At 44.3% G+C, this 140123-nt stretch overlaps 2 protein-coding genes and 1 pseudogene across 6 annotated transcripts; 2 read left to right on the top strand and 1 right to left on the bottom strand.

Annotated features, from left to right (window-relative positions):
• Window positions 1-9646: 9646 nt before the first annotated feature.
• LOC101135048 (phosphoglycerate kinase 1-like) lies at window positions 9647-11411 on the bottom strand (annotated as a pseudogene).
• An 8025-nt stretch (window positions 11412-19436) lies between these two features.
• ZNF564 (zinc finger protein 564) lies at window positions 19437-44119 on the top strand. The gene is made up of 4 exons (XM_004060078.5): window positions 19437-19664; window positions 41148-41274; window positions 41480-41540; window positions 41928-44119. The coding sequence occupies exons 1-4, from the start codon at window positions 19662-19664 to the stop codon at window positions 43396-43398; spliced, it is 1662 nt and encodes a 553-aa protein (XP_004060126.1). The 5' UTR covers window positions 19437-19661; the 3' UTR covers window positions 43399-44119.
• Window positions 44120-52249: 8130 nt separating this feature from the next.
• LOC115931641 (zinc finger protein 443) lies at window positions 52250-138552 on the top strand. Of its 5 annotated transcripts, none has more exons than XM_063701040.1 (8): window positions 52250-55968; window positions 101599-101725; window positions 101930-101987; window positions 102708-102745; window positions 110881-111026; window positions 135062-135188; window positions 135821-135881; window positions 136278-138552. In XM_063701040.1, exons 2-8 carry the CDS (start codon window positions 101692-101694, stop codon window positions 138100-138102), a joined length of 2289 nt encoding a protein of 762 aa, XP_063557110.1. In that variant the 5' UTR covers window positions 52250-55968; window positions 101599-101691; the 3' UTR covers window positions 138103-138552. The 5 variants fall into 5 exon arrangements, with proteins under 5 accessions (XP_063557110.1, XP_063557109.1, XP_055227590.1 ...); XM_063701039.1 differs by lacking the exon at window positions 52250-55968 and adding an exon at window positions 55971-56096; XM_055371615.2 differs by lacking the exon at window positions 52250-55968 and adding an exon at window positions 83114-83832.
• The last annotated feature ends 1571 nt before the right edge of the window (window positions 138553-140123 follow it).

Below are 140123 nucleotides of genomic sequence, written 5' to 3'. Positions count from 1 at the left end.
CTTGGGCCTGCTGGATAGCCTCAGGATGGGAGCAGGTAGCAAAGGAACTAACCATGTGATTATAGGATTGGAACTTTCAGCTCCATTCCTTTGGACCTCCAGGGTGGGGAGATGGACTGAAGGTTAAGTTGATAATCAATGGGCAATAATGTAATCAGTCATGACTACATAATGATGACTCCATTCAACTTGAAAGGCCTGGGTTCGGGAGCTTCTGGGGAGCTGAACATGTGGAGGTTCCTGAAAGGTGTCACACCTAGAGTCATACGTCTCCTCCATCTGGCTGTTCACCTGGTATCTTTTGTAATATTCTTTGTAATAAGTGGGTAAACAAAATTGGGCACAGTGGCATGAGCCTGTAGTCCCAGCTACTTGAGAGGCTGAGGTGGGAGGATCGCTTGAGCCCAGGAGTTCAAGACCAGTCTGGGCAACAAGGCAAGACCCCGTCTCAGAAAAAAAAAAAAGGGGGTAAATTAAACTAATATGTTTCTCTGAGTTTTCTGAGCTGTTCTAGAAAATCGTACTAGTCAGGGTTCTCTAGAGGGAAAGACTAGTAGGATATCTGTATATATGAAAGGGAGTTTATTAGAATTGACTCACAGAATCACAAGGTAAAGTCCCACGATAGTCTATAAGTTGAGGAGCAAGGAAGGCAGTGGTGGATCAGTCTAAATCCCAAAACCTCAAAAGTTAGGGAAGCCGACAGTGTAGCCTTCGGTCTGTGGCCAAAGGCCCGAGAGACCCTGGCAAATCACTGGTGTACGTCTAAGAATCCCAAAGCTGAAGAATTTGAAGTCTGATGTTTGAGGGCAGGAAGCATCCAGCACAGGAGAAAGATGAAGACGAGAAGACTCAACAAGTCAGCTCCTTGCATTTTCTTCTGCCTGCTTTATTCTAGCCACGCTGGTAGCTGATTAGATGGTGCCCACCCAAACTGAGGGTGGGTCTGCCTCTCCCAGTCCACTGACTTAAATGTTAATCTCCTTTGGCAACACCCTCACAGACACACGCAGGGACAGTATTTTGCATCCTTCAATCACGTTGACACTCAATATTAAATATCACACTAATTAAACTCAAGGAAGGGGTTTTCGGAACCCCAGTGTTTAAGTTGGTCAGTCAGAAGTTCTAGAGGCCCTGGCTTGTGACTGGCATCTAAGATGAGGGACAGTCTTGTGGAACATTGTCCTTAATCTTTGGGATGTGATGCTATCTCCAGATACACAGTATTGGAATTGAATAGAATTTGAGGATATCTAGCTGGTGAATCCTCTGCAGAATTGCTTGCTGGGTGTGTATGGAAAAGCCTAACACTCAGAGAAATTGTGTTGATTTGTTTTTCTCTATATTCTCACAACATCCCAAGTTCATAGATTAGACTACTTAATATTGTGAAATTATCCAATTGTAAATCACTACTCAAAGTGATGCACAGATTCAATGCAATTCATAACAAATTCAATGGCATTTTTTTTGCAAAAATAGAAAAAAGAATCTGAAAATGTATATGAAACTTCCAAGAATCTCAAATCTCCAAAACAATCTTGAAAAACAAGAACAAAGCTAGAAGCCTCACAATTCCTATGTTCAAAACATAGTACCAGCCGGTCACAGTGTCTCACGCCTGTAATCCTAGCCCCTCGGGAGGCCATGGTGGGTGGATCACTTGAAGCCAGGATTTCGAGACCAGCCTGGCCAAGATAGAGAACCCCCGTCTCTACCAAAAATACAAAAATTAGCCGGGCGTGGTACTGCACGCCTGTAATCCCAGGTACTTGGGAAGCTGAGGCAGTACAATCGCTTGAACCTGGGAGGCAGAGGTTGCAGTGAGCCAAGATCGGGCCACTGCAGTCCAGCCTGGGTGACAGAGTGAGACTGTCTCAAAAAAACCAAACCAAAACAAAAAACATAGTACTAAGTGTGACCTTCTGGAAGGTCAAAGAATAAAAACCTCTGCTTATTATGAGTGTTTTGAGAAAGTCAGCCAAAGCTTTGGCAGAAAAATATCCAGGAAAGCTCCACCAGAGGGTCCTTCACCACCATGACAGTGCTCCTGCACATTCCTTTTGTTGAACAAGAACAATTTTGTGAGAGTTTTATTGTAAAATCATTAGGCACCCACTGTACCATCCTGATGTGGCTCCTCCTCCCCGCTCCAATTTTTTTTTTTTTTTTTGAGACGGAGTCTTGCTTGGTCGCCCAGGCTGGAGTGCAGTGGCGCGATCTCGGCTCACTGCAAGCTCCGCCTCCCGGGTTCACGCCATTCTCCTGCCTCAGCCTCCTGAGTAGCTGGGACTACAGGAGCCCGCCACCACCCCCGGCTAATTTTTTTTGTATTTTTAGTAGAGATGTGGTTTCACCATGTTAGCCAGGATGGTCTCGATCTCCTGACCTCATGATCCACCCGCCTCGGCCTCCCAAAGTGCTGGGATTACAGGCGTTAGCCACCGCGCCCAGCCTCCCAGCTCCAACTTTTTTTGGGAAGCAGGATCTCACTTTGTTGCCCAGGCTGGAGTGCAGTGGTAGGATCAGGGCTCACTGCAGCCTCAACCTCCCCAGGCTCAGGTGATCCTCCCACCTCAGCCTCCCCAGTAGCTGAGATTACAGGTATGTGCCACCTCACCTCGATAATTTTTTGTATTTTTTTGTGAAGACAGGATTTCAGCATGTTGGCTGGGCTAGTTTCAAATTCCTGGATTTAAGCAATCAGCCTCCCAAAGTGCTGGGATTACATGCTTGAGCCACCAAGCCCAGCTATTTCCTAATCTTAAAAAAAAATCTTTAAAAGGAACTCATTTTTGTTTGGTTAATAATGTAAAAAAGACTATTGACATGATTAAATTTCCATGACTCAGTTCTTTAAGGATAGACTAAATGGCTGGTCTTATCACTTGGAAAAGTGTCTTGATATTGGCCGGCACAGTAGCTCATGCCTATAATCCCAGCATTTTGGGATTGAGGCAGGAGGGTCTCTTGAGTCCAGGAGTTCGAGGCTGCAGTCAGCTATGATTGCACTACTGCACTCCAGGGTGAGAGAGTGAGACCCTGTCTCTAAAAAATGCAAAAAAAAAAAAAAAAAGCCTCCATAGGAATAGATGTTCAGCATCACAAGTCATAAGAGAAATGAAGATCAAAAGCACAAAGAGATAATTCTTCACGTTCGTCAAAATCACAGAAAATAACAAGTGCTGGTGAGGATCCATAGAATTTGGAATGCTTTTCATTGTTAGTGGGAATGTAAAATGGTGTAGCTATTATGGATAACAGGATTTAGGTTCTCTTAAACACCCACATACCCCTAGATAACGCAATTAATATTTGAATATATTTGTGTGTGTGTTTTTTTTCTTTTTTTGAGATGGAGTTTCACTCTTGTTGCCCAGGCTGGAGTGCAATGGCATGATCTCGGTTCACCACAACCTCTGCCTCCCAGGTTCAAGGGATTCTCCTGCTTCAGCCTCCTGAGTAGCTGGGATTATGGGCATGCGCCACTACACCCAGCTAATTTTATATTTTTAGTAGAGAGAAGTTTTCTCCATGGTGGTCAGGCTGGTCTCGAACTCCCGATCTCAGGTGATCCGCCCTCCTCGGCCTCCCAAAGTACTGGGATTACAGGCGTGAGCCACCATGCCCAGCTTATTTTAATCTCTTTGTAGGTATCGCTTCATCCATCTCGATTTTTATGCATGTTAATATAAATTACACAAGGCTGTACACTTCCCTCCTAATTCTTCATTGCTAACACCATCAACAACAGTTCAATACTTTTTTTTTTTTTTTTGAGACGGAGTCTCACTCTGTCGCCCAGGCTGGAGTGCAGTGGTGCAATCTCGGCTCACTGCCAGCTCTGCCTCCCGGGTTCACACCATTCTCCTGCCTCAGCCTCCCGAGTAGCTGGGACTTTAGGCGCCCGCCACCACGCCCAGCTAATTTTTTGTATTTTTTTTTTTAATGGTACATAGTTCTTTTCTATTTTTATTTATTTATTTATTTATTTTATTATTATTATGCTTTAAGTTTTAGGGTACATATGCACAATGTGCAGGGTAGTTACATATGTATACATGTGCCATGTTGGTGTGCTGCACCCATTAACTCGTCATTTAGCATTAAGTATATCTCCTAATGCTATCCCTCCCCCCTCCCCCTACTCCACAACAGTCCCCAGAGTGTGATGTTCCCCTTCCTGTGTCCATGTGTTCTCATTATTCAATTCCCACCTATGAGTGAGAATATGTGGTGTTTGGTTTTTTGTTCTTGCGATAGTTTACTGAGAATGATGATTTCCAATTTCATCCATGTCCCTACAAAGGACATGAACTCATCATTTTTTATGGCTGCATAGTATTCCATGGTGTATATGTGCCACATTTTCTTAATCCAGTCTATCATTGTTGGACATTTGGGTTGGTTCCAAGTCTTTGCTATTGTGAATAGTGCCGCAATAAACATACATGTGCATGTGTCTTTATAGCAGCATGATTTATAGTCAATTTTTTGTATTTTTAGTAGAGACGGGGTTTCACTGTGTTAGCCAGGATGGTCTCGATCTCCTGACCTTGTGATCCGCCCGCCTCTGCCTCCCAAAGTGCTGGGATTACAGGCGTGAGCCAGCGTGCCCGGCTTTTTTTTTTTTTTTTTTTTGAGACAGAATCTCACTCTGTTGCCTAGGCTGGAGTGCAGTGGCACAATCTCAGCTCACTGCAACCTCCACCTCCCAAGTTCAGGTGATTCTCCTGCCCCAGCCTCCTGGGCAGCCATGATTACAGGCGCCTGCCACCACGCCTGGTTAATTTTTGTATTTTTAATAGAGACAGGGTTTCACCATGTTGCCCAAGCTGCTCTTGAACTCCTGAGCTCAGGCAATCTGCCTACCTCAGCCTCCCAAAGTGCCAGGATTACAGGCATGTGCCACCGCGCCCGGCCTTTTTTTTTTTTTTTTTTGAGAGGGAGTCTTGCTCTATTGCCCAGGCTGGAGTGCATTGACATGATCTCGGCTCACTGCAACCTCCACCTTCTGGGTTCAAGTGACTCTCCTGCCTCAGCCTCCCAAATAGTTGTGATTACAGGCATGCACCACAATGCCCGGCTAATTTTCGTGTTTTTAGTAGAGATGGGGTTTCACCACATTGGCCAGGCTGGTCTCGAACTCCTGACCTCAAGTGATCCACAAGCTTCGGCCTCCCAGAGTGCTGGGATTATAGGCGGGAGACACCGCGCCTCACCAGGACTGGTATTTTTTTTTTTTTTAAAGACAGAGTTTCGCTGGGCGCGGTGGCTCACGCCTGTAATCCTAGCACTTTGGGAGTCTGAGGCAGGTGGATCACAAGGTCAAGAGATCGAGACCATCCTGGCCAACATGGTGAAACCCCATCTCTACTAAGAATACAAAAAAGTAGCTAGGCGTGGTGGCACACACTTGTAATCCCAGCTACTCAGGAGGCTGAGGCAGGAGAATCGCTTGAACCCAGGAGGCGGAGGTTGCAGAGAGCTGAGATCACGCCATTGCACTCCAGCCTGGCAACAGAGCGAGGTTCCTTTAAAAAAAAAAAAAAAAAAAAAAAAAAAAAGACGGAGTTTTGCTTTTGTTGCCCAGGCTGGAGTGCAATGGCTTGATCTCGGCTCACCGCAACCTCTGCCTCCCAGGCTCAAGCGATTCTCCTGCCTCAGCCTCCCAAGTAACTGAGATTACAGGCACGGGCCACCACACCCGGCTAACTTTTTTGTATTTTTAGTAGAGACGGGGTTTCATCATGTTGGCCAGGCTGGTCTTGAACTCCTGACCTCAGTTGATCCACCTGCCTTGGCCTCCCAGAGTACTGGGATTACAGGCGTGAGCCACCACATCCGGCCAAGACTGGTAATTTTAAATGGAAAAGTATATCACAATTTGGTTGAGTGTAGAAGTAGTGTCAGAATGTTTGAGAGAACATACATTACCACTTATTTGTATATTTATATTTTAGATTTGTAACAACTGGTAAGGACTTCTGAAGAGTTTTATTGATGGAGAGATTTTAAAGGATTAAAGAATAAAATACCGCATTTGTAAATGCCATGTAAAATGTTTAAGTTATTTCAGCACTCCCACCGGGTTAAGTGGGAACCACAAATGGTTCTGAGCAGGCTGGGCGTGGTGGCTCATGCCTGTAATCCCAGCACTTTGGGAGGCCGAGGCGGGTGGATCACTTGAGGTCAGGAGTTCGAGACCAGCCCGATCAACATGGTGAAACCCCGTCTCTATTAAAAATACAAAAACTAGCTGGGCATGGTGGCGCACATCGTAATCCCAGCTATTCGGGAGGCTGAGGCAGGAGAGTTACATGAACCTGGGAGGTGGAGGTTGCAGTAAGCCGAGATTGCACCATTGCACTCCAGTCTGGGCGACAGAGCAAGACTCCGTCCCTCAAAAAAAAAAAAATGTTCTGAGCAGAGGAAAGACTGATCTGATTTAGGTTTTGCGTAAATATCCTCTAGCTATGGGCTGCGGGGCGTGTGTCGCTGGGTGGGTGGGTTAGGTGGACAAAACTGGATCCTAGTGCCTATGCGCCCCTTTAAAACGAATAAAAAGACGTAGTTCTCAACCAGGGACGTCCTTGGTGATGCTCTGCTGGTCCTGCAGCCTGAGGGCTTTTTCCAGACGCTTTGACCTGTGCGCTTCTGCCCCCACGCGGCCAACGCCTGAACTGCAGCAACGTCCTGCAGACCCAGTTTCCTTTTTTGGTACCAGGCATATGCAGGGCGTGGACAGATCCTACAATGGAACCAGCCAGAGACTGCCCTAGAGAAACTCATATGCCGGGATTTGGATGTTTGTAGGATAACATGAGCAGCAGCTTTGCAGGACCACACATGTTCCAGGGAGATTCTCAGAGGAGGGATCTTTGGGCAGTGTCTCCAAGGACCAGTAAGAATATTTCAGGAAGACACAACAAGAAAAAACATTCTAGGCAAAGTGAAAACTGACATTGATACCCCGACCCCAACCCCTCTTAACTGCTACTTCCGACCTGGGTCGTGGAGCTACCATTCAAGCCCTATACCCAATACTCATCTTGAACTACTTAACTACTTATTTATGTATTTATTTATTATTATTATTTTGAGACGGAGCCTCACTCTGTCACCCAGGCTGGAGTGCAGTAGCGCGATCTCGGCTCACTGCAACCTTCACCTCCCGGGTTCATGTGATTCTCCTGCCTCAGCCTCCCGGGCAGCTGTGATTACAGGTACCTGCCACCATGCCTGGATAATTTTTTTTTCTTTTTCTGAGACAGAGTTTCACTCTTGTTGCCCAGGCTGGAGTGCAGTAGCATGATCTCGGCTCACTGCAACCTCCACTTCCCGGGTTGAAACAATTCTGCCTCAGCCTCCCGAGTAGCTGGGATTACAGACATGCACCACCACGCCTGGCTAATTTTTGTATTTTCAGTAGAGACAAGAGTTTCACCATGTTGGTCAGCCCGGTCTTGAACTCCTGACCTCGTGATCTGCCCGCCTCAGCCTCCCAAAGTGCTGGGATTACAGGCGTGAGCCACTGCGCCTGGCCCCACCTGGGTAATTTTTGTATTTTTAGTAGAGACAGGGTTTCACCATGTTGGCCAGGCTGGTCTTGAATTCCTGACCGCAGGTTATCCACCCACCTTGGCCTCCCAAAGTGCTGGGATTACAGGCATGAGCCACCAAGCCTGACCTACTTATTTCTTCTCACTCCCATCATCCCGATTTGCCACCACCCAGGTCTAGACACTCACCTGGGTACCTGTCAAAGTGTCCTCCTTGGTCTCCCAAACTTCAATTCCTAGTCATTCACCCCAGCACCAAAAGGACATTTTTCTCTCTCTTCCCTGCTCACACACCTCCCATGGCTCCCTAGTGCTCTCAAGTGCAAGTCCAAGCTCCTCAGCCTGGCACCTGAAGTCTTGAAGACCCAGTTCTGCCTGTCCCACTATATCATTAGCATGACCAACTAGAAAGACATTAATAAAAAGAATAGCACTACCTCTATTTATTGAGTGCCTACCTGGTGCTAAGACATGTGTCTTGCAGTTTCAAGGTGCATTCACAACAGCTTTATTATCTTCGTTTTACAGAAGGGGCTATTGAGGTTTAGAGAACTCAAGGGACTTGTTCAAGGTCCCCAGCCTAGGTATGAACTCAGTTCTTTCCAACTCCAAAGCTCAGGCCTAAACCCAACGCTCTGTCCCCTCCATGACAAACCTCTAGTGGGATGGGTTTAACTTTCTTGCCATTTCTGTCTTTTACTCTACTTGAGCCACTATAACAAAATACAATACGATTACAAGATAACAAAATACGATTCTTGACACCATGAAGTCCAAGGTCAAAATGACAGTAGATTCTGTTCTTGGTGAGGGCTTTCTTCCTGGCTCAAAGATGGCTACTTTCTGGTTGTGTCCTCAAGTTGGGAAGAGGGCATGGGGGTGACAGAGAGAAAGACAGAGAGAAAGAGAGGTCTCTGGTGTCTTTTCATTATTATTATTATTTATTAGTAGTAGTAGTATTTGAGACGGAGTCTCACCCTGTCGTCCAGGATGAAGTGCAGTGGTGCGATCTTGGCTCACTGCAACCTCTGCCTCCTGAGGTCAAGTGATTCTCCTGTCTCAGCCTCCGAAGTAGCTGGGATTACAGGTGCCCACCACCATGCCCGGCTAATTTTTGTATCTTTAGTAGAGATGGGGTTTCACCATTTTGGCCAGACTGGTCTCGAACTCCTGTTCTCAGGTGATCCGCCCACCTAGGCCTCCCAAAGTGCTGGGATTACAGGTGTGAACCACCACACTCAGCCTATTATTATTATTATTGAGACAGGGTCTTGCTTTGTCACGCAGGCTGGAGTGCTGTGGCACAATCATAGCTCACTGCAACCTCAAACTCTTGGGCTCAAAGGATCCTCCTGCCTCAGCTTCCCAAAGTGCTGGGATTACAGGTGTGAGCCACCACGCCCAGCCTGGTGTCTCTTCTTTTTTTTTTTTTTTGAGACAGAGTCTTACTCTGTGGCCCAGGCTGGAGTGCAGTGGCGCGATCTCGGCTTACTGCAAGCTCTGCCTCCTGGGTTCACGCCATTCTGCTGCCTCAGCCTCCCAAGTAGCTGGGACCACAGGTGCCCGCCACCATGCCCAGCTAATTTTTTGTAGTTTTAGTAGAGATGGGGTTTCACAGTGTTAGCCACAATGGTCTCTATCTCCTGACCTCATGATCCGCCCACCTCGGCCTCCCAAAGTGCTGGGATTACAGGCGTGAGCCACCTCGCCCGGCCCTGGTGTCTCTTCTTATAAAGGTAACTCATTCCATCATGCATGCCCCACCCTCATGACCTCACCAATTATCTCCCAGAGGCCCCATCTGCAAATACCAGCACACTGGAGAGTAGGGATTTATTATATTATTGGAGGTGGGAGACAGAAACATTTAGTCCCTTTAAACAGTGGAGTTTAATTCTCTTCCCTTTGAATGTGGAGTGGCAGTTTGTTGTTGTTGTTGTTTGTTTGTTTTTTTCAAGACAGGGTGTCACTCCCAGATAGTGCAGTGGCAAGATTATGGCTCACTGCAGCCTCAACCTCCCAGGCTCAAGTGATCCTCTCACCTCACTTTTTGAATTTTTGCAGTAGAGATGAGCTGAGATTCTGTGTAACCATTTAAGGGTTCCTGGCACTGCATCTCTTGTCCACTAGCTGAATCTTGACATGGAAAGTTTTAGCTAATGCCAAGTGGAGATGCAGAAAATGCTAAGTTGACTTAGGGGCTGTGCACAGGAACTAAAAGGCAGGAAAGTACTAAATATTGCCGAGAGTATCAACCCCAGGATGGACTTTACCTTCTAGGAGCTCTAAACCGGCACCACCCCCAGTGCTCACCTGGCTGACTCTATCCTCCATGTTCCATTTTGCACAGCAAGTGGCAGTGTCTCCACCACCTACGATGGTGATGCAGCCCCTAGAAGTGGCTTTTACCACCTCATCCATGAGGGCTTTGGTTCCCCGGGCAAAAGCTTCCCATTCAAAAACCCCTACAGAAGGCCGGGCGCGGTGGCTCACGCCTGTAATCCCAGCACTTTGGGAGGCCGAGGTGGGCAGATCATGAGGTCAGTAGTTCGAGACCAGCCTGGTCAACATGGTGAAACCCCAGTCTCTACTAAAAATACAAAAATTAGCCGGGCGTGGTGGCACGCACCAGTAGTCCCAGCTACTGGGGAGGCTGAGGCAGGAGAATCACTTGAATCAGGGAGGCGGAGGTTGCAGTGAGCCAAGACCGCGCCATTGCACTCCAGCCTGGGTGACAGAGTGAGACTCCATCTCAAAAAACAAACAAACAAAAAACCCCAAAAAACCCCACAGCACTATTCCACACAATCTGCTTAGCCTGAGTGACAGCCTCACCATACTTCTTGCTGCTTTCAGGGCCACAGTCCAAGCCCAGCCAGCCAGCAGGTATGCCAGAAGCCACAGTGGCTTGGCCAGTCTTGGTATTCTCATCAAACTTGCCAGCAGTGACAAAGTCAACAGGCCAGATAATCTTCACACCATTCTTCTCAGCTTTGGACATTAGGTCTTTGACAATCTTGGCTCCCTCTTCATCAAACAGAGAAGTGCCAATCTCCATGTTGCTGAGCACCTTAAGGAAGGTACAAGCCATTCCACTACCAATAATCATCTCATTGACTTTGCCCAGCATATTCTTGATCAGCTAGATCTTGTCTGCAACTTTAGTTCTGCCCAGGATGGCCAGGAAGGGTCGCTCTGGGCTCTCCAAGGCCTCGGCAAAGTAGTTCAGCTCTTTCTTCATCAAAAAACCACCAGCCTTCTGTGGCAGATTGACTTCTGCCATGGAGCTGTGGGCTCTGTGAGCAGTGCCAAAAGCATCATTGACGTAGACATCCCCTAGCTTGGGAAGTGAAGCTTGGAAAGCTTCTAATTTGGCTGGATCAGCGTTAGCCTTGTTCCCAGAAGCATCTTTTCCCTTCCCTCTTCCTCCACATGAAAGCGGAGGTTCTCCCGCAGGATGACAGACCCAGCAGCTGGGTTGGTACAGGCTTTCTCCACTTCTGGGCCTACACAGTCCTTCAAGAACAGAACATCCTTGCCCAGCAGAGATTTGAGTTCTACAGCAACTGGCTCTGAGGAGTACTTGTCAGGCATAGGGACACCATCAGGCCAGCCTAGGTGGCTTATAAGGACTACTGACTTGGATCCATTGTCCAAGCAGAATTTGATGCTTGGGACAGCAGCCTTAATCCTCCAGTTGTTTGTTATCTGGTTGTTCTTCATAGGAAAATTGAAGTTGACTCTCATAACGACCGGCTTCCCTTTCACGTCCAGCTTGTCCAGCATCAGCTTGTTAGAAAGCGACATTTTGGAAATACAGCTGGGGAGACAGCTTGGTAATTCAGACAGCGAGGGAGCCGGCTACCGACGTGTGCTCGGGAGGTTTGCAGAATCCAGTGGTGTACTTTTTTTTTTTTGGAGATGGATTCTCGCTCTCTTGCCCAGGCTGGAGTGCAAGGGTGCGATCTCCGCTCACTGCAAGCTCTGCCTCCTGGGTTCACGCCAGTCTCCTGCCTCAGCCTCCCGAGTAGCTGGGACTACAGGCTCCCGCCACCACACCCGGCAAATTTTTTGTATTTTTAGTAGAGACGGGGTTTCACCATGTTAGCCAGGATGGTCTCCATCTCCTGACCTCCTGATCCACCCACCTTGGCCTCCCAAAGTGCTGGGATTACAGGCGTGAGCCACCGCACCTGGCCAGTGGTGTACTTTTTAACAAAAATTTATTTTGAGGTCATTGCATATTCACATGTAGGAAATTATACAGCCATTTTCTCTCAATGGTAACATGTTGCATAGCTGTAGTACAATGTCCTAATCAGGAAATTTCATCTCACCCACCTCCGTCAACCCAATGAACAAGTACAGAGAGTACACTGTTCACAGAGGTGGTTCAACAATTCTACTTCCAAAGAGTATTTCCCACCAGTTTTTTTTCTTTTTTCTTTTCTTTTTTATTTTTTGAGACAGAATCTCACTCTGTCACCCAGGTTGGAGTGCAGTGGCACGATCTCAGCTCACTGCAGTCTCTGCCTCCTGGGTTCAAGCAGTTCTCGTGCCTTAGCCTCCTGAGTAGCTGAGGGATTACAGGCACTCACCACCAAGCCTAGCTACTTTTTGTGTTTTTAGTAGAGACAGGGTTTCGCCATGTTGGCCAGGCTGTTCTGGAACTCCTGACCTCAAATGATTCACCAGCCTCAGCCACCCAAAGTGTTGGGATTACAGGCGTGAGCCACTGTGTCCCATCCGTTGTTTTGTTTTTTTTTTTTTTTTTGAGACACAGTCTCGCTCTGTCACCCAGGCTGGAGTGCAGTGGCGCAGTCTCAGCTCACTGCAAGCTCCGTCTCCCGGGTTCACGCCATTCTCCTGCCTCAGCCTCCCAAGTAGCTGGAACTACAGGCACCCACCACCACGCCTGGCTAATTTTTTGTATTTTTAGTAGAGACAGGGTTTCACCATGTTAGCCAGGATGGTCTCGATCTCCTGACCTCGTGATCCACCTGCCTTGGACTCCCAAAGTGCTGGGATTACAGGCGTGAGCCACCGTGCGTGGCCCCAGACCCATCAGTTTTTAAAAGTTATTTACAAAAAGTATTATTTGCCAGGCGCAGTGGCTCATGCCTGTAATCCAAGCACTTTGGGAGGCCTAGGTGGGTGGATCATCTGAGGTCAGGAGTTCAAGACCAGCCTAGCCAACATGGTGAAACCCTGTCTCTACTAAAAACACAAAAGGTAGCTCGGCATGGTGGTGCACCCCTGTAATCCCAGCTACTCAGGAGGCTGAGGCAGGAGAATTGCTTGAACCCAGGAGGCGGAGGTTGCAATGAGCCGATATCGTGCCACTGCACTCCAGCCTGGGTGACAGAGTGAGACTCCGTCTCAAACAAAAACAAAAACAAAAAACAGTGTTATGTGACTACTACTTTTAAATATATGAAGCACTTCCAAATATCTAGAAATACTAGATATTTCATCTAACTTGTCCACCATGTACATGCACTGTTAAATAAAATTCCACACATGTAACCGTGGTTATAATCTGAGGTCTCTCCTAAATATGACCATTTTGGCCTTGAACCATTCCCTCCTCACTTCCTTCTCTCTGCTTTCAATCCAGTGGACAAGTACACGCATGTGTAATGCTTAGAGATGGTTGAACAAACTCCTATCCAAAAGTCATTCACAGAAGACAAGTTTCCTGTGAATTTCAACACAAAGTATACAAAATATGCTAAATGTACTAAGTACTTTATCACACACTGGCAACCTCTTTAACATCCAGCAATTAGATGTTGCAAAATTAGGATGCATTTGCCCATTATATATGCTATATACAGAGCAAAACAAAATGCACAAAACATACAGAAAAATAGTGTCTGAAAATGTCCAATTATGAACACACTGGCCTATTACCTTTTGCAATTTCTTCCCTCCCACCTCCCCTAAACTATCGAACAACTATACACAGTACTACACTGCTCACAAAGGTGGTTAAACAATTCAATTTCCAAAAGGCAGTGTTTTCTATAAATTTTAACAAAAAGATATTTACAGTGATATTTCACTACCTCTACATTTAATATACATGGGACACTTCCAAACATCTAGGTAGACTAGACATTTGAAGTAAGGAGTTAATTTTTCCACTATGTAACAGCAGTCTTGAATAAACTGCAAACATGTGACAACAGTTATAATTTGAAAGTCTTCCAAATATGAACATTCTGGCCTAGAACCCTTTCTGTCTCCATCAACCCAGTGGGCAAAAATGCTCAAATTTTCAGAAGACAATATTTCATAGGAATTTTATTTTTTATTTTTATTTATTTATTTATTTATTTATTTATTTTTGAGACGGAGTTTCGTTCTTGTTGCCCAGGCTGGAGTGCAATGACAAATGTAGAGTTAGTAAATGAATATATTTTGCACATTTTGTTTTAAAATTCCTAGGAAAGGCCAGGCGCCTTGGCTTGCGCCTGTAATCCCAGCAGTTTGGGAGGCTGAGGCCAGCAGATCACCTGAGGTCAGGAGTTTGAGACCAGCCTGGCAAACGTGGTGAAACCCCATTTCTACATAAATACAAAAAAATTAGTGGGGCGTGGTGGCGGGCGCCTGTAATCCCAGCTGCCTGGGAGGCTGAGGCAGGAGAATCGCTTGAACCCACAACGTGGAGCTTGCAGTGAGCTGACATCCTGCCATTGCACTCCAGCCTGAGCGACAGAGTGAGACTCTGTCTCAAAACAAACAAACAAACAAAACAAACAAACAAACAAAACAAACAAACCCGGGAGCGGTTGCTTACGCCTGTAATCCCAGCACTTTGGGAGGCTGAGGCGGGCGGATCACGAGGTCAGGGGGTCGACAGTAGCCTGACCAACATAGTGAAACCCCGTCTACTAAAAATATAAAAATTAGCCGGGCGTGGTGGTGTGGCCTGTAGTACCAGCTACTTGGGAGGCTGAGGCAGGAGAATCACTTGAACCCGGGAGGCGGAGGTTGCAGTGAGCTAAGATTGCGCTACTGCACTCCAGCCTGGGCAACAGAGAAAGACTCTGTCTCAAAAAAATAAAATTAAATAAATAAAAAAAATTTTAGGTTGAGGGGGAAGTTGAGCAGCTTTTTCCTATTATAGACACAGGCCTTCTTTTTTTTTTTTTTTTGAGCTGGAGTTTCACTCTTCTTGCCCAGGCTAGAGTGCAATGGTGCGAGCTCGGCTCACTGCAAGCGATTCTCCTGCCTCAGCCTCCCGAGAAGCTGGGATTACAGGCGCCCGCCACCATGCCTGACTAATTTTTGTATTTTTAGTAGAGACCGGGTTTCACCATGTTGGTCAGGCTGGTCTTGAACTCCTCACCTCAGGTGATCCACCCGCCTTGGCCTCCCAAAGTGCTGTGATTTCAGGCGTGAGCCACCACCGTGCCTGGCCTACACAGGCCTTCTATAGACGGCCAGTAAATCTTCCCAAAGGGTGTTGGGGATTTCCCAGGACCACATGTGCCAGGCCATTTTACCATTTCTCTCTTCCACATGAAGGTCTGGTAGAACGAAGGCGAACCGCCGCCTGGCCGCTAATCGTTCCACTCGTAGTCAGGGGACTCGTTCACCTTCCAGGCCGGTTAAGGCTATTCTCCGCTATCGTCAGGGCTAGGTAGGTCTCGCCCCACTGGGACAGAGAGGTCCCCCAGGTCCCGGATCTGCGCGGCTTCCTGGTCTAAAGCAAGGCGGCCGAGCCTGTGTCCCTAGACCGCCTCCAGGGCCCTCTGCACCCTGACGCCCCATCGCGACCGCCCCGCTTCCCGCCCGCCGCTCCCGCAGCCACCTGGAGGCGCTGCGTCTCGGCTGGGGCTTCGTCTGTGCCCGGCACAGCGAGGGCCCCGGTGTCTGCGGGGCAGGGGCCGCGGCCTGTCCCGGGACATCCCCGCCCTCCAGCTCACCTGCCTGCTTGGGACTCGGCAAGCCGGCCGCACTTTGCGTCTCACCGCGCTCTCTGTACCATTTTACATTTCCACCACCAAAGTAGGAGTAGGAGTAGGATCCAGTTTCTCTTATGTCCTGCCCAGCACTGGTATAATCAATCCTTCCTTCCTTCCTTCCTTCCTTCCTTCCTTCCTTCCTTCCTTTTTCTTTCTCTCTCTCTCTCTTTCCTTCCCTCCCTTCTTTCTTTCTTTCCTTTCTTTCTCTCTCTCTCTCTTTTTTTTTTTTTGAGATGGAGTCTCACTCTGTCACCCAGGCTGGAGTGCAGTGGCACGATCTTGACTCACTGCAACCTCCACCTCCCAGGTTCAAGTGATTGTCGTGCCTCAGCCTCCCGAGTAGCTGGGACTACAGGTGCCCGCCACCACGCTCAGCTAATTTTTTGTATTTTTAGTAGAGATGGGATTTCACCATGTTGGCCAGGCTGGTCTCGAACTCCCGGGCTCAGGCAATCCACCCGCCCCGGTCTCCCAAAGTGCTGGGATTACAGGCGTGAGCCACCACACTGCACCCGGCCCTCCCTCTCTCTTTCTCTCTTTCTTTTCTCTCTTCTCCTCTCTTTCTTTCTTTCTTTTTCTTTCTCTCTCTCTCCCCCTCCCTCCCTCCCTCTCTTTCTTTCTTTCTTTCGACAGGGTCTTGCTCTGTCACCCAGGCTGGAGTGCAGTGGCAAGATCTTGGCTCACTGCAACCTCTGCCTGGCGGGTTCAAGCGATTCTCCTGCCTCAGCCTCCTGAGTAGCTGGGATTACAGGCATGTGCCACCACGCCATGTGCTGCCACGCCATGTGACGCCACACCTAAAACAGTTTTAAAGAAAGGAAACAAAAAATTATTAGGCTGGGCACAGTGACTCTCGCCTGTAATCCCATCACTTTGGGAGGCGGAGGCGGGTGGATCTCTTGATGTCAGGAGCTCAGGACCAGTCTGGCCAATATGGTGAAACCCCGTCTCTACTAAAAATACAAAAATTAGCCAGGCGTAGTGGCACACACTTGTAATCCTAGCTACTCAGGAGGCTGAGGCAGGAGAATCACTTGAACCCTAGGAGTCGGAAGTTGCAGTGAGCAACTTGAGATCTCGCCACTGCACTCCAGCCTGGCGACAGAGCAAGACTCCGTCTCAAAATAATAATAATAATAAATAAAAAGAAAAATATTTTTTTCTGAGATGGAGTCTCGCTCTGTTGGCCAGGCTGCAGTGCAGTAGTGATCTCGGCTCACTGCAACCTCCGCCTCCTGGGTTCAAGTGATTCTCCTGGCTCAGCCTCCCAAGTAGCTGGGACTACAAGTAGCTGGGACTACAGGCACGCGCCACCACGCCCAGCTAATTTTTGTATTTTTAGTAGAGACGGGGGTTTCACTATGTTGGCCAGGAGGGTCTCGATCTCTTGACCTCATGATCCGCCCACCTCAGCCTCCTGAAGTGCTGGGATTATAGGCATGAGCCACCGCGTCCGGCCTTTTTATTTATTTTTCATAGAGATGGGGTCTTGACATCTTTCCCAGGCTGGTCTTGAATTCCTGGGCTTGAGCGATCCTCCCTCCGCAGCCTCCCAAAGTGCTGGGATTACAGGCGTGAACCACTGCATCCAACCCCTGTCCAGATAATTTTTGGTTTCTGTGTAGCATTCCTTTCCCCCAGCGTACAGGACAGGACGCTCTTTGGAGTGAGAGTCTTATGACCCACGATCACATTAGAGTTCTGCAGTGGACAGGTGAATGGGGGGCAGGAGAAGGTCAGAGAGAGAGAGTTTCTGTTTACTGTAACAAGGACTATGGGAGTTATGAGTCAGGAACCATGGATGGAAACCAATGTATAAATCATAATAGCATAGCTGATATCTTTGTTTTCTCAAAGGAATCATTACTTGCCAGTTTTAAAATCCTATAAAGTATTTTAGAATTTTTTGTCTTCCAGCTTATACATAATCACAGAAGGAAAGCAGGAACTCTGCTAGTTTCTTAAAAACAAACAAACAAACAGCAAAGGGGATTGAAGGTCTTTTTTCTTACCTAAGTGGATCAGTGTTGGTGAGAAGCAAGTGAATAAACTGCAGTGGGCAGGAGAGCCTGAAACCAGTCTAGAGCCTGCAAAGAGAGGGAAAAGGTGCTTCTTGGGCAGCCTGCCCTCCCTTGCAGGTGGCCTCCAGCTGCTCAGGAGTGCAGATTCTTTTTTAAATTTTAATTTTATTTTTTACTTTTATTATTTTTTTGAGACAGAGTCTCACTGTTTTGGCACCCAGGCTGGAGTGCAGTGGCGCAGTCTGGGCTTACTGCAACCTCTGCCTCCCGGGTTCAAGCGGTTCTCCTGCCTCAGCCTCCTGAGTGGCTGGGATTACAGGCACGCGCCACCACGCCCGGCTAATTTTTGTATTTTCACTATAGACGCGGTTTCACCATTTGGCCAGGCTGGTCTCGAACTCCTGACCTCAGGTGATCTGCCCGCCTGGGCCTCTCAAAGTGCTGGCGTGAGCCACCGCGCCTGGCCAGGAATGTGGATTCTGAGAAGCTGCAGAGCTGTGAAAAGCAGGAGACCCATGTGCAGATGTGGTTGGGTTGGGGGTGGAGGGTTCTGTCTTTTCTGAGGTTGTACCTTTGGCGCCTGGGGCCATTTCCTGGACAGTGTTTTGGTTTTAGCATTCATGGGGTCTCTGAGGTCAGGCTGTAATTTGTATACATGAAGAAAATCTGTGAAGGTCAGGCTCAGTGAAAAACTTGTTTGCGTTGTCCCCTGGAGAAAAGGTTTGGGAACATGACAGTTTATTTAGGTCACGTCTTTACATTGACTCCGGGTGAGAGTTTCCTGCTGGTACAAATGAAGGTTTTGAAGGAAAGGGTGTTTCCACACTGTGAGGAGAGGACTGGAGGGCACCTTGAGCTCCCAAAGTTGAATTCTTAAGTGTCCCTGTCTCATCACCAGGTTCTGATCCACACTGGGGTTCCATTTCAGCAGTTAGAGTCTGGGTCCCAAGCTTGGGATTATTTTATTTTATATTTCATTTCTTCATTTCATTATTTCATTTCATTTCATATTTCATTTTTTAGTCTTGCTCTGTCGCCCAGGCTGGAGTGCAATGGCGCTATCTCGGCTCACTGCAACCTCCCCCTCCCGGGTTCAAGCGATTCTCGTACCTCAGCTTCCCGAGTTGCTGGGATTACAGGCACCTGCCACCACGCCTAGCTAATTTTTGTATTTTTAGTAGAGATGGGGTTTCACCATATTGGTTAGGCTGGTCTTGAACTCCTGACCTTAAGCAATTTTCTCACCTTGGCCTTCCAAAGTGCTGGGATTACAGGCGTGAGCCACCGCGCCTGGCCCTTGGGAATATTTTTAACGTTATGATTGTGGGTTTTCCTTGTGAACTGCGGGTGATGCAGGCTGCTTGTCTGAGCTAGCTCAAATGTTTGCTTACTTCTCTTGGTTTCTTTATAGATGATCGCTGTCATAAAAACTCCAGTTTTTCCTATACATTTAATACTTTTATTTCTTTGTCCGTTTTAATTTTCTTGCCTGAAAGAAGCAAGCCCTCCTCCCTCCTGTTACACTGTGGTCTGGCCTGGCCTGGGCGCGCCTCCTACTCCGAGGCCAGGGGATGGCTCCACTGGACGCCGAGTCTGTCATTCCCAGTGCACACTTGTGACTCTGTGTCCGGGAAGAAAAGGCAGGAAGGGCACCCTGAGTGCAGAAACACGCCCTCTGCAGAGCCTGAAACACTTTCTGCTTAAATGCAAATATCCTCCCAGGCACAGAAGGTTACAGAGGGAGGAAGCCCGGCCCGCGAAGGGCAGTGGCGAAGACCCTGTCAATCTGTCTTTACTCAGCCACATACCGCATTGCTTCTCCTGTCACTCAGTACCAAGGGGGCAGGACTTGAATCATCACCCAATCAGGGGCACTGGGGCGGGGACCTGCAAACCATCCAATCAGGAACTCTGCAAGGGGGACGGGGGGCAACGTTCAACAACTCCGCGGGGTCTTCCTGTTTCGTGTCCGCTGCGTTTGGGTTCCGGTCTCCGCTTCTCCAGTGGCCCCGGTGGCTCCACCGCAGCGTCTGGCGCGCTGGGACCTGCACAGGCCGGGGAGAGCCGTAGGCAGGACCCCGGGACACCCTGGAAGCCAGGAAATGGTGCGTGTGCGGGGCCGGGCGCCTGGAGACTGGGGGAGGGGCTTGTGGGAACCGGCCGGAACCGGCTGTGGAAGCACCCTGGCCTCCCTGCAGCGACTCCAGGGTCTGGGACCCGAGTTCCCTGGCGCAGCTAGGCCCTCTGTCCCCTCGGCCGCAGGGTGGGTTGGGCCGTAGCCAGTACCCCGGGCGTCCTGTCCCGTCCCTGCGCGGCGACTGCGGCCCCGGCCTCGGAGCCCTCTCTGGGCAGCTCCGCGCCCGCAGCCCCGCCTCTCTCCAGATTGTTTGTGCTGGGACACGGGAGGGTCATAAGGCGGAATCCCGTCTCGGGTGTGCGGTTCGTGCATGGGAAGAGCTGTGGGCTGTGGCCTTCCCAGTACATCCTCTTTTTTCCGGGGGACTGGTCTTCCTCCGAGTCTTCCAAACGTACTGGAAAAAGAATCTCAAATCTACGACTCCCGTTTTTTTTAGCCTAGCTTTTTCTGGGGCTGGGAATAAATGCCTAAATTTCCGGTTCCTTCCCCGCATTCCCAAAGGTGACCTCCCCTCGCCAAATCAACATTATCAGCTGTTTTTTGTTTGACATTTAAGACACAGTATTTTAGTTGTTTATAGTTTCTTTCACCATACTCTTTTGAAAGGATTTGTTTTCTGTTTGTTGTTTTTTTTTTCTTTTCAGACAGAGTTTCGCTCTGTCGCCCAGGCTGGAGTGCAGTGGGAAGATCTCAGCTCACTGCAACCTTCGCCTTCCAGGTTCAAGCAATTCTCCTGCCTCAGCCTCCCGAGTAACTGGGATTACAGGCATGCGCCACCACGACCGGCTACTTTTTGTATTTTTGGTAGAGACTGGGTTTCTCCATGTTGGCCAGGTTGGTCTCAAACTCCAGACCTCAGGTGATCCGCTCACCTCCGCCTCCCAAAATGCTGGGATTACAGACGTGAGCCACCGCGCCTTGGCCTCTTGTTTGTGTACTTGTAACCTGAGAGGGAAACAGAATAAGAACCTGACACTCTACGGTAAATTTTTTTTTTTTTTTTTTTTGAGACAGAGTTTCGCTCTTATTGCCCAGGCTGGAGTGCAATGGCGCGATCTCAGCTCACTGCAACCTCCACCTCCTGGGTTCAAGCGATTCTCCTGCCTCAGCCTGCCGGGTAACTGGGATTACAGGCATGCGCCACCATGCCCGGCTAATTTTGTATTTTTAGTAGATACAGGGTTTCTCCATGTTGGCCAGGCTGGTCTCGAACTCACGACCTCAGGTGATCCGCCTGCCTCGGCCTCCCAAAGTGCTGGGATTACAGGCGTGAGCCACCGCGCCCGGCCGTGGTAAAAAAATTTTTGTGCTTCCCCTCCTTTTATCTTTCCTAAGCCCCGAAGCCTAATCAGAATGTCTTTGGGTGGAGTTTCCCCTTTGGAAACTTTACAAGGTGATGTGGCCCTCTATCTTTTCCTGGTCCTCTATCTTTTCCTGGTCCTGATTTTCAGAACTGCCTGGGCCTGACCCAGGATACCCACAGCTGCCACTTCTCTTGGAGGATCTAGTGATTATCAACCCCTGGGTCACTCCTCCCAGAGGACAGCTTAAGGTGTAGGGGTGGGGCCTCTCACGGGAGCAGCTGCATGCCCTGAGGTGGGAGGAGTCTCCTGGTATCCCCTTCCTCTGAAAAGTTTACCCTTTGGGACGCTCAGCTTTTCTTCCTCAACCCCAGTTTCCGTTCCTTAGGGACACATTGATGGTTACCCAATCTTAGGCTGTTACTGAGAGGAAAAGACACAAATGATTCCTGACCTCTGGATTGTTTTTAGTCTAGTGAAGGGAGGAAGACTATCTCAAAGGAGAAGGAAAACCTACTCCATTGAAATGGTGCGAGAACCTGAAAGTTAAAATGCGCTTGGGGCAGACTGAGCAGGGCACAATTCACTGTCTTCAGGGAGGTTGGTCGCTGAGCACTCAGTGAGCCAGGGTGGGGCTGGGAGATGTCCTAGGGGATAGGGTGACCTCACCTGACATTGGAATCAGATAAATGTCTGTATTCCAGGTCAGCATTGCCTCTCCCTGGGTTTGTAAACCCTTGAAAAGGTTCATTTGCTTATTTGATCCTGTTTTTCATTAAATGTAAAATGTATTTTATCAGTAGTGCTTGAAAGACAAGATAAAGTGTTTACAAAGGGAGGGTCACAAGGGGGAGAAAGAGGCAGAAAGTAGATTTGAGGGAAAACAATTATCTAGTCTTACATTCAATTTGTTAAAAAATCTTATTTGTGTAATTTCTTCTCCACAACATGTATGGTAGGTTTCTCAGGTCTGTTTTCTTCTTTTGGGTGATTTCAGATCAATCCCAGAACTTAGCCTTGAGAATGCTACTGGGGATAAGAATCTCAGATAAGTAGGGAAATTCAGTCTTCCATTATGGCTACAGAGAAACGAATACATTTCCACATTAATTGGTGAAATACAGAGATTCTCTAAAATATCCTCTCCTTTGCAGGGTAGAGATTTTGTCGTAATGGGTAACTGTTCTGTATGCTTTCATCTGGACTTTGGTGATTAATGCTAAATCCTATCAGATGGGACTTTGAAATATTAAATATTAGTGAATTAAATATTAGTAAAGAAGTTGTCATGGAAGTAATAATAATGTGAGGTCTCTATTGTCTGAAAGGGATAGATAAATGTGCTTTTCATGTTTAAGCTATAGAATACAAATGTCTTGCCAGCCGCGATGGCACACGCCTGTAATCCCAGCACCAAGGCAGGTGGATCACGAGGTCAGGAGATCGCGACCATCCTGGCTAACACGGTGAAACCCCGTCTCTACTAAAAAATACAAAAAATTGGCTGGGCGCGGTGGCTCATGCCTTTAATCCCAGCACTTTGGGAGGCCGAGGTGGGTGGATCACAAGGTCAGGAGATCGAAACCATCCTGGCTAACACGGTGAAACCCGGTCTCTACTAAAAATACAAAAATTAGCCAGGTGTGGCGGTGTGTGCCTGTAGTCCCAGCTGCTGGGTGGCTGAGGCAGGAGAATGGCGTGAACCCGGGAGGCGGAGGTTGCAGTGAGCCGAGGTCGTACCACTGGACTCCAGCCTGGGCGACAGAGCTAGACTCAGTCTCAAAAAAAAAAAAAAAGAATACAAATATCTTACAGTTTCCTTTCCTCCTATATACATAAATGGTAAGTTTGAGTGATTTTGCTGGATTCTTCAAACACAGGATATTTTCTTACTTAAAAGTAAGGGAAACTGGGTGCGGTGGCTCATGCCTGTAATCCCAGCCCTTTGGGAGGCTGAGGTGGGTAGATCACCTGAGGTGAGTTTGAGACCAGCCTGACCAACATGGAGAAACCCTGTCTCTACTAAAAATACAAAATTAGCCGGGCATGGTGGCGCATGCCTGTAATCCCAGCTACTCGGGAGGCTGAGGCAGGAGAATTGCTTGAACCCAGCAGGCGGAAGTTGCGGTGAGCCGAGATCGTGCCACTGCACTCCAGCCTGAGCAACAAGAGTGAAACTCAGTCTCAAAAAAAAAAAAAAAGTAAGTGAATAGTCTTGTCTAAGGAAGCAGAGGTCTGAGGCCAAGTGTGCCTCAGAGTGACTCCAAACTAAGAGCCTGCAAAGGGAGGTCATTGAAGTCCCAGTTGGTTCTTCCTGGGTAGAACTTGGCAGGCATCCCAGCCTTATCACTCCAACCAGGGGAGGGGTCCTTTATACTGAGAGAAGCTACAGACCACTGGAAAGCTGGGGATGCACACATAGGTGTAGTTGGGAGGGTGATACCCTGTCTGAGGTTGTAATTGTTAATTGTTCAGATAATAACAGTAAACCATGGGCTCCCATGATTTGAGAGAGTTGTTTCTAGACATCCTCAAATACAAGAAATCTGGAGTTAGGTAAGAAGTGACTTTATGTGAAAGGAGTATAACGAAAAGGTGAAAGCAGTAGATACAAGATCTGCAATCATCCCAGAGGTTAGGCAGAAAAAGGCTTTTCTGGTGGAAATGGCGGCTTACATCTATAATCCCAGCACTTTGGGAGGCCGAAACAGGAGGATTGCTTGAGGTCAGGAGTTTGAGACTAACCTGTACACATAGTAAGACCATCTCTCTACAAAATTAAAAAAAATTGTGATGGTGCACACCTGTAGTCCCAGCCGAGGCTGAGGTGGGAGGATCCCTTGAGCCCAGAAGATCGAGGATCCCTTGAGCCCAGAAGATCAAGGCTCCAGTGAGCAATGATTCTGGCATTGTACTCTAGCCTGGACAACAGAGCAAGACCCTGTCTCCCCTCCTCCTCTTCCCCTAAAAAAAGTTTTTCATTCATGGGGAGGAACAAATAAGATTAGGAATAGGTGGGAGGAGAGGGCAGAGTGGAAAGTGCAAAATCGGATCCTAGATCAGAGAATATTTTTCCTGAGGTTAGTCTGTTTTTAGGATGGTTTATAAAGGAGGGATTGGGTGGGTGCTTCCTTAGGCTGTGGAGGATGGGTCAAAGTTCAGGGCCTGAAAGGAGGAGAGAAACTTAACCATTAAGGTTGGATTTACAGATATTTTGTTTTGACCGATCAGTGAAGACAAAACTGTCCAGCCAGTTGTTTATGAAGTAAACAATGGGAATTTGGAGAGTCTGTGTTTTTTTTTTTTTTTTTTTGAGACAGAGTCTTGCTTTGTCGCCCAGGCTGGAGTGCAGTGGCGCGATCTCGGCTCACTGCAAGCTCCACCTCCTGGGTTCACGCCATTCTCCTGCCTCAGCCTCCCGAGTAGCCTGGACTACAGGTGCCCGCCACCATGCCTGGCTAATTTTTTTTTTGTATTTTTAGTAGAGACGGGGTTTCACCGTGTTAGCCAGGATGGTCTTGATCTCCTGACCTCGTGATCTGTCCACCTCGGCCTCCCAGAGTGCTGGGATTACAGGCGTGAGCCACTGCACCCAGCCGCCTGTCTGGCTTTCTTATAGGTAAAATAAAGGACGTCTAAATTAGTAATAGAGTTTTTTTTCCCCCCCAGTATGCTGCTTCTCCGGAACACCAAGGGTGGTGGTGGTGGTGGAGAGTGTTTTAATCATAGCTATTCTGTAGGATTATAGAGCTTGGGTAAAATTCAGGATTGTCAGCAATTTGGTTGTGTATCCACAGAGTTGGTTTAGTCAGAGTGTAATTTCTGCAAATGTCTGTGAGGGTCAGACTTAGAGAAAGACACCTTTGGCTTCTTTCTGCTGGAGAAAAGGTTTATGAATTTACGAGTGTATTTGCTTCTGTGGTGTAATAAATATATTTGGTGTTTGTCTGCAGTTCCTGGGACAGGGATCCTAAAACCCTTGGAATTCCCTAAGTGATAGGTGGAGTGTGTTTTGTTACTCACAACAATCCCCTTTCAGACCATACTTGAGTTTTAAGCTAATGAGGTGATTCTGTGGAACCCCTGGATACTTTCAGAGTGGAGACTGGTGACCAGAAAGACCAAACCCATGACTAGAGGGTTGTTGCTTTAAGCTCCATTCCCTACCTCAGGAAAGAGTGGAGGCTGGAGATTGAGTTGTGTAAAAATTTTTGAGCAAAGACATTCAGAGAGTACTTCCAGGTTGATGAGGACATTGATGTGCTGGGAGGGTGGTGCACCCCAAGATGAGGAGCGTTGCCTATATCCACCCCCCTTTCCCTGCCATTTTTCAGCTCTTATTTGCCTGTTCCTGAGTTATACTTAAGTAACACGTTTTGCTAAGTTTTTTGAGTAGTTTTAGCAAATTATTGAACCCGAGGAGGAGATTATGTATGGGAGCTCACGATTTGTACACAGTTGTTCAGAAGTGTGGGTGGCCCTGCGGCTTGTGACTGGCATGTGAACTGGCATGTTGTGAGACTGAGCCCTGAACTTGTAGGTCTGTCCTAATTCTGAGTGGTGTCAGAACTGAACTGTTAGACACCTGCTGTTAGAACTGGTCGGTGTTTACACTTTGGGTGTCACAGAAAAGACACCAGAGGTCAGAACCTTAAACTGACTCCAGGTAAACATCTGGTCACTGGTGAGAATCGAGACCATGAATCACGTCATGAGGAGAGGAGAGTAGGGTGCGTGGAGCTCCCAGGATGTTTCCCTCACTCATTTCTTTTTTTTTTTTTTTTTTTTTGAGATGGAATTTTGCTCTTGTTGCCCAGGCTGGAGTGCAACCGTGCGATCTCGGCTCACCACAACATCCGCCTCCCGGGTTCAAGTGATTCTCCTACCTCAGCCTCCTGAGTAGCTGGGATTATAGGCATGCGCCACCACGCCCAGCTAATTTTTTGTATTTTTAGTAAAGACGGGGGGTTTCTCCGTGTTGGCCAGGCTGGTCTCAAACTCCTGACCTCAGGTGATCCACCCGCCTTGGCCTCCCAAAGTGCTGGGATTACAAGCGTGAGCCACCGCACCCGGCTCCCTCACTCATCTCTTAGGAGTGGGCCACATCTTCACATGAATGGTCCTCGGGCTTGTTTAACCTTCTGAATGTGGGTTTCCTTGTGAACTGTGGGTGAAACAGGCTGCTAGGTAATAGATCCCAGAGAGAAAGGATAGTTCTCCTTGTAGGCCAACAGGAAGAGGGTGGCTGTTTCGGACCTGACATACACACCTAACCAGGGAGCAAGACAGAGGAATCTGGACAGACGCCTTTATTGGAGACTCTGTGGGAGTTCTAGTTGGTGAGTTTAGAGCAACCAGATGGGAATTTCGTGGAGTCACATGGTGACTGAGAGGTGGTCCCTGCAGCCTCTTTGTGCATTCCTTGTGTAGGGTCAGTTGGATGATTTCCAGCAGTTTGTATCTAGCCGTCTCATGCGGAGGTGGTCACAGGGAGGCGGCTGTGTAAGGCAGATAACTGGATTGACCACATGGAGGAAATGGGAGGAGGCGTAGAACTGGAAACTGTATTAAGGGTGACTAAGCCCTGCTTCTGGTATGAGAAAGTTAAAGCCATATTCAAAGTGGCTTCTGAGGTAACATACAATTTTAAGAATTCACTGCAATAGACAGCTCTACACTGAATTCACAACATTATGTGGAGATGATGGCAGAAGATGGGTTATCACTGCCGCTGGGGTTTAACTGTCCGTCGTTTCTGTCCCTGACTGACCATACCTGCTCTGTCATAGGTTCACATACCCTACATAGATGCCCTGGTTTCAGAATTTCCCATATTTCTTTGGTTTATCTTTCTGCTACTGCCATAGTGTCCTAATTATTTCATAACCCTGATGTATGGTTGAGAAAGTGCTGTACTGTCTTAGTCACCTGGGGATGCTGTAATACATTGCCATAGGCTGGGTGGCTTGAACAGCACACATGTAGTTTTCACAGTTCTGGAGGCTGGGAAGTCCAAGTTCAAGTGCTGGCAGATGTAGTATCTGGTAAGGGCCTGCTTTGTGGTTTTCAGATCATCATCTCTCATTGTATCCTCACAAGGCAGAGGAGAGAGGAAGCAAGCTGTCTCCTGTCATTTCTTCTAAAGGTGCTAATCCCATTTATGAGGGCACCACCCTCATGGTCTCTAACCCCGATTACCTCCCAAAGATGCCACCTCCTAATGCAACGACATTAGGAGTTAGAATTTCAGTATATGAATTTTGGGAGAGACACACAGATTCAGGCTGTAACATTTTCTAACAGTGTACTGTACGAAGTCTTTGCTGTTTTTAGATATTTGAGTCCTATTTCAGTTTTTTTTTTTTTTTTTTTTGAGACGAAGCCTCGCTTTGTTGCCCAGTCTGGAGTGCAGTGACGTGATCTTGGCTCACCACAACCTCCACCTCCCGGGTTCAAGTGATTCTCCTGCCTCAGCCTCCCGAGTAGCTGGGACTACAGGTGTGCCACCATGCCTGGCTAATTTTTTGTATTTTTAGTAGAGACAGGGTTTCACTATGTTGACCAGGCTGGTCTCGAGCTCCTGACCTCAGGATCCACCCACCTTGGCCTCCCAAAGTGCTGGGATTACAGGCATGAGCCACCACACCTGGCTATTTCAGTTTTTAGAAGTGGTCCCTTCCCCTTCCCCTTCCCCTTCCCTTCCCTTCCCTTCCCCTTCTCTCTTTTTTTTTTTTTTTTCTGAGACGAAGTTTCACTCAGTCACCTAGGCTGGAGTGCAGTGGTGTGATCTCAGGTCACTGCAACCTCCACCTCCTGGGTTCAAGCCATTCTCCTGCCTCAGCCTCCCGAGTAGCTGGAATTACAGGTGCACCCCACCATGCCTGACTAATTTTTTTGTATTTTTAGTAGAGACAAGGTTTCACTGTTTTGGCCAGGCTGGTCTTGAACTCCTGACCTTGGGTGATCTGCCCGCTTTGGCTTCCCAAAATGCTGGGATTACAGGCGTGAGCCACCGCGCCCGGCCCCTTCTTTTCTTTTTCGTGGTGGAGTTTCTCTCTTATTGCCCAGGCCAGAGTGCAACGGCATGATCTTGGCTCACTGCAACCTCTGCCTCCGGGATTCAAGTGATCGTCCTGCCTCAGCCTCCCAAGTAGCTGGGATTGCAGGATGTGCCACCATGCCCTGCTAATTTTGTATTTTTAGTAGTGACAGGGTTTCACTATGTTGGTCAGGCTGGTGTAGAACTCCTGACCTCAGGTGATCCACCCACCTCGGCCTCCCAAAGTGCTGGGATTACAGGCGTGAGCTATGGTGCCCGGCCCTTTTTTCTTTTCCTTCCTTTCTTTCCTTTTTTTCCTTTCCTTTCTTCCTTTCCTTTCTTTCTTCCTTTCCCTTTCTTTCCTTCCTTTCTTCCTTGAGATGGTCCCGCTATGTCACCAGGCATGATCTGCACTGGCGTGATCATAGCTCACTGCAGCCTACAACTCTTGGGTTCAAGCGATCCTCCTGCCTCAACCTCCTGAGTAGCTGGGACTACAGACACGTGCTATCATGCCCAGCTAATTTTTAATTATGGTTGAGGTTTCATTATGTTGCCTAGGCTGATCTTGAGCTCCTGGCTTCAAGTGATCCTCCTACCTTGGCCTCCCGGAATGCTGGGATTCCATGTGTGTGCCTGGCCTAGAAGTAGTGTTTCTTAAACCTTTTTTTTTTTTTTTTTGAGACAGAGTCTCACTCCGTTACCCAGGCTGGAGTGTAGTGCCCTGATCTTTACTCACTGCAACCTCTGCCTACCCGGTTCAAGCAATTCTTGTGCCTCAGACTCCCGAGTAGCTTGGACTACAGGCGCCCACCACCATGCCCGGCTAATTTTTGTATTTTTAGTAGAGTCGGGGTTTCACTGTGTTGGCCAGGCTGGTCTTGAACACCTTGGCCTCCCAAAGTGCTGGGATTACAGGCGTGAGCCACCATGCCCCGCCAAGAAATAGCATTTCTTTTTTTTTTTTTTTGGACAGAGTCTCGCTCTGTCACCCAGGCTGGAGTGCAGTGGCACAATCTTGGCTCACTGCAACCTCCTCTCTCCCGGGTTCAAGCGATTCCTTGGCCTCAGCCTCCTGAGTATCTGGGATTACAGGTGCCTGCCACCACGCCTGGCTAATTTTTTGTATTTTTAGTAGAGACGGGGTTTCACCGTATTAGCCAGGACGGTCTTGATCTCCTGACCATGTGATCCGCCTGCCTCGGCCTCCCAAAGTGCTGGGATTACAGGCATGAGCCACCATGCCTGGCAGAAATAGCATTTCTTAAGTTTAATAACATACCAAGCAAATCTGGTTGTGAATTTTATGGAATTAAATAAAGCACTGTATTTGGGACAGCTTAAGCATAAATCATGGTAATATTCAGCCTCTTTTCTAAGGATCTATGCCATTTCTCCATGTAGTGCTTCCTAATTTGATTTTTTTTTTTCTTTTTTTTTGAGACAGAGTCTCCATCCCCAGGCTGGAGTCTAGTGGCGCGATTTTGGCTCACTGTAACTTCCGCCTCCTGGGTTCAAGCAATTCTCCTGCCTCAGCCTCCCGAGTAGCTGGGATTACAGGTGCGTTCTACCACGCCAAGCTAATTTTTTTGTATTTTTAGTGGAGATGGGCATTTGCCATGTTGGCCAGGCTGGTCTCGAACTCCTGACCTCAGGTGATCTGCCCATCTCAACCTCCCAAAGTGCTGGGATTACAGGCGTGAGCCACCCTGCCTAGCTATTTTTGTTTTTTGAGGCAGGGTCTTAACCCCATCACCCAGGGTGGAGTGCAGTGGTGCAGTCATGGCTCACTGCAGCCTAGACTTCCTGGGCTCAGGTGATCCTCCTCCCTCGAGCCTCTTGAGTAGCTGGAACTGCAGGTGCGTGCCACCACACCCAGCTAATTTTTGTGTTTCTTTTTTTTTTTTTTGTAGAGACAGGGTTTTGCCACATTCCCGAGGCTAGGGCTATGCTGTCTTTTTTTTTTTTTTTTTGAGACAGAGTCTCTGTTGCCCAGGCTGGAGTGCAGTGGTATGATCTCAGCTCACTGCAACCTCCACTCTTGGGTTCAAGCAATTCTTCTACCTCAGCCTCTCGAGTAGCTGGGACTACAGGTGCCTGCCACCAGACCTGGCTGATTTTTTTTTGAGACGGAGTCTTGCTGTGTCACCCAGGCTGGAGTGCAGTGGTGCCATCTCGGCTCACTGCAAGCTCCGCCTCCCGAGTTCACACCATTCTTCTGCCTCAGCCTCCCGAGTAGCTGGGACTACAGGCACCCGCCACCACACCTGGCTAATTTTTCTTTTTTGTAGTTTTAGTAGAGATGGGGTTTCACCGTGTTAGCCAGGATGGTCTTTATCTCCTGACCTTGTGATCCGCCCACCTCGGCCTCCCAAAGTGCTGGGATTACAGGCGTGAGCCACTGCGCCTGGCCTTTTTCTTTTTTTTTTGTCTTTTTGAGAGGAATTGTCGCTCTGTCGCCCAGGCTGGAGTGCAGTGGCACAATCTCGGCTCACTGCTACCTCCGCCTCCTGGGTTCAAGCGATTCTCCTGCCTCAGCCTCCCAAGTAACTGGGACTACAGGTACATGCCACCTTGCCCCACTCTTTTTTTTTTTTTGTATTTTTAGTAGAGATGGGGTTTCACCATGTTAGCCAGGATGGTCTCGAACTCCTGACCTTGTGATCCACCTGCCTCGGCCTCCCAAAGTGCTGGAATTACAGGCGTGAGCCACTGTGCCCAGCCAGCTTTTTTTACACTAGAATTTTCCATGAAAGGTTAGTTTATTTGCTTTTTTAATTCATAGTTTACAGAAAAATTTGGGAGCTATTACAGAGCCCCTTTTCCCTACCTCCTCTATTTTTTTTTTTTTGAGACGGAGTCTCGTTCTGTCACCGAGGCTGGAGTGCGGTGACAGGAGGCGCGATCTCAGCTTACTGCAACGTCTGCCTCCTAGATTCAAGCGATTCTTCTGCCTCAGCCTCCGGAGTAGCTGGGATTACAGGCGCCCACCACCATGTCCAGCTAATTTTTTTTTGAATTTTTTTAGTAGAGACTGGATTTCGCCACGTTAGCCAGGCTGGTCTTGAACTCCTGACCTCAGGTGATCCACCTGCCTCGACCTCCCAAAGTGCTAGGATTACAGGTGTGAGCCACCACGCCTGGCCTACCTCCCGTATTTTTTAACATACTGCCTTAGTGTAGTATATTAGTTATGATTATAAACCAACATATTACATCTGATAATGATGAAAATTGGCAAACCAATAACATTATTATTAACTAAAGTTGATACTTTTTTTTTTGAGACAGGGTCTTGCTCTGTCGCCCAGACTGGAGTGTAGTGGCACAATCATAGCTCACTGTAGCGTTGACCTCTTGTACTCAAGTATCCTTCTGTGTCAGCCTCCCAAGTAGCTGGGATTACAGGCTTGTGCCACCACACTCGACTAGTTAAAATTTTTTTATTTTTTATTTATTTTTTTTTTTAGACAGAGTCTTGCTCTGTTGCCCAGGCTGGAATGCAATGGCGCAATCTTGGCTCACTGCAACCTCTGCCTCCCGGGTTCAAGCAATTCTCTGCCTCAGCCTCCCAAGTAGCTGGGATTACAGGTGCCCACCACCATGACTGGCTAATTTTTTTGTATTTTTAGTAGAGACGGGGTTCCATCATCTTGTCCAGGCTAGTGTTTAACTCCTGACCTCGTGATCCACCCGCCTTGGCCTCCCAAAGTGCTGGGATTACAGGCGTGAGCCACTGCGCCTGGCCAAATTTTTTTTTTTTTTTAATAGAGACAGGATTTCACTATGTTGCCCAGGCTGGTCTTAAACTCCTTGGCATTAAGCAGTCCTCCTGTCTTTGCCTCCTAAAGTGTTAGGATTACAGGTGTGTGCCACTGCACCCAGCTAATATTATTTTATATTTTACTTTATTTTGTATTTATATATTAACAGTATAAATGTATATTTGTATGTTGAATGTGTGTTATACAATCATTTTATATTTTAACTTACTATTACTTTTTATTCTATTTAAAAAAATCTATTGAGACTTAGTTAACTTTTACCACTACTATTCAACATAGTACCGGATGTTCTAGTCAGAGTAATTAGACAAGAAAAAGAAAAGATATCAAAATTGGACAGGAAGAAGGAATTTTTTTCCTGTTCACAAATTATGTGATTTTACATGTAGAACTTCCAAGAGCTTCCCCCACCCCACACATGTACTTAGAAGTAATAAATGAATTAAGCAAATTGGTAGGATACAAATGGAACCTGCAAAAATCTGTTATTTCTATACATTGTCACTGAACAACCCAAAATGGAAATTAAGAAAACATTTTCTTTTCTTTTCTTTTTCTTTTTTTTTTTTTTTTTTTTTTGAGACGGAGTTTCACTCTTGTTGCCCAGGCGGGAGTGCAATGGCGAAATCTTGGCTCACCGCAACCTCCGCCTCCTGGGTTCAAGTGATTCTCCTGCCTCAGCCTCCCCAGTAACTGGGATTACAGGCATGCGCCACCACACCTGGCTAATTTTGTATTTTTAGTAGAGACAGGGTCTCTCCTTTTTGGTTAGGCTGGTCTCGAACTCCTGACCTCAGGTGATCCGCCCCCCTCGGCCTCCCAAAGTGCTGGAATTACAGGCGTGAGCCACCACGCCCGGCTTAGAAAACATTGTCTTCCATATACTTTAAATCATCTTTAGCTCACTTATAATACCTAATACAACATAAATTTTAGGTAAAATAGTTGTTATATTGTGTTGTTTAGGGAATAATAAAAAGAAGAAAAAGTCTGTACATGTTCAGTATGTACATAACCATCATAGACCTAACCACATAGTACATGATCAGAGGGTGGTTGAACCTGAGGATACAGAAACTCCAAGTATGGAGGGCTGACTGTAATACATCATTGGATGATAAAGAAAATGTGTAATATCCATCCAGTGGAATATAATTCTACCATAAATACAAAGTGGGGATGCATGCTACAACATGGATGTGACTTGAGAAACCTATAATGAAGCCAGTCACATACCACATGGCATGATTCTGATTATATGGAAGTCCATAATAGGAAAATCTATAGAGACCAAAAGATTGCTGCTTATCAAGGGCCGGGGATTGGCGGAAGAAGATGGGAGGATAGGAGATTGACAGGTAAAAAGTACATGGGCTTATTTTTGAGGTGATGAAAATTGTGATTATGATTGTACATATATACTAAAAACCATCTGTTAAAAGTATTAGGAGTTTTCAGGTTCATTCCAAGTCTATATAATCTGTTACTGTTTTTCTTGTATTTACCAATGAGAGTAAGACTTCAGGGCTGGATGTGATGGCTCATGCTATCGGCTTCCCAAAGTGTTGGGATTACAGACGTGAGCCACCTTGCCTGGCCAAAGAGACATATCTTATACGAAGTCCACAATACCATGGATACTCATCCATGTCCGAATTCTAGACAGTACTGATGGTAACCAAGGCCCTAATTTAACTTCTCAGAATATACAGTGCTGCGCTCCTAACTTCTCGGAATATACAGTGCAGGGCTCCTAAACAAGGCATTGGCTGAAGACCTCATTCATCACCATAATGGCTTACTAAAATAAGTTCAAATCAGTTGCATGAAATATGATATGGGCCAGGCGTGGTGGCTCACGCCTGCCATGTCAGCACTTTGGGAGGCCAAGGTAGGCAGATTGCTTGAGCCCAAGAGTTTGAGACCAGCATGGGCAACATGACAAAACCCCGTCTCTACAAAAAATACAAAAATTTCCTGAGCATGGTGGCATGTACCTGTAGTCCCAGATCCTTGGGAGGCTGAGGTGGAAGGATCACTTTAGCCTTGGAGGTTGAGGCTGCAGTGAGCTGTGATCATACCACTGCACTCCAATCTGGGTGACAAAATGAGACCCTGTCTCAAAAAAAAAAAAAAAAAAAAAAAAGAACACATGGTTCAGTGATTAGTTACTTCTCAGTCATGAGTCTCTTCATTTTAACTTTTTGTAACAGATTTTTTTCAGAACAGTTTTAAGTTTACAGAAAAATTGATCATTAAGTACAGAGTTATTTAATGATCACTCTTCTTTACAGTTTGCCCTATTTTTTTTTTTTTTTTTTTGAGACGGAGTCACGCTCTGTCGCCACGCTGGAATGCAGTGGCACAGTCTCAGCTCACTGCATCCTGCACCTCCCGGGTTCAAGCAATTCTCCTGCCTCAGCCTCCCAAATAGCTGGGACTACAGGCACGCGCCACTACGCCCAGCTAATTTTTGTATTTTTAGCAGAGATGGATTTCACCATGTTGGCCAGGATGGTCTCGATCTCTTGACCTCGTGATCTGCCTGTCTGAGCCTCCCAAAGTGCTGGGATTACAGGCATGAGCCACCGCACCTGGCCAGTTTGCCCTATTTTTTATATATTGTATTACTGTGGTACATTTACTACAGTTGAACCAATATGGATGCATTAATGTTCACCTTTTACATTAGAGTTGACTATTGTATATTCATTGGACTTTGACAATGTTCAATGACGTGTGTTATTTCTGTTAGGGTAGTTTCACTGCCCTAAAAATCACCTATAGTTCACACATTCATTCATCTGCCCTTTGCATCCTGAAATCCCTTACAACCAAAGACTTTTTCATGTCCCATAGTTTTGTCTTTTGCAGAATATCTTATAGTTGGTAATACATTGTATATGGCCTTTTTAGATTGGATTCTATCACTTAGTAACATACTTTTCTTTTTTTCTTTTTGAGACGGAGTCTCACTCTGTCGCCCAGGCTGGAGTGCAGTGATGTGATCTTGGCTCACTGCAACCTCCGCCCCCTTGGTTCAAGCGATTCTCCTGCCTCAGCCTCCTGAGTAGCTGGGATTACAGGTGTCCGCCACCATGCCCAGCTGATTTTTGTATTTTTAGTAGAGATGAGATTTCACCATTTGGTCAGTCTGGTCTCAAACTTCTGACCTCAGGTGATCCTCCTGCCTCTGCCTCCCAAAGTGCTGGGATTACAGGTGTGAGCCACCACACCTGGCCCAGTGACGTACTTTTAAATTTCCTCTATGTCTTATCATGGCTTGATATCTTCTTTTTATCCATATGATTATATTTAATCCTATGGATGTACTGCAGATTGTTCATTTGTTTATCAAGAATCTCTTGGATAACTCTAAATTCTAGAAATTATGAATAAATCTCCCATAAACATCCATGTACAGGTTTTTGTGTGAACATGTTTTCAGCTTATTTTGGTAAATACCAAGGAGCATGATTGTTAGGTTATATGTTGAGTATGTTTTGTTTTGTTTTGTTTTGAGACAGAGTTTTGCTCTGTCGTCCAGGCTGGAGTGCAATGGCAAGATCTTGGCTTACTGCAGCCTCCACCTCCTGGGCTCAGACAATTCTCCTGCTTCAGCCTCTCGAGTAGCTGGGATTACATGTATGTGCCACCAAGCCCTGCTAATTTTTGTATTTTTAGTAGAGACAGGGTTTCACCATGTTGGCCAGGTGGGTCTTGAACTCCTGACCTCAGGTGATCCACCCTCCTTGGCCTCCCAAAGTGCTGGGATTACAGGCATGAGCCACTGTGCCTGGCCGAGTATGTTTAGTTTTATAAGAAACTGACCATCTTCCAAAATAGGTGCACTGTTTTCCATTCCCACAAGTAACAAATGAGGGTTCCTATTGCTTCACATCTTTGCCATCATTTGGTGTTCTCAGTGTTTCAAATTTTAGCCATTCTAATAAAGGTTGTGTTAGTCTTTAATTTTTAAATTTGTAATTCCCCAGTGACAAAATATGCATGTTTTCATATGTTTATATGCCATCTATATATTTTATATAATCATGTCTTATGCAGCAAAGACAATTTTATTTCTTCCTTCTAAATCGATATACTTTTTATTTCCTCTGTCTTGTTGCTTATCTAGGACTTTAAGGATGTTGTTGAATAGCGGTGGTGAGAGAAGACATTCTTACCCTGTTTCTGGTCTTGTGTAGAAAGCATCTAGTTTCTCACTGTTAAGTATGATGTTAGCTGCAGGTTCCTCATTGATGTTCTTTCTGAGGAGGAAGTTCTCTATTCCCAGTTTGCCACCATGAGTGGATGGTAGATTTTGTCAAATATTCTTTAGTTTTTACTTTTGCCTCCTTTCATTTCTGATCTTAGTAATTTCTTTTTTCTTACCATGACTAGAGGTTTATCAGTTTTTTTGGTGTTCTCCAATAACCGACTTCTGTTTTTTTTTTTTTAATCTCTATTGATTTCCTGCCATTTCATTGACTTCTCCAATTATTCTGTCTGTCTGTCTGCTTACTTGGGTTTAATTTGCTCTCTTGTTTTTCTGTTTTCCTGAAGTAGACTCTTTTCTTTTTTCTTTCTTTTTTTTTTTGGAGACAGCAGCCTGCTGTGTCGCCCAGGCTGGAGTGCAGTGGCATGATCTTGGCTCACTGTAACCTCCATCTCCCAGGTTCAAGTGATTCTTGTATCTCAGCCTACTGAGTAGCTGGGATTACAGGCATGCGCCACCACGCCCAGCTAATTTTTGTATTTTTAGTAGAGACGAGGTTTTACCATGTTGTCCAGGCTGGTCTCCAATTCCTGGCCTCAAGTAATCTGCCCACCTTGGCCTCCCAAATTGCTGGGATTATAGGCGTGAGCCACTGCACCCAGCCCGAAGTAGACTCTTAGATGATTCATTATAAACCCTTGTTCTTTCCTGGTGTAGGTGTTCAATGCTGTAAATATTCCTCTATGCACTGCTTTTGCTGCATACCATAATTTTTGATAAATTTTGTTTTCATTTTCATTTTAGGTCAAAAATTATTTTTGATTTCTCAGACTTCTTTGATCCATGTGCTTATTTAGAATTGTGTTGTTTAATCTCTAAAGATTTGGGGGAGTTGGTAACTATCTCTGTTATTGATTTCTAGATGAATGACTTGTGGTCTAAGCATACTTTGTATGATTTTTTTTAATTTTTCATATTTATTAAGGTGTGTTTTATGCCCCAGCATTTGGTTTATTTTTGTGAATAGTCCTGTGAACTTGAGAAGAATTTGTGTTTTGCTATTGTTAGATGAAGTATTCCATGCATTTCAATTAAATCCAGTTGTTTGATGATGCTATTTACTTTACTATGTCCTTTCAGATTTTCTGCCTGTTGGATCTCTTAATTACTGCTGGAGGGGTGCTGCAGTCTCCAACTATACAAGTAGATTAGTGTATTTTTTTCTTTGCAGTTCTATCAGTTGTATTTTGCCACATGTATTTTGCCACATGTATTTTGCAACGCTTGTTATGCAAACACACACTAAGGGTTGTCAGGTTTTCTTGGCATGTTGAGTCCTTTATCATTATGTGATGCTCACTTATATCTCTTTTATTTATTTTAAAAATTTAATTTATTTTTTTTAGAGACAGAGTCTCACTATGTCTCCCAGGCAGGAATGCAGTGGTGTGATCATGTAGCTCTTTGCAGCCTTGAACTCCCAGGCTCCAGCAATCTACCTGCCTCAGCTTCTCAAGTAGCTGACTGCAAGTTTGTGATACCCCAACTGGTAAATTAAAAAAAATTTTTTTTTTAAATTTTTTTTATAGAGATGAAGGTCTCGCTGTTCCCCAGGCTGGAGTGCAGGGTCTATTCACAATAAATTATAGCGCATTATATCCTTGAACTCCTGGTCTCAGGCGATCCTCCATCTCAGCCTCCTAAGTAGCTGGGACCATAGGCATGTGCCACTGCACCTGGCTTATCTCTGTGTTTTCCTTTCTCTGAAGTGTACTTTGTGATATTAAGATAGCCATGCCATGTTTCTTTTAATTAATGTTAGCATTTTATATATTTCCCTATCCCTTTACTTTTAATATGTGTGTCTTTGTATTTAAAGTGGTTTCCTTTTAGCCAACATACTATGTTTTTTAAATCCACTATAACAGCATCTGTCTTCTAATTATATTTGGACTATTGACATTCAAAGTGATTATTGATACAGTTGTATTAATATCTACCATGTTTTTTACTTTTTTCTATTAGTTGCCCTTGCTTTTCTTTTTTTGTCTCTGACCTTCCTTCTTGGGCTTTAATTGAGCATTTTATCTGGAGGTGTGACATATTCTGTAATCATATGGTTTGTTAGTGAGCCTTTGTTCCTGGCCTGGGTTGTGGCCTTCTGTGGTATTGTAAGAAAGATATGTGGTCTTTTCTCCTCAGTGCCTACCATGGTTCTCCTATTTTTTTTTTTTTTTTTTTTTTTTTTTGAGACAGAGTCTTGCCACCCAGGCTGGAGTGCAGTGGCACAATCTCGGCTCACTGCACTTTCCACCTCCCGGGTTCAAGTGATTCTTCTGCCTCGGCCTCCCAGGTAGCTGGGGTAACAGGTGCGCGTCAACATGCTTGGCTAATTTTTGTATTTTTAGTAGAGACGAGGTTTCACCGTGTTTCCCAGGTCAGACTCAAACTCCTAACTCGAATGATCCTGACTCAAGTGAACTCAAGTGATCTGCCTGCCTCAGGCTCCCAAAGTGCTGGGATTACAGGCATGAGCCACCATACCTGGCCAGCATTCAGAATTCTTGTTAAAGGTTAGGGAAGCTATCATGTTGTTCTTCAGAAGACTTTGACCATTGTTAGATATTCATTATTCCTGCTACATTTGGAGAAGAACTTTTTGTTGACTCTTCAACAGTTTTTAGGGGATTTATAGAATTTAAAAAATATTTTGTAAGAGGCTATCTTGAGGACATTTCATTCTTTCTCAGAACCCATCTTTCCAGCCAGATGTGGTGGTTTACACCTGTAATCCCAGCACTTTGGGAGGCTGAGGCAGGAATTTGAGATCAGCTTGAGCAACAAAGTAAGACCCCATCTCTACAAAAAATTTTAAAATTAGCTAGGCATGGTGTCTTGCGACTATAGTTCTAGCTACTTGGGAGACTCGGGAGGGAGGATCACATGAGCCCAGGAGATCAAGGCTTCATTGAGCTGTGATCATGCCACTGCACTTCAGTGTGGATGATGGAGCAAGTTCCCATTTCTAAGAAAACCAAAAGAACCCATCTTTCCCCTTATTTTATTTTGCCTTGACATTACACAATGTAGTATCACATAGTGACTGGTCAGGAATCATTTCCTCTTGAAATCTGAGAAAGAGGATTTTATGTTCTTTTGGAGAAAAGCACTGCTGATCCCTTCATGTATTTTATAATCATGGTCAAATTCACCATCAAACCATCTGGACTTGAATGAAATCCCTCAGAAATTGCAACTCTTAACCTGTTCCTCAAGGTTAGCAAGTCATAGGGTACCTTGTTATGTATCTGCCAGAAAAAACTCTTCTGGCATTTTGTCTTCTTAGTATGTGTGTGTATGTAAGGTAAAAATAGGTGGGAAACTGCCCTTGACGTTCATGACTATGGGGATTTTGCTGGGTGAGGGGGCGCTGCCTAAGTTGCCATACCTTCTTCTTCATGCCTGAGTTCTGTCTTCCCAGTAGCTTCCTAGCCTAGTGAAATGGGACAGAGTCAAAGGAATCAGTGAGTCTATAACAAATGTTATACATGCAGGTTAAAATGACTACTTTTGCAGAGGAATATTTTCTTTCAGCCAACTTGATCTGTCTACGTCTGATGGCCTGGAATCCTTCAGGAAAGTGTGGTCAGCTGGATTTTGTCAGAACGTGGATTTCTACGGGCCTTCTGGCCTCTCATGTTTGATGAAGGGAACAGAAGAAAATGGTTTCACTTCTTCAGTGTATATTTATTTATTCATGGATACCTTTTTCAGTTTTTATCCTGTGTTTCTTTTTTTCTTTCTTTCTTTCTTTTTTTTTTTTTTGAGACAGAGTTTTGCTCTTGTCACCCAGGCTGGAGTGCAGTGGCACAATCTCTACTCACTGCAATGTCCGCCTCCTGGTCTCAAGCAATTCTCCTTCCTCAGCCTCCCAAGTAGCTGGTATTACAGGTGCCCACCACCACGCCCAGTGAATTTTTTGTATTTTTAGTAGAGACAGGGTTTTGCCATGTTGGGCTGGCTGGTCTCAAACTCCTGATCTCAGGTGATCTGCCTGCCTCTGCCTCCCAAAGTGTTGGGATTACAGGCATGAGCCAGTGCGCCTGGCCTACCGTGTGTTTCATGGAATGCTGATTGGTGTGAGATATGAAAGGAAATGGAAGTTTTTCCCGGTAGGAATGATGATCTTAAATTTTTTTTTTTTTGAGACTTAGTCTCTCTCTGTCCTCCAGGCTGGCGTGCAATGGCACGATCTCAGCTCACTGCAACCTCCGCTTCCTGGGTTCAAGCTATTCTCCTGCTTCAGTCCCCCAAGTAGCTGGGATTACAGGTGCATGCCACCATGCCTGGCTAATTTTTTTGTATTTTTGGTAGAGACGGGGTTTCACTGTGTTGGTCAGGATGGTCTCAAACTCCTGACCTTGTGATCCTCTTGCCTCAGCCTCCCAAAGTGCTGGGATTACAGGCGCGAGCCACCAGGCCTGGCCAAAATTTGTTTTCTTTGTATAGCATTTTATTTGTTTCTCCAAGGTGAACTGGATCCTGCCATTAGAAACCAATAAAACTTGTAGTGACTACAGTAAAAATGTAGAGATCAGTTGCATGTTTTCATGGGATAAATTTATGAGAAAGTGAATGTAGACGGAATTCTGACAACCATATTTATTTATCATAAAATAAATGTTTGGAGACTGCCACATCGTTTTGTGAACTTTTTTGTTTTGTTTTTTGTTTGTTTGTTTGAGATGGGGTCTCTCTCTGTCACCTAGGCTGAAGTGCAGTGGCGTGATCTCGGTTCACCGTAACCTCTGCCTCCCTCATTTAAGTGATTCCCCTGCCTCAGCCTCCTGAGTAGCCGGGATTAACAGGCATACACCACCACGCCCAGCTAATTCATATATTTGTAGTAGAGATGGGGTTTCACCATGTTGACCGGGCTGGCCTCAAGTTCCTGACCTCAGGTGATCTGTATGCCTTGGCCTCCCAAAGTGCTGGGATTACAGGCATGAGCCACCACACCTACCCGTTTGTGAACTTTTATGAATTGGGTTTACATCCCTGTACTGTCATCTCATTCTTCCTCCTGCATTGCATATTTGGGATATTTTAGGACTCAGTGGCCTCTGAGGATGTGGCTGTGAACTTCACACTTGAGGAGTGGGCTTTGCTGGATCCTTCCCAGAAGAAACTCTACAGAGATGTGATGCGGGAAACCTTTAGAAACCTGGCCTGTGTAGGTAAGGATGACATCATTCCTTCTTTTAGTCAGTTAGAGAAGAAGTATTTCTTACTTTTTAATGCTTTTTCATGATGTCTGATGTGGAAAAGGGAATACTTGGGTGAATGAATCAGGGTTATGTGCACCTTATCATGAACTTAGAATCTAGTCATTTTTCTGTAATGTCTATCAGTTCATAAGGATTTTTTCTGACTATATTTTAGGAAAAAAATGGGAAGACCAGAGCATTGAAGATTGGTACAAAAATCAGGGGAGAATTTTAAGGTAATTTGCACTGACAAGAGAAAGCAATGTCTCCTTCTTAGTATGTCATGAAATTTTAAAAATAAGGAAACAAACCAGTAAGCCCAGCTTCAGATTTATTTATTCCTACAACTTTTTCACCAGAAAAAGAAAAAGTGGCATAGATGTTCAATGTTGCAAAATCATTCACTTGGAAATAGTATTAAGAAACTGTATATATGGATATCACTTTTTTGGTGATAGCTATTGTCAAGCTCTCTTGCAGAGCATTCCATCCATTCACTTTCAAACAATTCATACAGGCCTGAAAACTTACCCTTTCCCCGATTATGGTAAAAATGTAAGTCGAATACCTATTAATAAATATAAAGTCACAAACCACTAAATCTTGCTTTCTATTTTTTCCAGAAATCATATGGAAGAGGGACTCAGTGAAAGTAAAGAATATGATCAATGTGGAGAAGCCTTCAGTCAGATTCTCAATCTTAATCTGAACAAGAAAATTCCTACTATAGTAAGACCATGTGAATGTAGTTTGTGTGGGAAAGTCTTCATGCATCATTCATCCCTTAGTAGGCACATCAGATCTCACCTTGGACACAAACCATATGACTATCAGGAATATGGAGAGAAACCATATAAATGTAAGCAGTGTGGGAAAGCCTTCAGTTCTTGTCAATCCTTTCGAAGACATGAAAGAACTCACACTGGTGAGAAACCCTATGCATGTCCGGAATGTGGGAAAGCCTTCATTTCTCTCCCAAGTGTTCGAAGACACATGATTAAGCACACTGGAGATGGACCATATAAATGTCAGGAATGTGGGAAAGCCTTTGATCGCCCAAGTTTATTTGAAATACATGAAAGAACTCACACTGGAGAGAAACCCTATGAATGTCAGGAATGTGCGAAAGCTTTCATTTCTCTTCCAAGTTTTCAAAGACACATGATTAGGCACACTGGAGATGGACCTTATAAATGTCAGGAATGTGGAAAAGCCTTTGACCGCCCCAGTTTATTTCGAATACATGAAAGAACTCATACTGGAGAGAAACCCCATGAATGTAAACAGTGTGGGAAGGCCTTCATTTCTTTCACAAATTTTCAAAGTCATATGATTAGGCACACTGGGGATGGACCTTATAAATGTAAAGTATGTGGGAGAGCCTTTATTTTTCCCAGTTATGTTCGAAAGCATGAAAGAACTCATACTGGGGAGAAACCCTATGAATGTAATAAATGTGGTAAAACCTTCAGTTCTTCCAGTAATGTTCGAACACATGAAAGGACTCACACTGGAGAGAAGCCCTATGAATGTAAGGAATGCGGGAAAGCCTTCATTTCTCTCCCAAGTGTCCGAAGACACATGATAAAGCACACTGGAGATGGACCTTATAAATGTCAGGTATGTGGTAGAGCCTTTGACTGTCCAAGTTCATTTCAAATACACGAAAGAACTCACACTGGAGAGAAACCCTATGAATGTCAGGTATGTGGGAAAGCCTTCATTTCTCTTAAAAGGATTAGAAAACATATGATACTGCACACTGGAGATGGACCTTATAAATGTCAGGTATGTGGTAAAGCCTTTGACTGTCCTAGTTCTGTCCGAACACATGAAAGAACTCATACTGGAGAAAAACCCTATGAATGTAAAGAATGTGGGAAAGCATTCAATTATGCCAGTTCCATTAGAATACATGAAAGAACTCATACTGGAGAAAAACCCTATGAATGTAAGCAATGTGGAAAAACGTTCAGTTATTCCAGTTCCTTTCAAAGACATGAAAGAGCTCATAATGGAGATAAACCTTACGTAAAGGATGTGGGAAAGCTTTCATTTATCACACAACCTTCGAATACCTGTGAAAATGAATAGTGGAGGACAGGTCTACAAGTATCTACATATCTAAAGAATATGGAAAGTCTTCAGTTTGCTTTCTGGGTTTCAGACTTGTTTGGGAGCTCACCCCTTTCTCCTGTTTCTCACTTTTGGAATAGGAGTCTCTATCCTGTGCCTGTCTCATATTTTGGAAATACACGACTAGTTTGGTTTTCACAGGTTCGGAGCTGAAGAAGAATTTTGCCTCAGCATGAATTGAGTCTCATCCGTATCTGAGTTATGTGATATTGAGATGACACTTTCGAGTTTGAATTTAAACATTAGGCTTCATGCTGGAATTAGCTGAGACTTTTGAGGCCTTTGGGATGAGATGAATATATTTTACATGTGATGACATGGATTTTGGGGGCCAGAGGTGTAATGTTTTGGCTGAGTGTATGCCACCTCAGATTCATATGTTGAAACCTTACCCCCGCGCCCCCCCCTCCCCCACAATGTGATGGTATTTGGAGGCCCTGTCTCTGGTGGTTTTTAGGATTGGAGGACATCATGAAGATGGAGGCCTTGTAATTGGGATTAGTTTCCTGATAGGAGTCCCTAGAGAGCTAGCTTTGCCCTTCACCATGAGAGGGTGCAGTGAGAAGAGAGCTATCTTTGAACCGGGAAGCAGGCCCTTACCAGACATGGACTATGCCAGTGCCTTGATATTGGACTTCCCAGCCTCCCAAACCATGAGAAATAAATGTTTGTTGATTAATTAAGCTTTCCAATTTATGGTATTTTAGCAACCCAAGCTAAGACACAATCCAATTTTAAAATGGAGGAAAGGACTTGAATAGACATTTCTCCAAAGAAGATACCCAGATGGCCAATAAGCACGTAACAATGCTTGACATCTTTAGTCATTAGGGAAATACAAATCAAACTCAAGACATACATAGCGTCTCATTAGGATTAGTAGTATCAAAGATGGAAAACAAGAAGTACTGTCAAGGATGTGGAATGTTGGAGAACATTGTGCACTCTCACTGGGAATGTACAGTGGTATAAGCCTGCTGAAAACAGTATGGCAGATCCCCAGATTAAAATATAGAAATAACATATGATCAGCATTTCCATTTCTGGGAAAATAAAAAGATTGAAAGCAGGGCCGGGTGTGGTGGATCACACTTGTAATCCCAGCACTTTGGGAGGCCGAGGCAGGCAGATCACAAGGTCAGGAGATTGAGACCATCCTGGCTAACATGATGAAACCCCGTCTCTACTAAAAAATACAAAAAATTAGCCGGGCTGGTGGCAGGCACCTGTAGTCCCAGCTGCTCGGGAGGCTGAGGCAGGAGAATGGCGTGAACCTGGGAGGTGGAGCTTGCAGTGAGCCGAGGTTGCGCCACTGCACTCCAGCCTGGGCGAGAGAGCAAGACTCAGTCTCAAAAAACAAAACAAAAAAGATTGAAAGCAAAGTCTCAAACAGGTTTTGTACACCTGTGTACATAGCATCATTCACAATAGGTAAACTCTGGAAACTACTCAGGTTTTCATCAACAGATGAATAAACAAAAGGAAGTTTATACATACAAGAGAATATTACTGAGCCTTACAAAGTAAGGAAATTTACAAATATGCTGCAAGATGAACCTTGACGTGCTAAGTGAAATGGGCCATTCATGTAAAGACAATACGGTATGATTCTACTTATATCAGGTATCTAGAGTAGTCATATTGATAGAAAAAGTACAATACCATTTGCCAAAGGTTAGGGAAATTGGGTAATGGATAGTTATTTCTGGGCATAGAGTTTCAATTTTGCAAGATAAAAAGGGTTCCAGAGGTGGATGGTGGTGATGGTTGCACACTAGTATGAATGTTCTTAATGGCACTGAACTGTACATTTAAAATTAATTATGATGGTGAATTTTATGTATGTTTTACACACAAAAGAGGGAGAAAAGACCACAGTACTGCATGGACCTTCAGGGACCTTCAGCATACCAAGACACTCTAGGTCTCTCTCTTTTTTTTTTTTTTTTTTGAGATAGGGTCTCACTGTGTCGCCCAAGCTGGAGTGCAGTGGTGAGATCTTGGCTCACTGCACCCTCCGCCTCCCAGATTCAAAGGATTCTCATGCTTCAGCCTCTTGAGTAGCTGGGATTACAGGTGCGCACCACTACACCCAGCTAATTTTTGTATTTTTAGTAGAAACGGGATTTTGCCATGTTGGCCAGGCTGGTCTTGAACTGCTGATCTCAAGTGATCTGCCCGCCTCGGCCTCCGATAGTGCTGGGGTTACAGGTGTGAGCCACTGCGCCTAGTCTCTAGGTCTCTTTCCTACTTGTTCTCAGCACTTTTTTTCATTTTTCTATCAATGAGGGACCTGTTCCTACACAGTCCGTTTGGATTTTAGTAGGCATTTAGATTTGATCCCCAGGATTGACTTCCCTGTCTCCTGCCCACTTCACTGTAGACCTGGACCTCACTCCCAGACCCAGGGCCTATGATAACTACTTCCGTTTATTCAAGAGGGATACTTTTAATTTCCTCTGCACACTATTCACAGACATGTATATCAAATATATATCTGATAATTTAAGGAAATAGAAATTTTTTGCTTGGAAATCTTTAAGAATATGAGAAGAAATTAGCAGCATATAGTGTCCAGAAAAGGTGGGAGAGAACTTCTTAGGTATGGAAAGTTTATGTAATAGGTAATGTGTAACTATTTACCACTGATTGTGTACCTGGGCTAAAGGTGGTGGTCAAGAAATGGAGAGCCAGGCCTGGTGTGGTGGCTTATGCCTGTAATCCCAGCACTTTGGGAGTTCAAGGCAGGCAGATCACTTAAGGCCAGGAGTTCGAGACCAGCCTCTCCAACATAGCGAAACCCCATTTCCACTAAAAACAGAAAAATTAGCTGGGTGTGGTGGTGCACACCTGTAATCCCAGCTACTTGGGAGGCTGAGGCAAGATAATTGCTTGAACCTGGGAGGCAGAGGTTACAGTGAGCTGAGATCATGCCACTGCACTCCAGCTTAGGTGACAGAGCCAGACTCCATCTCAAAAAAAAAAAAAAAAAAGTGGATAAATAAGTCACTGCTTGCACAATAAAGAAATAAATGGGCCAGGCACAGTGGCTCATGTCTGTAATCCCAGCACTTTGGGAGGGTAAGGCGGATGGATCACGAGGTCAGGAGTTTGAGACCAGCCTGGCCATCATGGTGAAACCCCAACTCTACTAAAAATACGAAAAATTAGCCACGCATGGTGGCTCACGCCTGTAATCCCAGCTACTCAGGAGGCTGAGGCAGGAGAATTGCTTGAACCCAGCAGGCGGAGGTTGCAGTGAGCCAAGATTGCACCACTGCACTCTAGCCTGGGCGACAGAGTGGGACCCCATCTCAAAAAAAAAAAAAAAAAAAAAAAAAACAACAACTCTGCAAGGAAATGAAGCAAGTGATCCCTCTTGGAGTGGATTTCATGAAGTACCTTTAAATGGCAGAACATCAGGTTTCCATTTCCAAAATTATTTTTCTTCATGCTCTGACTGACATAGTGACTGGTGTTGGAGAAACGGGTGGAAGATGGTGTAATAAACCAAATTGTTCTTTCTAGTGGGGAAGGCATGAATCACCCAAAACTAATAATCACGGAATTTACTTACATGGTATGGAAGAGTAAGCAACCATAGAAGAAATCAGTATAGTTGTCACAGAACTAATTTACAAGCATTAGTTCTGTTTCCCAGGCCAGGTTCTATCTTGTTCTCAAGGAATAGTTACATCTGCAGTATAAATTATGGGTACCATTGAGAGAAGTTTTACTTTCTACTTTATGAAAATGATGATGATGACAATAATACCGCAATATGAGTACTGCTAATGGAAACACTTTACGCGCAGGCACAGTGGCTCACTCCTGTAATCCCAGTACTTTGGGAGGCCGAGGTGTGCAGATAGCTTGAGGTCAGGAGTTCGAGACCAGCCTGGCCTACATGGTGAAACCCCGTCTCTACTAAAAATATAAAAATTAGCCGGGTGTGGTGGTACACGCCTGTAATTCCACCTACTCGGGAGGCTGAGACAGGAGAATCGCCTGAACCTGGGAAGCAGAGATTGCAGTGAGCTGAGATCATGCCACTGCACTTCAATCTGTGTGACAGAGTGAGACCCTGTCTCAAACAAAACAAAGCAAAACAAAACGCTTCAGACAGAATTACTGTCAAGCACGTCACGATGCACCTTCTGTGGGTTATCTTACTACATTTTACCTGTCTACTGATGCCCCAGCGTGGCCACAGCCTGAACTGCAGCACCTTCCTGCAGATACCCCTTTTTTAGTGAACAAGTAAATGCTGCTTCTAGTCCCCTTGGTACTAGGTCTGTGCAGAGCACAGAGAAAGATGAATCCAGCCAGAGACTGCCCCAGAGTAACTCCCAGAGGTGGAATGAGTGAGATAATGCTGGGATTGAGATGTTTGATGTAATCTCATGTCTGTTTTTGCTTTTGTTGCCCATGTGTTTGAGTTCTTATCCACAAAGTCCTTGCACAGACAGGGTCATGTAGAATTTTACTGTTTTCTTTTAGTAGTTTTACAGTTTCAAGTCTTACATGTAAGTCCGTAATCCATTTTGAGTGGATTTTTGTATATGGTGAAAGATAGGGGTCCAGTTTCAATGTTCTGCATGTTGATAATCCAGTTTTCCCATCACCATTCATTGAAGAGACTGTCCTTTCTCCAATCTGTGTTTTTGGCACCTTTGTCAAAAATCGTTGGTAAGTGTGTGGATTTATTTCTGGTTTCTCTATTCTGTTCCACTGGTCTGTCTATGTTTATGCCGGTACGGTGCTTTTTTGGTTACTTTAGATTTGTAGTCTATTGTGAAGTCATACTCAAGATTGCTTTGGCTATTTTTGTGGTTCCATATGAATTTTATGATAATTTTTTCAATTTCTGTGAAGTATGGCTCTCGTATTTTGATAGGGATCACACTTGAATCTGTAAATTGCTTTGGGTGGTATGGACATTTGAAGAATATTCTAAGCTGGGCATGGTGGCTCACATCTGTATTCCCAGCACTTTGGCAGGCAGAGGCAGAAGGATCACTTGAGCCCAGTAGTTTGAGACTAGCCCAGGAAACAGTGAGACCTCGTCTCTACAACAAATTTTTTAAAAATTAGCTGGGCGTGGTGGTGTGTGCCTATAGTCCCAGCTGAGGCAGGAAGGTTACTTGAGCCCGGAACATCAAGGCTGCAGTAAGCTGTGATCACAGCACTGCACTCCAACCTGGGGTGACAGAGTGAGACTCTGTCTCAAAACAAAAAAAAAAAAGAAAAGAAAAATATTAATTCTTTCAGTCCGTGAACACAGAATATCTTCCTATTTATTTGTATCCTCTTCAATTTATTTCACCGGCATTTTATAGTTTTTATTGTAGAGCTCTTTCACCTCTTTGGTTATATTTATTCCTAAATATTTTATTTTTGTAGCTATCATCTATGGAATTGGTTTCTTGATGCCTTTTTCTAATAGTTTGCTGTTGGCATATAGAAACACTACTGAATTTTTTTTTTTTTTTTTGAGACAGAGTCTCGCTCTCTTGCCCAGGCTAGAGTGCAGTGGCACGATCTCGGCTCACTGCAACCTCCGCCTCCCAAGTTCAAGCGATTCTCCTGCCTCAGCCTCCCGAATAGCTGGGACTACAGGCATCTGCCACCATGCCTGGCTAATTTTTTTTTTTTTTGTATTTTTAGTAGAGATGGGGTTTCACCATATTGGCCAGGCTGGGGCCACTACTGATTTTTATATGTTGATTTTCATATCCTGCAACTTCGCTGCATTTGTTTTAGTTCTAACAATTTTTTGGTGGTGTCTTTAGGGTTTTCTTTTTTTTTTTTTTTGAGACAGAGTCTCGCTCTGTTGCCCACACTGGGAGTGCAGTGGCACGATCTCGGCTCACTGCAGCCTCCGCCTGTCAGGTTCAAGCAATTCTCCCGCCTCAGCCTCCTGAGTAGCTGGGATTACAGGCGTCTGCCACCACGCCCAGCTAATTTTTGTATTTTTAGTAGAGACTGGGTTTCACCATGTTTGTCAGGCTGGTCTTGAATCCCTGACCTTGTGATTCACCCGCCTCGGCCTCCCAAAGTGCTGGGATTACAGGCGTGAGCCACCGTGCCCGGCACGGTTTTCTATATATACCATCTTGTCTGCAAAAATATAATTCTACTTCTTCTTTTCCAATTTGGATGGCTTTTCTCCTTCCTTTCCTCCCTTCCTTTGTTGTTCTTTTTTGTCTAATAATTCTGATGAGGGCTTCCAATACAACATTGAATAGAAGTGGTGGGAGTGCTTATCTTATTCCAGATCTTAGAGAAAAAGCATTCCATTTTTTTCCTGTTCAGTATGATGTTTGCCGTAGGTTTGTCATATAAAGCTTTCATTGTGTTGAGATATGTTCCTTCTATACCTAATTTGTTGTGAGTTTTTTTTTGTTTTGTTTTGCTTTGTTTTGTTTGAGACGGAGTCTCACTCTGTTGCCAGGCTGGAGTGCAATGGCACGATCTCAACTCACTGCATCCTCTGCTTCCTGGGTTCAAGTGATCCTCCTACCTCAGCCTCCCGAGTTGCTGGGACTACAGGCATGTGCCACCACACCCAGCTAATTTTTTGTATTTTTAGTAGAGATGGGGTTTCACCATACTGGCCAGGATGGTCTCGATCTCTTGACCTCATGATCCCGCCTCGGCTTCCCACAGTGCTGGGATTACAGGCATAAGCCACTGTGCCCGGCCCTGTCGTGAGTTTTTATCATGAATATATGGAATGTTATCAAGTCATTTTCTGCATATATTGAAATGATATTTTTTTCTTGTTGATTCTGTTACTGTGATGTATCACGTTTATTGGTTTCCATATGTTGAACTATCCCTACACCCATGGGATACATCCCACTTGGTCAGGGTGAATGGTCTGTTCAATGTGCTGTTGAATTCAGTTTGCATGTATTTTGTTGAGGATTTTTACATCTATATTAATCAGGGATGTTGGCCTGTACTTTTTAGTTGTGTTTGTTTGGTAGAATTCAGCAGTGAAGCCATCAGGTCCTGGGCTTTTCTTTGATGGGACACTTTTTATTACTGATTTAACCTCATTACTTCTTATTAGTCTGTTCAGATTTTCTATTTCTTCACGACTCAATTTTGACAGGTTGTACGTGCCCAGGAATTTATCTATTTCTTCTAGGTTTTCCAATTCATTGGCGTGTAGTTGTTCATAATAGTCTGTTTTATAATTCTTTGTATTTCTTTAGTATAAGTTGGAATGACCCTGTTTTTTGTTGTTGTTGTTGTTGTTTTGAGACAGTCTTGTTCTGTCGTCCAGGCTGGAGTGCAGTGGTGCGATCTCCGCTCACTGCAACCTCCCCATCCCGTGTTCAAGTGATTCTCCTGTCTCAGTTTCCTGAGTAGCTGGGATTACAGGCATGCGCCACCATGCCCAGCTAATTTTTTGTATTTTTAGTAGAGATGGGGTTTTACCATGTTGGCCAGGCTTGTCTCGAACTCCTGACCTCAAGTGATCCTCCCTCCTCAGCCTTCCAAAGTGCTGGGATTATAGGTGTGAGCCACCACACCCAGCCAACTCCTTTTTTTTCTTTTTCTTTTCTTTTCTTTTTTTTTTTTTTTTTTTTGAGAAGAAGTCTTGCTCTTGTCTCCCAGGCTGGAGTGCAATGGCACGATCTCAGCTCACTGTCACCTCTGCCTCCCCAGTTGAAGCGATTCTCCTGCCTCAGACTTCCGAGTAGCTGGGATTACAGGCGCCCGACACCAAGCCCGGCTAATTTTTGTATTTTTAGTAGAGACGGGGTTCACCATGTTGGCCAGGCTGGTCTCGAACTCCTGACCTCAGGTGATCCACGCGCCTGGCCTCCCAAAGTGCTGGGATTATAGGTGTGAGCCACCATGCCTGGCCAACTCCTTTTTTTCACCTCTGAATTTCTTTATTTGAATCTGCTATTTTTATCTAGTGAGTCAGGCTAGAGCTTTGTTGATTTTACCTTTTTAAAAAACTCTTCATTTTGTTGATCTTTCTTTTTTTTTTTTTTTTTTTTTTTGAGACAGAGTCTCACTCTGTCACCCAGGCGGGAGTGCAATGGCGCGATCTTGGCTCACTGTAACCTCTGCCTCCCAGGTTGAAGTGATTCTCCTGCCTCAGCCTCCGGAGTAGCTGGGACTACAGGCACGTGCCACTACGCCTGGCTAATTTTTTTTTCATGTATTTTTAGTACAGACGGGATTTCAATGTGTTAGTCAAGATGGTCTCGATCTCCTGACCTCGTGATCAGCCTGCCTTGGCCTCCCAAAGTGCTGGGCTTACAGGCGTGAGCCACCACGCCTGGCCTTGTGTTGTTTTTTAGTCTCTATTTCATTTATTACAGCAAATACTACTACCTCACCAGTGTGGTTGCCCAGATGATTTATGATGTTAATAAGCTATAGCAACTCAAAGATATCTTGTGCTAATCATGAGAATCACTCTGTATCCTGCCAACTATACCAATTGTAATAATTTAGGATCTTTAAAATGGAGAGCACCCTTTCAATGATTACGAGAGACATAAGATGGAAATAAGGATTTTATTACTTACAGGTCCTGGAGGATACACAGCATACACGGAGGCCACACACACAGAGGGACCACATGGAGAGAAAGGGAGAAATAGATGAACCCATGGGTCAGTACCTTTATTAGAGTCCAGGGTGTTACCGAAAGTTTCCCCTAGGGATATGGCCGGGCGAGGTGCCTCACGCATGTAATCCCAGCACTTTGGGAGGCCAAGGCCGGTGGATCACGAGGTCAGGAGATCAAGACCATCCTGGCTAACACGGTGAAACCCCGACTCTGTTAAAAATACAAAAAATTGGCCGGGCGTGGTGGCACACGCTTATAGTCCCAGTGACTTGGGAGGCTGAGGCAGGAGAATCACTTGAAGCCGGGAGGTGGAGGTTGCAGTGAGCCGAGAGCATGCCACTGCACTCCAGTCTGGGTGACAGAGCGAGACGCCGACTCAAAAACAAAAAAACAAACAAACAAAAAAAGACACAAAAGTTTCCCCTAGGGAATTTTAATTGATGGGTTTAAAGCAAGCAGGCACAAGTTCAAGGAGATCACAGTGTGACTGAGAGGTGGTTACTGTAGCACACCTACACAGTTCATATGAAGCGTGGGGGTCAGTGAGGCCAGTATGAACATTATATCTAGCTGTCCTATAACGAGGTGGTCACTGGGTATCAGTTGTCTAAGGCAGATATATGGATTCACTGCATTAAGGAACTGGGAGGAGGTGGAGAACTGGAAACAGTGTTAACAGTGAATAAACCCTGCTTCTGGTATGAGAAAGTTAAACTTGTATTTAAAATGGATGTCAAGGCAACATAAAATTATAAGAATTCACTACAAGTTTTGAGAATCAGTGAAATCCAACCATGGTTCACAGGTTTAGTCGCTTTCTTAACAACCTATGAAAGTTAAATCAGCCAGGCACAGTGGCTCACGCCTGTAATCCCAGCACTTAGGGAGGCTGAATCAGGAGAACTGCTTGAGTTCAGGAGTTTGAGACCAGCCTGGGCAATATAGTAGGACCTCATCTCTACCAAAAATTTAAATATTAGCCAAACATGTTGGTGCCCACATGTAGTCCCAGCTACTCAAGAGGCTGGGGTGGGAGGATTGCTTGAGCCCAGGCGGTGGAGGTTGCAGTGAGCCAAGATTAAGCCACTGTACCCCAGCATGGGTGACAGACTAAGACCCTGTCTCAAAAACAAACAGAAATGGTAAATCATGTAAATAAAAGCAAACAACATGTTATTTTTATATCTATTAATTGCATATAGTCCTCCAGAAAACCGGTTTGAGCCATTTTCCAGAAAGGGAGTCAGTGGAGCTCCTTGTAGTGAGGGCACGTTAATATCTGTATACTCTCCCTGGGGTGTGGATGTTTTAGGGTTGTGCTGAGATCTCCAATGTTTACAGCAGGTTGATGGTCAGCTTAAAATATTCTGTGTTGGCTGGGCACGGTGGTTCAAGCCTGTAATCCCAGCACACTGGGAGGCTGAGGCGGGTGGATCATTTGACGTCAGGAGTTCGAGACCAGCCTGGCCAACATGGTGAAACCCTGTCTTTACTAAAAATGCAAAAAAATTTAGCAAGGTTTGGTGAGGCATGCCTGTAATCTCAGCTACTCTGGAGGCTGACCAGGAGAATCGCTTGACGTGGGAGGTGGAGGTTGCAGTGAGCTGAGATCATGCCACTGCACTCCAGCCTGGGTGACTCCATCTCAAAAAAAAGTGAGACTCCATCTCAAAAAAATAAATAAAATAAATATTCTGTGTCCTCAATGATCAGGTGGTGACACAGGTTTGGGGGAACAGAAGCAAATACAATGAACGAGGTTCCTACTCAAGATAGCACAGTCTATCCTGGAAGACAAATGCAAATGATTATATCAGAGGATCTGAGAGAATCACAGGTGTATTCAACCTGAGTCCTCTTTGAAAGGGACAGTTATTTATACAATGCTTAATGTTTAGCTACAGAAATAATTGGGTGGGTCAATGGTGGTGGGGTGGGGTTGAGAGAGATTCAGATGGATAAACTGGACAGGTACATCCCCAGCCACAGAGCACCTGGTGACAACCATGTACTGTGAAGGTCAGGTGGCCACTGAAACAGAGAAAAAAGGGAAGAGCTCACATTTGATTAGTTCTTTTCATAAGTGTTAATGTGAAAATAATAGTTCGCTAGCATCTTTGTTTTCTAAAAGGAATACTTATTTGCCAATTTTAAAATATATTTATTTAAATCTTTTTAGAGACGGAGTCTTATTCTGCTGCCCAGGCTTGAGTGCAGTGGCACAATCTTGGCTCACTGCAGTGCTGACCTCTTAGGCTCAAGTGATCCTCCTGCCTCAGCCTCCTGAGTAGCTGGGACCATGGATGCACATCACCATGCACCGCTAAGTTTTTAAATTTTTTTCTAGAGATGAAAATCTATGCTGCCCAAGCTGGTCTTGAATTCCTGGGCTCAAGCGATCCTCCCACTGCAGCCTCCCAAAGTGCTGGGATTACAGGCACAAGCCATTACTTATGCCCACTCCAGTGTTTTAATCCATATAAAATATTTTAAGATTTTCTTCCTCTGCTTTGTATGTAAACACAGGAGGAAACCTAGGACTTTGCTGGTTTCTTTTTCAAACAGTACGATTGAGAGTCTTTGTCTCATGTAGCTGATCAGTGCTGGTGAGAAGCAGGTGAAGAACCTGCAGTGGGCAGCAGCGCCTTGCAGCCAGTGACTCCAACCTGAGGCCAGTCTGGAGCCTGCAAAGGGAGGGAAATGGAGCTCCTCATGGGGCTTTCTGGGCAGCCTGCTGTCTCCGTAGGTGGCCTCCGGTTGCTCAGAACAGCTACAGGAGTGCAGATTCTGAGAAGCAGAGCCCTGGGAAGCAAAAGATTCATGTGAAGATATGCTTGGGGTGTTCTGTCCTTTCTCAGGCTGTTAACTATTTTCTGGGCAATGTGTTTGTTTTGGCATACATAGGGTCATTGTGGTCCAACTGTAATTTGTATATATGAAGTAAATCTGGCATGGTCAGGCTCAGATAAAGACTCATTTTGGAGAAAGGATTTATGTACCTGATAGTTTACGTAGGTTAGAACGTTAAACTGACTTCAGGTAAGAGTCTCCTGCAGGTGTAAATGAAGGTCTTGAAGGAGGCAGCTTTTCCACACTGTGTGGAGGGTACATAAGGGCATGTTGAGCTCCCAGAGTTAAATCCTTAGGTCTCCCTACCTCATCAGGAGGGTCTGATCGACCTGGGCATCCATTTCAGTAGTCAGAGTCTGACTCCCAAGATTAAGAATATGTTAAACCTGAATGCAGGTGTTCCTTGTGAACTGTGGGTGAAGCCTGCTTGCCTGAGCTAGTTAAAATGTTTGCTTTCCTTTTGATTCCTTTATGGAATAATGCTGCCATATAACTATGCATTTAATAATTTTTCCATGCCTTTATTAATTTTATTCCCACGTTGGCATGGTTTTTGTTGTTGTTGTTGTTTTTTCTGGGCTGAAAATGAGTAGACTAAGAGATAAGGTGAGAAAATGGCTTGGCCATGGCACCAACTGCCCCATCCCAAATTCCTGATCTCTGGAGGACATCAGGCCCTCCCTGCTGTTCCAGTGTGGCCTGGTTTGGACTCGGCTTCCTTTTGCTTTGAGGGAAGGAGATGTCTCCATTGGACACTGAGTCTGGAATTCCTTCTGCTCATCTGTGACCTGGAAGAGGGAGAAAGGGCCCACCGAGTACAGGAAGAGGCCAGTAGTAGTAGCTCTGGAAAGCCTGTGGACAATTGTGTTGATGCCTCCAGCGGAGCCTGATTTGGTTGCCTGGAGGAAGCTGGGCCTGCTATTGGCTGCGGCTACAGCCTATCCTTGCAGCCACCTATTAGATGACTTCTATGACGCAGGGGGTGGAGCCCGAATCTACCCAATCAGGGGCGCTGGGGCGAGCTCTGAACAGTCCAATCGGGTGCGCCGCCAGGATGCCTGGGAAACGGTCAACAGGTCAGTGGGGCAGGTCTTTTCTGCAGAGGACGCCACAGGTGGCGCCGCTGCAGCCCCTGTCTGCTGTGACCAGCTCTGACCAAAGGAGGCGTAGTAAGGAAGCCAGGACACCTGGAAGCCGGGATGCGGTGCGTGTGCGGGGCCTGGAGTCCCTAGACATGGAGGAGGGGCTGGTTGGAATCCAGCCGGATCCAGCTGTGGAGGGACCCGGGCCTCCCCGCGGCGACTTGGGGATCTGGGACTTGAGTCCTCCTGGCGCAGCTCGTCCCTCGGTCCCCTCTGCCGCGGGGTGGGTCTGGGCCGGCAGCCGGGACCCCGGGCGTCCTATCCCATCCGCCCGTGGCGACCGCAGCCCCGCGTTTCTCCAGATTGTGCGGGGTCACGGGAGGGTCATGGGGGGAATCCCGCCTCAGTTGTGGGGTTAGTGTGGGAGGAGCTGTGGTCTGTGGGATCCTCAGTCCCTCATCTTTCCCGGGGATACTGGTTTCTCTACAGGTCTTCTAAATGTATGGGAAGCAGGGTCCCAAAGACACGACCCCGGCCCTCATACAGGGGCTGGGAATAAATTCCTCCCTGCATTTCCAAAGGCCAGCTTTCCTCCAGTTCACAACTTTATCAGGTTTTTGTCCGTCATTCTACGTTTCCAACAAACACAGTATTAGAATTGCTTGTTGGTTTTTCCCTACAAAGCCATGGATGTGGATGGCTTTTTTTTTTTTTTTTGAGACGGAGTCTCGCTCTGTCACCAGGCTGGAGTGCAGTGGTGCAATCTCAGCTCACTGCAACCTCCGCCTCCTGGGTTCAAGCGATTCTCCTGCCTCAGCTTCCCAAGTAGCTGGAATTACAGGCGCGCACCACCACGCCCAGCTAATTTTTTGTATTTTTAGTAGAGACGGGGTTTCATCATGTTGGCCGGGATGGTGTCCATCTCTTCACCTCGTGATCTGCCCGCCTCGGCCTCACAAAGTGCTGGGATTAGAGGCGTGAGCCACCACACCCAGCCAACTTTATCAGCTTTTTGTCCTTCATTCTACATTTCCAACAAACATAGTATTAGAATTGTTTATTCATTTTTCCCTACAAAGCAATGGATGGCTTTTTTTAAGAGATTTGTTTTCTCTTTGTGGACTTTTCCTCTGAGAGGAAAGCAGAGAGTAAGCACCTGGCACTCTACCGTGAAAATACTTTGTGCCTCTCCTTTCATCTTCCCTAGGCACAGACACCTTATCAGAATGTCTTTGGGTTGAGGTTCCTTTTTGGAAACTTTACGCGGTGATGTGTCCTTAGCCCACCCTCTATCCTTCCCTGGTCTTAGATTTCAGAACTGCCTGGGGCAGACCCAAGATGCCCTCAGCTGCCAAGTCTCTTGCAGGATCTAGTGAATTATGAGCTCCTCGGTTATCTTCTCAGAGATAGGTTTGGGGCCTCTCAGGGGAGCGGCTGGATACCCTCGGCTGGAAACAGTCTCCTGGGTATCCCCCTCAAATAAATAGCCAACCCCTGGGGCACTCAGCTTTTCTTCGCCAACCCCAGTTTCCATTCCTTTGGGGATACTGGGGGTCACCCAATCAGATGCTCGTATTGAGGGGTATTGATTCTTGCCTTCTGGATTCTCTCAGACTACAGAAGGGAGAAAAACTATACCGAAGGACAAGAAAAAACCCACTCAGGCATGGCAGTGCAAGAAAACTGAAAAGCGAAATGCCATTTTGGGTACACGGGGGTGTACAATGCATTGTCTTATCTTGGGATGGTGATCATTGAGCACTTCATTGAGGGTGAGGGGGTGTCCCATGTGACAGGATGACCTGACCTGACACTTGAGTCAGACATGTCTGTGTTCTAGGTCAGCACTACCTCTCCCTGGGTTCGTCACCTTGAAGAGGTTTGTTCAGCCAGCCACGGTGGCTCACGCCTGTAATCCCAGCACTTTGGGAGGCCGAGGCGGGAGGATCACCTGAAGTCGGGAGTTTGAGACCAGCCTGACCAACATGGAGAAACCCCGTCTCTACTAAAAATAAAAAATTAGCCGGGTGTCCGGTGGTGCATGCCTGTAATCCCAGCTACTCGGGAGGCTGAGGCAGGAGAATCGCTTGAACCCAGGCAGTGGAGGTTGCAGTGAGCCAAGAACATGCCATTGCACTCCAGCCTGGGCAACAAGAGTGAAACTCCATCTCAAAAAAAAAAAAAAAAAAAAAAAGAAAAGAAATAATTAATCATTAGCTCACAGTCCCAGAGCTAATAAGTGGCAAATCCAGGATTTGATAACATAGTTTTTTGACTCTGGTAGAGATGGAGTTTCCTTCATGTTGGTCAGACTGGTCTTGAACTCTCCATCCGCCTCGGCTTCTCAAAGTGCTGGGATTACAGGCGTGAGCCACTGCACCTGGCTGGGAGCTTATTAGTCTTTGTTCCCCAATACTTAGACTGGTACCTGGCACATAGTAGATACCCCAATAAAAGCTTGTCGAATAGAGAAAAAAAATGAGTACCCTTCAGTGGAGAGAGCAGAGGCCTTAGGCCAGTGACTCCAAGCTAAGGCCAATCTTGAGCCTGTAAAGGGAGGTCACTGAAGGCCCATTTAGTTCTTCCTGGCAAGACTATGCTGCAGGTTTCCTAGGGGATCCATAGGCAGATGCGGTTGGGGGTGGGATCTGTTGCCCTTTCTGTGGTTGTAGTTGTTATTGCCCTGGGGCTGTTTCTAGACACCCTCAAGTAAAATCCAGATTCAGGTAAGAAGTGACCTTATTTGAATGAAGTATTGTAGTGATAGGAGGAAAGCACCAAGTATAATATTTGAAAGCATCTCAAAGGTAAAGTTTTCTTTCTTAGGGAGGAGCAGGCTAGATTAGTAATAAAGTGAGAGAGAGAGAGAGGGCAGGATGGAGGGGAGCAAAATCAGATGCTAGATTAGAGAATATTTGATCCTGAGGTCAGCCTGTTCTTAGGAGGGGTCATAAAGGTGGGGTTGGGTGCTTGCTCAGGCTACTGAAGGTGGGTCGAAGTTCAGGGGCCTGGAAGAAGGAAAGAAACTTAACCAAAGTGTGGGTTCACTGGTATTTCGTTTCAACTGATCAGTGAAGATAAAACTGTTCAGCTAATTGTTCATGAGGCAAAGAATGGGAATTTGGAGAGTGTGTGTCTGGCCTTATACATAGGTAGACAGGGACATCATCTAAGTTGTAATGGGAAGGGTGTTATTTTGTAGTAGCCTGCTTCTCTAGATCACAGAAGATGGTGGTGGTGGGGTTTCCGTTACCTACAGAACTAAGGTAAAATTCAACATGGTCAGCAGTTTGGTTTTCCATCCGCAGAGTTGATTTAGTCAGAGTGTAATTTGTGCAAAATGAGAACATCTGTAAGAGTCAGACACCTTTGGGTTCTGTCTGCTAAAGAAAAGGTTTATGAATTTAAGAGTTTATTTGCGGCCGGGCGTGGTGGCTCATGCCTGTAATCCCAGCACTTTGGGAGGCCGAGGCAGGTGGATCACCTGAGGTCGCGAGTTTGAGACTAACCTGGCCAACATGATGAAACCCCATCTCTACTAAAAATACAAAAAATTAGCAGGGCATGGTGGCAGGCACCTGTAATCCCAGCTACTGGGGAGGCTGAGGCAGGAGAATCGCTTGAACCTGGGAGGCGGATGGAGGTTGCTGTGAGCCAAGATTGCACCATTGCAATCCAGCCGGGCAACAATAGCAAAACTCTGTCTAAAAAAAAAAAAAAGGCCGGGCGTGGTGGCTCACGCCTGTAATCCCAGCACTTTGGGAGGCTGAGGCGGGTGGATCATGAAGTCAGAGGTCAGGAGATCGAGACCATCCTGGCTAACACGGTGAAACCCCGTCTCTACTAAAAATACAAAAAATTAGCCAGGTGTGGTGGCGGGCGCCTGTGGTCGCAGCTACTAGGGAGGCTGAGGTAGGAGAATGGTGTGAACCTGGGAGGTGGAGCTTGCAGTGAGCCGAGATCGTGCCACTGCACTCCAGCCTGGGCAACAGAGCGAGACTCCGTCTCAAAAAAAAAAAGGTGGAAGCTGTAAGGAATGTGCACGCTCCTTGTAGGGAGTAAGCAAGAGATTGATCTTTGAGCTAAAGTCTTTTTGGGGGCCTTGCCCCATCAGGTATATCTCTTGGAGTTCTGAGCCACTCGGGCAGAGCAGCGTCACACTCATTTTCTTTACAGAATATTGCTGCCATATAATTATAGTTTGCTGAAGCATTCAAGAATTTTATTCCATGATTTGAGTGTAAGAGTTTTATTGTCTTGGTTGACAGTCTGGTTGGATTGAGTCATAAGGTCTGAAGAAGCAAAGAGAATTCTGGAAGTAAAATACTTATGCTTAGTTTAAATAATAATATAGGCCAGGTGCAGTGGCTCACGCCTGTAATCCCAGCACTTTGGGAGGCTGAGGCTGGTGGATCACGAGGTCAGGAGTTTGAGACCAGCCTGGCCAACATAGAGAAACCCCGTCTTTACTAAAAATACAGAAAATTAGCTGGGCGTGGTGGTGGGCGCCTGTAATCCCAGCTACTCGGGAGTCTGAGACATGAGAATTGCTTGAACCTGGGAGGCAGAGGTTGCAGTGAGCCGAGATCGCACCACTGCACTCCAGCCTGGGTGACAGAGCAAGACTCTGTCTCAAAAAAAAAAAAAAAAAAGAAATTATAATATAAACACCCACGGACTCACCACCCAGCTAAATAGGCTGTTGGCAGCACTGGTATGTCACCCTGATCTCACCTCCCTTCTGCACCCAGAGGTGACCATGATGGTGATTTGTTGTTGTTGTTATTCTTTATAGATTTACCATCTATTTACCATAAAGTAGAGTTTTGGCTATTTTGAGTTTTCAGCAAGTTAGTATTAGTATTACTATTACAATTAATGTTATGCTGAAAGTTTTTTTTTGTGGTTTTTTTGCCTCAGTCTGTTGCACATACATTACTGTCTGAGGCTTCATTCTATTGCTTGTGGACTAATGTTGTTTCAAGTTTACTTTTTGATCCTGGTGACAATGTCATTCTTATTTATGTCTCCAAGTGCTAAATTATAAATTTTTTACATATTGGGAAAAAATTACTGAGTTGTATATTATGGATAAATTCATATTTAGTAGGAAATACTGATGGAGTATATCAATTAACCATTTGACCACTCATGCATGTGTGTTTATTCCTTGCAATTTGCCAATGCTTGGAATTATCTAACTTATTTATTTGTGCTCCTTGAGTGTTAAACACAGTCTCTGTGTAATTATATATTGCTTTTTACTGGTTACCGTTGCTGTCGAACATTTTTCCTATGTGGTCTTTTATCTTCCATGAAATGGTTTTCAGGCATTTTTTATGTTTAATTCGTTTCCATGTTTATCGTATTCTTTCTTTACCTTTTTTTGTTATTTAGTTTTTATTTCATAATCATAAATTTAACTCTGCAATCCAGCTAGGCATGGAAGGGAATAAGGAAAACATGGAACCTAAAGGGAACTGTAGCAAGAGCACAAAGATTCTAGGATACTGCAAGCAAATGGAGTGGAGGGGTTCTTTCCTGAGCTACAGAAGGAATGGTCTGGTGGGTGGTTAAGATAAAACACAAGCCAAACTTATTAGAGTTGTCCACAGTGAGCAATGGTGATCTTTTTGCTGGTCTTGCCATTCTTGGACCCAAAACACTCCATGGCCTCCACAATATTCATGCCTTCTTTCACCTTGCCAAAGACCACATGCTTGCCATCCAACCACTAGGTCTGGGTAGTGGATGTTATTAGTGCTAAGAGAGCCCCTGTTAATGGCCAAGGGCTAGGATTTACTAGATGGTACGCATGGGTTTGCTGGGTCATTAAGTATTGTCTTGTAGATAGAGGCTCACTAGTAGTGTAAAAACATATGCTTGGATTAAAGCTATGACGAATTCAAAAATGGCTAATATAATCAAGATGTAAATCTGACTGAGGCTGTAGGTAGGTTGATTGATGTTAATACTGCGTGGCGCCTCCAATTAAATGAACAAGCAGAGGGCCAGCTGTAATACTGGCTGTTAGTCACACAGCTAAGGCTATTGGTTGAATGAAGAGGCTGGTGGTTTCTATAATTAGTAGTACGGGAATAAGTAAAATAGGTGTTTTCTGTGGTAGAAAATGGGCTAGGGATGCTTTTGTTTTGTGGTGCAAGCCAGTAATTACTGCTCCTGCTCATAGTGGAATAGCCATACCTAAGTTTATTGACAGTTGAGTAGTTGGTGTGAATGAGTGAGGTAAGAACCCTAGTAAATTTGTTGAAACAAGAAGATCAGTGAAATTAGTATAAGGGAGCAGGTTCGGCTGGGCGTGGTGGCTCACACCTGTAATCCCAGCACTCTGGGAGGCTGAGGTGGGCAGATGCCTTGAGGTTGAGGCTGCAGTGAGCCATGGTGGTGCAACTGCACTCCAGCCTGGGTGACAGAGCAAGACTCTGTCTCAAAAAAAAAAAAAAAAAAAGGGTGGGGGGGCCAGGCGCAGTGGCTCACACCTGTAATCCCAGCACTTTGGGAGGCTGAGGCGGGTGGATCACAAGGTCAGGAGTTTGAGACCAGCCTGACCAACATGGTGAAACCCTGTCTTTACTAAAAATACAAAAATTAGCCAGGTGTGGTGGTGCACACCTGTAATCCCAGGTACTCAGGAGGCTGAAGCAGGAGAACCTCTTGAACCCGGGAGGCAGAGGTTGCAATGAGCTGAGATCATGCCACTGCACTCCAGCCTGAGCGACAGAGCAAGACTCCATCTCAAAAAAACAAAAACAAAAACAACAACAAAAAAGCAAGGGGATCAGGTTTGTCCTTTGATATTATGTATTATCATAATTTATTTTAGTATAAGTTGAATTATTAATAGTCACTGTTGTATAGAAATTAGCCAGTTGTTTTTTTTTTCTTTTTTTTCTTTTTTTTTTGAGATGGAGTCTCACTCTGTCACCCAGGCGGGAGTGCAGTGGCGCGATCTCGGCTCATTGCAACCTCCACCCCCCAGGTTCAAGCGATTCTCCTGCCTCAGCCTCCCGAGTAGCTGGGATTACAGGCACGCTGTAATTTTTGTATTTTTAGTAGAGATGGGGTTTCACCATCTTGGCCAGGCTGGTCTTGAACTCCTGACCTCATGATCCACCTGCCTCGGCCTCCCAAAGTGCTGGGATTACAGGCATGAGCCACCGCGTCCGGGCAGAAATTAGCCAGTTGTTAATCAGATGGCTAGGCGATGGAAATATTTGGAAACAGGATAATTAGAATAACTACAGGCAGGCTGGGCGTGGTGACTCATGCCTGTAATCCCAGCACTTTGGGAGGCCAAGGCAGGTGGATCACCTGAAGTCAGGAGTTCTAGACCAGCCTGGCCAACATGGTGAAATCCCGTCTTTACTAAAAAATACAAAAAATTAGCCGAGTGTGGTGGTGGGTGCCTGTAATCCCAGTTACTCGGGAGGCTGAGGCACCTGAAGGGCAGAGGTTGCAGTAAGCTGAGATTACGACATTGCACTCCAGCCTGGGCAACAAGAGCAAGACTCAGCCTCAAAAAAAAGAAAAAAAGAATAACTACAGGCAATTCTACTATTGTTGGGGTAATGAAAGAGATGTTCATTTTATTTCTTAAGGGGTTTCATGTTTCTATATTTCAAAGGCTTTTAGTGTTGAGTTTGTTGTGTAGATGAATTTTGAAATTTTTAATTGAAATGGTGATAGGATTATGGATATGATAGTAATAAATCATGTGGATGTGTCTAGTTGGGGCACTTCATTGTGGAAAGATCATAACTCAGTCTTTAACTTAAAAGGTTAGTACTGATTAGCTCTACAGTGATATTATAATATAGAGGCTGACCAGTTTCGAAGTGTTTCAGGGGTACTAAACAAGTTCAAGAACAATCGGTATGAAGCTATGATTAGATCCACAGATTTCCGAGCACTGACTGTAGAAAGGCCTGATTGTGTAAATGTCAGGATTGCTTGGTTTAAACATCCTGGCGTTGCATCTGTTTAGGCCTAATGATGGTAAGGTTCATGAATGTAGGATGTCTTTCGATGAAATTAATATTTGAACTGATGTTTCTACGGGAAGGCTACTTGATTGTCAAATTCAAGTAGCTGCAGCTATCCTGGTTTTAAGTCTGTTGTAGGAAATCTGTAGGAGTCAAAATTTAGGTCTTCATACTTTGTATATTCATAGCTTCAGTATCATCTATATATATACATATATTTTTTCAAGACAGAGTCTCACTCTATTGCCCAGGCTGGAATGCAGTGGCACGATCTCGGCTCACTGCAAGCTCTGCCTCCCAGGTTCACGCCATTCTCCTGCCTCAGCCTCCCGAGTAGCTGGGACTACAGGCACCCACCACCACGCCTGGCTAATTTTTTATATATTTAGTAGAGACGGGGTTTCACTGTGTTAGCCAGGATGGTCTCGATCTCCTGACCTCATGATCTGCCCGCCTCGGCCTCCCAAAGTGCTGGGATTACAGGCGTGAGCCACCGCACCCGGCCTTTTTGTTGTTGTTGTTGTTGTTGGGACAGACTCTTACTCTGTCTCCCAGGCTAGAGTGCAATGGAACAATCTCGGCTCACTGCAACTTCCGCCTCCTGGGTTCAAGCGATTCTCCTGCCTCAGCCTCCCAAGTAGCTAGAATTACAGGCCCTGCCACTACGCCCGGCTAATTTTTTGTATTTTTAATAGAGATGGGGTTTCACCACGTTGGCCAGGCTGGTCTCGAACTCCTGACCTCAGGTGATCCGCACACCTCGGCCTCCCAAAGTGCTGGGATTACAGGCATGAGCCACCGCGCCTGGCCAGTATCATCTATAGTTTCTATGGTTAGGGAGGGGTTATTAATTTCATGTTGTATACAGAATATATAACGATGGAAGAGCAATTAAAATAAAGATAATAGGTAGAATAGTTCATACTGCCTCTACTTCTTGGGCATCTATAGCAGTAGATCCTACTGACAGGACATAATGGAAATGTATTACAACATAATATGTATCATGTGGAATGATATCTAGTGATAGTATGATTCGAGTTAAACCTCCCACTGTGAATTGGAAAATGAAGCCTAGTGCTCAGAGTATGGCAGCGGATCATTTAATATTGCCTCCAGGTAGTGTTGTTAGTCAACTAAAGACCTTACTATCTGCACGGATGGCAATAATTATGGTGGTAGATGTAGATCTGATCCTCCCGCCTCAGCCTCCTGAGTAGCTGGGACTGTAGGTGTGTGCCACCATGCCTGGCTAATTTTTGTATTTTTTGTAGAGATGGGGTTTTATCATGTTGGCCAGGCTGGTCACGAACTCCTGACCTCAAGTGATCTGCCCGCCTTGGCCTCCCAAAGTGCTGGGATTACAGGCGTGAGCCACTGTGCCCAGCCTAATTTAACCTAAATTTCTAGTTTATTGTTGAAAGTATTGGTGAGGGCCAGGCATAGTGGCTCATGCCTATAATCTCAGCACTTTGGGAGGCTGAGGCGGGCAGATCACTTGAGGTCAGGAGTTCGAGCTTAGCCTTGCCAACATGGTGAAACCCCATCTCTACTAAAAATACAAAAATTAGCCAGGCATGGTGGCACATGCCTGCAATCCCAGCTACTCGAGAGGCTGAGGAGGGAAGATCACTTGAATCTGGGAGGCAGAGGTTACAGTGAAGCGAGGTCACACCCCTGCACTCCATCCTGGGTAACTGAGCAAGACTTCATCTCAAAAAAGAAAAAAAAAACAAAAAAGAGAAAGTATTGGTGAGAGTAAGAGTGGTAGGAATAGGGTCCATACAGTAATGAGTGGTGAAAAAAAGAGGGCTTGCTTTATAGTTTCTTCTTCTTTTTTTTTTTTTTTTTTTTGTGACAGGGTCTCGCTCTGTTTCCCAGGCTGGAGTGCAGTGGTGTGGCTTCCTGAGTAGCTGGGACTACAGGACCATTCCACCACACTTGGCTAATTTTTTAATTTTTTGTAGAGACGGGGTCTCTGTTGCCCAGACTGGTCTCAAACTCCCGGGCTCAAGCAGTCCTCCTGCTTCAGCCTCCTAAAGTGTTGGGATTAGAGGTGTGAGCCACCACACCTGGCCTTATATTTTCAAATTGTCATTTTATTTTTATGTTATTAGTTGTTGGGAATATCACTAGTGATGTGGAGTAAATTAGGCGTATGTAGAAACATTGATTAAATAGCGCTATGACAGCTCTATGTGTGGGTATAATAAGGCTATTTTGTTGTTAATTCTTGAATGATAACTCCTTTGGGTATAAATCCTGTAAGGGGGGTTAGTCCCAGTAGGGAAAATTGATAAGAATTGTGGAAGTAGTAGTGGTAACTTATTTCATATATAATGTAGTGATAATGTTATAGTACTTGTACTTAGATTAAATAATATAAATACTGTAATTGTTAGGGTTATGTAAATCAATAGATTTAGGATTGTGATAGAAGGGTTGTAGGCTAAAATTGTGATTATTCAGCCTATAGGAGCAACTGATGAGTAGGCCAAGATATTTCGGAGTTGTGTTTGGTTAAGTCGGCCTCAGCCCTCTTCAGGACGGATAGTGCTGCAATTGCCAGTAGCATATTTAGGTCTATTAAGGGTAGGTAGACTTGAAATATGATGGAGACTGGTGCTAGTTTTTGTTATGTAAGGAGGATTATTTATACCTGATGTTAATGAGATCCCTTGTGTTACTTCTGGGATTCAGAAATACAACGGGGCACAGGGTGCAGTGGTTCACGCCTGTATTCCCAGCACTTTGGGATGCTGAGGCTGGCAGATCACTTGAGGTTAGGAGTTCCAGACCAGCCTGGCCAACATGGTGAAACCCTGTCTCTACTAAAAATACAAAAATTAGCTGGACATGGTGTCAGGCTCCTGTAATCCCAGCTACTTGGGAGGCAGAGACAGGAGAATCGCTTGAACCCAGAGGCAGAGGTTGCAGTGAGCCAAGATCGCTCCATGCCACTGCACTCCAGCCTGGGCAACAGAGGAAGATTCCATCTCAAAAAGAAAAAAAACGAAGTAGAAGGGGCTATTCCTAATTTTATCACAAGAGCTATGGCAACTGTTAGGAATGCTGCTTGGGTTAGTATTTTTGTGGTTTTCATTGTCCAGAGTACATTATATTGATAATAACAGCTATGATTAGAATTGTAGATGTGGTTGCTTGTGAAAGGAAGTATTGGTTCAATCTAAATACACAGATAGGTCCTGGCCAAGACATGCACTCAGGAGAGCTTTCAGGAGGGATTCAATCCCAAACTCCTGCTCCCATATGCCAAGGAACTATCCAAACTGCCAACTCAAGTCAGCGGAATGTAGAACCCAGGCCCGGCAGGGCTCAACATGCAACACAGAGCAGCACACTCAGAGCACCAGCTCCCCCAGCCAGCAGCGCTCACCCCACATGCCAGCCACCACCTGGCAGAGCGAGTTAGTAATTCCAACAAGAGAACACAGACCAATAAGGTGATAAAGGTCTAGGCATCCTGTGCACGGCACCAATTGCCACCGTCACCCCAGAGGTGCAGTTCCAATGTTGACAGCAATGCCAGTGTGGTTATGGTGCACACATGCTGAGAGGGTATGAAAAGGTTTAATTACTAAGATGATTGAGGTCTCTGAGAAAAGCAGGCCAGGCCCCTCAAGCAGGCAAAATGGCTTGAGAGAGTAAGGAAAGGAGCCTGGACTGGGTGTTTACTGTGATTGGGGGTGGGGCAGTAGGAGAGTTCATTTCCCCTCGAGGGGAAAAGCTTCTTAGGTGGGACTCTCCAGCAAGGCCCAAGGAGGGAATGCCTCAGCTTTCTCAGCTTGTCCAGGTATTGTAAACAAAAAATAAAATCCAAAGCACCCTCCTGACTGAACAGACCCTTTCTTGGCCAAGGGAACCCCATAACAACCCTAAACACTGAATTCCCAGGCCAGGCGCAGTGGCTCACACCTGTAATCCCAGCATTTTGGGACTGAGGATGGCTTGAGGCCAGGAGTTTGAGAACAGCCTGGGCAACACAGTGAGACCCCATCTCCACAAAGAAAGTAAAAATTAACTGGGCATGGTGGCATGCACCTGTAGTCCCAGCTACTCAGGAGGCTGAGGTAGGAGGATAGCTTGAGCCCAGGAGTTCAAGGCTGCAATAAGCTATAATAAGACTGTGCCACTGCACTCCAGCCTGGTTAACAGAGTGAGACCCTCTCTTGAAAGAACAAAAACAATAAAAACTGAATTCCCAGCCATGGGAAGGGAGGTCGGACACACCCTGTTATAACCCCTCCCTTTTAGAGTTTAGGCACAACTGACCAGCATTAATGTTAAAATAGAGACCATAAAACTAACAAAACTCTTTATGACAATAAGATACCAAATTATAAATAAGACCTAAGGCCATGCTCTCCAAGGGTTAAGTCACAAACTCTAGGTCATTCCGACCCAGTGTATTGGTTAACAGATTTTATCTTTTTTTTTTTTTTTTTTTTTTTGAGACAGGGTCTCTTGCTTTGTCACCCAGGCTGGAGTACAGTGACATAATCACTGCTCACCACAGCTTGGACCTCCCAGGCTCAAGTGATCCTCCCATGTAGCGGGGAATATAGGCATGTGCTGCCACACCCAGCTAATCGTTTTTACTTTTTTTGTTTTTTTTTTTTTTGAGATGGAGTCTCACTCTGTCGCCCAGGCTAGAGTGCAGTGGTGCAGTCTTGGCTCACTGCAAGCTCCACCTCCCGGGTTTACGCCATTCTCCTGCCTCAGCCTCCTGAGTAGCTGGGACTACAGGCACCCACCACCACGCCTGGCTAATTTTTTGTATTTTTAGTAGAGACGGGGTTTCACCGTGTTAGCCAGGATGGTCTCGATCTCCTGACCTCATGATCCGCCCTCCTCGGCCTCCCAACGTGCTGGGATTACAGGCGTGAGCTGCTGTGCCCGACCTCGTTTTTACTTTTTTTTTTAGACAGAGTCTCGTTCTGTCACCCAGGCTGGAGTGCAGTGGCGCAATCTCAGCTTACTGCAACCTCCACCTCCCGGGCTCAAGGGATTCTTCTGCCTCAGCCTCCCAAATAGTTGGGACCACAGGCACACACACCACACCTAGCTAATTTTTGTATTTTTAATAGAGACAGGGTTTCACCATGTTGGCCAGGATGGTCTTGAACTCCTGGCCTCAAGTAATCCACCTGCCTTGGGCTCCCAGACTGTTGGGATTACAGGCATAAGCCACTGTCCCCAGCCTAATGCAATCTGTGTGCCACAGCCTCCCAAAGTGCTGGGATTATAGGCTCCTGAGCCCAGCTGTCTTCCTTAAACATTCCTTTCTTTTTTTGTTTTGAGACAAAGTTTCGCTCTTGTTGCCCAGGCTGGAGTGCAATGGCATGATCTCACCACAACTTCCGCCTCCCAGGTTCAAGTGATTCTCCTGCCTCAGCTTCCCGAGTAGCTGAGATTACAGGCGCCACCACCACGCTTGGCTAATTTTATATTTTTAGTAGAGACAGGGTTTCTCCATGTTGGTCAGGCTGGTCTTGAACTCCCGACCTCAGGTGATCCACCCGCCTCGGCCTCCCATAGTGCTGCGATTACAGGCATAAGCCACCGCGCCCGGCCCAAACATTCATTCTTTTCTAATGACTCCAGATGTTTAGACACAGCTTTACTCCTTTAGCCAACTGTAAATCAAAGAACCTCTGAATCTACCTATAACCTGTAAGCCCCTGCTTCAAGATATTCTACCTTTTCAGGCCAAATCAATGCCTAACTTCCATGTACTGATTTATGTCTGCCTGCAACTCTTTCTAAAATGTATAAAACCAAACTGTAGCTGGGTGCTGTGGCTTGTGCCTGTAATCCCAGCACTTTGGAAGGCTGAGACCAGCAGGTCACTTGAGGCCAGGAGTTCAAGACCAGCCTGGCCAACAGGGCAAAACCCCATCTCTACTAAAAATACAAAAAATTTAGCCAGGCATGGTGACGCAGGCCTGTAATCCCAGCTACTTAGGAGGCTGAGGCACAACAATTGCTTGAACCTGGGAGGCTGAGGTTGCAGTGAGCTGAGATTGTGCCACTGCACTCCAGCCTGGGCGACAGAGCGAGACCCTGTCTCAAAAATACCAAATAACTGTAACCTGGCTGCCACTGGTGCACTTTCTCAGGACTTCTTGAGACTGTGTTTTCTGGGCCGTGGTCACTCATACTGATTCAGAATAAAGCCTTAAAATATTTGAGAGTTTGGTGATTCCATTGACAGTGGGCAGCTGTTAGAAAGAAGAGGGGGGTTGACACTGAATCTGCCAACAGTCAAATACCAGAAAGGGTGTAGTCCAACTACTCATTACAAGAGCAAACATGGATAAGAAAAACATGCATTTGCAACTGCTTGTTTTTGTTGTTGTTGTTGTGTGAGACGGAGTTTCACTCTTGTTGCCCAGGCTGGAGTGCAATAGCGTAATCTCAGCTCACCACAACCTCAGTCTCCTGGGTTCTAGTGATTCTCCTGCCTCAGCCTCCCGAGTAGCTGGGACTACAGGCGCCCGCCTCCTGAGTAGCTGGGACTACAGGCACCCGCCACCACGCTCAGCTAATTTTGTATTTTTAGTAGAGACAAGGGTTCTCCATGTTGGTCAGGCTGGTCTCGAACTCCAGACCTCAGGTGATCCGCCTGCCTCGGCCTCCCAAAGTGCTGGGAATACAGGCGTGAGCCACCGCGCCTGGCCTGCAATTGCTTGTTTTAATAAAGAAACACTAATAGGATGCACAAGGAATTACCAAAAGTTTTTACGAAGGGCAGGGTGGCTGGAGCAAGAATCCTGGAGTGAACCAGGATATGCTTGACAGTGAGTCTTACGTTAGATTTTCCTGTCTCATAGCTTTTTTTTTTTAACCTTCACATGTATTATCTCTCTAAAATGAATGGAGGCCTGGTGCAGTGGCTCACACTTGTAATCCCAGCACTTTGGGAGGCCTAGCTAGGAGGATCACTTGAACTCAAGAGTTCAAGACCAGCCCAGGCAACCCTGCCGGTTGGTGAAACCCTGCCTCTACAAAAAATACAAAAATTAGCCAGGCATGGTGGTATGTGCCTGTAGTTCCAGCTACTCAGGAGGCTGAGTTGGGAGGATCACTTGAGCAGGGGAGGCTGAGGCTGCAGTGAGCTATGATCGATCGTGCCACTGTACTCCATCCTGGGTGACAGAGCAAGACCCTGTCTAAAAATATACATTAAAAAGGCAGGCAGATCACCTGAGGTCAGGAGTTCGAGACCAGCCTGACCAACATGGAGAAACCCCATCTCTACTAAAAATACAAAAAGATTAGCTGGGCATGGTGGCACATGCCTGTAATCCCAGCTACTCGGGAGGCTGAGGCAGGAGAATCACTTGAACCTGGGAGGTGGAGGTTGCTGTGAGCCAAGATTGTGCCATTGCACTCCAGCCTGGGCAACAAGAGTAAAACTCCGTCTCAAAAAAAAATAAAAAATAAAAAAAATAAAATGAACGAAGATATTTATCTGCACTATATTTTACTATTAAAGTCTTTAAATAATGTAGTTTTTTTTTAAATTTTAAGTTGTCTTCATTAAGATTTAATCCTTTATACACTTTTAAAAGTGTAAACTATATGAAACGTAAAATTTCAAATCTTAAGAGAATCTGCATCATAGCATGTCTGTCCACTGTATCTCACACTGAGGGGTATTTTCAGGAAAGAGTAGCATATTATAGACTGGGCGCGGTGGCTCACGCCTGTAATCCCAGCACTTTGGGAGGCCGAGGCGGGTGGATCACGAGGTCAGGAGATCGAGACCATCCTGGCTAACATGGTGAAACCCCAGCTCTACTAAAAATACAAAAAAATTAGCCGGGCGTGGTGATGGGCACCTGTAGTCCCAGCTACTCGGGAGGCTGAGGCAGGAGAATGGCGTGAACCCGGGAGGTGGAGCTTGCAGTGAGCCGAGATGGCGCCACTGCACTCCAGCCTGGGCAACAGAGCGAGACTCCGTCTCAAAAAGAGAGTAGCATATTATAATACATTAGGGTTTGGATATAACCATTAAATGTAGTAGAATTTTTCAAAGATTACACAAGCTTTGAGGAGTAGTTTTCCTCGTATCAATTAAAACAGGAATCCATTTGCCCTGGGAATGGTAGAGCCTTTGAAGTTTGAAAGTTTTCTAGGGATATGCACACACACAAACTAATGTAAAAATAAAATGCACCTGAGAAGTTAAACATATCCATCTCACACCATGAGCTTCTTTTGCCTGAAAGGAATAAAAATTCTATTTGGTTCCAGGATTTGCTTCTCTTACATCATATTTCTCAATCAACTTAAATTTTCAAAGACCAACAAACTAAAAATCCTACAGACTCATACAGGGAATAAAATTACAAAATGTTAAAGGAAACTGGAGTTAAAGTGCTGCGATATTCAATAGAAAAAGGAATCCAAAGGAAAGAAACACAAACATTGAATCAGCTCAGATAAGCAGCCTGCTTCTTCGCAATTCAGAAGAAAAACCAACATCCAGAAGGTTAAACACATACCAAAGCTTGGAGTCCACACTCTTTCCCTGTTGGGGTATAGTCCCTAGAGTGGAATAGTCCCTGGTGACAGCAGGGACACCTGAGCAGCCACAGGAATGAACTCCGGGAGCAGAGAATGCCCCTTCCCACTCGTTCTCGTAAGTGACGAAACTGTCAGCTGGATTCAGATGAAGGTTCTGACACAAATGAACTCCCAAAGTCATTAACACCCATGTCCAGGAGACAGAACTTGTAACTTTCACAGACTTTTTCAATATGGAAAAATTACACCACGAGTGTACCCTAATGTGAAAGCAAAACTCAAACCTAATGTCTAAAAGTAGACCCAAGGAAACTACAATTACAACCTAGACAATTAAAACCCTCCCGGTTCCCCTAAAATCGCGTGCGGTTCCCAGCATTCCAGTGCTCTGTAGCTTCTCTGTATAAAGAGCTCCTTCCTTGGTGGGTGTGAGCAAGTAGGACACTTGCGGGGAAGGCTCCCCAGGAAGACCCATCTGGGCTTTCAATGACCTCCGTTTGCAGGCTCAAGAGTGGTCTTAGCTTGAAGTCACTAGTCTGGCTGCTGCTCCCCAGTCACGTGGCTTTCAACCGCTATTGATGTTTATTTTTTTGAGACAGGGTCTCCCTCTGTCACCCAGGCTGTAGCGCAGTGGCGAGATCATAGCTTACCGCAGCCTCGACCTCCAGGGCTTGGGCTTAAGTGAGCCTCCCACCTCAGCCCCCTGAGTAGCTGGGACTACAAGCACAGGCCATCATGCAGCTAATTTTTGTATTTTTAGTAGAGACGAGGGTTTCACCATGTTCGCCAGGCTGGTCTCGAACTCCTGCCCTCAAATGATCCACCCACCTCGGCCTCCCAAAGTGCTGGGATTACAGGCGTGAGCCATCACGCCCGGCTGAAAGACGGGAACTTTCAAAGTTGCTTTTCTGGTAAAAGTTAAAGCAGAGGGGACTTTCTTTATCATGTTGGCTAAAACTGGCCTGTTGGGGATTTGACCAGCATCTCTTTCTCTCCTGATAATTTGTAAGGTCAGATAAACAATTTAGTTTCAGCTTGGTAGCGAGCAACGTCCCCGTGGGTAACTCATTTTGGTTTGGTCTGTTGGGTCTAGTGCAGGAGCTCAGTCTAAACCAATGGCTTCCTACAAATTGTATTTAACAGGGCGAATAATAATATGAATTGGAGAGGGAAAGCTTCATTTGGAATGAAAGAAGGAATTGGCAAATTTAGGGATTTCCTGTCAGTCCTAGGAAGAGCTAGGCTGGAAAACGGGGTCGTGGATTTGAGATCCTGTTTTCACACGTTTGTAAAATTAAGGGGCAAACCGGTCCCCCTGGGGAAAAAGAAGAGACTGGGGACCCCACGGACCACCGCTCCTCCCACGCACGAACGCCACACTCGAGCTGGGATTCCTTCTCTCCTATGACCCTCCCGTGATCCCCACACAATCTTGGAAGACGCGGGGCTACGGGCATGGAGCTGCCCACAGAGGGCTCCGGGACCCGGGCCTCAGTAGCCGCGCGGGGACAGGACAGAATTCCCGGGATCCTGGCTGCCGGCCCAGCTTCACTCTGCGGCGGGAGGAGGCCGAGGGCCGAGCTGCGCCAGGGGGACTCGGGTCCACAGACCCAGGAGTGGCCGCGGGCCGGCCCGGTTCCCGCCACAGCCGGTTCCGGCCAGCAGCTCTTCAGGTCTCGGGATTCCAGGCCCCGCACAGTCACCATTTCCCGGCTTCCGCGGTGTCCCCACCCCCTAACTACGACTCCCTCTGCCAGTGCGGGTCCCAGAGCAACAGAGGCTGCGGCAGAGCCACCTAGCGACGTTCGAGGCAGGAGAGACACAAACCGGAACTCGCGCCACCGTATCCACGCGCCTTTGTACTGGGCGGCCCCACCCACCGCTCCGGCGGCGTCTCCAATTGGACAGTTTGTGAGGTTCCACCCCCTGTTGCCTGAGTCACATCTCAGACGGAGGTCAGGTAGCTGAGCGATCCAGCTTCCACTTTTGTCCCTGAAACTGTCCTGCCAGAGACATTTGCATTATACCAGAACTTTATATGCTAGATATAAAGGCCCTCAGACCGGACACTGGCGTTTACCTGAAGAAACTTCTGAACGGGGACATAGGTGTGCGCGCAGGGAATGCCAGACGAGTTTCCAGATAAAGCGAACCCCTTGATGACTGACTCTTTGAGGAGTAAATCCACAGCAAAAGGGCCCTGGAGGCAAGGCCATACTGGATCAGGAGAGTCAGATATTCTCCAGAGGACAGTGGCTTGGCATCATGCTGCCAGGACACTCAGAACTGTGACCCCGTAGGTTCACAGAGACCAGGCAATGTTTACATTTTTAATTTTAAGTTTTGTTGTGGGTACATAGTAGGTGTATATATTTATGGGTTACATGAGATATTTTGATGTAAGCATGCAATGCCTAATAATCACATCATGGTAAATGGGGAATCCATCAACTCAAGCATTTATCCTTTGTGTTACAAACAAGCCGATTATACTCTTTTAGTTATTTAAAAATGTGCAACCAAATTATTTTTTACTATAATCACCCTGTTATGCTAGCAAATACTAGGTCTCATTCATTCTATTTTTTGTGGCCATTAACCATCTTCACTTCCCCTTCCCCCAACCCCCGGACTACCCTTTCCAGCCTCTGGTAACCATCCTTCTACTCTCTGTCTCCATGAGGTCAATTGTTTTAATTTTTTGCTCCCAAAAATAAGTGAGAACATGTGAAGTTTGTCTTTCTGTGCCTGGCTTATTTCACTTAACATAATGACCTCTAATTCCATCCAAATTGTTGCAAATGACAGGATCTCATTCTTTTTTATGGCTGACTAGTACTCCATTGTGTATTTGGAACATTTTTTTTTTAATCCATTCATCTGTTGAGGGACAGTTAGGTTGCTTCCAAATCTTGGGGATTGTGAATAATGCTGCAATAAACATAGGAGTGCAGATATCTCTCTTCAATACATGGATTTCCTTTCTTTGGGGTATTTACCTAAAAGTGGGGTTGCTGGATCAAATGGCAGCTCTATTTTTTTTGTGTGTGTGTGTGGAACCTCCAAACTGTTCTCTATAGTGGTTGTACTAATTTACGTTCCCACCAACAGTGTACAAAGGTTCCCTTTTCTCCACATCCTCTCCAGCATTTGTTACTGCCTGACTTTTGGATAAAAGCCATTTTAACAGGGGTGAGATGATATCTCATTGTATAATAGTTTTGATTTGCATTTCTCTGATGATCAATGATGTTGGCCTTTTCATATAACGGTTTGCCATTTGCATGCCTTCTTTTGAGAAATGTCTTTTCAGATTTTTTGCCTATTTTTAATCCAATTATTAGATTTTTTTTTTTTTTTTTTTTTTTGAGACGGAGTCTCGCTCTGTCGCCCAGGCTGGAGTGCAGTGGTGTGATCTCGGCTCACTGCAAGCTCTGCCTCCTGGGTTCACGCCATTCTCCTGCCTCAGCCTCCTGAATAGCTGGGACTACAGGCACCCGCCACCACGCCCAGCTAATTTTTCTTTTTTTTTTTTTTTTTTTGTATTTTTAGAAGAGACGGGGATTCACCGTGTTAGCCAGGATGGTCTCGATCCCCTGACCTCGTGATCCGCCTGTCTTGGCCTCCCAAAGTGCTTGGGATTACAGGCGTGAGCCACTGCGCCCGGCCTATTAGATTTTTTCTATAGATTTTTTCGGAGCTCCTTATATATTCTGGGTTTTTTTTTATTTTGTTTTTGTTTTTGTTTTTTTGAGATGGAGTTTTGCTCTTGTTGCCCAGGCTGGAGTGCAATGGTGTGATCTCAGCTCACCGCAACCTCCGCCTCGCGGGTTCAAGCAATTCTCCTGCTTCAGCCTCCCCAGTAGCTGGAATTGCAGGCATGTGCCATCATGCCCCGCTAATTTTGTATTTTTAGTAGAGACGGGGTTTCTCCATGTTGGTCAGGCTGGTCTCAAACTCCTGACCACGTGATCCGCCCGCCTCGGCCTATCAAAGTGCTGGGATTACAGGCGTGAGCCACTGCGCCCGTTCTATATTCTGGTTATTAATTCCTTGTCAGATGGGTAGTCTGCAAATATTTTCTCCCATTCTGTAGCTTGTCTTTTCACTTTGTTGTACAGAAGCTCTTTACTTAATGTGACCCCTTTATCTATTTTTGCTTTGGTTGCCTGTGCTTGTAGGGTATTACTCAAGAAATCTTTGCCCACTCCAATGTTCTGGAGAATTTCCCTATATTTTCTTTTAGTAGTTTCATAGTTTAAGGTCTTAGATTTGAGTCTTTAACTGATTTTGATTTGATTTTTGTATATGGTGAGAGAGAGAGGTCTGTTTCATTATTTTGCATATGGTTATCCAGTTTTCCCAGTCTCTTTATTGAAGAGACTGTCCTTTTCCCAATGTATGTTCTTGGCAACTTTGTCAAAAATGAGTTCACCATAGATGTATGGATTTATCTCTGGCGTCTCTATTCAGTTCCACTGATCTTTGTGTCTGTTTTTATTCCACTACCATGCCATTATGGTTACTGTAGCTCTAAAGTTAGATAATATGATTTATAGTCATATTTAAATAATTTAAAGTCAGGTAATATGATTCCTCCAGTTTTGTACTTTTTGCTTAGGATAGCTTTGGCTATTCTGGGTCTTCTTTGGTTCCATATACATCTTAGGATGTTTTTTTCTATTTGTGTGAAGAGTGTCATTGGTATTTTGATTGGGATTGCATTAAATCTCTAGATTTCTTTGGTTAGTATGGACATTTTAACAATAGTGATTCTAGGCCGGGCGCGGTGACTCACGCCTGTAATCCTAGCACTTTGGGAGGCCGAAGCGGGCGGATCACGAGGTCAGGAGATCGAGACCATCCTGGCTAACACGGTGAAACCCCATCTCTACTAAAAATACAAAAAATTAGCCGGGCGAGGTGGCGGGCGCCTGTGGTCCCAGCAACCTGGGAGGCTGAGGCGGGAGAATGGCGTGAACCCCGGGGGGCAGAACCTGCAGTGAGCCGAGATCGCGCCACTGCACTCCAGCCTGGGCGACAGAGCAAGACTCCGTCTCAAAAAAAAAAAAAAAAAAAAAAAAAAAAAAAAAAAAATAGTGATTCTTCCAATGCATGAACATGAGTATCTTTTCATTTTTTTGTCCTCTTCAATTTCTTGCATCAATGTCTTATAGTTTTCATTGTAGGTATTGTTCACTTCTTTGGGTAAGTTAATTCCTAGGTATTTAATTGTAGCTATTATAAATGGGATTACTTTATTGACTTCTTTTTTAGATTGTTTGCTGTTGGCATATAGAAATGCTACTGATTTTTGTATGTTGATTTTGTATCCTGGAACTTTACTGAATTGGGTTATCATTTCTAATAGTTTTTCGGTGGAGTCTTTTTTTTTTTTTTTTTTTTTTTTTTTTTTTGAGACAGAGTCTCACTCTGTCGCCCAGGCTGAAGTGCAGTGGTACGATCTCAGCTCACTGCAACCTCGCCTCCTGGGTTCAAGCGATTCTTCTGCCTCAGCCTCCTGAGTAGCTGGGAGTACAGGTGCACGCCACCATGACCAGCTAATTTTTGTATTTTTAGTAAAGACAGGGTTTCACCATATTGGCCAGGCTGGTCTCAAACTCCTAACCTCATGATCCACCTGCCTCGGCCTCCCAAAGTGCTGGTTGGTGGAGTCTTTAGTTTTTTCCAGATATAGGATTATAATATTTGCAAATTCAACAACACATTAAAAATGTAATGCATCGTGACCAAGTGGGATTTATCCCAGGGGTGCAGGGTTGGTTCAACATATTGATAGAGTTCTATGAAGCACAAAAGCTATTTACTTTTATGAGGCCCAAATTATGTGTGTGTGTGTATATATATGTGTGTGTGTGTATTCTATTGCACACACACATCAATTTTTGCTTTTGCTTTCATATGTAAGAATTCTTTTTTCCTTTTGTTTTTTGAATAGAGACGAGGGTCTCACTATGTGGCCCAGGCTGGTCTCAAACTCCTGACCTCAAGTGATCTTCCCACTTTGGCCTCCCAAAGTACTGGGATTACAGGCATGAGCCACCACACTTGGCTGCATATGTAAGGATTCTTTTTTTTTTTTTTTGAGATGGAGTCTCACTCTGTCATCCGGGCTAGAGTGAAGTGGCATGATCTCAGTTCACTGCAACCTCCACCCCGCCCCCCCCGGGTTCAAGTGTTTCTCCTGCCTCAGCCTCCTGAGTAGCTGGGATTACAGGCATGCACCACTATGCCAGGCTAATTTTTTGTATTTTTAGTACAGATGGGGTTTCACCACGTTGGCCAAACTGGTCTCAAACTCCTGACCACAGGCTATCCGGCCCCCTCGTACTCCCAGAGTGCTGGGAATACAAGCGTGAGACACTGCACCCGGCCTGCATATGTAAGAATTCTTTGCCAGATCCAAGATTATCAATATTTCCCACTTTTTTTCCTAGGATTATTATAATTTCACCTCTTATGTTTTGGTCTGTGATCTATTTCGGTGAATTACCATATATTGGGTGATGTAGGGGTCCAACTTCATTCTTTTGCATGTGGATATCCAGTTGTCTCAGCACCAATTTATGAAAATAATAGTCTTTGCATATTCTTGGCAGCATTTTGAAAGTCATTTGAGTATATATATATATATATACTGTCGCTCTGTCGCCTAGGCTGGAGTGCAGTGGCAAACTCGGCTCACTGCAACCTCCGTCTCCTGGGTTCAAGCAATTCTCCTGCCTCAGCCTCCCGAGCAGCTGGGACTACAGGTGCACACTGCCACATCCAGGTGACAGTATATATATATATACGTATATATATATATATATATATATATACGTATATATATATATATACGTATATATATATATACGTATATATATATATACGTATATATATATATACATGTATATATATATATATATATACATATGAGCTTATTTCTGGGATTTCAATTCTATTCCATTGATCTCATCTATTTGACATTATAATTTTGCATTTACTGGAGACCGAATGACACAAATTGTAATCAGAAAACCATGGAGTTCTTCCCAGTTTGGAGAAATGTAATAGTCATCTGCATAGTGCAAACCATCTCAGGTTTTTCCGATGAACAGGGTGATATCTAGCCAAATCCATAGTGATTTCCCAGTTGACAAATCCAAAAGAACTATGGATGTTTAGAGGGCAATTATCCAAGTTAGAATTGCAGCAAGCTACAGACAGAGGGTATTATTTTGATTTTCATCCCAATTTAGTTAAAAATAAGGTATATGGCCGGGGGCGGTGGCTCACGCCTGTAATCCTAGCACTTTGGGAGGCCAAGGCTGATGATTGCCTGAGCTCAGTAGTTCGAGACCAGCCTGGGCAACATGGTGAAACCCCGTCTCTACTAAAATACAAAAGAAATTAGCTGGATGTGGCGGTGTGCACCTGTAGTCCCAGCTGCTCGGGAGGCTGAGGCAGGAGAATTGCTTGAACCCAGGAGACGGAGGTTGCAGTGAGCCGAGTTTGCCACTGCACTCCAGCCTAGGCGACGGAGCGAGACTCTGTCTCTACCAAAAAAAAAAAAAGTATATTTGACATTTTCAATCTTTAATGCTTTTTTAAACAAGAGAAGTAGCTGGGTAATTTTTGTTTCAATGATCCACAAAGACCCAAAAGCCCATGAAACTGTCCACAGGTATCATTTCCATATGGTAGACATCCAGCACACGTTAGGGAAGATGGAAAAAAAAAAAGGTTAACAGCTTTGTGTTTTACTAGAGAGCAATTAAAACCTAATTTTTGTCCAACATTTCAATGACATATATGCATCTCACTATATGTCATTGGAAATTAATGTGATATAATCATTAGTATTTCATTTGACTAGCCCCATCCAACCATATGTCCTATCTTATGAATGAAAAATTTGAAGTATAGGGAGCACAAGGTCTTGCCTACATTCCTATAGCCCACAGTGCTAATGGAATCTCTCCGTCTTTTTTTTTTTTTAAATGGAATCTCACTCTGTCACCCAGGCTGGAGTGTAGTGGCGTGATCTCGGCTCACTGCAACCTCCGCTTCCCAGGTTCAAGCGGTTCTCCTGCCTCAGCCTCCCGAGTAGCTGGGACTACAGGTGCACACAACTATGCCCAGTTAATTTTTGTATTTTTGGTAGAGACAGGGTTTCACCATGTTGGCCAGGCTGGTCTTAAACTCCTGACCTCGTGATCTACCCACCTTGGCCTCCCAAAGTGCTGGGATTACAGGCGTGAGCCATCGCGCCCAGCCCCGTAATCTCTCAGTTTTGAAGTTCGAATGTGTGCCACCACCTGTACTGGGCACTGTCAAAAATAGAAAACTTGGCAGGGCACTGTGGTTCACGCCCGTAATCCTAGCACTTTGAGAGGCTGAAGCGGGCGGATCACCTGAGGTCGGGAGTTTGAGACCAGGTTCACCAACATGGAGAAACCCCGTTTCTACTAAAAATACAAAATTAGCCGGGTGTGATGGTGTATGCCTGTAATCCCAGCTACTCGGGAAGCTGAGCCAGGAGAATCACTTGTACCTGGGAGGCGGAGGTTGCAGTGAGCCGAGACTGTGCCACTGCACTCCAGCCTAGGCAACAAGAGTGAAACTCTGTCTCAAAAAAAAAAAAAAAGATTTTTTGGGGGAGGGAGGGGGATCTGCAGGTGTCATATCAAAATAGAAATTATTTCTTTAAGCTGGGCATGCTAGTGCACACCTGTAGTCCCACTTACTTGGGAGGCTGAAGCAGTCCAGCCTGGGTAACATAACAAGATTACATCTTAAAAAAACAAAAACAGAAAACAGAAAAATGAACAGAGCCTGAGAAATATGCAGGACACTATTTAGTTGACCAATATGTGTGTAATAGAATTTCCCAAAGGAGAGGAGAAGAGTCTGGCAGCTCTTCAAAGATTAAAGATAGAATTACCATGTAACCCATCGATTCCATTCCTAAGTGTATTCCCAAGAGAAATGAAATCCTATGTCTACAGAAAAACTTGTACATGGATGTTTATAGCAACCTTATTAATAACAACTAAAAGGTGGATACAAACCAAATGCCTGTTAATGGATGAATGGATAAACAAAATGGGCTATATTGGTACAATGAAATACTGTTTTACTGTAAACAACAAATGAAGTATTGATACAAACTTCAATGTAAATGTCCCTTGAAACAGTTATGCTAAGTGAATGAAGTTAATCTCACAAAGAACACATAGTATACGATTCCATTCCAAGTCTACAATGGGAAAGCTATATAGCAACTGAAAGTAAATTAATGGTTGCTTAGGACAGAGGCTTGGAGGAGGAAGATGGGAAGATAGGACAGTGACAGCCAAAGGCTACAGGGGTTTCCTTTTTTTTTCCTTCCTTCCTTCCTTCCTTCTTTCCTTCCTTCCTTCCCTCCTTCCCTCCTTCCTTCCTTCCCTCCCTCCCTCCCTTCCTTCCTTCCTTCCCTCCCTCCCTCCCTCCCTCCCTTCCTTCCTTCCTTCCTTCCTTCTGACAGGGTCTCACTCTGTCACCCAGGCTGGAATGCAGGATCACAGTTGACTGTAGCCTTGACCTCCTGGGTTCAAACAATCCTCGGGCCTCAGCCTCCCCAGTAGCTGGGACTACAGGTGTGCACCACCATGCCCTGCTAATTTTTAAAAAATTTTCTTAGAGATGGGGGAGGGGGGGCCTTCACTATGTTGCCCAGGCTGATCTCAAACTCCTGGGCTCAAGCAGCCCTCCCACCTAAGTTTCCTAAAGTGCTGGAACTACAGGTGTGAGCCATCATGCCCTGCCCATTAGTAGGTTTGATCCAATATCTTCAGTATATTGAGTTTCCTAGTACATGCCAAATTTACATAATCTTTTGTGGTTTTTTTAAAATAATCTTAGTGAAAATGGAATTAATTGCCTTATCGATATCATAGCCATTTACATTTCAAAATTCTCTAGGGGCTGGGTGCGGTGGCTCATGCCTGTAATCCTAACACTTTGGGAGGCTGAGGCCAGCAGATCACTTGAGCCCAGGAGTTCAAGATCAGCCTGGGTAAGATAGTGAGATCCTGTTTCTACAAAATAAAAATAAAAAGAAAGAAAGAAATTAGTCAAGCATGGTGGCACGTGCCTGAGGTTCCAGCTACTCAGGTGGCTGAGGTGGGAGGATTGCTTGAGCCCAGAAGGTCGAGGCTGCAGGGGGCTCTGATTGCACCACTGCATTCCAGCCTGAGGGACAAAGAAGGGCCCTGTCTCAAAAACAAAAACCACAAACCAAACAAACATAAAGGATCCACAAAAGTTCTCTAGGGACATAGTCAAAAACTGGTCCGAAATAAATATTCTTCCAGTGTTCCGCTTTACTGAACACATCTCATGGCTTTGGGTTTAACTGAAAATAATTCCTCACTGGGCACGGTGGTTCATGCCTGTAATCCCAACACTTTGGGAAGCCAAGGAGGATCACCTGAGCCCAGGAGTTCGAGACTAGCCTGTGCAACATAGTGAGACCACCCCACCACCGCCATCTCTACCGAAAAAAAAAAAAAAAAGGAACTCCTTCTCTCAGACTAGGGCTGTGGGGTCCAAACTTCCCACTAGAGCAAAGTGTGTGGGGAGGGAAGGGATGGGTGACGGCCTAAACCCTGTCAGTTGTCAAAGATTAAAACGTAGTCACTCTTTGTTAGGTATGATGAGGTCACTCTGTCACTCTAAGTGTCTGTATTTGTAAACAAGAGTCAGAAACCCATGAATGGCCTCGCAGCCTTATGCTAAGTCTGGGAGCGTCTGACCCTTCCGTTCTAGTCTGGCATGGCCCGGGCGCCCTTTTTCGCTGTGGACAAAGAGCCTTTATCTGGAAACCGAGCCTGGAATTTCCTGCGCTGTGCACGCTTGTGTCTCCGCGCTCAGAAGGAGCTGCAGGAAGACACCAGTGCCCGACCCCGGGTACGTTAACAAATTCTGCTTAGACGCAAATATCCGTGGCAGGGGAACAGATTCCTGACCCCGGACGAATGCAGGTTGCTTAGAGACGCGACTTCCCTACTAGCTGTCACTCAGGCAACGAAGGCGGGTCCAAGAGTGCAATGTCCAATCAGGGGCGCCGCCGGGAAGGCGGGCGGAGGAGCGCTGCGTAAACGGCGAGGGCGTGGCTACCAGCCGCTGCGCTCCGCTTTGGGGTCTCCTCACCCCACAAGGGCCTCAGGTGGAGGAAGGGCCTCAGGTGGAGGTAGGACCTGTGCTGGCCGCGGGAGAGGTAAACAGGACGCCAGGACATCCCAGAGTCTGGGAAATGGTAAGTGTGCGGGGCTGGGGGTCTTGAGATGGGAGAGAGGGGCGGGTTGAAACCGGCCGGATCTGGCTGTGGTGGGACCCAGGCCTCCCCGCCGTTGTCTCCCGGGTCTGTGGACCCGAGTCCTCCTGGCGCAGCTCGGCCCTCGGTCTCTTTGGCCGCAGGATGGGGCTGGGCCGGCAGCCGGGACCCCGGGCGTCTTGTCAAGTCCCTGCGCGGCGACTGCGGCCCCAGTCCCGGAGCCCTCTCTGGGCAGCTCCGAGCCCGCAGCCTCGCGTCTCCCCAGATTGTGCTGGGGCACGGGAGGGTCATGGGGGGGATCCCGTCTCGGTCGTGGGGTTCGTGCGTGGGAGGAGCAGTGTTGTGTGGGGTCCTCAGTCCCTCTTTTCTTCCCAAGGGAGGACTCGTTTCTCAAGGTTTCCAAGTGTATGGGAAGCCAGATCTCAAACCCACGACCGTGTCCTCCAGCCTGGCTCTTCCCAGAGCTGGGATTAAATCCCTAAATTTCTAGATCTCTTTCAAATGCCAGTGTCTTCTCTCCAGTTCACAACGTCGTTATTTCAACCAGACGCAGTATTTTAATTGTCCTTTTTGTACAGAGGAATGGATGGTTCTTTTAAAAAGATTTAACGTATGCTTTTGGGTATTTATATGAGAGGAAAACAGAGGAGAAGGACTTGAAGCTACCTCGTGTAAAATGCTTGTGCCTCTCTTGCCAGTATCTCTCCTGGGACCTGACATCCTATGGGAGCTTCTTTGGGTTGAGTCTCCTTTTTGGAAACTTTTCTGGAAGATCTGTCCTTTCCAGCGCAGCACTTCCCCTCCCTGGGCTTATCACCTTGAAAAGATTTACTCACTTAATTGATTCTCAAAAAATGTAAAATATACGTAATTAGGAGACCTACAGCCTAGCCAACATGGCGAAACCCCGTCTCTACTAAAAATACAAAAAATTAGCCGGGCGTGGTGGTGCACGTCTGTAATCATGGCTACTCAGGAGGCTGAGGCAGGAGAATCACTCAGGAGGCTGAGGCAGGAGGGAGGCAGAGGTTGCAGTTGAGATGAGATTGCGCCACTGCACTACAGCCTCGGCGACAGAGTGAGACTCTGTCTCAAAAAATAAAAATAAAATAAAATAAACCTTTAGAGTGGATGTAAAATATTTCCAAAGAGGCAAGAAAGAGATGGGTTTCAGAAAATAATAAAATATCAAGCTAGGAGCGTTGGCTCACGCCTGTAATCTCAGCACTTTGGGAGGCTGAGTCAGGAGGATCGCTTGAGCTCAGGAGTTCAAGACCAGCCTAGGTGACATAGAGAGACCTCATCTCTACTAGAAATAAAAAAAAAAAAAAATTAGCTGGGCGTAATGGCCTGCACTTGTAGTCCCAGCTACTTGGGAGGCCGAGGCGGGAGGATTGCTTGAGCCCGGGAAGTTGAGGCTGCTTTGAGCCTTGATCATGCCACTGCACTCCAGGCTGAGCAAGGTCTCACACCTTGTCTCAAAAACAGAAAATAATAATAATGAAATATCCCAGTATGATATTGCATTTATTAAAAATTTTTGTTTCTCTTTTTTTCTTCTGAGAATGTATAGCAAGTTCCTCAGGTCTGTTCTTTCCTTTTCGGTGATTTCAAATGGAATTCCATTCTGGGCTCAGGTTATCCACCTGCCTCAGCCTCCCCTTTGATTTCTTCAAACACAGGGTTTGTCTCATGTAAATATCAGTAGTGGTCCAGGTCACTTGACTGGAGAGCAAAGAGGACTCAGGTCAGTGACTCCAAGCTCTAAGACCAACCCTTGGGTCTGCCAAGGGATGTAATCGAAGGCCCAGTTGTTTCTTCCTAGGGAGCCTCCCCTGCAGGTGTCCTACCTGCTCATACCTACTGTGGAAGGAGCCCTTTGTACTGAGAGAAGCTGCTGAGCACTGGAAAGCTGGGGATCTGAATGCACATTGGGGGACTGGCTGAATCCAGTGATGCCCTTCCTGAGGGCATAACTGTGGTTTCCTTGGGCCTATTTTTAGACATTAGGTTTGAGTTTTGCATCTGTTGTGTAGGTGCACTCAGTGTAATTTTTCTATAGTGAGAAAGTCTGTAAAGGCCAGGAGATCTGTCTCCTGGACACAGGATGAATGAACTGGGGAGTTCATTTGGGTCAGAACCTTAATCTCAGTCCAGTTGAGAGTTTCCTCACTTACGACAATTGAAGGGGCGATTTCCCTGTCACCAGGAGTGAGGGAATGTGTGGAGCTTGCTGAGTTCATTCCTTTGGCTCCTCAGGTGCCCCTGCCCTCTGTTACCAGGGACTGTCTCACTCTAAGGGTTGTTGCCCAACAGCAAGAATGTGGGCCCCAAGCTTGTGTATGTGTTTAGCTTTCTGAGTGTGGGTTTTCCTTCTGAATTGTGGAGAAGCAGTCTGCTAGTCTGAGCTGACTTAAGAGAGAGAGGGAGAGAGAGAGGGAGAGGGAGCGTGTGTGTGTGTGTATTTTAGAGGTGGGTTCTCACTTTGTTGGCCAGGCTGGTCTCAAACTGCTGGCCTCAAACAGTCCTCCCACCTTGGCCTCTCAAAGTGCTGGGATTACAGATGTGGCTTGGCTTTCCTTTTCCTTTCCTTTCCTTCTTCCTTTCCTTTCCTTTCCTTCTTCCTTTCCTTCCTCCTTTCTTTCTTTCCCCTTCCTTCCCTTTTTTTTTTTTTAAGTCAATGTCTCACTCTGTCACCCAGACTAGAGTGCAGTGGTGTGATCATAGCTAACTGTAACCTCGAACACCTTTCTTGGCTCAAATGATCCTCCCACCTCAGCTTCCCAAATACCTAGGACTACAGGTGTGCACTGTCACACCTGAATTTGTAAATTTTTTGTAGATCCTCACTGTGTCCAGGCTGGTGTTTTTTTTTCCCTTTGGATTCCTTTATTTGCTGACTGTTAAAGCAGCTGAATTCTAGTTTCTGTTAACACTTTTTAATGTTATTCCATATGTGAGTGTGTTAAATTTTGTTTCTTGGGTTTGAAAATGTAAGTCGATTGAAAGGTATGATGCAACTAAGGCAAGAAAATTCTGAAACCAGGCCGGGTGTGGTGGCTCATGCCTGTAATTTCAGCGCTTTGGGAGGCTGAGGCAGAAGGATCACTTGAGGTCAGAAGTTCGAGACCAGCTTGGCCAACTTGGTGAAACCCTGTCTCTACTAAAAATATAAAAATTAACCAGACATGTAATTTTTGGTGGGTGGCTGTAATCCCAGCTACTCGGGAGGCTGAGGCAGGAGAATCGCTTGAACCCCAGGTTGCGGGGGAGGTTGCAGTGAACCGAGATTGTGCACTGCACTCCAGCCTGGACAACAGAGCAGGACTCCATCTCAAAACAAAAAAAAGAAAGAAAACTCTGGAACCAAACAGAATATTTGTTTCTTTTAGGCAAGAGAACCTCAAGATAAGAGATGAATGTATTTACATTCTCAGGTACATTTTTCATTTTTAGATCGGTTTTTGTCTGTGCATGTCATAGAGTACTTGGAAATTTAAAAGAGGCCGGGCATCGTGGCTCATGACTGTAATCCCAGCACTTTGGGAGGCTGAGGCAGGTGGATTGCTTGAGCCCAGGAGTTTGAGACCAGCGTGGGCAACATGGCGAAACCCTGTCTCTACAAAAAAAAAAAAAAAAAAAAAAAAAAAAAATTAGCCAAGTATGGTAATTTTAGCTGGGTGTAGTCCCAGCTACTCAGGAGGCTGAGATGGGAGGATCCCTTGAGCCTGGGAGGCAGAGGTGGCAGTGAGCCAAAATTGAGTCAGTGTGCTTCATTCAGCCTGGGCGACAGATTAAAACCCTGTCTCAAGAAACAAAAACAAAAACAAAAAAACCTCAAAGTCCATATGATTCCTATTGCAAATGAATTTCCACTGGAACTGAAAGGAAAATGCAATTGAACTTTTTTTTTTTTTTTTTTTTTTGAGACGGAGTCTCGCTCTGTCGCCCAGGCTAGAGTGCAGTGGCGCGATCTCGGCTCACTGCAAGCTCCGCCTCCCAGGTTCAGGCCATTCTCCTACCTCAGCCTCCTGAGGAGCTGGGACTACAGGCGCTCGCCACCACGCCCGGCTAATTTTTTGTATTTTTAGTAGAGACGGGGTTTCACTGTGTTAGCGAGGATGGTCTTGATCTCCTGACCTCATGATCCACCCGCCTTGGCCTCCCAAAGTGCTGGGATTACAGGCGTGAGCCACTGCACCTGGCCTGAACTTCTTTATTTGGTAGAATAACTACTCAAAGCTTATATATATATATTTGAAAATCCTAACATACTTAAGATAAAACGCTAATGCATTATAATATGCTACTCCTTCCCAATAACACCTCCCAGTGTGAGATGGTAGGACACATAATGCACCTTGTCATTATAGTTAGAAAGAGATTTGAAAGTTTTTCACTTTTGTAATTGTCAGTGCTTAAAGTATTAAGTTTTTTTTTTTAAAGACAGGGTCTTGCTCTGTTGTCCTAGTTAGAGTACAGTGGCACAATCATAACTCACTACAGCCCTGAACTACTTTCACCTCTGCCTCCCAAGTAACTAGAATTACAGACATGAGCCACCATGCCCACCTAATTATATATATATATTCTATTTTGTAGAGACAGGGTCTCACTCTCTTGACCAGATTGGTCTTGAACTCCTGGCTTCAAGCAATCCTCTCAACTTGGCTAACCAAAATTCCCTAGTATGAGCCAACACGCCCAGCTGGATTCAGTCTTTTTTTTTGAGACGGAGTCTCACTCTGTCGCCAGGCTGGGGTGCAGTGGCACGATCTCAGCTCACTGCAGTCTCCTACTCCCAGGTTCAAGCAATTCCCCTGCCTCAGCCTCGCGAGTAGGTGGGACTACAGGCGTGCACCACCACGCCCGGCTAATTTTTTTGTATTTTAGTAGAGACGAGGTTTCACCATGTTGGCCAGGATGGTCTCGATTTCCTGATCTCGCGATCCACCTGCCTTGGTCTCCCAAAGTGCTAGGATTACAGGCGTGAGCCCTCGCACCCAGCCTGGATTAAGTCTTAGAATTGTTTCATACGTAGAAAATTTTAAATCAAAATTTAAAAAGCAAAAGTAAGTTGATTAAAAATGAAGATTATTAAGTAGTAAAATATGGCTTATTTAAATTTAGCTGTTTATTTTAAAGAAATCATGCATGTGGAAGTTAGAAAAAAAATCCGCAATAGTTGAGTCTAACTTGAAAAGACTCACTGCCAGCATATTCTGGTCCACTCCAGCCAGGGCACTTGCTCTAGCCACCCCCCGAATACCCACTTTTGATAATTTTTTATTTTTTTTGAGATGGGATCTTGTTCTGTTGCCCAGGCTGGAGTACAATGACATGATGATAGCTCATTGCAGCCTCAACCTCCTGGGCTCAAGTGATCTTCCCACCTCAGCCTCTTCAGTAGCTGGGACTACAGGTGTGTGCTGCCACTCCCAGCTAATTTTTAAATTTTTTGTAGTGATGGAGTCTTACTATGTTGCTCAGGCAATCCTCCTGCCTCAGCCTGTCAAAGCACTGGTGTTATAGGTATAAACCACTGTGCCTGGCCTTTTAATAATTTCTTAAGCATACTGTCAGTGTTTCTTTTTATAAAAATAAGCAATTGCAAATGCATGTTTTTCATACTCATGTTGGTTCTGTAATGAATAGTTGGACTCTGCATGTTTTGATTTTGGCTGTGCACATCATAAGCGTCACCCTTCTCTCTTCTCCTCGTGCTGCACACCTGGGCAAGTTGAAAAAGTCTGGGAGCAGGAAATTCAAACCACAGAAGCTCCTGCCCTTGAGCAGGTACTCTCTTGTAGCCCCACCCCCAAACTACAATAAAAACCTGGGCCAGGAGGCTTTCTTTACTCTCTGAAGCTATGTCACACCTGCTTGAGCAGCCTGCCCTGCTTTCCCCAAGACCTCAATGATCACAGTAGTGAGTCTTTTCATACCCTTTGGTGTCTGTTCTCCACGCTGTTATTAGTGTCAACATTGGAACAACACAGGAATTGTTACCATGAGCATGGTGTTCAGACATTGACTGTCACCCCATGGGTCTGTCTTCTCTTGCACTGAATTGCTACCTGCTCTGTTGCCTGATGGCCAGCATGCACTTTCAGCTGCTGCTTTCTGGGAAGCTACTACTTTGAGTTGTGCTACTCTGTGCTGCATGTTGAGCCCTGCCAAGTCTGGGTTCTATGTTTAGCCAACTGGAGTTGGCAGTTTTGATAATTCCTTGGCTTTTAGGAAGAGGAATGTGAGATTTGATACTCCTTAAAGTGGTCCTGGGTAGTGTTTCTTGGCCTGGACTTATCTGTGTGTTTTAGAGTGAAGCTGTGACTGCTGCTGACCTGACATACAAGGTGCTCATGGGAAAGACTACCTGCCAGAGCAGTCATTTTTGAAAAAGAGACAAAAGAGAGGGGGAAAGGCAGCTGTTAGATGGTGGGCCGAGTCCACACTCCTAATAGCACAGGGCTCCCAAGGACCCTTAAGTGTTGCTGCTGTTGCTCTATTGCAGCAAGGATGCTGACCCTCAGGATTATAGGGCACACTCATGGTTCCTCTGCAGCATTGCAAAGGGTTCATTCAAAGCCAGCTTAAGGCCCAGGTGCTTAAACTTTATAAAGCAACCATGATGGACAGGCCCCTAAGCCTGATAATAGTGATTTGTGGCTCTCTGGAGGGAAAAGAACACCCCTCCCCTGTAGAGAGGATTTTGCTGTCAAAATATATCCAGGGACAAAAACAAAAACAAAACAAACATGTTAGGAAGGAAAGGAACAAAAGAAAAAAATGCTGAAAAAGAGGTCCACAATTTGACCCAACTGGAAATTCCAAATAGACTAAAGGAATTTAGACGACAAAAAAGATAAAAGAGCCTCTATATCATAGGCTCTGTATTAATTTTAACATCTTATGTAATGTATTAATTGACACACTATAGGATTAGCCAATACAAGGGCTCAAATTATGGTTATACCTGGGAGACCCGCTAAAATTTAAGCAAGGTATCCCCTGATAATCTTAAGGGAGTTACTGAATATAAAATAGAAGACAAATAAGTATGTCTCATCTTAGCCATCATAACTGTGCCTAAATTCCCCATGTTCATGGCACCCAGTGTCCTAAAATACGCCAGAATGAACAGGTAAACTCTAAACCAGTGAGTCATAAGTGAAATTTAAATTAAATCTTTGGCACTTACAAACTGGCTTGACAGAATGAGACCCTATGGAACTTACTCCCCAGTTAAATTAGTTACGATGGCTCAATATAAATTGAACAGGGCCTTGAAGGGTTAAAAAGTATTATATAAAACCTATTTAGTGAGGAAGTGATTATTCCCCGTGCTTCTCGTTTTAAAAGTACAGTTTGGCCTTTCTTAAACTTGGAGAGAATGAATGGCAACCCACAATGGATTACCACAACCTTAATGCTGTGGTCCCACCCATTAAGCCCCTATACCAATATCCAACATGGAAATTACTGACACCATCCAGCTGATCTCACAGATTTCACCATCTCACAGGCTAATTATATACCTTTACCTAGTTTCCCAAGGGAACCTCAACAGCCTTGCCATTGCACAGTTTTTGCAGGCAAAATCTGAACTGCATCCACCTTTCTCTAGAACACAGGTATGACATTACATTAATGACAGCCTTGTCTGAGGACATTGTTTTGGCATTCATTCAGGACACATAAATACTGAAAAAAAAAATAGAGCTTACAAAAAGTCCATTGCCCCGTATATAAAATAAGAGACCTTTATGTTTTGGTTAAGTTCCTAAAAACCATTTGGTAAAAGGAGGGCCGCTCCATCCCTGACACTACTATGAAATAGCTATTGTCCCTCTGACTACCCACAGCCTCTTCTAGGTTCTTTTGATGTTCTGGAGGCAACATATTCCTTGTTTATAAATTTTACTTAACCATTTTATGCTGTTAATTGCAAATTGGCCCACCTTAAATGGGTCCCCCTACCGCAAAAGGCTCTAGAGTCTTTTTCATTCTCTTAACACAGAGCTTTCATAGAGAAGGAGCTTTTTCATTTTAATGAAGTCAGACTTACTGATTTATTTTGTATGGATTTTGCTTATATCTAAAAATTTATCACCAAACCCAGGGTCACCTAGATTTTCTTCTTCATTAACTTTTAGGTATCCTATAACTTTACTTTTTTTTTTTTTTTTTTTTGAGGCAAGTTCTCCCTCTTGCCCAGGCCAGAGTGCAGTAGTGCAATCTTGGCTCACTGCAGCCTCAACCTCCTGGCCTCAAGCACTCCTCCCACTTCAGCCTCCTGAGTAGGTGGGACTATAAGCATGCACCACCACACCTGGCTAATTTTTGTATTTTTTGTAGAGATGGGGTCCTACTTAGTTGCCCAGGCTGGTCTCAAACTCCTGACTTCAAGCTATCCTCCTGCCATGGCCTCCCAGAGTGCTGGGATTACAGGCATGAGCCACTGCTCCTGGCCTAGATTTTACATTTAGATCTGTGATCCATTTTGAGCCAGTTTTTGTTTAAGGTGTAATGTCTGTTTCTAGATTTGTGTTTTTTTCATTGTGTTTTGCATGTGGATGTTCAGTTTTTCCAACACTGTTGAAAAAGGCTATCTTTTTTCATTGAATTGCTGTTGGTCATTTGTTGAAAATCAGATGACTCAGTGAGTCTATACTATACTAATGTGAGTCTGTAAGAAGGCAATTGACTTTTATGTATTAAGATTATATCCTCAACCTCTAGTTTGAGGAGTTTGTTGTGGATTCTTTGCGATTTTCTACTTAGACAATCATGTCACATGCAACAAAGACAGTGATATTTCTTCCTTCCCAATCTATATCTCTTCTCTCCTCCCCTCCGCTCTCCTCTCATTAGTTACACTTTGAGTATAATCTGTTGAGTAGGAGTGGTAAGAGGGGACATCTTTGCCCATTTCCTCATCTTACCAGGAAAGCATCTATTTTCTCACTATTAAATATGATATTAGCTGCAGGTTTCCTATAAATACTGCTTCTCAAAAAGAGGAAAGTCTATCTCCAGTTTCTTATCATAAATGCATGTTGGATTTTGCCCATAGCTTTTTCATTTTTATTTTTCCAACTTACATTTGTGATATTAGTAATTTCTGTTCTCTGTCTGTTTTTCAGTTAGCTTAACCATACATTTATCAAATATATTGATCTTTTCAAAGAAACACCTTTGGTTTTGTTTAATTTCTCTTTTTACTATTTCTTCTGTTGTGTGCTTACTTTGGGTTTAATTTGCTCATATTTTCTTGCTTTCCTAATGTAGATGCTTAGATTTTTTTTTTTTTAGACGGAATCTCACTCTGTTGCCCAGGCTGGAGTACAGTGGTGCGATCTTGGCTCACTGCAACCTCTGCATTCTGGGTTCAAGCAATTCTTCTGCCTCAGCCTCCCAAGTAGCTGGGACTACAGGTGCCCACCACCACGCCCGGCTAATTTTTGTATTTTTAATAGAAACAGGGTTTTGTCACTTTGGACAGGCTGGTGTCCAACTCCCGACCTCAGGTGATCTGCCTGCCTCAGCCTCCCAAAGTGCTGGGATTACAGGTGTTAGCCACTGTGCCTGGCCAGGGTTTACATCTTTTTAATATTCAGTGTCCATTTTACAAGTTATGGTAGCTGTAGTCACTTTAAATACTTTCATCTTTTAGCTTTTATACTAGAGTTGAAAGTGATGTTTGTACCACCATTATGTATTAGAATATTCTGGATTTGACTATACTTTTGCCTTTACCCATGAGTTTTATACTTTCATATCTTTTTGTGTTGCTAATTAGCTTAACACTTTGAATGTATTGTCCCACTCTCTTGACATCCAAGGTTTCTGCTAAGACATATATTTATAGTCTTACAGGTGTTGGTGAGGATTTAGAGAAAAGGGAACCTTGGTATACTGTTGGTAGAAGTTTAAATTTAAATTGATACAGGCATTATGGATAATAGCATAGATGTTTATCAGAAAATTAGAAAAGGAATTGCTATATGATCCAGCACTCTGCTTCTCCATATTTATCTAAAGGAATTGAAATCAACATCTTGAAGAGATATGTGCACTCCCATGTTCATTGCATCACTGTTCACAACAGCCAAGATATGTAAACAACCTAAATGTGTGTCAACAGATGAATGTGTGATGTATACGTAAAATAAAATATGATTTAGCCTTTAAAAAAAGGAAATCCTGCCATTGACAACACCATGGATGGACATAGGGGACATTATGCTCAGTGAAATAAGCCAAACAGAAAGGCACATTCTTTGTAGTCTCACTTATATGTGTAACCTAAAATAATCAAACTCATAGAAGCATAGAGTAGAATGGTAATTTGCAGGGGAAGGGGGAAATGGGGAGATGAAGCTGAAGAATACAACGCTTCAGTTATGCACATAAATGAGCTTTGAAGATCTACTATATGGCATAGTACCTATAGCTAACAACACAATGATTTTATAGTTAAACATTCCTTTTAAACATTTTTTAAAATTTGTATTCATTTTTAAGATGGGATCGTGCCCCATTATCCAGGCTGGAGTGCAATGGCACAATCGTGGCTCACTGCAGCCTCAAACTCCTGGGCTCAAGCAATCCTCCTGTCCCAGCCTCTTAAGTACCTGGGACTACAGGCAAACGCCACCAAACCCACCTAAGATTTTTACATTTTTTTCTAGAGATGTGATCTCACTATGTTGCCTAGGCTGGTCATGAATTCCTGGCATCAAGTGATCCTCCCACCTTGGCCTCCCAAAGTGCTGGGGTTATAGGTGTGAGCCACTGTGCCTAGTCTTAAAATTTCTAAAATAGATATTATGTTGTATTCTTAACACATAGAGAGACACACAAATAGTAATAATAATGAAGGGGGAAAGAAACTTTTGTGATGAATATGTCTATGTCCTTATGATACTGAGGGCTTCATAGGTGTATACTTATCCCCAAACTCATTGAGTTGTATACATTAAATATGTACAACTTTTTCATGTCAATCATTGCCTCAATAAGTGATTTAAAAATATAAATTTATAGGTGAGCTTTGGTCAGTCATTAATTAGTCTATTGATGTTCTCCTCTGGCTTATCTCCATCCTGCTTCGTAGATTGCCACAGTCTTGATTATTTGATTATTCTTTATACCTTTATCTTCTTTTTCACTATGTGATGTTCTTTTAGTTGAGCCTTATTTGAACTTTAAATACATGAGTATTAGTGGAATTAACAATGAAAAGGTTTTTGAGTGGTTTTGCCTCTGTGTTTCACATGATAGTGACAGGCTGGGGGAATCCAATTTTATCATCCAATCCATTGATGGCGGTGTTTGGGCTTTTTCCAGTTCATTTTTTGCTCTTGTGAAAAATACTGATCCTATTGTTTTGGTATCTGTGTCTAAGTACAAATACACAATAACTTCTCTGGATGTTGGAGAAAAATCACTGTGCTATAGATTATGGTCAAGTCCAAATTTACAGGAAATAGCAATGGAGTGTATCAGCTGATCTTTCTTCCATTCATGCATAACTATTTGTTTATTGGCAGTGGTCATAAATACTTGGGAGTAGCTAATTGACTGATTTTTGTCCTTCTAATATGTAAGAAATTGGATATATTTGGTATTTCATTTGGCTGTATCAAGGAAGGAGCGAGATGTACCTTTTCCTTTTTTTTTTTTTTTGAGACAGTCTCACTCTGTCACCCAGGCTGGAGTGCAGTGGCGCAATCTTGGCTCACTGCAACCTCCACCTCCCATGCTCAAGCAATCCTCGTGTCTCGGCTACCTGAGTAGCCAGGATTACAGGCCCGTGCCACCACACCTGGCTAATTTTTGTATTTTTTGTAGAGACAGAGTTTCACCATGTTGGCCAGGCTGGTCTCAAACTTCTAACCTCAAGTGATCCGCTCGCCTCGACCTTCCAAAGTTCTGGGATTACAGGCGTGAGCCACCGTGCCCAGCCAGACCTTTTTTCATATATATGGTGTGTCATCCTCTCTTAAATATGTTTTCGTTATTTTTCCTTTTTTTTTTTGAGATGGAGTCTCGCTCTGTCGCCAAGGCTGGAGTGCAGTGGCACGATCTGGGCTCGCTGCAACCTCCACCTCCCGGGTTCAAGCAGTTCTCCTGCCTCAGCCTCCCAAGTAGCTGGGATTACAGGTGCCCACCACCACGCCTGGCTAATTTTTGTATTTTTAGTAGAGATGGGGTTTCACCATGTTGGCCAGACTGGTCTTGAACTCCTGACTTTAGGTGATCCACCTGCCTTGGCCTCCCAGAGTGTTGGGATTACAGGTGTGAGCCACCGCGCCCGGCCTGTGTTCCCATTTTTAAATCATGTGTTCACTTTTTATTTATTTGGCTATTTTATTACTTATTTATTGACAGAGTCTTGCCCTGTTACCCAGGCTGGTGTGATAGCTTACTGCAGCCTCTAACTCCTGGGTTCATATGATCCTCCTGCCTCAGCTTCCTGAGTAGCTAGGACTACAAGTGTGAGCCATCATGCCTGACTGTTCATTTATTTTTACTCTGCATACTAGTTCATTTATATTGCATGTATGTCACATATTTTTTTCCTGCTTTGTGATTTGTCTTTTAACTTTCTTGATTTTAGTATATTTGAACTTTTCAGTCTCATCCTTTATGGCTTACTCTTACATGAGAAAATTCTCCCTACTCTTGCATTTAAAAAAATTTGCCTGTGACTTTTGAAACAGTTTTAATTATATTATTCACATTTAAATCTACATTAAATTGATTATTGTCTATGGAAAAGAGCTGATGCAATGCTTTTTCCAATTAGACAACAGTGTGTCCCTTCTGCATGTATTGAAGTGTTAGTGATCTCTTCCACTACCCTACAATGCTTGCTCTATCATTAATCGATTTTCCTTATAAATGCCAGTCCATTGAAGACACTTTTCCCCTCCCTTATTCTATTTAGCTCTCTGTGTGTCATGCTGTTTGGAGTGTTAATAGTTTGAAAATCCTTGATACATACTAGGCAAGTATTTATGTTGCTCTTCAAAAGACTTTACCCATTGTTTGACATTTATTGTTCCTCTTAGGTTTGGAAAAGTAGTTTTTCTTGACTATTTTAGGGATTTGTAGAATTTTATAAGTCTATTTTAAGAATTTTATAAGTCTATTTTAGGGATTTGTAGAATTTTATAGAGCTATCATTTGGGAGCGGTGGCATCTTGTTGACACTGAGTTTGTTCTAAGAACATGTACCAACTTTCACCTTAATTTAATTCTGCTTTGACATTACCCAATAACATTTTTAAAATTAGGATTATTAAATATCCTTTATTAGCCTTATTTAGTCATAGTTGGTGTGGAGGAAAGCAGATGCAACCAAGCCTTTAAATGTTCTTTCCTGATGTAATCACATGGAATGGGCTCAATTCCCCAAGCAACAAGTTGTGATATGATATATTGTCTGCTAGGGAAGCTCATTAGAGACCCAGTGCTCACAGTGCTTTTGGGGGGCTGATCAAGTAGGCATCCTCTGCCTGGCATGTGAAAAAGTCCAGACTCTAAGAAGGAAAAAAGGAGTTCAATATATACTCTATTGATTCCATAAACCATTTACGCACGCTAAGCCACTCTTTTTTTTTTTTTTTGAGGTGGAGTCTCACTCTGTCGCCCAGGCTGGAGTGCAGTGGCATGATCTTGGCTCACTGCAAGCTCCGCCTCCCGGGTTCACGCCATTCTCCTGCCTCAGCCTCCGGAGTAGCTGGGACTACAGGCTCCCGACATCACACCCAGCTAATTTTTTGTATTTTTAGTAGAGACAGGGTTTCACTGTGTTAGCCAGGATGGTCTTGATCTCCTGACCTTGTGATCCGCCCACCTCAGCCTCCCAAAGTGCTGGGATTACAGCGTGAGCCACTGCACCCAGCCACATACTAAGCCACTCTTTATCACTTAGGTTGGTGGGGTCCCTCCCAAATTCTCACTTCCCAGATATCAGTGAAGGACAACAAATGTTTGGAGACCACAGAATCATATATGAACTTTTTATGAATTGAATATATACCCTCAGGCATTTAAAGATAAGTAGTCTTAGGTTAGCATTTTACTAATGTTAACAGTCTTCTGCACACTAGGTAGTAGGAATTTCTTTGAACAAGTGCCATAGAACCACTGTACAAGGAACAGTTAGAACTTACCTGATCAGCTCATTTTACTCCTTTGACCCAACAACAAGAAAGGTGTGGATATTTCTGTTACTTTACCAAATAGGTAAATTCTAGTATCAGAATTGCTGTTTGGGAGCATTTTTTCTGTCCTTTGCATATGGACATCAGTAGGTTAATGATCTTTTTCAAAGGCCAAGATTTAGGGGAATTATGCCACTGAGGGATTCCTATGCTTTGGTGTCGGGATCTCGTGCCACCACGTACCTCACGGGAGCCTAAAATGAGAGACGTTGGGAGGATGGCCAGCCTCTAGAGTAGCTGTTTGGGAATCACTTCTTTCTGAAATTGGAGAAAGGGAATTTCATATCCTTTTGGAGGACAGCACTGCTGAACCCTTTGAATTTTGTAATCATGGGCAAATTCAGTATGAAACCATTGTGGACTTGGGTGAACTCCCTTGCAAATTGAAACTGTTAACCTGTTACTCAAATTCGTTAAGTCTCAGAGTACACTGTTAGGTTTCTGAGGGAAAGAGCTGTTCTGGCATCTTATCATCTCCATCCTATGTGTGCTAACAGTGGTCGCAGCCCTGAGGCTCATGAGTGTGGGGATTTTTTGAAGACTTAATTTTTTTTTTTGAGACAGAGTCTTGCTCTGTCACCCAGGCTGGAGTGCAGTGGTGCGATCTCGGCTCACTGCAAGCTCCACCTCCCAGGTTCACGCCATTCTCCTGCCTCAGCCTCCCGAGTAGCTGGGTCTACAGGCGCCCACCACCACGCCCAGCTAATTTTTTTGTATTTTTAGTAGAGACAGGGTTTCACCATGTTAGCCAGGATGGTCTCTATCTCCTGACCTCGTGATCCACCCTTCTCAGCCTCCCAAAGTGCTGGGATTACAGGCGTGAGCAACCGCGCCTGGTGAAGATTTAATTTTTATGATCTAAGTGGTCTAATGATCTAATTTTATGCCTTTTTCCTCCTGCCTGTGCTCTAACATCCCAGTAACCTCCTGCCTCCATCAAATGGGACAGGGAGAAAAAAGAAACACTGGGTCTGTGATAAATATTACACAAACAAGTTAAAATTAATATTTCACTAAAAGAATATTTTCACTCCACCAGTTGGATCTGACTAATTCTAACGGTCTGTAGTACTTCGGTACAACATGGCCAGCAGGATGTTGTTGGAAGTTGCATGGGCCCTCTGGCTTTTCAGTGTAATCATGGGAATAGAAGAAAAAATGTACAGTTCTTCTGTATATACTTATTCATTAAAATCTCATGGCTGGGCGTGGTGGCTCACGCCTGTAATCCCAAGCACTTTGGGAGGCCGAGGTGGGCGGATCACGAGGTCAGGAGATCGAGACCATCCTGGCTAACATAGTGAAACCCCGTCTCTACTAAATATACAAAAAATTAGCCGGGCGTAGTGGCGGGCGCCAGTAGTCCTAGCTACTCAGGAGGCTGAGGCAGGAGAATGGCATGAACCCGGGAGGCGGAGCTTGCAGTGAGCCGAGATCGCGCCACTGTACTCTAGCCTGGGCGACAGAGCAAGACTCCGTCTCAAAAAAAAAAAAAAAAAAAAAATCTCGTACAGATTTGACCCTGTGTTTCATGGGATGCTGAGTGATATAGTACATGATAAAGCAGGAGATAAAAAGTATTTTTCTTACAAGGAATTGTTGGTCTTAAACTGGAAATATTTGTTTCAATCATATAGCATTTCTTTTTTTTTTTTTTTTTAATTGATCATTCTTGGGTGTTTCTCGCAGAGGGGGATTTGGCAGGGTCATAGGACAATAGTGGAGGGAAGGTCAGCAGATAAACAAGTGAACAAAGGTCTCTGGTTTTCCTAGGCAGAGGACCCTGCGGCCTTCCGCAGTGTTTGTGTCCCTGGGTACTTGAGATTAGGGAGTGGTGATGACTCTTAACGAGCATGCTGCCTTCAAGCATCTGTTTACCAAAGCACATCTTGCACCGCCCTTAATCCATTTAACCCTGAGTGGACACAGCACATGTTTCAGAGAGCACAGGGTTGGGGGTAAGGTCATAGATCAACAGGATCCCAAGGCAGAAGAATTTTTCTTAGTATAGAACAAAATGAAAAGTCTCCCATGTCTACTTCTTTCTACACAGACACAGCAACCATCCGATTTCTCAATCTTTTCCCCACCTTTCCCCCTTTTCTATTCCACAAAACCACCATTGTCATTATGGCCTGTTCTCAATGAGCTGTTGGGTACACCTCCCAGATGGGGTGGTGGCCGGGCAGAGGGGCTCCTCACTTCCCAGAAGGGGCGGCCGCGCAGAGGCGCCCCCCACCTCCTGGACAGGGCGGCTGGCCGGGCAGGGGCTGACCCCCCACCTCCCTCCCGGACGGGGCGGCTGGCCGGGTGGGGGCTGACCCCCACCTCCCTCCCGGACAGGGTGGCTGCCGGGCGGAGATGCTCCTCACTTCCCAGACGGGGTGGCTGCGGGGCGGAGGGGCTCCTCACTTCTCAGACGGGGCGGCCGGGCAGAGACGCTCCTCACCTCCCAGACGGGGTCGTGGCCGGGCAGAGGCGCTCCTCACATCCCAGACGGGGCGGCGGGGCAGAGGCGCTCCCCACCTCTCAGACAATGGGCGGCCGGGCAGAGACGCTCCTCACTTCCTAAATGTGATGGCGGCTGGGAAGAGGCGCTCCTCACTTCCCAGACTGGGCAGCCAGGCAGAGGGGCTCCTCACATCCCAGACGATGGGCGGACAGGCAGAGACGCTCCTCACTTCCCAGACGGGGTGGCAGCCAGGCAGAGGCTGCAATCTCGGCACTTTGGGAGGCCAAGGCAGGCTGCTGGGAGTTGTAGCGAGCCGAGATCATGCCACTGCACTCCAGCCTGGGCACCATTGAGCACTGAGTGAACGAGACTCCGTCTGCAATCCCGGCACCTCGGGAGGTCGAGGCTGGCAGATCACTCACGGTTAGGAGCTGGAGACCAGCCCGGCCAACACAGCGAAACCCAATCTCCACCAAAAAAATACGAAAACCAGTCAGGCGTGGCGGCACGCGCGCCTGCAATTGCAGGCACTCGGCAGGCTGAGGCAGGAGAATCAGGCAGGGAGGTTGCAGTGCGCCGAGATGGCAGCAGTACAGTCCAGCTTCGGCTCGGCATCAGAGGGAGACCGTGGAAAGAGAGGGAGAGGGAGACCGTGGGGAGAGGGAGAGGGAGACTGTGGGGAGATAGAGAGGGAGAGCGAGAGGGAGAGCGAGAGGGAGAGCGAGAGGGAGAGGGAGACTGTGGGGAGATGGAGAGGGAGAGCGAGAGGGAGAGGGAGAGTATTGTATAGCATTTCTCTAAGATGCTGTGTATCCTGTCATTGGAGAGCATAAGACTTGAAGTGATCATAGTAAAAATGTAGAAATAATTTCCAAGTATTCATCATGGTGGTGTTAAATTTATGAAGAAGTAAGTGTGGACAAAGATTTGAGTTCTGATGACAAAGTTACAGGATAAATGGAGAAAAAGGAATTATATATGAACTTTTAATGAACTGAGTATATATCCCCAGTGCTGTCAGTCTCACCCATCCTCCCCTATACATGTGGGATGTTTCAGGACTCAGTGGTCTTTGAGGATGTGGCTGTGAACTTCACCCAGGAGGAGTGGGCTTTGCTGGGTCCCTCTCAGAAGAAACTCTACAGAGATGTGATGCAAGAAACCTTTGTTAACTTGGCCTCTATAGGTAAGAATGAAATTATTCCCTCACTTAGTCAATTAGAGAACAAGTGTTTCTTGCTCATCAGCAAGGTTCCAAGGTTTAGAATGTTGAAAGGGAATACTTTGGTAAATAAATCAGACAGGATAACAGCTCATCCTAGATTTAGAATCTAATAATTTTTCTGTAATTTCAAATAGGTTTAATGATTTTTCTGGGCCTGCATTTTAGGGGAAAACTGGGAGGAGAAGAACATTGAAGATCACAAAAATCAGGGGAGAAAGCTAAGGTGAGTTGTACTTACAAAAGAAAATACTGTCTTATGAGAGAATCTTAGCATGCCATTAAGTTTAAAAAATGAATAATTGAAACAAATAAGCCCCATTTCATATTTATTTTTTGAAAATTTTTGCCAAGAAAGTTTTCTTAAAAATGGTACAGATGTTCAGTATTTGAAAAATATTTCACCTGGAAACAATATTAAGAAACTCTATATTATGAATTTTGGCCAGGCATGGTGGCTCATGCCTGTAATCCTAGCACTTTGGGAGGCCGAGGTGGGCAGATCACCTGAGGTGTGGAGGTTGAGGCCAGCCTGGCCAACATGGCAAAACCCTGCCTCTACTAAAAATGCAAAAATTAGCCAGGTGTGGTGGTGGGTACCTGTAATCCCAGCTACTCATGAAGCTGAGACAGGAGAACTGCTTGAACCCAGGAGACGGAGGTTGCAGTGAGCCAAGATTGTGCCACTGCACTGCAGCCTGGGCAACAGAGCAAGACTCTGTCTCAAAAAAAAAAAAAAAAGAAAGAAAGAAACTCTATGTTATGAATTTTATTGTTTTGATAATAGCTCTCAAGTACTCTTCTTGAGCATTCATGACATACACTTTCCCTGAAAATGGCAAAAGTGTAATTCTACTACCTACTAATGATTGTGAAATAATCAATAATTATAAAATTATTAATTTTAAGAAGCCACTAATTGTGTGTGTTTTTTTTTTCCTCACAGAAGTCATATGGTAGAGAGGCTCTGTGAAAGGAAAGAAGGTAGTCAGTTTGGAGAAACCATCAGTCAGACTCCAAATCCTAAACCAAACAAGAAAACTTTTACTAGAGTAAAACCATATGAATGTAGTGTGTGTGGAAAGGACTATATGTGTCATTCATCTCTTAATAGGCACATGAGATCTCATACTGAGCATAGATCATATGAGTATCACAAATACGGAGAGAAATCATATGAATGTAAGGAATGTGGGAAAAGATTCAGCTTTCGAAGTTCATTTCGAATACATGAAAGAACTCACACTGGAGAGAAACCCTATAAATGTAAACAGTGTGGTAAGGCTTTCAGTTGGCCCAGTTCCTTTCAAATACATGAAAGAACTCATACTGGAGAGAAACCTTATGAATGTAAGGAATGTGGGAAGGCCTTCATTTATCACACAACCTTTCGAGGACACATGAGAATGCACACAGGGGAGAAACCCTATAAATGTAAAGAATGCGGGAAAACGTTCAGTCATCCCAGTTCTTTTCGAAATCATGAAAGAACTCACTCTGGAGAGAAACCCTATGAGTGTAAACAATGTGGAAAAGCTTTCAGATATTACCAAACTTTTCAAATACATGAAAGGACTCACACTGGGGAAAAACCCTATCAGTGTAAGCAATGTGGTAAAGCTCTTAGTTGTCCTACATCCTTTCGAAGTCATGAAAGGATTCACACTGGAGAAAAACCCTATAAATGTAAAAAATGTGGCAAAGCCTTCAGTTTTCCTAGTTCCTTTAGAAAACATGAAAGAATTCATACAGGAGAGAAACCCTATGATTGTAAGGAATGTGGGAAAGCATTCATTTCTCTTCCAAGCTATCGAAGACATATGATAATGCACACTGGAAATGGACCTTATAAATGCAAGGAATGTGGGAAAGCCTTTGATTGTCCTAGTTCTTTTCAAATCCATGAACGAACTCACACTGGAGAGAAACCCTATGAATGTAAACAGTGTGGTAAAGCCTTCAGTTGTTCCAGTTCCTTTCGAATGCATGAAAGAACTCACACTGGAGAGAAACCCCATGAATGTAAACAATGTGGTAAAGCCTTCAGTTGTTCCAGTTCTGTTCGAATACATGAAAGGACTCACACTGGAGAGAAACCCTATGAATGTAAACAGTGTGGTAAAGCCTTCAGTTGTTCCAGTTCCTTTCGAATGCATGAAAGAATTCACACTGGAGAGAAACCCTATGAATGTAAACAGTGTGGTAAAGCCTTTAGTTTTTCTAGTTCCTTTCGGATGCATGAAAGGACTCACACTGGAGAGAAACCCTATGAATGTAAACAGTGTGGTAAAGCCTTCAGTTGTTCCAGTTCCTTTCGAATGCATGAAAGGACTCACACTGGGGAGAAACCCTATGAATGTAAACAGTGTGGTAAGGCGTTTAGTTGTTCCAGTTCCATTCGAATACATGAAAGGACTCACACTGGAGAGAAACCTTATGAGTGTAAACAATGTGGTAAGGCCTTCAGTTGTTCTAGTTCTGTTCGAATGCATGAAAGGACTCACACTGGAGTGAAACCCTATGAATGTAAACAATGTGACAAAGCCTTCAGTTGCTCACGTTCCTTTCGAATCCATGAACGAACTCACACTGGAGAGAAACCCTATGCATGTCAACAATGTGGTAAAGCCTTCAAGTGTTCCCGTTCCTTTCGAATACATGAAAGAATTCATAGTGGAGAGTAACCCTATGTATATAAGCAATATGGCAAAGTTTTCAGTTTTCCTATTTCCTTTTTTTTTTTTTTTTTTGAGTTGAATTCTCACTCTGTTGCCCTGGCTGGAGTGCAGTAGAGTGATCTCAGCTCACTGCAACCTCTGTCTCCTGGGTTCAAGCGATTCTCCTGCCTCAGCTTCCTGAGTAGCTGGGACAACAGGTGTGAACCACCATGCCCACTTAATTTTTGTATTTTTAGTAGAGATGGGGTTTTGCCATGTTGGCCAGGCTGGTCTCGAACTCCTGACCTCAGACGATCCACCTGCCTTGGCCTCCCAAAGTGTTGGATTACAGGTGTGAGCCACCACACCCGGCCCCCATTTCCTTTTGAAGACATGAAATTATTCATATTTCAGAGAAACCCTATGACTATAAGACATGGGAATACCTTCAGTTATTTACGTGTGAATATGAGGAAGCATTCATACTGGACAGGAAACCCTGCGAATGTAGGCAGTGTGGGAAAACCTTCAATGGTCATGTGACCTTTTAAGGACCATGAGAAGGCATATGAAGTGTAAAGAATTTTCATATGCCCTATAAATGTAAAGAATTTATAACCTTAAAAATGTAAAGAATGTGGAAAACCCTATAAATGTAAAAAATGTGGAAAAACCTTTATTTGTCATAGTTTACTTGGAAACCATGAACAAACTCACACTGGAAAGTGACTTCTTAAATATAGACATTGTGAGAAAGCCTTCAGTTGGCCCACATAATAATATGTGAGAATGCAGACTGGATAGAAATCCTATAAAAGTGAGATATAGCAATGTTTTCCATTTTAACAAATGCTCATCTGATACTCCCTTATGTGTGAAACTTCAATCTCATGTTGAAACTCCCACTAGGGAGGTACTGTATAAATGTAGATAATACGGGAAAGCCTGATGCAAATTAATTCATGTATATTGTTCTAGAAAATTCACAACGTGACAGAAATGTTATAAAACATATTATCAGTTACTGATTCTTAAAATGGATCTCTGAATTATGGATTTCTATTACTTTCACAAAAGAACACTGAGATGAGATAATTCTGTAAGCTCTTATACAGTTGTACACAAGTTGAATTGATAGTATTTTTCCATTAAATCAGTTTCTGAAATTTTGTCTTTCCATATTGAAGTCTGTTAGATTCATGAGTGAATTGAAGTGTATTTATAATAAGCTAGCAGTTTTGATTTTTATATATTTTTTAGTTGTGCTGTAATGGGCCATCAAAAAATGACAATTTGGTAATTTTTAGGATTTCCTACTGGCCTTATGTGGCAGGTACTAGATATCATTATATGTATTTCATCTTTCTGACCAAAAGAGGCTTTTTTAGAGGAAGACAGAGTACCCTTTTTTCTATTTTTTATGCTAAAAAATAATCATAATAAATTTTTGAGTCTGCAAAGTTTATCATACAGTATACTCTCTCATTGGAATTATTATTTTCATCTTCTGTTTGCTGTTTGTAATTCCTTCTGGCTGTGATTTGAATAATAGACTTTGCATTAATAAGCGAGATCTGAGATAGAACCATATAACCTATAGCTGGAAATGGCTGTCCTGGATTGTGTTAACATGGGTTATGTTGTGACCTATGTTTTCTATAATCTAACCTTTTATGGCTCCACAGTATAATTCACCAATAGCCTACTTGCAGGAGATATGGAAGGCAGAAGTGAAGAAAGCATTAGTCAGGTTTTATAGCCACCATATGTGGAGACAGATGGATGCATAGGGGCTTCAGGGACACCTGCTTCCACCACATTGTCCTGATCCTTTGCTCTGCCAATTGAGAGTATTCTTAGAACCACCACTAACTGCTTGACTGCCATATTTTCCTTCCTTCCTTCCTTCTTTCTTTCCCTTTCCCTTTCTTTTCTTTCTTTACTTTCTTCTTCCGAGATGGAGTCTTGCTCTGTCGCCCAGGCTGGAGTGCAGTGGTATGATCTTGGCTCACTGCAACCTCTGCCTTCTGGGTTCAAGCAATTGTCCTGCCCCAGCCTCCCAAGTAGGTGGGATTATAGGTGCCCACCACCAAGCCCAGCTAAATTTTTTTTGTATTTTTAGTAGAGACAGGGTTTCATCATTGTTGGCCAGGCTGGTCTGAAACTCCTGACCTCATGATCTGCCCACCTTGGCCTTCCAAAGTGCTGAGATTACAGGCGTGAGCCACTGTGCATGGCCCCAGCTGCCATATTTTCAAAGATGTAGTTTTCCACAAATTGTCTTCAAAAGTTCTACTCAAAGATGCACTGCAGTTTGGATTTTCCTAGAAACTCTAATGTGTCCACCAGGCAACCATTTAGACTCTTAAGGTTGGGAATATTCTCTGATGCTCTGACTCACCTCATCTCTAGGTTGAATTTATCGAAGGTATTATTTATGTAATAAACACCATGTTTTGTTAACAGTACCAGTGACTATGTGTTTCTGATTCCACCGTGACAACTACAGTGGTGCAGTCAAAAAGAACCACATGGGTGTTTGCTTCTCCACTGCATTGTGCAGTGAATGCACTTACCCAGTCCTACAGTGTAAGAATAAGCACCTTCCTAATATCAAGCAGATTGTCGGTGTTTCCTATTACAGTTGAATGTCATCTCTCAGTACATTTTCAATTTTGTTTTATTATATGTGATTAAAAACCATGTGTATGTTTTTGTTGAACAAAAGCTTCTGTAGATGTTTGTTAGAAATATTTTATTAACTTTTCAAATAACTTATATGCTATCACTTGTCTCTTTAATTTTCTGCAAGGATATATTAAAATATTCCATTGCAATTATAGATTTTCAGATCAAGTTTTTTTATTATTATACTTTAAGTTCTAGGGTACATGTGCACAACGTGCAGGTTTATTACATAGGTATACACGTGCCATGTTGGTGTGCTGGGCCCATTAACTCGTCTTTTATATTAGGTATATCTCCTAATGCTATCCCTCCCCCCTCCCCCCACCCCACAACAGGCCCGTGTGTGATGTTCCCCTTCCTGTGTCCAAGTGTTCTCATTGTTCAATTCCCACCTGTGAGTGAGAACATGTGGTGTTTGGTTTTTTGTCCTTGTGATAGTTTGCTGAGAATGGTGGTTTCCAGCTTCATCCATGTCCCTACAAAGGACATGAACTCATCCTTTTTTATGGCCGCATAGTATTCCATGGTGTATATGTGCCACATTTTCTTAATCCAGTGATTTTCAGATTAAGTTTTTAAGTTTATTGAGTTAATCCTCATATATTCTGAGTCAATATTATGTGCATACAAGATCAAGTATTTTCCTTAGGAATTTTTTATTTTTTATTCTTAATATAGTTATGATTTTTTCCCAGAAAATTTCTCATGCATTCATAATACCAAAAACTTAAATCATGGTTGTTTCAGTGCCTTTTTTTCAAAGATCACCAGGATCACACCTGTAGTCAAGAGAAGAGTGTTAAGAATTGTAGGAATAAGAATGATCATAAACCATAAATGACTCTGGGGAGTATCAGTAAGAGGGTGCTCGGCTGGGTGCAGTGGCTCATGCCTGTAATCCCAGTACTTTGGGAGGCCAAGGTGGGCAGATCACAAGGTCAGGAGTTCGAGACCAGCCTGGCCAACATGGTGAAACCCCATCTCTACTAAAAAATATATAAAAAATAGCCGGGCATGGTGGTGTGCACCTGTAATCCCAGCTACTCAAGAGGCTGAGGCAGGAGAATTGCTTGAACCCCAGGAGGTGGAGGTTGCAGTGAGCCGAGATCACACCACTGTGCTCCAGCCTGGGTGACAGAGCAAGACTCCTTCTCAAAACAACTTCTTTTTGGATTTGGATTTGTTGGGTGACTTGATTGCTAATCACCAAACTGAGACACTCCTGTGTGTGTTGCCTGCTGTGAGGTGAACTTAATTGTGTCACTGGTAATCATAATTCTTATCTAGAGGCAGGAAGAATGAAGTGGAGCTAAACCTAATTCCTAAGAAACCACTCACTTAGATTAGTGAGTAGAGGGCAATTTTGGTCATTTTAATGGCTTCAACTCTGTTCTCTTTTACCATTTTTAGAGACATGGTTATTGTTTTTGTCTTGATCCATCATGATTGCTGAGTAGCTTTGTCTGATGAAGGAAATGTGACATTTTTCTCTTCAACAGGATAAGACTTGGCCTTATCTGAGTGTGAGGTCAGATCCTAGTCCTGTGGAACTGCTCTTAACCTTTCTTATTATCTAAACATGGAAATATTTCTTATGGTGTATTGGACAATGTTTTCCACAAAATATCTCAGTCAAAATATGTAAGTTCACTGAGTCTTTAGCAAACTATATAATACTTTTTTTTCTCTTTTGTGCACTAGCAGAGTCCTGTAAGTGTAGATAAGTTTTCAGAGACCACAAACCTAGCAAGGTGCAAAGACAGAATCACTGTTCAAATCAAGCCATCTTGCTCTTGATGCTGATTTTTTTAACCTTTCTCATAGGCCTGGCACTGTAGTATCAAAGCATACACAATTCAGCACAAATAATCAAGACATTGTAGGCTATGGATATGGAAACATGAAACAAGTTCTTGCCTTCCTGTTGCTTATAGATTTGGGAAAAGAGAGATGGTTAATAAAAGGTGAGGGTTTGGTTTTTAGAAAGCAATTAAGATCTTTGAAGGAAATGAAATAACAACCAACCTGTGAGATTAATAGGGAAGCTATGGTTGTGTTGGATACCTTAGCTTTGGAGGGTAGGGACCTCCAATGTTGTCATTGATCATTTATTTCCATTATCTAACATATCTTTTTTTTTGAGACAGAGTCTTTCTCTGTCATCAGGCTGGAGTGCAGTGGTGCGATCTTGGCTCACTGCAACCTCCGCCTCCTGGGTTCAAGCCATTCTCCTGCCTCAGCCTCCGGAGTAGCTGGGATTACAGGCGCCCACCATCACGCCCAGCTAATTTTTTTTTTTTTTTTTGTATTTTTAGTAGAGACGAGGTTTCACCATGTTGGCCAGGATGGTCTCGATCTTCTGACCTCATGATCCACCCGCCTCGGCCTCCCAAAGTGCTGGGATTACAGGCGTGAACCACCGCGCCTGGCCTTTTTTTTTTTTTTAGACGGAGTCTCACTCTGTTGCCAGGCTGGAGTGCAGTGGCGCGATTTTGGCTCACTGCAACCCCCTCCTCCCAGGTTCAAGTGATTCTGCTGCCTCAGCCTCCTGAGTAGCTGGGACTACAGGTGTGTGCCACCACACCCAGCTAATTTTTGTATTTTTAGTAGAGACGGGGTTTCACCATGTTGGCCAGGATGGTCTCAATCTCTTGACCTCGTGATCCACCCGCCTCAGCCTTCCAGAGTGCTGGGATTACAGGCATGAGCCACGGAGCCTGGCCTATCTAACATATCTTATTAAAACACTGAGGAACTGCTCAGGTTTGATGTATACTGGGGAACAGTACAGTCCTACATCCCTGGGATGAACAGTAATGATTCCCCATAAAGGTGTAGATATGGTTCATCTTTATTTTTATAATGGATAAAATTTTTGAGACATGTAAAGCGTGATCACGAATTTGGACATGAGTATTTAGGATTTGAGATTTCCTATTGATTTGGGCCACAGGTATTGATGATGTTTACATTTCTGTTTAATGTCATTTTAAAGATTCTTAAGTTGCCTTGGATATTTGACATGATCATTTTGCTGTTGTGCAGACTGAATGACCCAATATGTACCACCCAAAAAATCTATGGATGTTTAGAGGGTAATTTTCAAGGAATAATGGAGGTGAGCTGCAGACAGGGAATCATTTTGCATAATAGCCTAATTTAATGGAAAGGAAGAATATTTGGTGTCATCATATAAGGAAAAATTTAATGCCTTCTTACAAAAGGAGTAGTTTGAATCTTTTTGTTTCAATGCTTCCAGAAAGTCCCCAGATCCCAATTTGGTATTCACATGTTTGGGAAGAGTGGGGGGGGGGAAAGTAAAATATTTGTGTCTTACTAAATTTGAGCAAAGGAAATAAAATCTTTGTCCATTTTTTTTCAGTGGTAACTTGTTAGTACTTAGCACTGTGATTTCATAATTATGAGTATCTCATTTGATTGCTCAACCAATCAGTTCTCCCATCTTACAGATGAAGAAAGTTAAGTACAGAGCACAGGATCCTACCCAAACTCACGTAACTCAGAATCATGGAATCTCTGGATCTTGAAGTCCTAATGTGTGCCACCACCTGTACTGGGCACTGCCAAAAAAAATAATTTTTTTTTTTTTTGAGACTGTCTTGCTCTGTCACCCAGGCTGGAGTGCAGTAGTGCAATCTTGGCTCAACTGCAACCTCCACCTCCTGGGCTCAAGTGATCCTCCCACCTCAGCCTCCCAAGTAACTGGGACCACAGGTGCACACCACCACAGCTGACTTTTTTCTTTTTTCGTAGAGATGGGGTTTTGCCATGTTGCCCAGACTGGTCTCAAACTCCTGAGCTCAAGTGATCCACCTGCCTCAGCCTCCCAGAATACTGTGATTATAGGTGTGAGCCACCATGCCCAGCCAAAAACTTTAAACTTAGAAGAACATTGCAAGGTTTGTATAATTATATACTTTTAAAATATTCATATTTTAAAACTTATTTTAAAATTTGTTTTGCAATACTTACACACTTTTTCTGCCACATGGGATGGAAGTGAGAACAATTCACTTTTTTTTTTTTTGAGACGGAGTCTCGTTCTGTCACCCAGGCTGGAGTGCAGTGGTGTGACCTCAGCTCACTACAAGCTCCGCCTCAGGTTCACTCCATTCTCCTGCTTCAGCCTCCCGAGTAGCTGGGACTACAGGCACCCACCACCACGCCCGGCTAATTTTTTTGTATTTTTAATAGAGATGGGGTTTCACCATGTTAGCCAGGATGGTCTTGATCTCCTGACCTCATGATCCGCCCATCTCAGCCTCCCAAAGTGCTGGGAATACAGGCATGAGCCACTGCGCCTGGCCTAACAATTCACTCTTAAGATCAAATGGATGTGGCCCTATAACGAGGTGTGTGGGTGTGTGTGTATGTGTGTGACAGAGAGCCCCAATAATTCAATACGTATTAAACTCTTCTATGTAACAGGTCCTTTGTAGGTTTCATAGTGAACAAACCTTAGCTAATAGTGTTCCCTTGAAGCTGACATTCTAGGAGGCAAGAAATGAGATACAAGCAAAATTACATGATGTATCAGATGGTGGTTAGCCTTAAAGAGGGAAAGGAAGCTGGGGAACATTGCAGAGGGCCTGGGCTGTTGATGTCTCTGGGGGCATCTGTTGGTGTATCTGGGGCTTTAATCACTGAGGGTTTGTAAGTTTGGAAGTTTGTGTGTCTGTGTCTGGGTTTGTCCAACTGTATGTGCAGTGATCAAGTCTGTGCGATGTTGTATGTCTGTCTGAGGGGCTATGTATGTATGCCCTTTAATATCTGGAGTGCTTTCATTTCATTTTCTTACCTAATTGCCCTGGTAGCACCTTCTTTAACATGTTGAATAGAAATGATAAAAGCAGACACTCTTGTTCTTGATCTAAGATAAAAAGCGTTCAATCTTTCGCCATCAAGTATGATGTTAGCTGTTTCTCATAGCTGCCTTATGGCACATTGAGAAAGTTCCATCCTATTTGTACTCTATTGAGTATTTTCATTGTAAAATGGTATTGGCCTTTGTCATATTCATTACCTGGCCAGGTGTGAGCCGCGCCTATAATTCCAACACTTTGGGAGGCTGAGGCAGGAGGATTACTTGAGGCCAGGAGTTTGAGGTCAGCCTGGGCAATATAGCAAGACCTCGTCTCTACAGAAAAATTTAAAAATTAGCTGAGTGTTGTGGTGCATGCCTGTAGCCCTAGCTACTCAGAAGGCTGAGGTGGGAGGATCACTTGAGCCCAGGAGTTCAAGGCTGCAGTGAGCTATGATTACACCACTGTACTCCAGCCTAGGTGACAGAGCAAGACCCTGTCTAAAAAAAAAAAAAATCATTTTCTGTGCCTTTTGGGATGATCCTATGATAATAGATCCCTTATTCTGTAAATATGGTATATTAATATATATTTATATGTGAAACCAACATTGCTTTTCTGAGCTCAATCCAACTTGGTCATGTTGTATAGGTCTTTTTATATATTGCTGGATTCAATTTGCTGGTATTTTGTCGGGCCTCTGCAGCTATATTCAGAAGAGATATTTCTGGACCATTTTCTACTATGTAGTATAGCATTATCTAGTATAGCCTATAGTGTGTTTACATGTACATTTATAGATATATTTGTGTATATAATATGTAATATATTACATAATGATATATAATTGTATACATAAAACATAACTGGTATATGTTATGTATAACTAAAATATATAATTACTATTATACTATAATGCATAATACAGTTTTATACTATTATAGCATAGTTATATAGTCTTTGTCTCTTGTATAAGGGGTTTCAGATCCTTGCTAACCCACACATTATTCAAAGAAGTGAATCACATCCTCCCAGGGGAACCAAGGGGTACCTCACCCTTTTGATACTACAAAGCCTGTTTCCCACAGCCATGTTTGGGCCCTCTGCTCCCAAATACATTTTCTTTGTGGATCTGCATGACTTATGGTACCCTCCTCATCTGGGCTGTGAATATATATGACTAATAAACTGTTGTCAGTTGCATTTGTCCAGTGATGGATATCATGTGTTAGCCTACCTAAATAGCCCTAGGGCCCTAATTCCTCTCTCACCAATGGGGTGAGTGGGAGGCTATTGAAACATGCACATCCATGATACCCCATGGTCAGGCACTGATGAGCAAAGAAAAGAAGGTACATTTGGTATCAGTCCTTTCCAAAGCATGAGAGGATGTAACTCAACTGTTCTTCCAAAGCAAAACAAGTAGCCAGGGGGCCTACATTGTTTTCTGTAGTACTGCTGCTTACCAGCATGTCAAAGGGATAATCTTGAGATCACAAGGCTGTTGGTTCCCACCAGGGTCTTAGGCAAAATTACCTTGTTGGATGTGGGTGCTAATCTCAGAAAGACTGAGTGGCAATCCCTGGAGTCAGAGGTGGTCCTATCCAATGTAGGTTGCTGGTGTCCTGAACTTTTCCCCATAATCACACAGATGGTCCATAATACAGGTGATCAGTCAGAGCCAACCAACCTGAAACTCGCAACTTTATATGAATTCTGAGGGATTTTTTACAGAAAGAAAAGGGAAAAGCAATGATTAGGTGGCATGCTCAGGTCCATAAACCTAATAGCAGATAGAAGCAAATTTCTCCCACTTGATAAAGAACCTCTAAAAAGAAGCCAAGCTAAGATCACACTTAATTTTGATATCTAGACGCTTTCCCACTGAGATCAGGAACGAGGTAAGGATGCCTCCTCTCACCACTGCTATTCATCATCATCCTAGATGTCCTCACTAATGGAATAAAACAAGAAATTTTTTCTTCAATTAATTGAAGTTCCTCTAATGCCTCTTTGGACGGGGAGCATTTACTGTTTAAGTTAGAATCACCTCGTAAGGTAGAAAAGAGGTGAGACATAGCATAAGTAGGAATGCCTAAAGTGGGACAAATCCAATTAATGTCTCCTAATAATTTTTAAAATTATTTAGTCTATAAATTATCTCTTCTAATTTGAACTTTTTGAGGTTTAATAGTACTTTGTTTTACTTTCATTCGTAAATACTGAAAGGGAGTGGAAGTTTGGATTTTATCGGGGGCTATGATTAACCCTGCTGCAGTTACAGCCTTTTCTAACTGTTTGTAGCATAGCATTAATCCTCCCTAGTTTCAGCTGCACATAAAATATCACCCATGTAGTGGATAATATAACATTTTTTGAATTGTTCTCTAACTGGCTTAATAGCTTTTCCAACATAAGTTTGACAAATAGTCGGGCAATTTAACATGCCTTGTGGCAGTACTTTTCAATGGTATCTGTCCGCTGGTTCTTTGTTATTTATAGTGGGAACAGTAAAAGTAATTTTTTCATAATCTTGAGTAGCTAAAGGAATGGTAGAAAAGCAATTTTTTTAATCTATTACTATGAGAGGTCAGTATTTTGGGATCATTGTTGGAGAGGGCAGCCCTGGTTCAGTGCGCCCATGGGCTGAATTATAGCATTAACAGCCCTCAAATCTGTTAACATTCTCCATTTCCCTGATTTTTTCTTAATAACAAACACAGGAGAATTCCAAGGGGAGAAAGTAGGCTCTATGTGTCCCTTTTGTAATTGTTCCTGCACTAATTCTTTTAAAGCCTCCAGTTTTTCCTGTTTCAGCGGCCATTGCTCCACCCAAACCGGTTTGGCAGTTAACCAAACAAGCGGAATGGGAGCCGGAGGCTCAGCAATTGCAGCTCCTAAAAATGATACCCTGATCCAGTTCGATCTGTTTGCCTTTTTAGTTCTAAAGGTTCTGGTTGGCCATTTTTATTTTTTTTTCCTAGTCCCTTCCCCGGGAGATATCCCATTTTTCTCATCATTTGTTTACTGTTATTATTATACTGATCCATAGGAATAGATATTTTAGCACCCCATTGTTGTAATAAGTCTCTACCCCATAGATTGACAGGAATAGGTGTAATAATAGGTTGAATTGTCCCTTCTTGGCCATCCAGCCCTTGGCATGGCAAAATTAAAGAACTTTAAAAAATTCCGAGGCAGCCCCTACTCCAACAATACCAATGGATGCCTTTTGCTTAGGCCAATGCAGGGGCCATTGATTTAAACCAATAATAGAAACATCAGCTCCAGTATCTACTAACCCTTCAAAGTCCTTTCCTTGAATGGTTACTGTACAAATAGGTCTCTTATCAGACACTTGATTAACCCAATATACAGCTTTTCCTGCTGGATTCGTACCACCAAAGCCTCCTATTTTTTTTTTTTTCTACTGTGCTGCTTCCCAGTTTTGCATAAGGTAACAGTAACAACTGAGCAATTCTTTCTCCTGGGAAAGCAGACCATGGAATTGAGGAACTAATAACTAATTGAATCTCTCCGGTATAATTAGAATCAATTATTTATGTACAGCGACACCTCTTAAATTTAAATTAGACCTTCCAAGCAATAGACCAACTGTTCCTGAGGGTAAAGGGCTCCTAACTCCCATGGGACATTCTTTGGTGGCTCCCCAGGAAGTAGGGAAACGGGAATTGTGCTGCAGAGATCTACAGCAGCACTGCCTGCTGTGGCGGGGGACAATTGTATGTTTGTAAGGGCACTGACTGTGCCGGATATGCCTCAGTTTGTTGAGGGGCCTAAGGTGGGCCCCTCTTCTCGTTTCCCGAAAGAGGTTGCCCATCTTTGCTAAATTTAGAATGACACTGATTTGCCCAGTGATTGCCCTTCTTACATTGGGGGCATATACCTGGACTTTTCTGTTGATTGATGGCAATAGTTTTTGCCTTCTGATTTCCTTTTCTACATTCCTTTTTTATGTGTCCAAATTGCCCACAATTAAAACAAGAGCCTGAGAAATGGGGCATATTTTTTCCCACCTTTAGTCAAGCCATAGCTGGACTAAAATTTTCCCCAGTGCCATCACAAGCCTTAATATATTCAGCCAAATGAGTCTTCCCTCTCATAGGTCTAATGAAAGAAGGATATTTTTACCCTGTAACATTTTTTTTCCATGCCTGTAAGCACACAGTGCATAACTGAACAATGGCAACATTTTTCATTACTGCTTGATTGTCTAATCGGCCCCAATTAGGGCCCAACCCCATTAACTGTTCAAAGGAAACAGGCACAGGCAGCTGTGCTTGTGTGTTTTCTCTTGCCTGAGTTTGAGCTTTATCAGCCCACCAAGTTTTAAACTGCAAACATTGAGATGGAGTGAGAACAGATTTTGTTAAAGTATCCCAGTCATATGGCATTAATCTATTATCAAGAGCCACATTTTTTAGTAAAGTTTGTACAAAAGGAGAATTTGGCCTATATTGACTAATGGCTTGCTTGAATTCCTTTAACAGCTTAAAAGGAAAGGTGGCCCAACTAGCTATATTCTGTCCTCCTCTCTGGATTATAGTAATGCGAAATTGCCATGCTTCTAGGTCTCCTTCAGTTCTAGCCTTCTGAATAAAATTTTGTATAGCATCACCAATTGCTCCAGGTTTTAATGTTGCAGCTACCGGAGTGGTAAGTTTTACAGCTAATTCATCTTCTCACCCATTAGGGGGAGAGGGAGGAGGTGGCCATTCACTTAATTCAGCAGGTGGAACTGAAGGGCTAGTAAAATATACCTTTTTCAGTTTCCATTTCTTTTCTTTAATTTCTTCTGGTTGCTGTTCCTCATATTCAGAATCTGAAGTTAATTTTTTACACTCATCTACCTCTTCCTCATCTGAATCTGCCTCGTCATCTGTTTGAAATGGCTCAAGAGCTGCCTTTATCAACTCCCACACTGACCAAACAGAAACTGGAATTTTGGCTCCTTCTTTATACACCTTTTTAAAATTTCTGCCAATTCTTTCCCATTCATCTAGCTCCATTGTCCCTTGTTCTGGGAACCATGGGCAAAACTGCTCTACTGTATCAAAGAGTGTTAATAAGTTCTGAGTATTAACTTTCACTCCCCCTCTCCATAATAAATGCCTTAAGAAATTTAAATAAGCAGAATATTTACTTTCATTCTGTTCCATTGTTACCCTGGTTCTTCTGAGTGCTCAGCTTACCCACCAAGCTTCTTTCAGTCGTCCTTGGGTGTCCTCTGACAATGTGTCCTCCGCTTCCGCACACTCTAGTGTTCCTTCACCGGAGTGTTTGTAGACCCACGTTGGGTGCCAGAAATGTTGGGGTGATCAGACCCAACACCAGGCTGTGGGGGCTACAAACTCCAGCGTAGTCAAAGGAATGAGAAAAGACAAGTTAAGAGTGCATAAGGTGGGTCCAGGGGGCCAACGCTGGTATGGACACTGCGAAGGCCCTGAGCTCTGGGAGCCCACATTATTTATTGGTGATCAAACAAAGAAGCAGGTCGTGAGGACGTGGGGGTAAAGAGGTGAGGGTGTGAGGGTAGAAAGGTAGTGGTGCATCAAGCGTATCTGTGATGGTTTAGCATTTTCTTTGATGCATATATAATATGCTCTGCTGCTTGGAGATAATAGAGAACATGTTTACGAACCTGGGAGAGCAACCAACAAGTCTGTGCACATTCCAGAGGCTACGAGGGGTTTTATGCCCTGAGCCCTGGATTCCATCCAAGCCAAGAGGGGTTTTATTCCCTGGGCTTAGATTTGTGGTGCGGCAGGGCAGCCTTCCACCCTTTGGCACAGAGTTTGGTGTTCCAAAGGCCACGAGCGGTTTTAGACCCTGGACCCCAGACATCTTCCAAGACTCTTTTATATTATGACAGATAAGCCAGTCCTGCCTCAGCTCTTCTACCAACAAGTAGAAAGCAAAACCAGGCTGAATTCAGCTGATGCCCACCCACAGAGGGAGCATTTAAATCAGCTCTAGTGGCTAGTAAGGTGAGCTGGACCTTCCTGCCCACTCTCTTAAAAAACTTGGGTTTTGGCCGGGTGCGGTGGCTCACACCTGTAATCCCAGCACTTTGGGAGGCCAAGGCAGGCGGATAACCTGAGGTCAGGAGTTCGAGACCAGCCTGACGAACATGGAGAAACCTTGTCTCTACTAAAAATACAAAATTAGCTGGGTGTGGTGGTGCATGTCTGTAATCCAAGCTACCTGGGAGGCTGAGGCAGGAGAATAGCTTGAACCCAAGAGGTGGAGGTCGCGGTGAGCCGAGATTGCGCCATTGCACTCCAGCCTGGGCAACAAGAGCGAAACTCCATCTCAAAATAAGTAAATAAATAAATAAATAAATAAATAAATAAATAGTCAGCTCTAGTCAGGGGGGAATTACCCATCCCAGTGGCTGGAACTTGAGTTCCAGTGAGCCTCACGACTGTGGGCTAAAATGCTCTGGAATCCTAAGTAAACTTGAAAGGCAGTCTAGGTCACAAGGACTGCAACTCTGAGGCAATTCCTAGTACTGAGCTGGGCTCAGAGCCAGTAGACTTGGTGGGCATGTAACCTAGTAAGACAACAGTTAGGGCAGCTAAGGGAGTGCTTGTGCCACCCCTCTCCCAATCCCAGGCAGCACAGCTCAAGGCTCCAAAAGAGACCCCTTCCTTCTGCTTGAGGTGAGGAGAGGGAAGAGTAAAGAGAACTTTATCTTGCACTTTGTATACCAGCTCAGCCACAGTAGGATAGGCCACCAGTCATAGTCATTAGGTCCCCTTTGCAGGCCCTAGCTCCTGGATGACATTTCTAAACACATCCTGGGCCAGAAGGAAACCCACTGCCTTGGAGGAAAGGACTCAGTTCTGGAAGGACCCATCACCTGCTGACTGAAGAGTCCTTGGGCCCTGAATAATCAGCAGCAATACCCTGATAGTACACCATAGGCCTTGAGTGAAACTCACAACATTCTCAGCTGTGGTGGCTATAGGGAGAGACTCCTTCTGCTTGAAAAAAGTTGAGGGAAAAGCAAAAGAGACTTTTGCATGTTCGGTACCAGCTTGTCCACAGTGGGGTAGGCACCAAGCGGGTTGTTGGGATCCCTGATTCCAGGCCTTGGATATTGGATGGCATTTCTGGACCTTCCCTGAGCCAGAGGGGAGCCCACTGCACTGAAGGGTGAATCCCAGGCCAGGCAGCTTCACCACAAGCTGACTCAAGAGCCTGTGGTCTCTAAGAGAACATTGACAGTAGCCTGGCAGTACTCCCCATGGGCCTTTGGTGGTGGTGGCCATGGGGTGAGGCTTCTCTGCCTGTGGAAAGGGGAGGGAAGAGTGGAAAGGACTGCATCTCATGATTTGAGTGCCAGCTCAGCCACGGTACAATTAGAACACCAGGTAGACTTCTGAGTTTTTTTACTCCAGTCACTGGCTCCTGCATAGCACCTCTTGACCCACACAGGGCCTGGGGGAACCTGCCACCCTGAAGGGAAGGAAACAAGCCTGGCTGGTATTGCCACCCACTGGTTGTAGAGCCTCAGGGCCTTGAGCAAACACAGGTGGTATCCAGGTAGTGGTTACAGCAGGCCTTGGGTAAGACCCACTGCTGTGCTCACTTCAGGTCTGACCCAGCACAATCTCAGTGATGGTGGCCACCAGGGTGCTTGTGTCACCCCAGCCCCAGCTCCAGGTGGCTCAGAACAGAGCAAGAGAGAGACATGGTGTTTGGAGTAAAGAGAAGAGAACAGGCCAGGCGCAGTGACTCATGCCTGTAATCCCAGCACTTTGGGAGGCCGAGGCAGATGGATCACCTGAGATCAGGAGTTCGAGACCAACCTGACCAACATGGAGAAACCCCATTTCTACTAAAAATACAAAATTAGCCGGGTGTGGTGGTGCATGCCTGTAATCCCAGCTACTCAGGAGGCTGAGGCAGGAGAATCACTTGAACTCGAGAGATGGAGATTGCGGTGAGCTGAGATTGTGCCTTGGCACTCCAGCCTGGGCAACAAGAGTGAAACTCCATCTAAAAAAAAAAAAAAAAAAAAGAAAGAAAGAAAGAAAGAAAGAAAGAAAAGAGAGAACAGAACAAGCATCTCTGCGTGGTAATCCAGAGAATTCTTCTGGATCTTATCCAAGATAATCAAGGTGGTACCTCTAAGAGTCTGCAAGAACCACAGTGTTACTGGGCTTGGGATGCCCCTTAATGTAGAGATGCCTTAGATCACAAGACCTAAGTCCTTTCAAATATCTAAAAAACTTTCCCAACAAGGATGAGTACAAACAAGCCCAGATTGAGAAGACTACAATAAATACCTAACTCTTCAATGCTCAGACAGGGATAAATGTCCACAAGCATCAGAACCATCCAGGAAAATGTGACCTCACCAAATGAACTAAATAAGGCACCAGAGACTAATCCTGGAGAAATGGAGATTTGTGACCTTTCAGGCAGAGAATGCAAAGTAGCTGTTTGAGGAAACTCAAAGAAATTTAAGATAACAGAGAGAAGGAATTCAGAATTCCATCAGATAAATGTAATGAAGAGATTGAAATAATTTAAAAGAATCAAGGCCAGGCACAGTCACTCATGCCTTTAATCCCAGCACTTTGGGAGGCCAAGGTGGGTGGATCACCTGCGGTCAGGAGTTCCAGACCAGCCTGGACAACATGGTGAAACCCCATCTCTACTAAAATATAAAAATTAGTCAGGCATGGTGGCACATGTCTGTAATCCCAGCTACTCGGGAGGCTGAGGCATGAGAATTGCTTGAACCTGGGAGGCAGGGTTGTGGTGAGCTGAGATCACGTCACTGCACTCCAGCCTGGGTGACAGAGTGAGACTTCATCTCACAAAAAAAAAAAAAAAAGAATAATCAAGCAGAAATCCTGGAGTTCAAAATGCAGTTGACATACTGAAGAATGCATCAGTCTCTTAATAGCAGAATTGATCAAGCAGAAGAAATAATTAGCTTGGGCCAGGCTCAGTGGCTCACACCTGTAATCCCAGCACTTTGGGAGGCCGAGGTGGGCAGATCACGAGGTCAGGACATTGAGACGATCCTGGCTAACATGGTGAAACCCCGTCTCTACTAAAAATACAAAAAGTTAGCCGGGTGTGGTGGCGGGCGCCTGTAGTCCCAGCTACTCGGGAGGCTGAGGCAGGAGAATGGCATGAACCTGGGGGGCGGAGCTTCCAGTGAGCCGAGATAGCACCATTGCACTCCAGCCTGGGCGACAGAGCAAGACTCCGCCTCAAAAAAAAAAAAAAAAAGAAAGAAATAATTAGCTTGAAGACAGACTACTTGAAAATAGTCAGAGGAGGCAAAAGAAAACAGAATAAAAAACATTGAAGCATGCCTACAGGATCTAGAACATAGCCTCAAAAGGGCAAATCTAAGAGTCATTGGCTTTAAAGAGGTGGTAGAGAAAGAGATAGGAGTATAAAGTTCATTCAAAGGGATAATAACGGAGAACTTCCCAAACCTAAAGAAAGATATCAATATCCAACCACAGGAAGGTTATAGAACACCAAGCAGATTTAACCCAAAGAAGACTACCTCAAGGCATTTAGTAATCAAACCCCCAAAGGTCAAGGATAAAGAAGGGACTCTAAAAGCAGCAAGAGAAAAGAAACAAATAACAAACAATGGAGCTCCAATACAACTGGCAGAAGACTTTTCAGTAGAAACCTTACAAACCAGGAAGGAGCAGCATGACATATTTAAAGTGCTGAAGGAAAAAAAACTTTTATCCTTGAATAGCATATTCAGTGAAAATATCCTTCAAACATGAAGGAGAAATAAAGACTTTACCAGACAAACAAAAGTTGAGGGATTTCATCAACACCAGTCCTGTTCTACAAGAAATACTAAAGGAACTACATCAATCACAAAGAAAAGGATGTACAATAAGAAATCATCTGAAGATACAAAACTCACTGGTATTAGTAAGTACACACACACAAAAATAATATTGTATGCTGGGCTCAGTGGCTGACGCCTGTAATCCTAGCACTTTCGGAGGCTGAGGCAGGTGGATCACCTGAGGTCAGGAGTTTGAGACCAGCCTGGCCAACATGGTGAAACCCCGTCTCTACTAAAAGTACAAAAATTAGCCAGGCATGGTGGTGTGTGCCTGTAATCCTAGCTACTAGGGGGGCTGAGGCAGGAGGATCGCATGAACCTGGGAGGTGGAGGTTGCAGTGAGCTGAGATCATGCCACTGCACTCCAGCCCAGGCAACAGAGCGAGACTCCATCTCAAAAAAAAAAAAAAAAAAAAAAAAAAAGCCTGGGCGCGGTGGCTCACGCCTGTAATCCCAGCGCTTTGGGAGGCCGAGGTGGGCGGATCACGAGGTCAGGAGATCGAGACCATCCTGGCTAACACGGTGAAACCCCGTCTCTACTAAAAATACAAAAAATTAGCCGGGCGTGGTGGCAGGCACCTGTGGTCCCAGCTACTCGGGAGGCTGACGCAGGAGAATGGTGTGAACCTGGGAGGCAGAGCTTGCAGTGAGCCGAGATCGCACCACTGCACTCCAGCCTGGGCGACAGAGACTCCATCTCAAAAAAAAAAAAAAAGAATATTGTAACACTGTAACTGTGGTGTGTAAATTATTATTATTATTATTATTTTTTGTCTGAGACAGAGTCTCACTCTGTCACCCAGGCTGGAGTGCAGTGGCGCGATCTCGGCTCACTGCAAGTTCCGCCTCCCGGGTTCACGCCATTCTCCTGCCTCAGCCTCCCAAGTAGCTGGGACTACAGGCACCTGCCACCATGCCCGGCTAATTTTTTGTATTTTTAGTACAGACGGGGTTTCACTGTGTTAGCCAGGATGGTCTCGATCTCCTGACCTTGTGATCCGCCTGCCTTGGCCTCCCAAAGTGTTGGGATTACAGGCTTGAGCCACCACGCCTGGCCGTAAATTATTCTTAAGTAGAAAGATTAAATGATGAACAAATCCAAAATAATAACTACAACAACTTTTCAAAACACAGACAGTACAAGCAATATATAAATAGAAACAAAGAAAAGTTAAGAAGCAGGGGTATGATGTTAAGGCATAGAGTTTTCATTAGATTTCTTTTTGTTTGTTTCTTTGTTTATACAAACAACATTAAGTTGTTATCAGCTTAAAATTATGGGTTATAAGATAGTATTTGCAAACCTCATGGCAACCTCAAGTCAAAAAATATACAACAGATACACAAAAAATAAAAAGTAAGAAGTTAAATCATACCACAAGAGAAAGTCACCTTCACTAAAAAGAAGACAGGATGGAAGGAAAGAAGGGAGAGAAGATGAAAAAACAACCAGAAAACAAATAACAAAATGGCAGGAGTAAGTTCTCACTTACTAATAATAACACTGAATGTAAATGAACTAAACTATCCAATCAAAAATCATAGAATGGCTAAATGGATTAAAAAAACAAGACCTAATGATCTGTTGCCTACAAGAAACACACTTCACCTATAAAGAAACCCATAGACTGGAAATAAAGGAATGGAAAAACATATTCCATGCCAGTGGAAACCAATAAAGAGCAGGAGTAGCAATACTTAGACAAAATATATTTCGAGACAAAAACTGTAAGAAAAGTCAAAGAAGGTCACTATGCAATTATAAAGAGGTCAATTCAGCAAGACGATGTAACAATTGTGAACATATATGCACCCAACATTGGAGCACTCAGATATAGAAAACATATATTATTAGTTAAAAAGAGAGAGGGCCGGGCATGGTGGCTTATGCCTGTAATCCCAGCACTTTGCGAGGCCAAGGCAGGTGGATCACCTGAGGCCAGGAGTTCAAGACCAGCCTGGCCAACATGGCAAAACCCCGTCTCTACTAAAAATACAAAAAATTAGCCAGGTGTGGTGGCAGGCACCTGTAATCCTAGCTACTTGGGAGACTGAGGCAGGCGAATTGCTTGAACCTTGGAGGTGGAGGCTGCAGTAAGCCAAGATTGCACCACTACACTCCAGCCTAGGCAACAAGAGTGAAACTCTGTCTCAAAAAAAAAAAAAAAAAAAAGAGAGAGAGACAGATAGACACCAATACACTAATAGCTGGAGATTTTAACACCCCATATTCAGAACTGGACAGATCTTCCAGACAGTAAATCAACAAAGATTATTTCAATATATACTGAAAAATTGGACAAAAGAAAGATTAAATGGGATTTAATCTACACTATAGATCAAATGGACCTAATATATATTTACAGAACATTTTATCCAACAGCTACAGAATACACATACTTTTCCTGAGCACAGGAATCATTCTCAAGGATAGACCATATGTTAGGTCAAAAAACATGTCTTAAAACACTCCGAAAAATTGAAATAATATCAATTGTGTCACAGAATAAGTGGAATAAACTAGAAACCAATGACAAGAGGAATTCTGGAAACCATACAAACATATGGAAATTAAACAATACGCTCCTGAATGACCAGTGGGTCAATGAAGAAATTAAGAAGAAAATTGAAAAGTTTCTTCAAACAAATGATAATGAAAATGCAACATACCAAAACCTATGGAATACAGCAAAAGCAGTACTAAGAGGGAAGTTTATAGATATAAGCACCTACATCAAAAAAGAAGAAGACCTTCAGGCTGGGTGCAGTGGCTCCCACCTATAATCCCAGCACTTTGGGAGGCCAAAGGGAGTGGATCACCTGAGGTTAGGAGTTCGAGACCAGCCTGGCCAACATGGTGAAACCCTGTATCTACTAAAAATACAAAAAATGACATGGTGGTCGGTGCCTGTAATCCCAGCTACTTGGGAGGCTGAGGCAGGAGAATTGCTTGAACCCAGAAGGCAGAGGTGGCAGTGAGCTGAGATTGCGCCATTGCACTCCAGCCTAGGCTGCAAGAGTGAAGTGAAACTCATCTCAAAAAAAAAAAAAAAAAGAAGAAGAAGAAGAAGAAAACCTTCAAATAAACAACCTAAGAATGCATCTTAAAGAATTAGAAAAGCAAGAGCAAACCAAACCCAAAATCAGTAGAAGAAAAGAAATAATAAAAATCAGTAGAAATAAATGAATTTGAAATGAAGAAACAGTAGAAAAGAACAATGAAACAAAAAGTTGGTTTTTTGAAAAGACAAACAAAATTGACAAACCTTGAGGTAGACTAAGAAAAAAACAGAAAGGCCCAAATAAATAAAATTAGAGATGAAAAAGGAGACATTACAGTTGATACTGCAGAAATTCAAAGGATCATTAATGCAACTAAGAACAACTATATGCCAACAAACTGGAAAACCTAGAAGAAATTGATAAATTCCTAGGCAGATAGAACATAGCAACATTGAACCATGAAGAAATAAAAAACCTGAACCGACCAATAACAAATAATGAGATCAAAGCCATAATAAAAAGTCTCCTAGCAAAGAAAACCCCAGAACCCAGTGGCTACACTGCTGAATTCTACCAACATTTAAAAAAGAACTAATACCAATCTTACTCAAACTATTCCAAAAAACAGAGGAGAAGGCAATACTTCCAAACTTATTTTACAAAGCCAATATTACTTTGACACCAAAACCAGACAAAGACATGTCAGAAAAAGAAAACTATAGGCCAGTGTCAGTGATGAATATTGATGCAAAAATCCTCAACTCAATACTAGCAAACTGAATTTAACAATACACCAAAAAGATCATTCATCATGACCAAGTGGGCTTTATCCCTGGGATGCAAGGATGGTTCAATATATGCAAATCAATCAATGTGATGTATCATTTCAACAGAATAAAGGGCAAACACCATATAATCATTTCAATGTGTACTGAAAAAGCTTTTGATAATATTTAACATCCCTTCATGATAAAAACCCTAAAAAAAAGCGGGTATAGAAGGAGCATACCTTAACATAATAAAAGCCATATATGGCAGACCCACAGCTAGCATGATAATGAATGGGGAAAAACTGAAAGCCCTTCCTGTAAGATCTGGAACACAATAAGAATGCCCACTTTTACCACTGTTGTTCAACACAGTACTCGAAGTCCCAGCTAGAGCAATAAGACAAAAAAAAAAAAAAAAAAGAAGAAGAAATAAAGGGCATCCATATTGGGAAGGAAGAAGTCAAATTATCCTTGTTTGCATATAATATGATCTTATATCTGGAAATACCTAAAGACTCCACCAAAAAAGTATTAGAACTGAGAAATAAATTCATTAAAGTTGCAGGATACAATATCAACATACAAAAATCAATAACATTTTTATATGCCAACAGTGAACACTCTGAAGCTACTTGAGAGGCTGAGTCGGGAGGATTGCTTCAGCCTGGGAGGTAGCGGTTGCAGTGAGCCATGATGGCCCCACTGCACTCCAGCCTAGGCAACAGAGCAAGACCCCATCTCAAACAACCAAAAATGTGTAGAAGGATGGTTACCAGAGGCTGGGAAAAGTAGTAGCGAGGAGTAGTTATGGGGGAAGTGGGGATGGTTAATAGGTATAAAAAATAGTTACGAAGAATGAATAAGACCTAGTATTTGCTAGCACAACAGAGTGACTATAGTAAAAAAATAATTTAATTGTACATTGAAAAATCTTGAAAAATTTCATTGAAAAAGAGTATAATTGTAGCCAGGCGCGATGGCTCACGCCTCTAATCCCAGAACTTTGGGAGACCAAGGTGGGCGGATCACGAGGTCAGGAGTTCGAGACCAGCCTGGCCAACATGGTGAAACCCAGCCTCTACTGAAAAATACAAAAATTAGCCAGGTGTGGTGGCGCGCACCTGTAATCCCAGCTACTTGGGAGGCTGAGGCAGGAGAATTGTTTGAACCCACCTAGGAGGCGGAGGTCGCAGTGAGCCTCGCACCATTGCACTCTAGCCTGGGCGACAGAGCAAGACTCCCTCTCTCGAGAAAAAAAAAAAAAAAAAAAGGCATAATTAGTTCGTCAGTCCGTGTCCAGGAGGAAGAAGCAGGAGGTCCTATTGAGTACGGGCAGGAAATTCCGCTTAAATGCAAGTATACCCCGGGAGGATTCAGATCAAAGAGCAGGGAGGAAGCCCGCCTTGCCAAGGGCTGTGTCAGGAACTTGCTCATCCGGCTCCACTCAGCTGTGCAAGATCGCTTCTTCTGTCAATCAGCCCTCAGGGGGCGGGACCTGACGCCCTATCCAATCAGGGCCGTGGGGCGGGTTCGTGGGAACTGTCAATCAGGCGCGCTGCCCAGAGAAGTGTGTGTGGTTGAAAAAGCCCGCGGCGTCTTCTCCACCCACCTGCGCTCGGCTCTGGGTTCTGTAGCTGAGAGACCACCTGGAAGTTCTGAGGCAGCCTTTGTCTGGCTGGAACACGCATTGGCAGCGGGAGCTGTCGGGAGGACCTGGGACACCGCGGAAGTCGGGAAATGGTGCGTGTGCGGGGCCGGCGTCCCGAGGCGGGGGAGGGGTTGGGTGGAACCGGCCGTAATCGGCTGTGGCTGGACCCGGGCCTCCCCACGGGCGACTTCGGGATCTACGGACCCGGGTCCCCCTGGCGTAGGTCGGCCCTCGGCCGCAGGGTGGGGCTGGGCCTGCAGCCGGGACCCCGGGCGTCCTGTCCCGTTCCTGCGCGGCAACTGCGGCCCCGGCGTCCTCTCCGGGCAGCTCCGAGCCCGCAGCCCCGGGTCTCCCCCGTATTGTGCGGCTGTAACCAACACAGGTTTGCCGCCCGACTCACTGCACCGAGACGCCGAGGGCTGCAGCAGAAACGGTTTAATAGGAGGAGAGGGGAGGACACCCCAGATCCGCCTCCCTGAGGGATTTGGGGTCTGGACGGGGGCGGCTGGGTCGTTGGTTGGTGGGGAAGTGAGGGGTGAATCCTGGGACAGGAGGTGAAGAAACCGCATTCTGCTGAATGGGCTCCCTCGTGGGGACTTCAACCTGGTTGGCGCCAGCCTTTCCGCTGGGATTCAGGATCTGAGAACTCCGGCGACTCTTGAGCAGCTCTCAGAGATCTTATCCCCAGGCACAATGGGGAAGCGGCGGTCAGCGTCTGCTGTGACCTGACTCTCAGGGAGGCGGCCCCGTGAGGCAGCGGGGCTGAGGGCACCTGGTTAATATCTAACTGCAATCTCGCCTCCAGCCTGGCTCGCAGTTCCTGTGAACCCGGTGAGGAGGCTGCACGGTGACGACGAGTCACCAGGCAGAATCCAGACTCGTGTGTGGGGTTTGTGTGTGGGAGGAGCTGTGGTCTCCGTGGTCCTCAGTCCTTTCTTCCTTTCCAAGGGCGATCGTTTCCCCTCTGAGTCTTGCAAAGATGTGGGGGCAGCAGGGTCTCAAATCCACCACTGTGTTCTCTCATCCTAACTCCTCCTAGGGCTGGCAGCAAATCTCTTGGTTTCCAGAGACTAACCTTGGTTTCCAGAGAAACCAAGGTTCCCCAGGCTAACCTCCTGTCCTTAATTCACAGTAACAGTATGAACTGTTTGGCCCCCAGGCGATATTTCACTAGTTTGTCATCTTGTTTTCAGCTAGCAATGTATGGCTTTTTCTTGAAATAATTATTTTGGGTTCCTGAATACGGTGGGTCATTCCTGTAATTCCAGCACCTTGGGAGGCTAAGGCAGAGGTATTGCCTGATCCCAGTAGTTGCAGACCAGCCTGGGCAACATGGCAAGACTTTGTCTCTAGTATAAATGATAATAATAAAATTAGCTGGGCTTGGTAGCTGGCACCTGTAGTCGCAGCTACTCCTGAGGCTGAGGTGGGATGATGGCTTGAGCCCAGGAGTTTGAAGTTGCAGTGAGCTATGATCGTGCCTCTGCATCCCAGCCTGGGCAACAGAGGCAGACCCTGTCTCAAAAAAAATGGATGTCCACAGCTGCCAAGTCTCTTGGAGGGTCTAGTGAATATCATCCCCTGGGTCACTCCTCCCAGGGGACAGCCTGAGATGGGGGTGGGGCCCCCTGGGGAGCAACTGGATCCACTGGGATGGGAGGAATCTTCTGGTATATAATTCCTGTAAAAAGCTAACTCCTGGGACACTCACCTTTTCTTCCCAACCCTAGTTTCCATTCCTTGGAGACACAGGACTGAACAGCCAATTTCATGGTCATATTCCATAGGAAAAAAAACAAATGATTTTTGCCTTCTGGACTCTCTCAGACTTAAAAGGTAGAAAGTTATATCTAAGGACTGGAGAACCTGCCCTTTGAGGTAGTGCCAGATCCTGAAAAGCACACAAGGCAGTGTCTCCTAGGAGGGTGGTGAGTGTCTCCTAGGAGGGTGGCGACCAGAAGAGGGTTAAGGGATGTCCCAGGTGATAGGATGACCTGCACTGATTGTTGCATTAGACTTTTCTGTGTTCCAGTCAGCACTGCTGATTCCTGAGTTTGTTAGCTTGAAAAGATATGTTTACTCTTTTCAGCCTAAATTTTTGATTAAACGTGAAATACATCCTATGATTAGAAATTGTTGTTGTATACTTTGAAGAGAAAGTATACCCAAAGTTGGAAAGAGTTGGACTTCAGGAAATAAATTTTATAAGTAATACTAGAAAGAGTTGGATTTCAGAATATAAATGGTATATGTAATCTTCTATTCCATTTTTTAAAAGCCTTTATTTATTTATTTTTGCCCCAGAGCTTGTGTAGTACGATTCTCAGGTGTGTTTGTTTTTTGGATGATTTCAGATGGAATTTCAGGACTTAGTAGTATAACTACTACCAAGGGAAAAACCCTCTTCCATTATGGCTGCAAAAAAGGAATACATTTTTACAAGAAAGTGTAGTAGGTACATTGAATTAAAAAGATTTAACAAAAGTTCAGTTCTTCTCCTTTTTAAAAGGGTGGAGATTTTGGGACAATGGAGAAATCTGTTCTGTTCCTGTTATATTTGACAGATGAATGCTAAATTCTGTGGGAGAGGACTTTCCAACAGCTAAAGAAGTAAAATATAATTATTTTTTACTATATCACTTACTATCATGGAAATAGTAATTAAATGACATTCCTTGTCTGGAAGGGATAGGTATTTGGGCTTTTCCTGTTGAGCTATAAAATGTCAGTGCCTTACAATTTCCTTCCCACCCATAGACATAAACACTGAATTTGAGTGATTTTCCTGGATTCATCAAACATGAGTATTTTGTTTTGAAATATCCATGTAAAGCATAGAAGAGTAAGAGAGTAGCTTTGACTATGGCAGAGAGGCCTGAGGCCAATGCCCCCACCTCCAGCTAAGACCAATTTTTTTTTTTTTTTTTTTGAGACAGCATCTCTGTTGTCCAGGCTGGAGTGCAGTGGCACGATCTCAGCTCACTGCAACCTCCGCCTCCTGCGTTCAAGTGATTCTCCTGCCTCAGCCTCCCAAGTAGCTGGGACTACAGGTGCGTGCCGCCATGCCTGGCTAATTTTTTTTTTTTTTGTATTTTTAATAGAGACGGGGTTTCACCATATTGGCCAGGCTGGTCTTGAACTCCTGACCTCGCGCAATCCGCCAGCTTTGGCCTCCTAAAGTGCTGGGATTATAGGCATGAGCCACCATACCCAGCCCCATATGGCTTTTGATTAGGGCTAAAATGGAGTATATTTTTTCATACCTTTATATTTAATGTACCTGTGTCTTTCTACTTAAAATAGTTTTCTTGAGAGAATTAAAAAAATAGTTTTCTTGCACACATTGGTAGGTCTTGTTTTTTTTATTCTACTCTGTCAGTCCTTGTCTTCTTTTATTGGTATATTCATATAATACACATTTAAAGTGGTTATTGATATACCTGGATTCATGTGTACATATATAATTGTTTTATATTTGTTATACTTGTCGGTTTTTTTCAACTTCCTTTCTTTTTCTGTCTCCTTTTATTTTAACTGAGGAGTCTATATGATTGTGTTTTCTTCTAATAGTATAGTAAGTCTACTTGTTTCTTTGTTTCTGTCTTTTTTTTTTTTTTTTTTTTTTTGAGGCAGGTTCTTGCTCTATCACCTAGGCTAGAGTGCAGTGGAGCCATCATAGTTAACTATAACCTCCAACTCCTGGGCTCAGGAGAGCCTCCCTACTTGCTTTCCTGAGTAGCTGGGACTACAGGTGCAGGCCACCACACCTGGCTAATTTTTATTTATTTATTTATTTATTTATTTTACACGTTTCGTAGAGACAGTCTCATTGTGTTGGTGAGTGTGGGCTCAAACTCTTGAGCTTAAGCAATCCTCCTGTCTTGCATCTCAAAGTGTTGGCATTACAGGGGTGAGCCACTGTGACAGGCTGTTGTTTCTTAACATTTCATTATTGAATTCCCTAGCATTTGGAGTAAACCATTCACAACAAATGGACCTTCAGTTTTAAGTAACACTGTACTGGCTTTTGGGGTAATGCTCATATAACCCAGTGTTCAGCATTCCTCCCTCCCACCCAATTTAACATCACCGTCATCCATTTGCCCTATTATAAACTATAACCACCCAATACATTGTTGATATTATTTTTTGAACAAACCTTTATGATATCCAATAGGAATAAGAAAAGGAAATAATTTTTGTGCCTTCATTGAATTATTTTCTAATGCTCTTCATATATATGCATATGTATATATTTGTGTGTGCATGTGTGTGTGTGTGTATGATCTGAATTTCTAACCTGTATCATTTTTATTCTCTCTGATGAACTTCTTTTAACATTATTGGCAAGACAAGTACACCAGTCACACGTTCTCTCAATTTCATTCCTTTTTTTCCCCCATTAAATTAATTTCAATTCATTTATCATCATTTTAACTGATTTTTTTTTTTTTTGGCTGCTCACATCTGTTGAACACTTGTGAAGATGTCTTCATTTTAGTTGTACCCTGCAGCTGCATAAATTCTATATGGCTAAATTTCTATCCCTTTTTTTTTGAGGCAGAGGTTCGCTCTTGTTGCCCAGGCTGAAGTGCAGTGGCACGATCTCGGCTCACTGCAACCTCCACGTCCTGGGTTCAAGCGATTCTTCTGCCTCAGCCTCCCAAGTAGCTGGGATTACAGCCGTGCACCACCATGCCCAGCTAATTTTGTATTTTTAGTAGAGATAGGGTTTCACCACATTGGCCAGGCTGGTCTCAAACTCCTGGCCTCAGGTGATCCACACACCTTGGCCTCCCAAAGTGCTGGGATTACAGGCGTGAGCCACCACGCCCAGTTAATTTATACTTTTTAATAGATATTATTTTATCTCTATATCTATATTCTGGTTTTCTTTTAGTTATTTGTTCATCATTGCCTTTACTTCATTGAACATATTTAAGATAGTTGTTTTAACGTTTTTATTCAGTGAGTGGTGTCTGAGGTTTCTCAGAGATGGCTTATCTCAATTATATTTTTTCCAATTGATGAACCATATTTTCATGTTTTTCTGTATTCTTCATAATTTTGTGTTGAAAAGTAGACATCTCAATGTTATAATGGGGTAATTCTGAAAACTGGATTCTTCTTCTTTCCTCACTGTTTTCTATTTATGTGTGTTGAAGACTGTAATTGTTCATTTGTTTAATAACATTTTCAAAGTATGTTTGCACAGACTGTATTCCTTATTTGTTGTAGAAAGTGACATCTCTGTTCTTTAGTGTGTGTTCATCCAGTGTTCTGGCAGAGATTTCCTGAATGCTAGAAGCTAGTAAAAAAGATAAAGCATACAAAAGCCTGACCTCTTCCAGTCTTTGTGGATGGCTCTGTGCCTGGGGCATCCCTTGAACACTTAGCCAGGCTGTTTAATACTCTACTTATGCTTTATGTTCTGCTTACTTAAAGCTACAGATCAGCCAGAAGCGAAAATGAGTGTTTTTCTCCAGTGTCTTTTGTGAAAATGTGTTCTTTACTGTGCATGCATGGGGCTTTCTCAATTCCCCAGGATACCTGGGTGCTTTTGAGTACCCTGATATCTGGAGGACATTTTCTCTTCAGCTCTTTTTCTCCATGACTTAGTTGGTCTACTGTATGTCTTAATCATAGTCTGTTCTTGCAGTTGGCTACAGGCTTTTTGTGTATTTTGCAACATTTTCATGCAGTTCCTGCCAAATTTGACCCTGATCGTGTTATATTGTAGATAAAGTAGAAGAGAGGGCCTTGGCTGGGCGCAGTGGCTCACACCTGTAATCCTAGCACTTTGGGAGGCTAAGGCAGGCGGATCATTTGAGGTCAGGAGTTTGAGACCAGCCTGGCCACCAGGGTGAAACCCCATCTCTAGTAAAAATACAAAAGTTGGCCGGATGTGGTGGAGCATGCCTGTACTCCCAGCTACTCAGGAGGCTGAGGCAGGGTGGAATAACTTGAACCCGGGAGTCAGAGGTTGTAGTGAGCCAAGGTTGTGTGGCTGCACTCCAGTCTGGGTGATGCGTCTGCACTCCAGTCTGGGTGACAGAGCAAGGCTCTGTCTCAAAAAAAAAAAAAAAAAAAAAAGCAGCCTTGTTTCAGACCTTTGGATAGTGCTTATTCAGATTGGAAAATGCAAGGCAATAATTTGCAAATAAGATCTGATCTGCTGTCTCTAGAGTTAGTGTTCAGGGTTCTATACTGGGAACTCGGGCTGCTGTGTTCAAGAGTGGCATTGATGGGGGAGAGATTGGGCCAAGGACAAATAAGAACTCTACGAGACTTTTCTACCAGTTTTCATTTTTCTTCATATATATATATGTATATGTATATTTTTGTCTCTGTGTTAATAGTATGGGGAGCCAAATATTATAGTTTCAAAATTCTTTGTTTTTGGAAAGCTGCACTTTCTTGGTGAGAAAGTTTTCAGCATTTTTTAGATACTGTGAGTTCTATTAGACTTGGTAATGTAATTTTTGTTGACTACTAAAAGGTCCGTTTTAGTTATTTAGGAAGTATTATAAATATTCGTGAGAGATGACATTGAGTTCTTTCTAAGAATATATGCAGTCTTTCCCCTTCTTTCCTTCTCCTTTTGGCATTACTCAAGAAAATGTTTAAAATTTTTCCATTGAGATGGTGAAATATCTTTTATCAGTCTCTTGTGATACTTCACTACATTTGATTTAAAGGAAACTAGTTGCCAGCTTCCAAATATTTTCTGTAAGTATAATCACATAGGATGGGCTAAATCCCCCAAATAACAAGTTGCAACAAAACATGTGAAATATCATCTACTCAGAAAGCTCATTATAGACCCAATGCCCAGAGTGTTTCTTTGTAGCTATCTTAGCCTGTTTCTTGTAATTCATAACAGAATTACTGAACCTCGGTAATTTATAAGAAACAGTATTTAATTTTTACATTTCTGGAGGCCGGGAAGTCCAAGGTTAAGGCTGGGAATCTGATGAGAAACCTTCTTGCTGGTGGGGACTCTGCAGAGTCTCTAGGTGGCATAGAGTATCACATGGTGAGGGAGCTGAGTGTCTAGCTGAGATCTCTTACTCTTCTCAGAAGGACATGAGATAGCTCATTTATTCATTCACCCATTATGGGTTAATCTATTCATGAGGTCCAGACCCTCAGGACTAAATCACCTCTTAAAGCCCCCACTTTTTTTTTCTTTTTTTTTTTTTCTGCCACTTTGGAGATTAACATTCAGTGTGCATTTTGGAGGGGACAACCATTCAAACCTAGCAGTGGCTGATCAGTGCACTCTGTCTGCTGAGTATGTAACAAAATTCCAAACTCTCAGAAGGAAGATGGGAGTTAAGGAAATACTATATTTTTTTTGCATGAACAATTTAGGCACACTCCACCCCTGTTATTATGCTCATGGGGCCCTCCCCTAAATACGTTGTCTAGACACCATGAAAAGCCCAACTTTGTGAAAAAGCATTTGTAAGGACACGCAGTCTCAGCACTGCTAATGGTAACTCCCTTTTGCACAATAAGTAGTAGGACTTTATCGTGCCAAGGACTGCAGACCCACTGTGGAAATCGACATTAGGGGTGGTCCAGGCTATGTGATTCACTCACTTAGTTCGCCAACAAGTGGCATGTTTCTATCCCACTGTTAATTTACCAAACATGTTTAACTGTAGCTTCAGAGTTACTGTGTAGGAGAAAGTGAGTGTAGACAGAGAATAAGAGTGGGTTTACCATGTCATTGAATAAACTGGTTGGAAACCACAGCATCATGTGAAATTTATGAAGTGAGTATAGATTCTCAGTACTGTGATTTTCACCCTTCCTCCTCTGTACATGTGGGATGGATCAGGCCTCAGTGGCTTTAGAGGATGTGGCTGTGAACTTCACCCGAGAAGAGTGGGCTTTGCTGGGTCCTTGTCAGAAGAATCTCTACAAAGATGTGATGCAGGAAACCATCAGGAACCTGGATTGTGTAGGTAAGGATGACATCGCATTTCCACTTATTTAATTGGAGACATTTGTTTCTTGGTCATTCGTGCTGTTCAAAGATTTGGAATATGGAAAGGGGATATGGTTGGCCCTGGAAAAAAAAAACAGGGTTTAGGGGTGCCAGCTCCTGTAGCAGTTGTACATCTTCATATAACTTTTTGTCCACATCTTAGCCTACTATTGATGGGCAGCATTATCAGTCACATAAGCAGTGATTAATGCATATATTTTATGTCGTATTATTACATCCTATATTCTCACAGTAAAGTAAGCTAGAAACAGAAAGTGTTAAAAAGATAATCATAAGGAAGAGAAACTATATTTACTGTTCATTAAGTGGAAGTGCATCCTCAGAAAGGTTTTCATCCTCATTGTCTTCACATTGAGTAGGCTGAGTAAGAGGAGGGGCTGGTCTTAGTGTCTTGGGTAGCAGAGACTGAAGAACATTCATATATATATGTATATACAAATGGACTTGTGCAGTTCAAACCTCTGTTTTTCAAGAGTCAGCTGTACTTCAGTGAATGCATTTTGAACGATTGCAGTGTACATCACAATCTTACTGTTTGTCTATAATTTTGTAAAAATGTGTAATGATTTTTCTGTGTATACCTTTTAGGAATGAAATGGAAAGACCAGAACATTGAAGATCAATACAGATATCCCAGGAAAAATCTAAGGTAATTTACGCTCACAAGAGAAAGATATGTCCCTGGAGCCGTTCTGAGAATGACATGAAAATTTAAAAAGAAGCAAAGAAAATGAACAAGCCTAGCTTAAATTTATTTATTCTTAGAAAATTTTCTCCAAAACATATACTTAAATGTTCCATAGCTGTTCAGTGTTCATAAATTAGTTCCCATGACAACAATATTATGAAGCCACATATGAATGTGATTGTCTTGAGAACACCTGGGTCAAGTTACCTTGCACAGCATTCCATCCATTCACGTTCAAGCAGGACACGAAGCCTGCACTTTGCATGATAGTGTTAAAAATGTACATCCAATACTTATTAACACCTATACGATTATTTATAGACCGACTTTTAGTGATATATTTCCCATTTTTTACAGATGTCGTGTGTTAGAGAGATTTGTTGAAAGTAAAGGTGGAAGTCAATGTGGAGAAACATCTAGCCAGATTCAAGATAGTATTGTGACCAAGAACACTCTTCCTGGAGTAGGTCCGTATGAAAGCAGTATGAGAGGAGAAATCACCATGGGTCATTCATCCCTTAATTGTTACATCAGAGTTGGTACTGGGCACAAACCACATGAGTATCATGAATGTGGAGAGAAGCCAGATATGCATAAACCACGTGGGAAAGCCTTCAGTTACCACAACTCATTTCAAACACATGAGAGGCTTCACACTGGAAAGAAACCATATGATTGTAAAGAATGTGGGAAGTCCTTCAGTTCTTTGGGAAACCTTCAAAGACACATGGCAGTGCAGCGTGGAGATGGACCTTATAAATGTAAGTTGTGTGGGAAAGCGTTTTTTTGGCCCAGTTTATTACATATGCATGAAAGAACGCACACTGGAGAGAAACCATATGAATGTAAGCAGTGTTCTAAAGCCTTTTCTTTTTACAGTTCCTATCTAAGACATGAAAGAACACATACTGGGGAGAAACCGTATGAATGTAAACAGTGTTCTAAAGCCTTTCCTTTTTACAGTTCCTATCTAAGACATGAAAGAACACATACTGGGGAGAAACCATATAAATGTAAGCAGTGTTCTAAAGCCTTCCCTGATTCCAGTTCTTGTCTAATACATGAAAGAACTCACACTGGAGAGAAACCCTATACATGTAAACAATGTGGGAAAGCCTTCAGTGTTTCCGGTTCCCTTCAAAGACATGAAACCACTCACAGTGCAGAGAAACCCTATGCATGTCAGCAATGTGGGAAAGCGTTTCATCATCTGGGAAGCTTTCAAAGACACATGATAAGGCACACTGGAAATGGACCTCATAAATGTAAGATATGTGGGAAAGGCTTTGATTGTCCTAGTTCACTGCAAAGTCATGAAAGAACTCACACTGGAGAGAAACCCTATGAATGCAAGCAGTGTGGGAAAGCATTATCTCATCGCTCAAGCTTTCGAAGTCATATGATAATGCACACTGGAGATGGACCTCATAAATGCAAGGTATGTGGGAAAGCCTTTGTTTATCCCAGTGTATTTCAAAGACATGAAAAGACTCACACTGCAGAGAAACCCTATAAATGTAAACAATGTGGGAAAGCCTACCGTATTTCCAGTTCCCTTCGAAGGCATGAAACAACTCATACTGGAGAGAAACCCTATAAATGCAAACGTAGGAAACCCTTTATTGATTTCTGTTCCTTTCAAAATCACAAAACAACTCACACTGGAGAGAAGCCATATGAGTGTAAGGAATGTGGGAAAGCATTCAGTCGTTTCAGATACCTTTCTCGACATAAAAGGACTCACACAGGAGAGAAACCTTATGAGTGTAAAACATGTAGGAAAGCCTTCGGTCATTATGATAACTTAAAGGTACATGAAAGAATTCACTCTGGAGAGAAGCCATATGAATGTAAGGAATGCGGGAAAGCATTCTCTTGGCTCACTTGCTTTCTACGACATGAAAGAATTCACATGAGAGAGAAACCCTATGAATGTCAACAATGTGGTAAAGCCTTCACTCATTCCCGTTTTCTTCAAGGACATGAAAAAACTCATACTGGAGAGAACCCATATGAATGTAAGGAATGTGGGAAAGCATTTGCTTCTCTCAGTTCCTTGCGTAGACATAAAAAGACTCACTGGAAAAAAACTCACACTGGAGAGAACCCATATGAATGTAAGGAATGTGGGAACGCATTTGCTTCTCTCAGTTCCTTGCATAGACATAAAAAGACACACTAGCATTCTCTCTAAATTTATGGAATGTGGGAAAGCATTTATTAATTTTATTTCATTTCAGAAACTTGTATGAAACACATTGGAGATAGACCCTGTGAATGTAAGCACTTGGTAAAGCCTTAAGTAGTTTCAGTTTGTTTCCAATACAGTCATCCCTTGATACCTGCTGGGTATTGGTTCCAGCACTCCGTGAGCCATGTCAAGTCCCTTTTATAAAATGACATATTTGTATGTAACTTACCCACATCCTCTTGTATACTCTCAATTATGTTTAGATTACTTAAAATACCTCATGCATTATAAAAGCTATGCAAATAGTTGTTCTATTGTATTGTTTAGGGAATCATGATAAGGAAAAGAGTCTATGTATTTTCAGTATAGATGCAGTAATCGTGAGCCTATCAACATAGTGTAGTCAGCCAGAACATTAAAGTTTCTTTGCTTCAACTCTCACATATTGCTTTTGTTTAATGTGTTAACACTTACCAAAACCCTGGGTCTTCTCTCTTGATAACCCAAGTATAGTGATTATAACAATGATGATGATTCTGTGGCACCCAATGTTTTGATGTGTTGAGATGACTAGATGTATGGCATTGTGGGTAAGTAGTGAGACATCAGGTTAACTTGAATCTTGACAGGCCATCAGGACTATCATCTATGTTGGAAGAACCAACTTGTGATTATAGATGTGGACTCATTTGAGGAGGCTATGTAATACTAATGTTAGGATCTGTTTGGCTTGAGGGCTGAAGATCTGTAACCATTGAATGTTCCATCTTCTTTGCAGATGCTTAGTTATAGGAAGGTAGTTCTTCTTTTCCTTTGCTTCATTAAAAAAAAAATCTTGTGGTGCTTATAGGCATGTTGTGGTTTCTCAGGTGGATTGAAAGCTTTGTTCCATTGTAGGATCTTTGAGGATCGTACCTCTTTTTCACCTTTGCCTACTGAAAAACTGTGGCAAACTTTTCAAGTGTCCAAATCAATGGCTCTAGCTGATCATCATCTGTAGTGGATTTCAGCAGACTTTGAAGTTCCTAGCTGGTAAGGGTTTCTCTTTGCTTTTTGGTGTGTTCCTTAACGTCATCCTCAGTCATTTCAGATGGCGTTCCCCACCAACTTTTTTTTTGCAACATTTCACATATTCTTAATAACTGCATTAATAGTGGGGAAGTCCTTGAAATCATTGACTCCCTTACCCCATGATGGCTTGTAACATGTATTGGCTGTCCTGGGCTTTAGGGCATCTGTAGCCTTCCCAATAAGCACAATTGTATTTGTAATTGTGAAGCTCTTCAATAAAACCACTGTGGTACATTCAAGGTTAGCATCAAGACTCCAAGAAATCACCCAAGGTCAGATGGATGTAAGTCACTTGAATGCACTTGATGATGCCTTGATCTAGTGACACAGCAGTGATGTAGTTTTAGGAGGCAGAAATATCACTTGCATGTTCTTTTAGGCAAAACAAAGAGATTGGAGAGATGGCCTGGAGTGTTGTCAATTCTGAGGAAGACCTTGAGTGGCAGTCCCTTCTCTTTGAGGTATTCCATCACATGAGGAGTGAAGCATTGCTAGAAGAAAGCCTTCTTATGTTCTTGCCAGGACACAGGCCAGCAAGTTTTGCTTTTGTCCTAAAGAACCTGGTGATTGCTCAGTAGACGAAGCCTCGCTTGTTCTCATGAACTAATGCATGGCCTGACAGCACCAGAATAAGGTGGTCTTCTTTCCAGGCCTTGAACCCCAGTACCTGCCCTCATGTATGAAGGTACCATTGGGCATCTTCTAGAACATGCCTGATTCATGACAATAGAAGATTTACTCTGGAAGGTAGTGTCTTTTTTCTGTTTTATGAGCTCTTCTAGGAATGCTGTTGTTTCCCTGGCATCAGCCAATGCCAATTCTCCTGTGGTCTTCAAGTTCTTGGGCTGCACTGTGTTGCATAGTTAGCCTAGCCAGAACTTACTGGCTTCAAACTCCTTCCTCTTGCTCTCCTCAGCCCCCTCACAGTGATGCTTATAGAG

The sequence above is a fragment of the Gorilla gorilla genome, chromosome 20 (genome assembly GCF_029281585.2).
Source record: "Gorilla gorilla gorilla isolate KB3781 chromosome 20, NHGRI_mGorGor1-v2.1_pri, whole genome shotgun sequence".
NCBI classification, from domain to species: domain Eukaryota; kingdom Metazoa; phylum Chordata; class Mammalia; order Primates; family Hominidae; genus Gorilla; species Gorilla gorilla.
Note: the sequence above shows the minus strand (reverse complement) of the source record. Positions and strands in the feature narration are given on the sequence as shown.

Bases quoted from the DNA above. Each gene is read 5' to 3' on its own strand.
- ZNF564 (XM_004060078.5), top strand. The intron at 41,275-41,479 runs GTAAGGATGACA...ACTATATTTTAG, and splicing joins TAGAAACCTGGCCTGTGTAG to GAAAAAAATGGGAAGACCAG. The intron at 41,541-41,927 runs GTAATTTGCACT...TATTTTTTCCAG, and splicing joins AATCAGGGGAGAATTTTAAG to AAATCATATGGAAGAGGGAC.
- LOC115931641 (XM_055371615.2), top strand. The intron at 102,746-110,880 runs GTAGTCAGTTTG...CTTTTTTCGTAG, and splicing joins GCTCTGTGAAAGGAAAGAAG to AGATGGGGTTTTGCCATGTT. The intron at 111,027-135,061 runs GTTTGTATAATT...GGGATGGATCAG, and splicing joins ACTTAGAAGAACATTGCAAG to GCCTCAGTGGCTTTAGAGGA.